At 35.5% G+C, this 126,516-nt stretch overlaps 14 protein-coding genes, 1 long non-coding RNA gene and 1 pseudogene across 31 annotated transcripts; 12 read left to right on the plus strand and 4 right to left on the minus strand.

Annotated features, from left to right (window-relative positions):
* The first annotated feature begins 5,893 nt into the window (after positions 1 to 5,893).
* On the plus strand, positions 5,894 to 11,239 carry LOC111009908 (putative WD repeat-containing protein C2A9.03). 6 transcript variants are annotated; one of them, XM_022283181.2, is made up of 10 exons: positions 5,894 to 6,171; positions 6,441 to 6,600; positions 6,695 to 6,862; positions 7,243 to 7,329; positions 9,585 to 9,719; positions 9,821 to 9,931; positions 10,039 to 10,130; positions 10,238 to 10,343; positions 10,420 to 10,506; positions 10,587 to 11,239. In XM_022283181.2, the coding sequence occupies exons 2-10, from the start codon at positions 6,445 to 6,447 to the stop codon at positions 10,998 to 11,000; spliced, it is 1,356 nt and encodes a 451-aa protein (XP_022138873.1). In that variant the 5' UTR covers positions 5,894 to 6,171; positions 6,441 to 6,444; the 3' UTR covers positions 11,001 to 11,239. The 6 variants fall into 6 exon arrangements, with proteins under 6 accessions (XP_022138873.1, XP_022138944.1, XP_022139179.1 ...); XM_022283252.2 differs by having other exon boundaries at positions 9,824 to 9,931; XM_022283487.2 differs by lacking the exons at positions 5,894 to 6,171; positions 6,441 to 6,600; positions 6,695 to 6,862 and adding an exon at positions 8,196 to 8,246 and having other exon boundaries at positions 7,259 to 7,329.
* A 2,577-nt stretch (positions 11,240 to 13,816) lies between these two features.
* LOC111008119 (ethylene-responsive transcription factor RAP2-13) lies at positions 13,817 to 15,750 on the plus strand. The gene has a single exon (XM_022280710.2). It carries the CDS (start codon positions 14,381 to 14,383, stop codon positions 15,452 to 15,454), a length of 1,074 nt encoding a protein of 357 aa, XP_022136402.1. The 5' UTR covers positions 13,817 to 14,380; the 3' UTR covers positions 15,455 to 15,750.
* A 75-nt stretch (positions 15,751 to 15,825) lies between these two features.
* Positions 15,826 to 21,074, minus strand: LOC111008107 (uncharacterized). 2 transcript variants are annotated; one of them, XR_002601065.2, is made up of 14 exons: positions 20,398 to 21,074; positions 19,861 to 19,934; positions 19,582 to 19,665; positions 19,363 to 19,443; positions 19,025 to 19,099; positions 18,621 to 18,713; positions 17,837 to 18,019; positions 17,687 to 17,754; positions 17,521 to 17,572; positions 16,858 to 16,911; positions 16,681 to 16,773; positions 16,498 to 16,564; positions 16,058 to 16,213; positions 15,826 to 15,963 (listed from the first exon to the last, which is right to left on the minus strand). XR_002601065.2 is itself a non-coding variant. In XM_022280699.2 (13 exons), exons 1-13 carry the CDS (start codon positions 20,537 to 20,539, stop codon positions 16,122 to 16,124), a joined length of 1,158 nt encoding a protein of 385 aa, XP_022136391.1. In that variant the 5' UTR covers positions 20,540 to 21,074; the 3' UTR covers positions 15,899 to 16,121. The 2 variants fall into 2 exon arrangements, 1 of the variants encoding a protein (XP_022136391.1); XM_022280699.2 differs by having other exon boundaries at positions 15,899 to 16,213.
* Positions 21,075 to 23,167: 2,093 nt separating this feature from the next.
* Positions 23,168 to 24,915, plus strand: LOC111016595 (nucleolar GTP-binding protein). Its single transcript, XM_022292074.2, has one exon. The coding sequence runs from the start codon at positions 23,680 to 23,682 to the stop codon at positions 24,640 to 24,642; it is 963 nt and encodes a 320-aa protein (XP_022147766.2). The 5' UTR covers positions 23,168 to 23,679; the 3' UTR covers positions 24,643 to 24,915.
* Positions 24,916 to 25,435: 520 nt separating this feature from the next.
* LOC111008604 (serine hydroxymethyltransferase 7) lies at positions 25,436 to 29,022 on the minus strand. The gene is made up of 4 exons (XM_022281354.2): positions 27,727 to 29,022; positions 26,987 to 27,392; positions 26,125 to 26,226; positions 25,436 to 26,001 (listed from the first exon to the last, which is right to left on the minus strand). Exons 1-4 carry the CDS (start codon positions 28,708 to 28,710, stop codon positions 25,775 to 25,777), a joined length of 1,719 nt encoding a protein of 572 aa, XP_022137046.1. The 5' UTR covers positions 28,711 to 29,022; the 3' UTR covers positions 25,436 to 25,774.
* A 5,239-nt stretch (positions 29,023 to 34,261) lies between these two features.
* On the plus strand, positions 34,262 to 38,741 carry LOC111009001 (beta-1,3-galactosyltransferase 7). Its single transcript, XM_022281907.2, has 11 exons — positions 34,262 to 34,589; positions 34,676 to 34,772; positions 34,868 to 34,923; positions 35,008 to 35,222; positions 35,311 to 35,374; positions 36,527 to 36,599; positions 36,689 to 36,809; positions 36,911 to 36,998; positions 37,149 to 37,274; positions 37,868 to 37,977; positions 38,187 to 38,741. Exons 1-11 carry the CDS (start codon positions 34,498 to 34,500, stop codon positions 38,333 to 38,335), a joined length of 1,191 nt encoding a protein of 396 aa, XP_022137599.1. The 5' UTR covers positions 34,262 to 34,497; the 3' UTR covers positions 38,336 to 38,741.
* Positions 38,742 to 38,875: 134 nt separating this feature from the next.
* On the minus strand, positions 38,876 to 40,402 carry LOC111009009 (uncharacterized). The gene is made up of 4 exons (XM_022281928.2): positions 40,120 to 40,402; positions 39,394 to 39,939; positions 39,203 to 39,274; positions 38,876 to 39,087 (listed from the first exon to the last, which is right to left on the minus strand). The coding sequence occupies exons 2-4, from the start codon at positions 39,877 to 39,879 to the stop codon at positions 39,007 to 39,009; spliced, it is 639 nt and encodes a 212-aa protein (XP_022137620.1). The 5' UTR covers positions 39,880 to 39,939; positions 40,120 to 40,402; the 3' UTR covers positions 38,876 to 39,006.
* Positions 40,403 to 41,025: 623 nt separating this feature from the next.
* LOC111008429 (Lung seven transmembrane receptor family protein) lies at positions 41,026 to 45,010 on the plus strand. Its single transcript, XM_022281136.2, has 5 exons — positions 41,026 to 41,344; positions 42,430 to 43,366; positions 43,494 to 43,589; positions 44,150 to 44,286; positions 44,373 to 45,010. Exons 1-5 carry the CDS (start codon positions 41,100 to 41,102, stop codon positions 44,551 to 44,553), a joined length of 1,596 nt encoding a protein of 531 aa, XP_022136828.1. The 5' UTR covers positions 41,026 to 41,099; the 3' UTR covers positions 44,554 to 45,010.
* An 828-nt stretch (positions 45,011 to 45,838) lies between these two features.
* Positions 45,839 to 47,736, plus strand: LOC111007535 (glucan endo-1,3-beta-glucosidase-like). The gene is made up of 3 exons (XM_022279938.2): positions 45,839 to 45,881; positions 45,968 to 46,359; positions 47,138 to 47,736. Exons 1-3 carry the CDS (start codon positions 45,839 to 45,841, stop codon positions 47,705 to 47,707), a joined length of 1,005 nt encoding a protein of 334 aa, XP_022135630.1. The 3' UTR covers positions 47,708 to 47,736.
* A 1,968-nt stretch (positions 47,737 to 49,704) lies between these two features.
* On the plus strand, positions 49,705 to 55,609 carry LOC111006934 (uncharacterized). Of its 4 annotated transcripts, none has more exons than XR_002600935.2 (7): positions 49,705 to 50,057; positions 50,246 to 51,096; positions 51,267 to 52,024; positions 52,097 to 52,186; positions 53,488 to 54,249; positions 55,025 to 55,143; positions 55,240 to 55,609. XR_002600935.2 is itself a non-coding variant. In XM_022279062.2 (7 exons), exons 3-7 carry the CDS (start codon positions 50,988 to 50,990, stop codon positions 55,091 to 55,093), a joined length of 1,788 nt encoding a protein of 595 aa, XP_022134754.1. In that variant the 5' UTR covers positions 49,705 to 50,057; positions 50,246 to 50,691; positions 50,854 to 50,987; the 3' UTR covers positions 55,094 to 55,609. The 4 variants fall into 4 exon arrangements, 3 of the variants coding, with proteins under 3 accessions (XP_022134754.1, XP_022134741.1, XP_022134762.1); XM_022279062.2 differs by having other exon boundaries at positions 50,246 to 50,691; positions 50,854 to 51,096; positions 55,025 to 55,609; XM_022279049.2 differs by having other exon boundaries at positions 50,324 to 51,096; positions 55,025 to 55,609.
* An 860-nt stretch (positions 55,610 to 56,469) lies between these two features.
* LOC111007507 (nitrate reductase [NADH]) lies at positions 56,470 to 60,728 on the plus strand. Its single transcript, XM_088120270.1, has 4 exons — positions 56,470 to 58,486; positions 58,576 to 58,716; positions 58,801 to 59,033; positions 59,115 to 60,728. The coding sequence occupies exons 1-4, from the start codon at positions 57,508 to 57,510 to the stop codon at positions 60,459 to 60,461; spliced, it is 2,700 nt and encodes an 899-aa protein (XP_087976396.1). The 5' UTR covers positions 56,470 to 57,507; the 3' UTR covers positions 60,462 to 60,728.
* A 4,569-nt stretch (positions 60,729 to 65,297) lies between these two features.
* Positions 65,298 to 67,809, plus strand: LOC148208044 (cytochrome P450 81Q32 pseudogene; annotated as a pseudogene).
* A 619-nt stretch (positions 67,810 to 68,428) lies between these two features.
* On the plus strand, positions 68,429 to 85,596 carry LOC111006209 (uncharacterized). 2 transcript variants are annotated; one of them, XR_002600830.2, is made up of 13 exons: positions 68,429 to 68,787; positions 70,088 to 70,297; positions 72,984 to 73,075; positions 73,275 to 73,352; positions 74,156 to 74,262; positions 74,518 to 80,276; positions 80,376 to 81,275; positions 82,565 to 82,724; positions 82,843 to 82,941; positions 83,055 to 83,230; positions 83,620 to 83,717; positions 83,825 to 83,984; positions 85,062 to 85,596. It is a non-coding gene; the product is annotated as an uncharacterized LOC111006209 (long non-coding RNA). The 2 variants fall into 2 exon arrangements; XR_015788689.1 differs by lacking the exons at positions 70,088 to 70,297; positions 80,376 to 81,275; positions 82,565 to 82,724; ... (3 more) ...; positions 83,825 to 83,984; positions 85,062 to 85,596 and having other exon boundaries at positions 68,526 to 68,787; positions 74,518 to 75,337.
* Positions 85,597 to 95,181: 9,585 nt separating this feature from the next.
* LOC111012920 (cytochrome P450 81Q32-like) lies at positions 95,182 to 102,222 on the plus strand. Of its 7 annotated transcripts, none has more exons than XM_088119403.1 (6): positions 95,198 to 95,586; positions 96,024 to 96,102; positions 96,270 to 97,604; positions 97,673 to 100,365; positions 100,445 to 101,055; positions 102,081 to 102,222. In XM_088119403.1, exons 4-6 carry the CDS (start codon positions 99,376 to 99,378, stop codon positions 102,100 to 102,102), a joined length of 1,623 nt encoding a protein of 540 aa, XP_087975529.1. In that variant the 5' UTR covers positions 95,198 to 95,586; positions 96,024 to 96,102; positions 96,270 to 97,604; positions 97,673 to 99,375; the 3' UTR covers positions 102,103 to 102,222. The 7 variants fall into 7 exon arrangements, with proteins under 7 accessions (XP_087975524.1, XP_087975529.1, XP_087975528.1 ...); XM_088119402.1 differs by having other exon boundaries at positions 96,270 to 97,131; positions 97,209 to 100,365; XM_088119399.1 differs by having other exon boundaries at positions 96,270 to 96,353; positions 96,912 to 100,365.
* Positions 102,223 to 102,380: 158 nt separating this feature from the next.
* Positions 102,381 to 103,085, plus strand: LOC111012911 (putative calcium-binding protein CML29). Its single transcript, XM_022287228.2, has one exon. It carries the CDS (start codon positions 102,381 to 102,383, stop codon positions 102,876 to 102,878), a length of 498 nt encoding a protein of 165 aa, XP_022142920.1. The 3' UTR covers positions 102,879 to 103,085.
* Positions 103,086 to 115,747: 12,662 nt separating this feature from the next.
* On the minus strand, positions 115,748 to 120,943 carry LOC111010215 (phosphatidylinositol 4-phosphate 5-kinase 2). The gene is made up of 8 exons (XM_022283569.2): positions 119,337 to 120,943; positions 119,045 to 119,209; positions 118,727 to 118,892; positions 118,438 to 118,548; positions 118,134 to 118,327; positions 117,904 to 118,034; positions 117,708 to 117,801; positions 115,748 to 117,056 (listed from the first exon to the last, which is right to left on the minus strand). Exons 1-8 carry the CDS (start codon positions 120,539 to 120,541, stop codon positions 116,747 to 116,749), a joined length of 2,376 nt encoding a protein of 791 aa, XP_022139261.2. The 5' UTR covers positions 120,542 to 120,943; the 3' UTR covers positions 115,748 to 116,746.
* Positions 120,944 to 126,516: the final 5,573 nt, after the last annotated feature.

The raw sequence follows: 126,516 nt of genomic DNA on the forward strand, positions 1-126,516 counted from the left end.
GTCGATTAAGGCAACGATCTTGTCTATATATTTACAAAGTCTGGACATAATCCACAAGCTAACTTTACATAGTTTTACTTTTGAACTTTATCTAAAACCTTAAACTAATGAAAATATGTCTTTATATACCAAAAACCTTCCCTCCTTCTGACTCACCCGATCTATGTCATCTTTAATGTAGGGCATAAAGTTTGGGCCTAAATGGGCCACAACATCCATTTGCAATGCTACTGGCCCATAGGCCCATAGGCCCACGACTAATGGATTTTTCATAATTACATTATTGAAATATGGGTTCCACTGATGGACCCAGGCATTAAATTAAACATTTCTTCTACCGACAAATTAAAGTTAGTTGCTGCTAAACCAGATTGTTCACCTAAACCTTTTAAATATGTAACAGCCAAGCCAAATGCGTTTTAAAATAATTATAAAATCAAGATATTCTATAATTCAAACATTTTAATACCCCAAGGTCTGGACCAAGCTGTTCAAAATCAAAATTATGGACTTTGACAATTCCTATGTAAACTAATTCAACGTCTTATTTTTCTAAATCTGCATCCAATATTTTTCTAACACGTGTACTGTCAACCCCGACCCTCTTTTTATTTGCCACTGTTCGGTCCATTTCTCGATGGCTGATCGAATTAAATGCATGGAGTTTAGTCAAAGTTATATGAACATCTTCTTTCCTATTAATGGTTTATTTAAAAATAATAATATATATATTTTTAATTCAACCAGTGTGGTAGAAATCCGAGATATATGTTTTTGCAAAAAAATAAAATAATAATAAAAATAATTAATAAGTGGTAGGTCGTCATCTACATAATTTAAATTATACTAATCTTTTATTGTGTTTATTACCATATATATATATATATATGACAGTATAACTAGAGGTTTTTCTAGAAATTTCTTAAATTACATAAAATATAACCACGCCCAATATTCAAATAATTAAACATGCTTTGTATACTATTTCATCCTAGATGGTTTATACAAAAGAATACGTGGTTCCTCCTTTATACTTTGTAAGATTTTTTATATATTAATTTTTTTATTAAAAAACGCGTGTACATATATACATATATATACTAAACTAACTTATCCTTTGCTTGTTGATATACTTTTTCATAATATAATCCAAACTAATTGATTACATTATGGAGGCAGGGGGCCAAACGCATTACACTTTTTTTTTTCCACAGATAAACTTATTGTAAAGAAATTCAAATAATTTGATTTTGGTTCCCGTTTTGTATATAATTTTATGGTGATGAAAAAGAAAAAGGAGAGAAGAATATTATATTGCCGTAGCTTTATTGAATAGAATTGGAATGTTCCAAAGAGCAAAAGAAGACGTGGAATTTAGAATCTTTTTCTTTTTCTTGGATGAATATTTGAGTTATATTCCTAAGATTTTTACACGTATGATTCATACTTTCGTAGGTGCTTTGCTTACGTACCCACCAATTCCTACCTCTTTATTTTTTGTCCTTTTGTATTTTTCTTTTTGCAAAGGTGTCCTTTTGTATATTTAATATCAAAAAGTTTCAACCTTATTTTCTCTCGTTTATTTAATTTTTTTATTCTCTCTCTCCCTCCCAAACCAGCATATTTTCCTCTGTCCCTCTAAAGCAAAAAAAAAAAAAAAAAGTAATCTAAATTAGTAAAAAGCAAGAATGCAGGGGTGACAATTAATCTACATGATTTATTTATCTCATGTATTTTATTCATGTATATTTGGTATGGATACTATTTTAGCTTCTAAGGTTTTTAATCCTAGTTCAATCTTAATTCATAACTTTGTATACAATTTATTTTTGTTGTTACTTAATTAATTTCTTTAGATTTGAATTATTGACTAACCGCATGTATAGCTCAAAAACTTTATTTAAGAAAATAATAAGACATACTGATCTTTTGTATTAAATAATTTACAATAAACTAATGGCAAAGATTTTGAATGATCTTTATACTAAATTAAGGGAATAAACATAAAGTTATAAAATTTATAAACTAAAATAAAATAAAGCATGAAACTTTACGCAACCTTTTAACATAATTCAATAATCGAGATATGATTTACTTAATCGAAAAGAATGAAAGCTTAGATACTATGTAGAATTTAGAGGTAATTAAATAATTAAATAGTTTATTGTCAACAACATACCCCACTTGATTTATTATTGTATTTTAAAAAAGAAAAAAAAGTAGAAAACATGGGGAAGAAAATGAAAAGGGGGAGCAGAGGAATAATTTTGAGTAAAGAAAGTAACAAATTTAATGATTATAAATAATATTTATCATGTGTTTAAGGAATTGGATTCCAGCCTCCAGGGGCGGGAATGGCAGCCCTTGCCTAACCATGCAATTGGGAAACCCTAATTTCCACACGCTTCTATCTAATTTCAAATTTCAAATTAAAGAATTTTAAACCAACCTTTAACTTTTACCATTTTTTTTTTTTTTTTTTATTTTTTTTTTTCGAAATCATCTTTTTCTTTATTTGAAGATTGGACTCTTTTGATTTATATATGCTGCCCTTCCTGCTTTTGGTTTCGGTCTGTCAAAACCCGCACCCAATTAACTTTCATCTATTCCAATTCCACCCCATTTTAATTTTCATCAAAGTGATTCAATTATTTTTATATTTTTATATTTTTACAAAGGTTGATTTCAATTTCTACGACAAGCGGAAGGTGTCAGGTATGCTTTTGTCTTTACACTCTTGACTATTTGTACACATAAATCTAGCATCGATATTATTTTGTTGAATGCACTTTAATGCTTAAGTTAAAATTTAAGTTGGAAACATACGGATGGAGTAAATAGAGTATAAATGGTAGTAATCTCGAAGGTGAGAGTCTAGAATGTATATATGCGAATCCTCACAACGAATTGTGTGGAAATTTGGGTTGCTCTCTCTCTTATATATAAAGAAAGAGGATGAGTGGGGAACACCGTTCCAACATCCTCTTCCCCATTTGTGTTGCGGATGGGTGTGGTGCGGCAACGCCCATAACAATTCTCTAGGTCGTATCACAGTTTGGGAATAGATTGTCAGCATTTGATCACCCGCTAGCTATTCTTTATACAGATCGTTCAGGTGTGTTTGACACTGAAACTGATGCACTCGAAATTGGGTCTGATATACGCTCGATCTCGAACTAATCTTCTTTAACCCAAATCATGATGTGATTATATCGAACTTATGATATATGACACCTTGATTTTACTCGATAATAACGAATAGCTAATCAATAGAATATTAAAATAACTCAACTTAATCGGTCGAGGGTTCATATCTCCCTCCTATATTAACCTAAAAAAACAAAAGAGAGACATATATGACTGTTAATGAATTTTTATATTTTGTAATTAATTTGGGTGACATCAGCAATTTTGTCCACATCAATAGTGGCCATCTCCCCGCAGCAATAACGTAATTGAAGTATTTGGAACAATAGTGGTAATCCCATTCCTTCACGCATGTATTGCACTTTCCAACTTAACTGACCATAATCTTGCCCAAATATTCATGTAAATTTATTGTTTTCATCGCATTCGTTATTATTAATTTTAATATAATTTCCTTTCAATAAATTTCAATTTATCCAAAGTCCTGAAGGCTTTTTTTAACATTCTTCAAAGATTTAATATTTAAATGAAATTTATAAACTGATATTTAATTCAATGTCTCTATATTATCTTAACATTGACTAAAAATTTCAATTGATCCACTTGGTCCAATTATTAAAAAGAAAAAAAGTGAGTTACACTTATTATATTATATGTAAAGTTGTAACTCTCGTGGTATTACCAATGAAAGGAGAGGGTTAAGAGAACTAAGAAAATAGATAATTGTGTCTAAACAAAGAAATGAGTGTTGCGTATACAGTATACATAAAAATGAGAAAAATAAATTTATAACCTAATGTGAACATTTAACGAACTTGTTGATGGTAAAAAATCTACTACTATGTACACAACGAAATAGCTAACAGTCTTAATTCTCTCGCCTCAACTAAGAGTCTAAGTAGGAACTCTCTTCTCTTTATTGTTATTTAGCAAATCCCAAATCCAAATAATACAATAAAAGATTAAGAGAAAATATAATAAACAATAATTTATATTGGTTCATCCTGAATTACGTTCAGTCTTTGGTATACGAGTTTTACTACGATAAGAATGTTATAATGAGTTTCAAAAATACTCTACAAAGCTATTTTGAAGTAAGATACTTCAACGGTGGTCAATTGATTTCTAAGTACTGCAGTAATATCTAATTTAAAACATGAAAGTAGGTTGCCGACGATGCACCACGTCCAAAAACTCGTTCTCCTTTTCTCTTTGACAAACCACGGCTGCCCGATTCTAATTTTGTGCCACTTAACATAAAACGGCGAAAAAAAAAGATTTTTATAGTAAAAAAAAGAACATGTTTGAGAATCATTTACTTTTATTATTCTCTAAAATTTTAAATTAAAAATAAAATATTTAAATAAGAATTATTTTTTATTCAGAATTTAGATGTTAGAATTATTTTTTTATATTTATTATGCTAGTTAATAAAATGATACTTTTATTTATATTTTTTTAAAGGAAAACGTTGTTTAATCAATTTGATTTTGTTGTCAAATATTTCATTTCTTAAAACAAAAAAAAAAGAAAAAGGAAAAAGAGAAGTATGGAAGTTACCCAGTCCTAAAATTTATTTAAAATTAAATACACGAACCAATAAACAAAAATATTACCCGAACCAAAATTATTGAGATTTTTAAACTTAGCCATTGACAAAGATTTAGGGAGATGTACCGGAGAAAAACAAAATTAGGGAGATGAAAAATTTACCGCCCAATAAGAGAAGGCGGTGGAAGTGGAAGGCTACAACTACATAACCGTCCAAACGCGGTAACAAACGGCGGGGGAGTTTCAACAAGTGGCCGCCACGTGGATTCAGCACGAGCTGCCACGACTCTCGAGTAGTCAACCACGTGTGCACCTCATTCAACAGATTGCGAGAGCAAACTGACACTTGTCCCTTTTCTTTCTTGTTTAGCGGTTAGCCGTTGGAGTTATCTTACCGAATCAACCTTCTCCATTTTCACGACTTTTAAACCACACTCCGCAAATGACTTCCATGAGTTCAAATTTAAAGCATTTCAGGATTCATCTGGGAAGCAAAATAAGCATACTTAAGTGATAAATGAAATACATTTCCAATTAAAAAATTGTAAGTTCGAACTTCTATTCCTACCTGTGAAAAAAAAAATTAATCTTTAATATTTCAATTTATTTCTCTTTTTCTTTTTTAGAAATATAATAACTTTTTTTTTAAAAAAATTTGTCCATCTTGTTTCTTATTATTATTGACTTATAATTTATTTTAAAAGTTTAGAGAACGAGAAAAATAAAAATTAAAGATAAAAAAAAAACCAAAAAACAAGAGGCAAGGTAATGTGATTAAAAATCTCTACATGTCTCTCAAACGTTGTATTTTGATTACAAGTGTCAGCAAAGATCTACAAGATCAAAGCCAATTGTATTGGTTTTGAACTTTGAGAAAATTATATAAAACAAATGCGAAATGTAATTTACGAACATGCCCCCAGCTTCCATTCAAAATACTCAATTCTGTCAACTGCTCATTGGGTAGGGGGATGCATCCGACAATAGCTTATTAGTTATTTACTTCCACTCCTTGACACGTGTACCGAGCGTGCGAAACGGACCCTACCAGTCTTGAAACGGCCGTGCCGGTAAAATGGGCGGTTGCTCGGGTCCCACTTTGGTATCGACCCGGCCCAATGACCCTCGAATCCGATTCATAGCGCCTTTGCCTTTTATTTTATTTCATTTATTATATTTATATATACTGGCTTCAGTCTCCTCTTTCCCTCGCTCTTTCCATCCAATTCTAAACCTCTCTTCACGTTTCTCTGCCATCATTTTCTTCCTTTCCTTTCCTTTCCTTTCCCTCTCCCTGCAATCGAATTCATTCCTTAAGAACCAGAAATACTTTCAGATTCCGAATCCGCCTTCTTACCAGAACGCATTTTCCGTTGCTTTTATTGATTAGTTTCTGTGTATTCTCGGTTTCATCTTTTGTCACTGCGATTTACACTTCCAGGAATTTCCTGTCCAGTTTCTCGTCATTCGTAGGTATAATCTTCTCTTTTCCTTTCTTTTATGTAGTGTTTTTGTGTACTGTTTTTGTTTGTTCGACTCTGCTCTTCGCTTCGGCGAGGTCGGTTTTCCGATCATTGGTGATAATACTGAATCACCTCGTTTCTTTAATTTCCATATGCCGGTTTTCAGTCGTAATGTGTCTGAGTATGCTTTTTTGGAGCGGAGTATGTCTCTCGCCGTCGGCTCGGAGGCGGTTTAGGATTGTGTTTGTTCGCTGATAAAAATACGTTTTCATTTTGCAGATTAATGGATAATTTGGGAAATGACTTCCTCGATTACCTTGTTGATGACTATTACGATGTGGCTAATTTCGATGACGACGACCCTTTTGGTGACGAAGAAACGCAGAGGAGCAGCGACGTAGAATCTCTGGACTCTGATTTCGAAGATGATCTTGAGATGGTATAGTATCCATGCTCTCATGACTTTTCCTCTTCATCTTAGCTTTGGTTTGGGGAAAAAAACAATTACAGAAAATGACGTTCGACTTTTACAGAGCAAGTCAAGAACTGATACGTCTGCGTTGGAAGCTAGAAATGGGAAAGACATACAAGGCATACCTTGGGAGAGGCTTCATTTTACCAGGGATAACTGCCGCGAGACACGTTTGAAACAGTACAAAAACTACGAAAATCTCTCACGCCCTCGAGAAAACCTCAAAAAGGTCAGTCGTGCTCTGTCACTGTCTTGCTTTGTAGGGCCGTCGCAGTATTATCTCTCTATTATGCGTAGCAACCAAATAAATTGAAAATGGGAGACGTGGATTTCTTTTAGAAAGTTGCGTTAGACTCAAGGAAATGGGAAAATTGACTATCTCATGTAATTCCTAAATTGTTTTCCTGTTTTTTAAATAATATAAATTACGGATGTTACATCCATCCACTGTTGCGTTAGCGCTCGAGGCTACTCTCTTTTATTCCGTTTTAGACTTTTTTTTTCTTTTTAAAGATAAATTAGTAAATATTATGCACCTAGATCAATTTGTGAAGATTGTCTCTTTTTTTTTTTATTCAGTTGGTTTTCTTGCGCTTTCTTGCTATACAGGAATGCTTGGAAGCAGAGATGCGAAATACTTTCTATGACTTTCAGTTCAATACGAGGCTTGTCAAGTCAAAAATTGTGCATTTCCAGGTTGAGACTCGTATTCATAGTATTTGTTTATTCTTCTTATTATACTTGATTATTAATTTTGGAGAAAATGTTCGCATGTAAAGTTGTTTTAATGTTTTGAAGGATTTTTTTTTGTATTTTTTTTAACGTCAATTCTTGGGTTGCTCAGGCTTTCTACATTAGTAGATCCATATATGCTAAGTCGGCCGTGTAACTCTTAGATCTATCTTATATATAGGCCGTCAGGAAGTCATTGCCTTTTGAATTATAAGAATTCTGAGTTTTCTCATAGAATCAATTTCCTGTTCAAGGTGCAATCAAATTTCACCCAAAACCAATATTTGTCATATTGAGTTGAAAACATTATTAATCTGTCATGGATTTAACTGTTAAGTAACTTGTCTTATTGGTTGTGGGTGTTCAAATCATCGAGTTACCAATTTGCTTTGTGGTTTATAGTATGTATTGTTTCTTTTAGAACTTAAATATTATTTTACTATTTCTTCTCCCAAGTGGCTGAACTATAATTCTATGGAACAAATGAAAAATACTTAGCTTAGGTGCTGACGGCCGTTAAATTCTTGATGGCAAGCTGTGGTGGTCACAGCAGAGAGGCAGCACCACAATATTGTCCTCGAGCACTTATGATAGCGACATTTATTGGTCAACTTCTAGAATTACCACCTCAGTGCCTCTTATTTTTACGTTTCGAATAAATTTGCTTTTTCCTGCTGTAGATGCAAAGTGTCTGTTGTCTGTTCGTCCTGATTTAGGTTTCCCACTTCTTACGATGAGGTTGTAGGTGTGTTGCTTTATTGGCTGTTAACTATAATATATGAAATTAACCCCTATTTGCCATTTAGGACTGCTATTTCAATTTATTTCAGCATGTAAAGGAGGTGGGAGTTTAACTGAGCAGCTGGCGCAACCTTTAAATGGTATGATAGGAAATGATCTGAGCATTTAAGCCTTAAGAGGCCCGCAGTAAAATTCCTTTAGTTAAAGATCTGCCTTACTCGTAAGGGTCTAATTGAAGTAGTTGATTTTACTTTTATGCACTTAATGATGTGTGTATTCAGATGCGATTTTTGTATCGATGCTTCATCTTTGATAGCTTTTGTGATAATTTTCTTGTGATAAAAAAGATTGCCCTTCGTGTCAGTTGATCTAATTTCTTAGAGAATTTCATTACTAAAACTTCAGCATCCAAACCAGTCAACTATAATTTTCGTTCAGCTGCCCCATGTACGTCCTCAATTTTATCTGGGAGTTTGTTTCTTACTTGATTTCAGTTTTTTGTCTATAATCATCTGATCCATGAGTGTACTGACAGACTTATTTCTGTTTCTTGGTCCTAGTGTGTGATATTTCCACCACTTGCTTTTCAAACATTTAACTAGGCGGCCTTGTTTTCTTTGTATTTATAAGTAGTCTTGTTCTCTCTGTCTTTGTAAGCAGTCTTGACTTTTGCATTGCATATATTTATCTCATTTCGGGTTATGGTTCTGGGATGTCATCACTGAATGATTCATATAATTGTAAGATTGGGTTATGTTAAACTCGGAAAATGATGATGAGTCCTATAGGAGCCTCAGCCTAGTGGGTCCTCCTAGTTCTTTCAATTTTAGTTCATCCTATACCTTCATTTGAGCCTCTGCCTAGTGGGTCCTCCTAGTTCTTTCAATTTTAGTTCATCATATACCTTTATTTGCTAACGGACCCCTGTTTCTTCAAGGTTATCTGGTGGTGGTCGAGTCCGCAGTTTCATTGCCAGGTCTAAAATGTTGTGACCCCTGATTCTTATTTTGCACACTAAATTTATTGTCGATGTTAAAGTTGGAACTTTTCTTTGAGTTTCCATTCTATTATCCAACTTTTCACTGTTCCACGACAGTTCCAATATTTTGTTGGTTCTTATAGAAACACTCTGTTTTACAAACCTTGTTTATTTTCACCACCTGTGTGGAATTAGTATGCTACAGGCTTAACTTGGTGGTTATTCTTTTTTATTCAAAGTTGTGTTATTCATATGTCAAGTCATTTGGACACACAAACGATAGCATTAGGCTCTAAATTTCCCAACAGACGAGTTAGTTTAAGTTTTTTGCTTTCTGGAGTTTGTGAAGACTTAGTCAAGTTTTTCACTTTCTGGAGTTTGTTGCGACGAGCACACCAGAGAATCTTTTTATTACCAGTTTGATGTTTAATCTGCATCTCTAATTATCCTACAGTAGTGACTGATGTCTCCATCAATTTTTGTCTTTCAATATGCGTAGCTGAGAAATCTGTTATGGGCAACTACGAAGCACGATGTATACCTAATGCAGAACTATTCAGTAGTACACTGGTCTTCATTGCTTCGGAGGAGCAAAGAAGTACTCAATGTAGCTAGACCAATCGTGCCCACCTTGGTATGTCACTAGTTGGAAACTATGATAATACCGGTTATTTTCCCAAGGTCCATCCAGGTCTTTGAATGATCGTCTTGATTAATTTTGATGGCTTAACACAGAAGCACCCTGGAATGACGTCTCAGTCACTTTCCAGAGTTCAGATCAGCACAATGGCGGTTAAAGATAATCTGATTGTTGCTGGTGGTTTCCAAGGGGAACTTATTTGCAAGGTGTGCAAGTTGGGAGTTAAAAATATGAAGCACACTTGATAACTTCGTATACATTTTCCTTGTATGGTTCTGAGCGTCTGATTTGTCTTTCTTATGTTTTCATCCAGTTCCTGAATCATCCCGAGGTTGCATTCTGCACAAAAGTTACAGCAAATGAGAATGCCATCACCAACGCAGTGGACATCTATAACAATCCAGAGTAAGTGTCATTATCAATGGGAAAAATTGACCAAGTATGAAATGTCCCGTGTCTACTACCATAAAAAAAGATGAGTGACATGGTAAACGATCGTTGTTTTAATGCAGTGGTGCGACAAGGATCATGACGGCAAATAATGATGCCAAAGTTAGGATTTACGATGCTGAGAATTTTGCTAGTCTTAGCTGCTTCTCATTCGACTGGTCTGTAAATGTGAGTGCCATCCAGTCGGGTTCTCTGTCATTGTTTTTGATAATTCAACATGCGTCCTTACACCATTCTCTTACAGAGCACATCCGTCAGTCCAGATGGCAAGTTGCTTGCAGTTCTTGGGGACAGTCCGGATTGCTTGATCACTGATGCGAATTCTGGCCGGGTGAGTACTTCTTGCTTTTTCAGCGTTTTAGGAAGAGAGGGGTAGAAATAATGGGATACTAAATGGTAGATTTTAAACAGGCTATTGGGTGCCTCCAAGGGCACCTAGACTATTCTTTCACCTCCGCATGGCATCCAAATGGGCATATTCTGGCCACGGGGAACCAAGACACAACCTGTAGGCTGTGGGATGTGAGGAAAATGTCAGAGTCCACAGCTGTTGTAAAAGGGAGGATAGGAGCTATAAGATCTGTAAAATTCACCTCAGATGGTAGATTTATGGGTATGGCCGAGCCAGCAGACTTCGTGCATATCTTTGATACCCAATCTGGTTACCTTGAAGGGCAAGAGATTGATTTGTTTGGAGAAATCGCTGGCATATCCTTCAGCCCAGATGCTGAATCTCTCTTTGTTGGTGTGTCTGATCGAACCTACGGGAGCTTATTGGAGTTCAACAGGAGACGTGATAATAGGTATTTGGACTCCATGATCTAACTCCAACCTGGACTTGAACCAGTGTTCTACTCAAAGTGGAAACTGCACCTGTAAAATCATTGTGCAAGAGTTTGTATATTGAAGTTGAGAAACTAAGGCAGCAATGCATAGGGAAAATTATAATTATAAGTTTTAACGTTCAAAGGTTTGAATGATGGAGAATCTTAAAGTACATTTTTTGATCTTGAAAGTAGGAAAAATTAATTGGAAATTTCAATCGGATATTTATATATTGTAAATTTTGTGATTGTTCTTTAGTGTGGAGAGGAACGGGAAGTTGGAATTTTTCTACTTCTCTATATTTAGGGGTATCTACGTTCGCTCTAAAGATTTGACGAATTTACACTTTCTCTAAAGATTCGAGAGACATCAAAAGTTATTTGTATTTGTTATTTGATCGTCAAGAGATTTCAAATTCCTGATTAACTAAGCTGTGTCCTTCTGAGAAGTCCTTTAAGACGTGTGAGCCATAGATACTCATAGCAATTAATAAGTGAGCCATAGATACTCATAGCAATTAATAAGGTTATGTGATGCATGAAGACCCATAACATAACAATGCCGGAGTAGTTGCTCAATTAACTCACTTTATAGGACAACTTATCCTTTGGGAAGATAGGGGAGAGAGTCCATACTCCATAGCTGGAATTATTGGTATTGTGCTAAGCAGAGTCCTATACTCCACACCCTCATATAATTATAGGATGCCCAATAAACTTTTTTCTACCCAAATTTGCCTCCATCATTCAACTATATTCTCTTCTTCGGCTGAGAAACTTGATAGTCACACATCTTCTATGGATAACAAGTTTGATACTTAACTTGGAACTACACTTCAATTTGAACCATATCTTATCCAAAAGCTAGTCAGAGGATACCAGCGTTCCTCGCCTTGGATGTGTGGGCTGTGGGATTCATTTCTCTTTTGCTATGGATCATCGATACTACCCCTTTTCCTCGGCTCGAAGAATTGAGGACGAGTCAATAGCCGAATTGCTTCAAGGGAGTAGCCGACTGCACTCTTCCATGTTAATTGCTTATAGTCCTCTGCAAGTTGCAGGAATTTCTTGGGCTTTTGATACCCCTCTTGTCCTTAAAAAATTGCAGCATCCAGCTTTGATCGTACATAAATTAAAATTTACGTTAGGTTTCAAAAGTCATATTGAATCTCTAATCAATCTGATCGAGAGTTCAAGAGTTTAAATTCTCGCAACTTGTTTCTCTAAAAAAATAATAATAATAATACTACAATTGAAAAAAAAAAAAAGCAATACATACATAAAAAGAAATTGAGACAAATTGATTGAAAAGCAAAAAAAAAAAAACTGAAGAGGAGAATAGAGAAGCAGCCTTCATTCATAAATTCATCCCTCCCGCAGACTCAGACTGGCAGCACGTGACTGAGTTTTTCAAAGTCTGTGAAGCACCCCGCTTCCCAACATACCCCAACATCCATTCCGGATTCCCTCTCTCTCTAAGCCCCAATTTGGTCAATTGCCACCTCCGCACCCTTCCATCTCTCCCACGCGACTTCCAGCGCGTGTTCCCCAAACCATCCAACAATCCGGTGTAATGTCGTCCACTGACATCCAACTGCGCGTGGGCCAGAACCCAAGGCCTCGCCGGCGCCGGACTCCAAGTTCTTGTCTTGTCCCACGCACGTGGCCTGTTCGACGCCACGCCACTTTTATTCTTCCCTCCGTAACCCTAACCCTATACTTAACCACGGTTCCCAAAACTTAACCACACACCTACTTAACCATGGTTTGGTTAAGTTTCCCCACAGCGAAATTAGCCATTAAAGTCCGTCCGTGTCGTGTCGCTCGCTGGTCGCATCCGCATCGCCCCTCATAGATGACTCCATCCTCAGCCGTTGGATCTTCAATCCCATCCCCCATCGTCAGAGATTAAACAGTTCCATTGACCAACCCTTTTTCTTTAATTTAAATTCTAATAATTTTGATTAATGCACATAATACATGCACGTTCTCATCTTAAACTTTAAAGATTATATCAATAATTAATTAGCTTCATAATTAAACTGATTCGATATTCTCTTGAGTCAACCCATGAGAAGGTTGCTTATGCGTTATGATATTATTTTCGGAAGTAAATACCATGTTTAGAACATAAACTAAGCTAGTTTTTTTGTTTTTTTTTACCTAATTAGACAAATAATATAATCTGAGGTCAAGAAAATGACATCATAACTTTTACTATAATCACAATTAGTGGATGGTGGAGGAGGCGATTGAGGTGTAAAGTAAAATAAAGCAATCACCAAAATTAAAATTCTGGAGCTTTCCCTTTTCTGGCAGACTACACGTCAAAATTACAAGGTGGGAAAATGTCATTTAAGGTTAGGAAAATTATCTTGAAAATGAAATAATAATTCCACAATAAAAAGGAGAAATTTCAAAATTTCTGCTTATCCATTGGCCCACTTGCTATAGTTTCAGGGAGTAAACTGTAATCCATTTATCAGACAGAGCTGAAAACCGTGTGGGCTCCCAGGTTGAGTGACTCGATCGGAGCCATCCATCAGCTTCATGCCGACGAGATCCAACGGATAAGATTTGACGGTAGAATTGTCAGAAGGGGGATGAATTAATTGTGTGCAAAGCAAGAGGAAGAGTAAAGTGAGTAGTGAGTAGTGTGAACGCGGTTTTCTGGTCAACCAAACTTTGAGGAGAATCAGTCTCAGAGATGATGAGCGTAATTGTGAAGCTAATCTACGGCGGATAATTGAGAGATTTTGTATTAAACGCTGTGATTAATGGAAGTAAATTTGAGGCTTTGGAGGCTTATAAAAGGGGGGCATCTCGTGGATTTGTAGGCGGAGAGACAGTGAGCATTTTCAGAAAGCTTAAAAAAAAAAGAAAAAATTGTGTGAGAAAAATCTCAGTTCGAAGTTTGAACTTTCTCCTTCTTCTTCTTCTTCCCCCCCTTCTGCAATTTCCCCGCTTCTCTGAATCCCTTTCTGTTAATAATCTGTCTTTCAGGTTCTGGTTTTTGGGTTTGTTTTTTTTTATAATGAACAATTACCAAACTTAGGATTGTGCGAAAGCCAGGTATTTTCAGAATCGAGATCCAGGAATTGTGTTTTCTTTTCCATTTCATTTATTTCTTCTTTCTTGTGATCAATCTGTGTAGAGGGTGAATTTTAGTCCCTCCTCAAGGTTGGTTTTCTTTTGGAGTTGAAGGGGTTGTCTATTTTATAGACCTCTTTGACATATTTGTAGTGGTAGCAGCTCTTTTCATGATTATTGCCTGTTCTGTCTTATTTTAAACAAGAATCAGGTTCATCTGTAAGGAAACACTTTTTTTCTTCTTGTTTTTGTTGTTTTAGATTCATTTTGTTTTTGTAAACTATTGAAGTAATGGCAGCTGCCATGGATTTCTACAACGAAGGTCCTCAAACAGAGCACTTCGGTGGCGAATTAATGGAAGCAATCGAACCTTTTATTAAGGTTGCTTCCTCTTCTTCTTCCTCTCTCTCTACAAATTTCCCATCCTCTTCTTCTCCTTCTCTCCCTTCTTCTTCCTTCAACAGCTACCTCTCTTTCTCTCACTCAGAACAGTCCATTGTGTACTCAAATGGCGGCTCCACTTCGATGAACCCAGTATTTTCAGATGGGTTCTCGAACCAAAACCTCATAGGTTTTGAACAGCCGTCGTTCACAGTTGGACCCCATCAGTTATCATCACCTCAGATTCCCCATTCCCAGCCTCATATCAATCTTCTTCAAGAACAGGCCCCACTGGCTTTTGGTTGGGGCCAAAACCATGAGCCCCATCAACCACTGCCGTGCTATGAACAGAGAGTTGCCAGTTTCCTCAGCCCCAAGCCGATCCCAATGAAGCAAGTGGGTTCCTCTGCAAAATCCACCAAGCTTTACAGAGGGGTCAGGCAGCGGCATTGGGGGAAATGGGTGGCGGAGATTCGACTCCCGAGGAACCGGACTCGGCTCTGGCTCGGCACCTTCGACACGGCTGAAGAAGCTGCCTTGGCATATGACAGGGCAGCCTTCAAGCTCCGAGGGGACTCTGCCAGGCTCAATTTCCCGCACCTGAAGCACCAAGGCTCCTGCGTTGAAGGCGAATTCGGCGAGTACAGGCCGCTGCATTCCTCAGTTGATGCAAAACTCCAAGCCATTTGTGAAAACTTGTCCAAGCCACAGAAGAAACAGGGCAACTCAAAGAAGTCTGTTTCTGCGGCTAAGAAGTCCAGGTCTCAATCCTGCTCCTCGGCGGCGGAAACAGTGGCTGCGAAGGTGGAGAACTCCCCGTCGCTGGCTGTGACAGAGAGCGATGGGTCTGCAGCATCTTCACCTTTATCAGATCTTACGTTCCCTGAGTTCACAGAGTTGCAATGGGATCAGAATCAAGCTTGGGACAATTCAATGCTAGAGAAATATCCTTCTGAGATAGATTGGGCGTCGCTCTTACCTTGATAATTTGATCGGAATCTTCAGCGGCACCTGCAACAGAGTTTTTAAAAGGTTGCAGGCCGAGACTATTCTATTCAAGGCTCAAATTCTTTAGAAATGGGCATTTTGTCAATATCATGTAAATGTCCACCATGGTCAGCTGGTTTTTTTTCTTGCTAGACCATGGAATGATTTAATTTTGGTGGTTTTTTCTTTTCTTTAGTCAGTCAGTGGTAGCCATTGTAATCATTTTTTCATTGGTATGTTACTATTCAATATTTTGTGGTTAAACAAGATTATTAACTTCGTTGATATTCAAAGTGGCCTGTCAGACAAAATTTGAACAATTAGATTACAGAATGCTCATTGAATTGAATAATCCATACAAAATAGATTGGAAGATTTAAAAAAGAATGTACAAATACAAGTTGATCTCATTCTCTTCAGGAATTAAAGGCCCCTCTAACCTATATTTACCTTTCCGGAAAAATATTCACACTACTTGAGCACTAAGAAATCGAGTATCTGGAAAGCTAGGAAAAAAAAAATTAAGATGTAATACGAGCAGAGATTAAAACTATACTATTGATTGAAGGAAAGTTGAGACCAGAAGTAGTAGTAGCATACCAACAACAGCAAGAGGAACTGCATATTTAGCTTGCGATTCGAATCTCTCAAACCAAATCAATGATCATATAAATTTGCCAAGTTCTATCTTCTTCTTGATTGCCTTTTGACCATGATATATAATGGAATCTAATATCCCCGAAACAGTGAAAACTCCTGAACGAAATCGTTAAAAAGTTTAACAATGCATCATTACAGAACCACGAAGTAAACTTCTCTTCAAAGTGGGCAAAAAAAAAAAAAAAATCTGCCTTGTTCACGACTTGTTGAGTTAAGTCAATGAGAAAACTAAAATAGTAAGAGGGCCAAAAGGAACGATAAAACTTGACATGAATTGCATCAATAAATGAAGTATTTTTAAATGTGAGAAGATTTTATGAGGATACTTATGGCATGGTTTCCTTTCTCAACTTGAGGTTCAAATAGCTCTTGTGAATTACCTCCAACAATAGCGCATACATTTGTCAAGAAGTGAAAGAATGAGATTTGCTCCTCCGTGAATGTCACCTGCAAAATGCAATATGAATCATTAGGTAGTTAAGACACCCCATATGAAGCAATTACATAAAGATTAGAAATGGAGGTCTTTTGCAACAAACTTTAGCATAAAATAGAGATCACACCTTTATAGGGGACAGATCATAGAAGAAAAAAACTCCATGAAGAGACTGGAAGCTTTCTTCGTCTAGGCCCCTCAAATGTTGAGTTACAGAGAACTGCACTTACAAAATATGATCTTAAACGCCATGCCCAACAAATAACCATCCGAGGAAACTAGAAACATTCGAGTTCAACTCAACCTGATTTGACTTAATAGCCTTCCCTCTCACATCCTTGTAAACTGTAGGCACAACCTGCAAAGAAATTCCAGAAATGCATCTCTCAAGAAAGAACTCTACCATTCGACATATGGAGTATGGACTGCAGAATGTCGGGAATGATATTGCAATTCCTAACTTCCTATTTAGGCTATGATCCGAAAGAGACACCTGCCTACCTCCTGTGAGATGAGGGTTATAATGGAAATGCATTTCATTGGAAGTATAACTCTAGAGAGTTTAAAAAGTCGAGGGGACAGAAATACTTGCATAAGACTGGAAATATTTCCCAGACATCGATCCATCCAAAAAACAAACAGTATATCCTAAATGGAGAAGTTAAAAAATAAATTGGCAGATGAATAACTTCTTTTTTCTCTCCCTCATCCACACCAGCTTGTCTACACTCCTCAATTTAGACAAAACATGACATTCCTTATGTGCATTTAAGAGATTAAAATATAAGTTATAAATTAAATAATGAAAGTCGGATCAAATTAAGAATACAAGAAAGAGTGACAATTAGAGATATCAAGTAACTACAGAAAAGTTGAAAAGATATAGACACCATGAAAACTGTCAATTCCAGAAAGTGAGAAGAATAAGAAGAAAAAAGATGACTTGAGATATCGAACTTAGAACCACCTTGATAAAATATTGGTACATTCCACCGAGTGATTCTTGGCTCCATTGCGCGCTTGAAGCAGAGGTAGAAGAGAGAAAAAAAGGGAGAGAATGTGAGGAAAATAACACAATCGGTCAAGAGTAAAAGGATGATTTATTAAACTTCAACAAACAAAAAGCAGCCTACCCATCAAGAGGATTTACAACACCAGGAAAATCATCTCCAAAAGTTAATCTGTTAATCCTGTGGCTTACCTGAGGCACATTAAAAGATAAATGAGACAGGTTACCTGTATATAAGTGTAGTAAAATTCTCATTTCAAAACCAGTTCCTTACATTAAAAGTATCCCACTGAAATGTTGCTAGTGGATTATGGATGTGGAAATACGATAGCTGAAAGCTTTTCCCGGGTGCAAAGTGAAAATTTCCAGCCACCTTATTAACTTCCAAGAACCCATGTATATTGCATCCTTCACCTTCTTCATTTTTCACCCTTTGGAAGAAACCTTCTCTTTTGCACTAAAAACACGAGTAACATTTGGCATATGAGAGAATACATTTCACCCAGAAAGTATAATCCAATCTGGCAACTCAAAAGTCAAAAACAATAAATAATATAATACTGTGATTCCAAGTAAATTAGGTTGATAACATCCATCATAAAGGGAATAAACGTTGTAACAAAACAACAAAGAGAAGAATAGAAATCAACAGCACGATAAGTTTCCCGAGATTGAAAACAGAACATTGAAAGAGAAAGGCTTCATTAAATTCTCTGGTAAACAAACCCTAATTGTCAATTTCAGCTACTCAAAGAAGGGATTTTAGTTAAACTCTGCACTATCACTATGATAAGTGTTATCGAATGATACCAATTTCAATCTTCTCTAGCAATAAGTCATTAGATAAGATGTAATTATTTTAAGGTGGTGTCTACAATGGGAAACAAATTGTCAGAAATATCACAAAATTTAAGGTACATTCACAAGTCAATATCATTCAAGAAAACTACTCTGTTCAAATAGATTTCAAACAGTCCAGTGAATTCAAAATTTTATATGACAATTTGCAACTGAAAAGAAAACTATTAAATGCTTTTATGCAGAAAAAGCAAGCCAACCTGGTCAATTAGATCTGGATGAGACAAAGCCCAACCTTTCTTTCGATAAGCTTCACGCACATCTTGACAAGAATTACAACAATCCTCATCGAACTGAAAAGCAGAACACGGGAAAGAAAGACAAAAATAATACCATTAGCAGTTAATTTGATTGTACAGTTGAGTTTTTACCGATCAAATCAACATAGCTATAGCGAAGGATATTCTTAATTGGCTATGCTATAAAAATTTGAATTGGCAGGGTAGTTCGATATAGAACTCGAGTAAACTACTGAATGTACCCATTTATACCTATGAAATACAGAAATAATACTGCATTCCTCTCAAGTTACTCATAAAGAACATGAAAATGCAATAAAACATTGTTCCAACATAAAAGTCCAAACAATGAAGTATAAACTTACTGCCCCATAGCAGGAACCACAATATGTCTCATTCTGCTCGAGTCTGCCACCATGTCTCTGTAATGGCCTCCCAATCTGCATGAAGTAGAAACCGTATCTATAAGGGAGAAAAGAAAGGAAGCAACTCATAATTTTGCTGATCCAAAAGTTAACAGTGCAGGTACCCAAAGCAGCAATCACCAAAAAGCATGCTCTTTATACATAACATCTGGTCTTGATTCTATTAATTGTTAATAGATACTGAATGAAAAGAATAAAGCCTTTTGGAAACTTTGCAGATTGGTAAATAGTAATTGAAAAGACGATGCAAAAGAAATTGCATATATATATTTATATACCTCGGGGGATCCAATAACATCTCGTCTTGATTCTATTTCATTGCCTTTGTAATCTATTCTTTTCTTTACTATATCATGTTTCTGCATAGTAAAAAGACATCGAAATACAATATTTAGCTGTTAACATTAACCAAAAATATCCCAACTGCCAAGCACTGCTTATATGTGAATTTTAAATGGCAACAATAATCATTCACAGCACAGTTTAGGATAGCATACCACATCAAGGTGTTGCTCTCCACTTATGTCCATAGCATCAAGACTGAGAACAGAACATGGAAGTGCAGGAAACGTAACATCAAACTGCACATTGAATATATGCACATCCAAATGCAAGTCAAGGAGCATTTTCAAAGAGAGAATGGTAAAAGAAGAACGAATAACTGAACATGATATGTGAATACATGCAACAAATCTTAAGAAAGAAAACAAATCCTTTGAAGTGTGTACTACATAAATAAATAAATAAGACAAGTTTCAATTTTGCAGGTAAATTACATTGATACGTAATTGTTCTCCTCTTGAAGTATCTACTACAAGCTTTGTTTCTGTTACAGTATGGACATACAAACCTGAAATTATAAGAGAAGCTCACATATGTTATAAGATAGGAAAGGAAATGTAACAGCCCCCTCTTTCATGCAGCAAGAGCCAGAGCTGTGAATGAGACAAGAACAGAGTAACCAAAGAAAAAAAGAAACAGAAACAAGGTACTGCAAAACGCCAAGAGACGAACAATTTTAACCGCGAGGTTACAATTTAATTACAAGAAACACGTTTTTCTAGAATGAAACTTGCCCAAACATCTAGAAACAGCACTTATTTGTTTACTAATTTACTCAGTAATAAACCACGAATAAAATAATAATACCCAAAAGATAAACATGATAGTGACAAAACAACCCAAAGAGCCCCACCGCATCATTTCATTCCTGGATTTTTCCATTAGTTCCGAATTTGCAAGGACGAAGAAAGCTGCAACAACAAAACATAGCATCGATAGATTTAATGAGAAAATATAAATGGCGGACGTACGGAGCTCGGAGATGAAGAGCAATAGCATTATAATGGAGGAAGCGATAGTGATGAATCCACCGGAGAGTGTACGGCTGTAGAAATCTTCGCTGATTTTCGGGTAGGCGTCCAATTTTCGAATCTTGTTCGTAAGGCTTTCCATCCTAAAGAGAGAGATCTGGGTCGGCAAGGAAGAAACTTCTTCTTCTTTTTCTTATTTTTTTATGGATAATTTGAAGAATTTTATGGCGCAATGCTGTAAGTAATTAATTGAAGATAAGAAACTTTCAGTTTCAAATCTTGGAACGCCCCGAAGAAGGAAGAAATTGGAATTTGCAGGGAAAAACAACGGGACGTGCAAGATTCGGAAACCTAACTGGATTAGAATTAGAAGTAGAACCCCTTCTGTTTCTATCTAATCTTTCTACTCTTCTGATTTATTATGTAGATTTCATGAACGTCAAAAATATTGATCCAAAAATAGATAGTCATTTGCTTGTAACCCCCCATACTTCTCAGCTTTCGGATTTCGACCCTCATGTATCGTCGGAATTACGTCTCCGGTCACCTTTCCAAATTATCTGCAGAATTTAAATTGATTTCTTTTGTTTATGTCGTGTATTAATTATCGTAAATTATTACCCGATGTACAATAATTAATACGAATGATGATGATAATGATAAGTGCCCACTTCAAAGAATATTTAAGCACGAGTAATGAAAAAGAATTGTGGCTACTTGATGACGATTCTTTTTTCTTTTCATGGTTATTTTTCAGTTTATGAATTTGGAAGCAATGATATTTTTTAATCATTTTAATGTTGGTTTTTTTTTTAATTAATAACAATCTATAGCTATAGCTATAACTATAACTAGAATACTTACCCATAAAAAAATTTGCATATCCAAGTGTGTAGCCCAACACACCATAATGTTTAAGTCGGACAAAAGATTCGATTGAGAGTAGCAAAAAGTAGGGTTTTGTAAAGCGTAACTCGCTCCCCAAACCTATTCTCTTACCTGTTGGGTTGATTCAGAAGGATCGATTAGAGTGAATCTGGTTTGATTGGGTGGTTCAGCTTAATCAGATTGCGTTGAGTCGGATGATCATGCCTTGGTCAGATCGAATCTGGTTTAGTCGGGTGGTTCCGTTCGGACAAGTTGACCTATGTCATTTTCTTGACCATACCATTTCTCCTCTTCTTTTTCTTTTTTTTTTTTTTTTAAATATGAAGAGTAAAACTTGCTTTATTATTTTTCCAGAACTGTTGCAATATAGTTGCATGGAGAGAGAACATGGAGAAACTATATGGAAAACAAATATGATACACATCCACGGTATATGTTAAACTTTTACGATCTCTAATTACGATCCGTGTTACTAAATATTCATAGGTTAAACTTTTAATGACGTTAGATTTCCTGTTCAGAGGAAGAGGAAGAGAGAGGTTTGATAATAATTGGGCAAAGTCCAAAGTCTAAATCCAACTGCCAAGGCTATGCTCTCATGACTCATGAGGGCCCAATTTCTCAGCACAAGACTTTCAATTGCTTTCCAACCCCATAATTGCATTTTCGCTTTAATTTTATTTAAAACAACTATGCTCTTTTCAACTTATAACTATTTCTCACTTTATTGAAATCAATCAATCATATATAGTTAGAAGAAAAATAAAGTAAGATAACATCACATCATTTGAAAGGAGAAAAAAAATCCCCAAATTCATATCTTCTTAACCATCATCATATCCTTATATAACATTAAACTTAAACAACGAGAAGTGTTCCATCTCGAATAATAACATAATTCTTTCTTTTTTTTATTTTCTTTTCTTAGTTCAACAAAATGTGTGGTGGGAGATCAAACCTTCGATGTTAGAGAAGATAATAAGTATGTTATTTTTTAAAAAATACAGGGAAAAAATAGTAAAAAAAAAGAAGATACTTCTCACTGCGGGTAGTCTCAACGTTTATGCATTGGTGGACCTCTAGAATCTCATATTATCAATCCAAGACCAATATTCTCCTTATGGAATTTTGTGTCGGAGTTTAGCCCGTAAGCCACTAATTATAGGACTCTATCTCTGTCTCAATTTATCTCGAGTTGTGTTTGTTTTAATACCTGGGTAGGAAAATTTCAATGTTTGTTGCTAAAATGTTTGTACTTAGATAATAGTTGTTAAGGGACGAATATCGACATGTCACATGTCGTTAACAAATTGACTTAAAAGTCTAAGGTATAACACTTCAGACTTCAATGTACCAAACTATATGGAAATCTAGAAGTTCGATGTATAAGGTCGAACTATATCTAAGCAATTTAATAACTTGTCAACTTCCCCACTACCACGACTGCTAGACTCCCACCGTTCTTCTTTGAGCGAATCTGGTTGCAAATTATATACGAAGTAGATCAGCATGAGACTTACATGAGCATCAGAATACTCACTGTTGTAGGTCTCTTTTCAGTTTGTTGGACGAGAATCCCTCAACTAACTAGATGACCTATGAGGAAAATAATTGACTTCTTAACGGTGAGTACCAAATCTTGTCTTTACCACCATTAAAAATTTAACAACTCATTATTTTTTGAAAAAAATCTATGTTTTTGCATTTTTCATTCTTAATTGTCAAATATTTAATGATCGTGAGCGAAGATCAGCACTCTAGCGATAACAATTATTTGGAAGATTTTTGTTTAGAGGTGTGAATTATTAGGCGAAAGGGGGAAGAGGATTAAAAAAGGAAGGGAATATCTGGTTGTCGTTTGAAAATATTTGTGGGACAGTTGGGTGGTTGTTTGATAAAGTAAAGAACGCATCGGCAGAAGAAGGCGTGAACTGAGAGGGGCGTTTCTCTGGCGTGGGCGTATCATTGGATAATGAAACAAACCCCGTGGGGCTTCACTACTTTTTTCTTCAATGTGTTTGACGAAAAGTAAAGGCCAAGAAAACGCAGCCCGCCTGGTTCTTCACTTCTTCCTCTCTCTTCCTTCAATTCATTGAGACCCCATTCCATTTTTAAGGCAGGCAAAAAGGAGTGTTTCAAAATTTTAACAGATAATAAAGTAGACACTGACACACCCAACAAAAGCAGCGGCAGCAGGGGGCCAAAACTGAACCAAATCCTTGCTCTCTCTCTCTCTCTCTCTCTCTCTTCTTCTTCTTCTTCTTCTTCTTCTTCTTCTTCTTCTCTGATCCTCTGCGAGGAGTCTGAGGACTGTCTTTTAAAAACCGCACATCCCAAAACCAAAATCCCCAAATGGGCTTTGCGAGAAAAGGACTTTTTTGAAACAGGGGCACTATGAAATTGGGCAGAGATGCTAAAGCGATCCATTCGGCGGATTTGTTGGTGTGTTTTCCTTCTCGATCGAATCTGACTTTAATGCCGAAGCCGCTTTGTAGTCCAGCGAGGGGATTGGATTCCAACAAGCTCCGCCGCAGCCACCGCCACCACCATCGCCGGAGGAAATCGACCTCCGCCGCCAGTCCGCTGATATGGGCGAAACCCAAGACAATGGGGTCCGAGATATCGGAGCCGTCGTCCCCGAAAGTGACGTGTGCTGGGCAGATAAAGATCAGGCCCAAGACCGGCTCCTGCAAGAGCTGGCAATCGGTGATGGAAGAGATTGAGAGAATTCACAACAGGAGGAAATTACGGAGGAGGAGGTCTAATTGGGTCGAGTCTTTGGGGTTCAAGAAAGATATAATGCAATTCTTGACGTGTTTACGGAACATCCGGTTTGATTTTCGGTGTTTCAAAGCTTTCCCAGAAGCAGATTTCACTACGGAAGAAGAAGATGAAGAGGAGGAGGAAGAAGAGGAGGGAAAATCTCAGGAAAATCAAGTGGGAGTTGAGGGAAATGAAAGCTCCAGAACTGCATTTTCTAAATGGTTTATGGTTTTACAGGAAAGTGGGGCTAGTAATGGGATTTGCAGAGAAAGCAATGGCCCGCCATTGGCACCTCCCAAGAATGCTCTTTTGCTAATGCGATGCAGGTCTGCTCCAGCAAAGAGTTGGCAGGAGGAAGAAGAAGAAGAAGAAGAAGAAGAAGAAGAAGAAGAAGAAGAAGAAGAAGCAGCAGCAGAAGAAGATGAAAAGGAAGTGAAGGTGAAGAAGAGCTTGAAATGGCTAATGGAGGAAGAGAACAGAGAGAGATTGGTTATGGAAATGGGGCCTGATTTCTGCAGAATGTCATCGGAGATTGCAAAGGAGACATGGGTTGGCAGGGATTTGTTTTCAAGGAGTCGGAGTTGGAAGGCTTGATTATCTCTGAATTCTGATATCCTACATTTTCCTTTTCATGCTTTGAATATTTTTCAAATTCTGGAGTCTGAATCTTTTTTGAATCTTCGAGTATTAATGGTTTTGGTTGTATGTTGTTGTACAGTTACTTTATAATTTGGTTGGAGAGGATTTGGGTGTCGTGTTTAAGTATGAGACACGCATAAACTCAAATATAATAGATTGGTTTGTCAATCTCTCAAGTGTTCGTTCAATACCAAATAATGAAATCTAATTAAGGGATTTCTTTCTTTACTTGTATTTTCTGTTTTCTGAATTAAAAAAAAAACGTGTTTGTCTCTCTAATCAAACGTGTTTGCTTTTTCTTCCAAAGTCTAATCAAATCAGAAAGAAGTGAGCTTGAAGACATTGATTCTAATCATTCTATATTTGGCCCCTCAAGTTGTCCATGATATTTAGTAAACCTCTTTCTTCTTTTTTTTTTTTTTTGGACCCCCCAAAAGAAGAGAGAGAGAGAGAAAAAAAAAAAAAAACTCCCCACTATTATGTTAGAAAAGTTTATTACTTTGCTTGTTTCAAAAGTTTGCTTTTCTTTGTTAGAGGTACTTGTATTGTATCTAAAGGATAAAAAATAAAAAGTTACAATCTTAAAGTTGATATAGCCCCCACCCCACTGTGGAAGGTGATTGGCATGCCTGTTCAGACATTTTGTTCTTTTGAACGAAACTTTACAATAAAATATTTGACATATGGACAAACTTTTAGGATAAATTCATTCTTTTGGCAAAACTAAGAAATTGGTGACAAAAAAGTATACAAGCAAGAAACGAACCAATGTAAGTGTATTATCATCTCATGTCAGGTTGAAATATTCTCCATTCTTTTTTCTTTTTGAGAATAAAGAAGAGTAATCAACCATGACACAGCCACAATGTAAAAGGAGGAGATATGTGACGTAAAAAATCCCTATTGTAACCTGAGATCAACTGTTATAAGTATATGAATGATACGTGTCAAAGCTCAACTTTTGTGCAGTATAAGTAGTTTCCTATAATTTACAGGGGATGGACAATGAAACTAAAGTAGAAACAGGGGGCATGAATTCGGGTTTGGCGTTACCAAGTGAAGCGGTTGTGCAAGCAGGCTCAAACACTCATATATCAAATCCTGGCATTGCAAACGAAGAAGCAAAGGCCTCGACCCGGTTGCGGAGCTCCACAATATCTTTGTTGTTTTGTAGATTGTTCATAATATCTTTATGCAGTCTTCCATGTTCTCTATGAATTACTATTTTTGTGATCTGAGCTGCTTTAAGAAGAATCTCAGCCATCGTCTCAAAATCAGCCTCTAAACAACCTCTGGTTGTCATTGCAGGAGTGCCTGAACAAGAAGAAAATAAGTTTTTATATGTGGCGAAAGTATAGATTTTCTCTCTGAGCCATCAGTTTATCAGAATCGTGGGACTAAAGGGGCTGGTGAGTACTAAACAAGACGAGTTCACACCTATTCTCACTCCTCCAGGAGAAATGGCTCCATTGTCGCCATAGATGGCACACTTGTTGACTGTAATATGACAGAGCTCACAGATCTTCTCATAATTCTTGGCTGTAACAAAGATTAAACACCAAAAGTATCAGAAATTAGTGGCCAATACAACTTTAGAAGCTGTTTTCCCAACCCTAACAACCCACGAGGGACAACTTTAACCAATAAAAAATCCACTAGAGTTTGTGTGGTCTTGACTCTAAAATCATTTTCCTATGTAATATAATGTCTGTATCGTACAAACTGAAATATAATTTGCGCATATGAACAATAATGTCAAAGCCATGAGGAAGGTGCAAGGTGTGTGAAAAAGCGAGCTTGGTACCAGAACCAAGTCATTGAACAAGCCCCCAGTAGTTACGGGCGTTCTAGAAATTGCTTTCTGAATGATTAACTCATAGAAATATAAGAACCACATTATCGTAATTCTATAAACTGGACATCCCCAATAATTGAGAAGCAATCAACCAACCACTTTAGCATGGCGTGAAAAGCCAGGTTAGATAACGGGGGGACAGCTATGCTTGAATTATTTCACTCTTGTTTGACCAAGACAGGGCAATCGAAACAATGGATTTAGAAGCTAACTTCATAGTCCAGCATAAACGATTAATGATAACCCAAAAAGCACAAAACTAATCACCAAAAGTTAGTATCTAAAGGGTCTCATCATACAAGAAAACTATAAAAGAAACTAAACTTACAAAATGAAAACACAATAGTAAAAGAAGAGAGCTAACAACAGCATTTGAAATATTGAAAACTACAGTGCAATTAAACAATTCATCTCCAGAAGGAAGCAAATATCTGAGTACAGTACCTGTTAGTCCCAAAGGAGTAAGATCCCACAGAACCAAATGATTGTCGGTACCATCAGTTACCAATCTGCATTTTCTTCTCAATAAAGCTGATGCTAAAGCCTGTGCATTTTTCTTCACCTGTCGAATATATACTCCGTACTCGGAAGAAGCCACTTGCTTTAACGCTATGGCCAGTGCGGCAATATGATTATTATGGGGACCCCCTTGTAACGACGGGAAAACGGAAAAGTTTATCCTCTCCTCAAAGTCATAAGTATCAGTGTCATCTCCATGAGTTAGAAGCACGCCTTGCTTCCTCGATTTTAAACCCCTCCTGAAAAATATAATACCTCCTCTGGGCCCTCGGAGACTTTTGTGTGTAGTTGAAGTAACTATATCACAATATTCAAACGGACTAGCGCATTCCTGCAGTAGGGACAGAGTAATAAAGGCATAAATGAGCGGTAAACTCAGTGGCATACTTGGCTTATCGCAACATGAATGTGCTATGTCAATAACTTTAAGATCGATAATATGATTGGAACTAGCAAAAATGGGGGGGAAATTCAAATTACTATCTTGAGGGATAAAATTATCCCACCCCACGACAGATTACTTTAATCGAACTTTATCATAATGATGAAAAATGTTGCTGGTGTAAAGAAAAAAGCATGGTCTTACAGAAATCTTAAAATTTGACATGACGAATTCAATTATAAATCTCCAAAATGAACCATAATGTTATCAGAAAAATCCACACCTTGGCCGCCACAAGACCACTTATATGGGCCATATCACACATCAAAACTGCTCCACATTTGTCTGCGATCTGCCTAAGCCTAGCATAGTCCCACTCGCGCGGATATGAGCTTCCTCCACATATGAGTATTTTCGGACGATAATCGAGTGCCTTCTCCTCAAGCTTATCATAGTCGACATACCCAGTTTGGGGGTTCACTTTATAAGGTAGACTCTCAAAGAATATAGAAGAAGCTGAAATCTTCTTCCCACCCGGAGTATAATACCCATGACTCAGATGTCCTCCAGACGCTGAATCCAAACCCATAACCCGATCCTTTGGTAGCAAAAGCCCTGTGTACACGGCAAAGTTTGCAGATGTACAAGAGTAGGGTTGCACATTCACTCCCCACTTTTCAGAATCAAGATCAAAAGCGGCCAGCGCTCTCTCACAACAAAGTAATTCAATCTCATCTATGTTCTGATTACCCGTATAGTATCTAGCGCCAGGCATTCCCTCGGAGTACTTATTCGTCAAATGGCTACCTAGGGCTTCCATCACTGCCCTGCACACAAAATTTTCCGAAGCAATTAATTCAATCCCCTTGTATTGTCTCTGCCTCTCCTTGGCCATGATTTCATGAATTTCCGGGTCAGCGACCCGAAGCGACTGATTCCCCCATGCCCTAACAGACGCTCGCCTCGCCTCAAGGCTCGATTCATCCGAAACCGCAACCCGTTTCGCAGATGCCTGGTTGAGAAATGATTTACCGTCTCTCTGCCTCTTCACACGCAAGGGCTGCCCCAGAAGACTGAACTTCTCATCCTCGCTATGACCATCAGCATCCCCGTTTACAAAACAGAATTTCTCATCCTTTTGCTCATGGAATTGCAGCGGATACGAGGAGTTCGAAGCCGTCGAACACAAATAGCTGGAATTGTCGCCAATCGAACTTCTAGATACCGAAGACGTGGCGTGAGAACTAAACCGTAAAGAAAGATCCATATTCCCAAAATTAGCAGAAGAGGAATTGAGGGGGCGCCTAGGGATAGGAGTAGAAGCAGCAGAAACAGCGACAACAACGCCTGAAGAAATTACAGTGGCAGTATCGCAGGGAGGAGCGGCGAGGGGTTGTAGAAGAAGAAGAAACTTCCATGGAAGGTACGGAAAGAAGGGTGTGGAAGAAAAGGAGAAGGAATTATATTTATTTTATAGAAAAATAAGGAAATGCAGTTTAATCGGAGAGTGTAGAACAGCAGTTAAGGAGGCGATGAATCTGGAAGCAAAGATGGGAGGGAAGGGGAGATGACCGGAATAGCCGGTAGCGTGAAGAATCCTAGTGGGTAAAGGTATAGGTGGGCGAATGGCACGTGGCGTGTCGCTTCCAAAGCTTACGTCAAAGGTTCTCACGGAGATGGAATGACGTCTAGGTTCATAAATGTGCAAATAGTCGTGAGAGAGTGGGGCCCACTGCCAGCGTGTCGTTTTCTTGACCCACTGGCTGTGCCTGTGGCTAGGCTAGGCCCTGGGTTGTTGTTCTTGCTACGAATTTTTTCTGGAAATCCTTCTCTTTCGTTTCTTTGGTTTTTGGTTTATTGCCATTATTTTAAAGATATTCGGGTCGAAAATATAATTTTTCATAAGGTAAACATCTCAAAATTAATAAATAATGAAAATAATAGCTCATATCTTTAAAATTCATGGATCTTAATCAGATTAATATTGTTATTTTAATTGATTATATTTAATCCCAAAATCAGTTGACAATAAAATAGTAGTGTATATATATTATAAATTTTTATTAATTCTTCACATCTAAGATATGTTTATTTGATTGCATTTCAAAACTTTTAATATATAATCTAATTTATTATTTATTTTGTCACCAATTCTTTCTCTATGGCTAATCATCGCCAAACCTTGTAATTTAAATGGCATTTTTTGTTTTAACCTTTTATGAAAATAAATTGACAAAACTAATGTTATAAACCCATGAAGTTTCTCTTTCCGCCCCAACGAAATATAATATATATTTTATTCATTGTATGATAATTATTAAAATATGGTTGGTAATTTGGTTGTCAATTTAAACATAACTTGGTGAAATATTTATATTTGATCAGAATATCATAAATTTGAATTCTCCATCTATCCCATGTTAGTTAAATATTCTTTATTTTAAAATCTTTTTGGTACACTTTTCATCATTCATCATTATTGTCAATACATTTGAATTATCACCCAAAAATCAATTTTTTAGTTTTTAAAATTTGACCTAAATTTTAAAACTATTTTTTGAAAATTATATATCAAAACAAATATACACATAGGTAAAAGTAATGTCTATTAGTTAAAATTTTAAAAACATAAAACCAAAAACAAAATAATGATTAAATGGAGCCTAAGTTAAAGTTTTATTTTTCAAGTATGAAAATTAAACATAATTTTTTATTTTATAAGTAAAGTTTCAAACTTTATGGTTTCATAATTATTTACTAAATATTAGAGCCAAATATAAAAACTTTACACAGATATGAGTTGAGAGGGAAAATATGTTGGAAATTTAGATGGATGAAAATAAAAGTTAGATGAAATCAATGAAAAAAGTCCAAAAATTTTGAAAAAAAAAACATAAATATGTTTCTAACACTTCATCTCTTTTAAAAATTATTTAAATTAGAACAAAAAAAAAGGTCCATAACTTGAAAGCAAGATAGATTATCAAATAATCCTGTTTTTTAAAACAGAACTAAAAACTACAAAGTAAAATCATAAATTGAAATGGTGTATTTTTTAGCAATTGAAATGGTCTTCAAATGCTACCTAAAAGCTATATTACTATGCCTAGCTTTTCATTAAAGCTTATAATATGTCATTGGTATAACTTACAAGCAAAAAGTAGCAAATAATAATAATAAAAAAGAAATCTTATTCAAATTTGTAATTCTCAACTTATATAAATTGAGAATGTCGGACTCTGGGCGGATAGTCAGGTTTCACCGACGCTACGGTTTCACAAGATTGAACATTTTTTGTTCAACTGAAGTAAAGGAGTAGAATGGACGAATCAGACATCCAAAACCGTCATTATTAGAGTTACTATTTTCATAATTACTGATCATTAAATGTCAACGTCACCACTTATTTTATCCTATTCACAAGTAATTTTCTTTTACGAGATATCTACAAATAACTTGAAGTACTAAATTTATTTAGCTTTTCATAACAATAAGGCATGTATTAGGATGTATAATGAAAGAAAAACGGTATGATAATGGACAATTTTAAAAGAAAATGTTAGAGAAGGAGAAAAAATAAAGAAAATAACAAATATGATTTCATTTAATTGAATTGTATTCGGATACAAACTCCTATTTATATTAATATAATCTCAAATCTAATTCGAATAATATAATCTAAACTATATTTATAATTCAAACCATATAATATAATCAAACAACATAAGTTAATGATATAATCTAACACCACCTATATTATTAGAGTAGACAAATAAGAACTCATTTTATGTTTACTAGAGTTGATTAATGGAATTAACAAGTGTCATCTTGCCAAAAAAAAAACATAAATAATAATAATAATAATCAGTCCCACTTCAAAATTAACCACAAAAATGTTGGCACATCAAATTAACTCAACTAACAGCTTATTTATGGACATATGACGTGGACTTGTAATTAATGGCGTTGACAATAATTTATTTTTTTAGGATGGTAACTAAATGAAATATAATTATTTTTTAATTTTAAAAATTAAACGAAGGTATGCTCAAACTGAAAAAAGATAAATTTATAATTTAATAAAGATTAAAAATCAAGTAAAAAAAGCCCACCATACCTTATATAATCAGTATCTTCGACCATATAGGAAAAAAACAAAAGTTCTACACATTTTTCTTTTTATCTATTTTCCACAAACACCAAAATTATATTCAAGCCTCCATTGAAAAATGTGACAAACAGAAACATGGAAACAAGTATTGTTTTATATTAATGAAAAACGAGGAAAATTCAAGAGAAATGAAATGTTTTAACTTTTAGGTGGGGAAGGAAGGACTTTACTATTTCAACAACTTTATAACTTTTTTTTTTTTTTTTGTTATTTCAATTTGCAAGTAGTCGTTTGGTCAATGGTCTTCATCTATAACAAATATCCTCACGCTTTCATCCTCCAATACTCAAAATTATTTATATTCCGACTTGTAATATATAAACTAAATACCATTTCTACTATTTTTTAAATCAATCAGTTGAAATAAATTATTTGCCAAAGTGGTATATTAATTCTGAGATTCACACCTTTCCATGAAAGACTAATTCGTTGCACATTTAAGTTTTTTTGTTTATATAGTCTGAGGAGTGAAGGTTAGATATCCCTAAATTAATTAAATTTATTCAATCCATCAACTTTGAAAGATGGTTTATTTATGTTTAAGAGTAAAAAATATCAAAATAAAAATATGACATTTTATTGTATTTTTTAATAATTTTTTAATATAACCACATATAGAGGTGAGAATTTGATTAGAGCATCTTTTCGTCGACCAATTAAGACTCAAGACGATGATATCTATAGTTGAAAAGTAATTATATTAACTAATGGTCGGGTTGTTATTTTTCTTTTTTTTTATTATCTTCTATTTTCAATTCCAACCATTTATATATACACTTTAGATTAAAAAAATTTAGAGTAACAAATAAAAATAAAAATTTTATAGTCTACCTTCATTCGCGATCTCAATGAACTTCTGGTTTGGCATTCAGGGAGTATTATTAATTTTTTTCCTCATTATTAATTTTTTTTAATACAATAATATTACGTGAGACGTTCTTTTAATCAAAGATAAATGTCTTAATTATTAATCTTATGTCGGTATAATTTTTTTTTCTTCAAAATTTTGCTAAATACTATATTTTAATCGACATCCATTTATGATAGACTTATTTTTAACTTCCATTAACGTGTTCAGTACTTTTAATATTTTTTCCTATATCGTATGTATTAATGTATGGAAATGAGTTATTAAATGACGAAGGTGTTGATGGCATGACAGTTTTTAATTGGAAAAATTCGGTGGATGTCGCCAATAATTTAAGGGGAAAAAATTATTATAAAATTCTCTTTCAAATTTACTGTTATTTTCTTAGGTCAAAGGATGATTCAAATTATCGGTAACAAAGTTTGAACAAAATACTTGGATGAAAAGTGGATGTTTTTTCTCTCTCTTTATTTTACTTCGTTTAAACTATAACAACCACTTTATGGAAAATGTAATAGGTCAACAAATAACATGTGTACATTTTTAACCTGAAAATATATCAAACTCTCTTTATCAATCAACATATATTTGTCAAATTTTCAATCTTTCATCTAATTTTATAGCAATTTAAAAACGATAGCCAAATTAAGTCGTAAAATTTTCAATATTCCAACTATGTTTGATAGCAATTTAAAAATGATAGCTAGCCGAATTAAGTTGTATAGTCTCGGGTCCCATAGTAAAAAAAAAAAAAACATAACTGTTAATTTAAACATGTAATATAAGAATGGAAATATTCAAATAATAATTCTAAATAAATCAATCAATCAAATTTCTAAAAAGTAAATAGGTGTATATGTAAAAATGACCGACATGATGATAGTTTAATAGTTAAAATGTTTCATCATTTAAAAAATAAAGGTATTTGTACTTAAAAATTACTAATATCGTAACATTAATAAAATTACTAACGTCACAATATTAGTAATTTATAAGTTCGTCACTGCTATATTAAAATAAATTAATATAAATTAATGATTAAATTTATTAAGCTTCATGATAATGTAGAAATTTTCTGCCCAAATGGAATAAAATTGTTTGATATCATTTAACTGAATAAGGAAATAAAATCCCTAAAAAAAAGAAGACGACAGAAAGGTTTAAACAAAATGTTGGTCATTGAATTTTTGAAATTAAAAAGTAATTTTGGATCCTAAATTTTCATATTTATTTTATTTTTGGTTACTAAAATTTTAAAATATCCATTCTAATTTTTGACTAAAATAGACAAATATTTCAGTTTATTTTTCTTTCAACAAACGAATAACTTGACTTAAAATATGTGTATCAATACATATGGAAGCCGGTATTAAGAAAGAAAATGTTAAGAGATAAAATCATTAAGAGATAAAATCATAACAAATATCATATATTAAAATAGATATGACAGTAAACAATAAAATGATTATTTATTTTTAAATTAATGAACAAAAGTAATAATATTAAAAGTGAAGGAATAAAATAAAACAAATTTGAAAGATTGAAAAACAAAACAGGATTGTTTGTAACCAAAACGAATTGACTTAAAGAATTAATCATATTTTACGTTGTGTTCAAAAACTCAGATCCATGTTATCGCAACGCAACTCATCTTGTCCGAAAACGGAAGCACGTTTCTGTAACGACACATTTTATTTTATAATTAAGATAAGTAAAGAGATTAAATTCCGAAATCCGAATTAATTATTAGGACTTGTAAACTATAAAGCAAGGATTCGGACTCGGAACAGAAACCGGAAGGTTTAATTAAATGCGAGTGATGGCGCGATTGGCGGTGGAGGGAGCCGGCCATGGCAAATCAAATCAAATGCGATTCTTCTTTGTTTCGCAGCCTAACCCTCTGACACTCTGACCTCGAAAACGCGCCTACAAAGCCCCCCATTTGATTCCGCTTTCTTCATTCCTGTTACTCGTCCTCAATCTGTCGACTTCTCAGAGAAAATAGCAGACAGGAAATGAAGAGCCGCAGCTCTAGAAAGATTTCTGTTACATGGGTTCCTTTCTTTTGTCTCTCCTTCTTCTTTTTCGGCATGCTCGTCACCAACAGGTTTCTATCTTATCTGTCCCCTTTTGATTTGATTTTAATATGATTCTTCTCTGTTTGGGATTTTGAATTTTGGGGTTGTGTAACAGGATATGGTTGGCTCCTGAATCCAATGGTCAGGTCATCTCCCGGCGGCGACATGAACAGGAACTTCAAATCGTCTCCGAAGATAGCCCTGTTAAGATGGTGAGCTTAGGCGTCTGATTGCCAGACTTATACGACTGATTCTGTTGCTTATTGGGTCTGATTTCGTTTTTCTTTTGTTCTTGAAAAATTTTAAGCCAGGGGAAAAAAGGGATGTGATGACCGAAGTCTATAGAACTCACGAAGCAATCCAGTTAGTTCAACTTGTCTTTATTTCATTTTTCGCCTCATCGTTTTTCCAATTTGGGTTAACGGTTAACCAAATTGTTCCCAACAGATCTTTGGACAAGAAAATTACAATGCTCAACATGGATTTGGTGGAGGCCAGGGGTTCTCGGGAGACCCACTTCTCCGACCGCTCTACCCCGTCTCTTGGATCCTCTGGTAAAGGTGACCTGCCGAAGAAGAAAATGTTAATGGTAATTGGGATAAACACCGCTTTTAGTAGCAGAAGGCGTCGAGATTCTGTCAGAGAGACATGGATGCCTCGAGGTATCTGTGTCCCAACAATTGCTTTTATGTCTCGTTTTGATCAGTTGATGTTGTTTTTCGGCTAAAACATGCTCTGATGTTTGGTCAGGCGAAAAGCTGTTCCAGTTGGAGCGAGAGAAAGGGATTGTCGTCCGGTTTATGATTGGTCACAGGTAGAATTGCGTTTTTTGTCGAGTATTTGGCTCTAGCTAGCAACTTGTTTGACATTAGGTGCAGGTGAAAAGAGGCAAAGTCACTTGTTTTCAAAATGGTTCATTTTCTTTTTCAACCCAACGGCCATAATCAATGAAATGGGCAATTAAATGAATAGGGTGTTAGAGTTTTCGTTGGTCTAATTTCTCTCTGTGAGGGATTCTTGACAATAAGAGTGTCAATAAGAATGGGTTTGTGACGACTTTAGAAATGAAACATTTTTTTTCCATAAATTGTGAGGGAAGCAGTAATTCTAATTAAGTGTTTTTAAAGCCATTTTAAAGTGCTTTTAAGCGTTTTAAGAGTTTTCAAACTCACTTCTTGACTATGGAACCAAAGCACATGGAAAGTTTGAAAAATGTTTTAAAATTCTTCTTTTGAGAAAAGATACAGAGGAAGGCAGTAAAAACGTAATACTCATGCTGGTATCCACATCATACGAGATGGGAGAGTAAACTTATACGTCAGAAGATACCTTTATTCTTTTTCTTGTTCACGCAAAGGAGTGGAAGCTAAAAAGTGATGCATGGCCTATCTACATAATAATATGATCCAACATAGGACATAAGTAACAAAACTGCAAGATATGCCATGTTATTTAATTCCATGACAGTAAGTCTTTAAGGTTCTCTGTTTTACAATCATAATCACACGGAGATTTTTGGGATTGCTTCCAGTCTCTGAAACTGGACTGTTCTGGTAGATAGGGTGAACAAGTTCGCCGTTGGTGGCTCCGTTTTACAAAAGCAGCAACAACTGTTAATCTGCCTGATTTTTCTCTACTTTCCTTTTTTGAGTACTTTAGTAATTAAGTTATGATATCACTATGTCATGTGTGGATTTCAACCCTGTATAGATAGGGCGGACAAATTCACCATTAGGTTGACCTTTCTGATTGTGACTAATATACTGTTTATTTTCTTCCTGTTCAGAAAATAGTCTTGTCATGCGGAAGCCATTCTTGCATTTTCTCTCTTCAACTGCATAATCCCACCTTATCCTTCCATAATCCTTTTATATTTTTATAGTTTAATCCCAGTGCATTATTTAACTGGTATGATACGCTTACTTGTTGTAAATGGAACTAACCTCATTGATTTTTGCATGATTAGTGCAACTTCCAACAGCATTTTAGATCGTGCTATCGATTCAGAAGATGCTCTGCACAAAGATTTCCTTAGGCTGGTAAGAGAACTTACATGAAGTAATTAGAGTATAAAAGGATGATGGACATTCCAGTTTGTAAATTGGATCAACGTTGTATTGATGTGTAGGAGCATATTGAAGGGTACCACGAATTGTCTGCAAAAACAAAATCCTTCTTTTCCACTGCTGTTGCGAAATGGGATGCTGATTTCTATGTTAAGATAGATGATGATGTCCATGTCAATTTAGGTATGTTTCATGTAGTTAAGTTGTTATTCTTTCCATTTATGTGACAAATTCAAATACATTTATATCGAGATCGAGTTTCTTATACTTATTTCTCTTAATAGGTATGCTGGCTACCACTCTTGCTTACCACCGGTCAAAGCCAAGAGTTTATATTGGATGCATGAAGTCTGGACCTGTTCTTTCTTCAAAGTAATTATCTTGTACTATCGATCATATTCATTGAGAGAGAAGAAGATAAATTCTCTGTTATTTCTTCCCTTTTGTCACAATTATATCATTCCTGTTATTCTCGATAAGGTTTTGTTAATATCTTTCTGCGTTTTTTTATCAATATCAAAGGACTGTCAAATACCATGAACCTGAATACTGGAAATTTGGAGAGGAGGGCAATAAGTACTTCCGACATGCAACTGGGCAAATTTATGCAATCTCAAAGGATTTGGCCTCCTATGTTGCAGCCAATGGGTAAGGACTTAGCTTTTCTGTCTACATCTAGCAGTGCTTTTCTACTGCATGGCTTAATATAGAGCTATCCATCGTATTGGATTATTATACTACCTAAAAACAAAATTAGGAAAACAACTTTTCAGTGCAATCATTACTTTTTCATTCAATGGACCCTTTGGCTCCTCCAACTTAAAACCATTATTTCCTCCATCTGAAACCAAATTACAGATTATGGATTGTAGATTTTTAATTGTTTGTTACTAATGGTAATCAAAAAAATTAAAAAAAATTGTTTGTTACTAATGGAAAAGTAAACGAGCTCGACCTTGGGTCAAAAGAGTGAAAGATACAACTTAGCAACCTTTCTCCTCCATAGGAAAAGAAAAATCTACGTCAAGCTGGTTAATATTTACTGTGAGATTTAAGAATTAACATTTGTAATGTGGTGACCTTCTTGGTCAATCCCAAAGCACTGAATTTGGGCAAATTATACCTTCTCTACCTCTCCGTTAGGGAGGTATCTGTTTGTGGACCAGTTATTACTGATTGGCGTTTGTACCTGATTCTTAATCATGCCGTTTAAGTTTAAAAAGTTGCAACTTGTGATGCAGACCAATTTTACACAAGTATGCCAATGAAGACGTGTCCCTCGGTGCTTGGTTAATAGGCCTTGAAGTCGAGCATATTGATGACCGCAATATGTGCTGCGGGACTCCACCTGGTAATGACAGTGATTGCACACATGAAGTAAATAGCAAATGTTTCCTTGTCTTGGATTTCCTAGATGGACCTGGTTATGTTTTTCCTGCCTCAGCTATCCAAAATCTTTACCCTTATTACAAAGCATCTTTAAGAAATGAGAAATATCTTTTTGACCCTGCTGCTAAATTTCATCTTTCCTTTTCTCCTAAACACGCTGGAAAATTGCAGATTGTGAGTGGAAAGCACAGGCAGGAAATGTATGTGTTGCATCATTCGACTGGAGTTGCAGCGGGATATGCAAATCGGTGCAGCGGATCAAGAATGTCCATGAAAAGTGTGGTGAAGGGAACGGGGCGGTCTGGAGTGCCTTAATATAGTTGAAAGCTTCCCTTGGTCTACTTGGGTTTTTCAATATTCAACTGTTACCAGACAAGCTGGAGACTGTTTGGGAGTTGAGACGGAGATGAAATATTATCGTAACACGACGAGAGCATTCACATATTCACAAAAAAGGAAAAAGAAAAAGTAGTTTCTGCCTCAAGCTCTTCCAATTTTGTTCGTGTGAGATAGATTCATATATACCTCTGTTTCTTTCTTAGTCTTCCCTTCCGATTATAGGATTTAAGTTATACGTTATACAGCCAGTGTATTGTGTACTTTAGGCTTCATTTGTATCACTTTACAAGATTGAGTTCCTACTCAACGAGTCTGATTCTGTTTATTGTGTCATTGCTTTGTATAGCGAAAGGAAAGAGAATAAAATTGTTTGTTTCTTGATTTGTATATTTATACAGAAATGAAACCTTGATTTCATATCAGAAGTAATCTTTCCTATAATCTGGAGCAGGTATCACTGCTGAGTGCTGAAAGATTTCTTGGAGATGAATTATGAGAATACAACAGAGATAAAAAAGGTAACTGCATTGTTATCATAATATTTCCTCTACGTGAAACACAGAGAACTAAGAACATGAAAGCTCCCATCATATTTTCAAAATTACCAATCTAGCTAAGAAAAACTTGAGAGATTACTTGAGAAAATTATAAGCTAGAAGGAGGCTGAACTGGTGCGCCGCAGTTGGTATTTAGGCGTTGGAATTGGATTTGACAAGAACATTCTTTCTACTTCCTGAAAAAGAATGGGAAACTACAGTTTATTAATCAAATAGATTCAGTAAGCAGTTTTATGATGACGAGTTTTCATATTAATTAGTATTGAACTATTAACTGATTGATGTACTTGCCTCTTGCTTTCTCAGCCAACTATTTGTTTTCCTCAAGCATAATACTTCATGCTCCAACTGATTCGTATAAGCCTAGAGTATTAAAACAAACATTTGGTGAATATAAATGAAAAAATGTTGTCACATTATGGTGTTTGATGGAAACTTCAAGAAAATATGAATGGTACCAAGAACAATGTTCATGAATTTACCTGCTTCCTGGCCCTGGACCTTGCAGCAGACTCACGGTTCTTGATCATCCTCCTCTGCCTTCTTTCAATGGTCTTCTCCTTCATATCGTCCAACTGTCTTCGTTTCCGTCCACTGTTACCTGCCTGGAAATCGGAGTTCGACGAGGCCGACGTCGGCGTCGGCATCGACATGGTCTGCAGGTTGTAAACACCAATATCCGGCACACTCCCATGATTGTAAACAGTTTGAGAAACTGGCAACTTGGAATCAATCAGTAGTGCCCGTTGGTAATGCACCCAATCCATCCCTTCTGCCGAGACCAAAACATCTGCCATTGGATCGGGTTGCGGTGGCTCGACATGGTTGTCCCCATTTCTTTTTCGGAGAAACAACGAAGCCGTGGCTGCTGCTGCTGCAGGAGACGAAGAGGAAGAGTCATGTGCCAGCTCTGCTTCTGCTTCTTCCACAGACATCACATTCCTCAGAACTAATTCATCTAAATTCATTTCCTATTCTAAACATCACACCCAGTTGTTGTTTTTGTTCCTCTGCTGCTACTTCAGAATCTGCAAACTAAGACAAAAATGATGAGGGAATGGAAGGGAAATGAAGCAAGCCAAATTGGTAGATGTTTTGAGGAGAGCCATAAATCAGATGGGAAAGGATCTGGCAGATGGTGATTTGTTGAAGGGGATCCTACATTTTAGAGAGAGAAAGAGAGTAGTTTCTCAGTCCAACAGCCAAACCTGATATTCTTGCTAATTTTGTGGGATCACAGAGATGGAAATTCAAAGCCTCTTAAACCTTCCAATATTACCCATCTGCCTCATTTCTTCTCTTCCATTAGAATGAAATCACATTTCTCTCATCAAACCCATTTCTTTATATCATATGAAACCATTGTAGTCTACATGTGCCATTATAAGCTTTAGATGGCCCAATTGATAAAGCACCAATCACCTTTTTTGTTGAGATTAAGAAGTTCGATCTTCCGCTGTTCTAATTAAATATCACATGTTTGTGCAATGTTAAAAAGTGCGTCTAAAATATTTTGATGTTAGTTATTCATTCTTATTTTGTAATATAACTATACAGGTTGGATAACTATTTTAATATAGATCTACTTACCTCAAAATGTTTAGAACAAGACAGAAATTTATAAGGTTTACAGGGAGGAATTAAAATTCAAACTGACTTGTATCTATTGAGTTAAAAAATACATAATTTGTTATTTGATAACCTTCTTCCTTTTTTAAGACATCAATTTTGTTGAAATAATTTAAAGCATAAACTAACCAAAGAAGTATTATTAATTATTAAAGGAGTTTTAGGCTTTTAGTTATTCAGGCAATATGGCATTAAAATATTAGAAATTGATCAATAACATAAACAAATGGTCATGGATTTATGATGTCAAGATTTTGTGATTTATATTCTAAAGGAAATTGTGATTTATTAATATTCTTCACTTCGAGTATATCACCACAATAATAATAATAATAATAAAAGTATACGCGCGAGTTGTCTTAATCACTTATAAGTTTTAAGGTGTGCGCGTGCCGCGCGTGTGGTATATTTCCCTTTCGTACCGACCGAGACAATTGCTTCTCTTACAATCGGACTCCGATCTCATCTGCCGATTCCCCCCCCCCCCCCCCCCCCCCCCCCCCCCCCCACAACGCCGATCCTTCTCTCCGTCTCTCATTTTGCTGTTCGATCCGTCGCCATGAATATCGCAAAACGAAGATCTGTTGCTGTTTCAAATCCTTCATTCATTTTGTATGCTTGGTCCGTACTCTTACTGTCACTCACACTGAATCTGACCAATGCCTCCATCCATTTCTACGACAAAGAAACTTTCATTGATGTCGGTAATGCTTACCTTCTCTCCGGCGGCAGTGAAGGTCTCGCAGCTTCTCTCCCTGCTAATTCCGACGCGCCTTCTTTACGCAATGGCCAATCTTTCATCCAGTACTCTTTCTAACTCTTTGGATGTCTAAATTTTGATCGATTATGTTTCTTTTGCGAGTCAGTGCGGGTAGGTTTTGTTGATGACATCGTTGTAGTTCAACTGTAGTTGTGTTTAAATTTGGTTATATTTGAGCTAGATCTGTGTTCGTTTTGTTATATTGGGGTCTGCTAACTCTAGCAATGCAGACAGATCTGACGTTCACACATAGCATATGTTTTTGTGTTACTGCACGCTGCCGTTCTACTTCTAATTAGTGATTAAAGTACTAATCTTAGTTTGGTTGATTGATTGACTTGTTATTTCAATGGACGTCTAAAATTATTATTTTATTTGAAGAGAGCATGAACGGAGTGATCTCTGTTTTTTTAGTTAATGAATTATACAGAAAATTAAAAAGCCTAGTTTTCTGTCATCAATCTTAAATGAATTGAATCGATGTTTCACATGAATCACAACCTTGGGATTTCCTTCCATTCGACAGGTTGATTTGCTTTCCATTTCGGGTTTGGAATATGTAAAAGACTATATTTTCTGTATTGCTTAAAAAGTGACCAAGAGTTGCACTGCAGTTCCAGTGATGTGGCACGCACTCAATTTAGTGCTGTCCGGATTACAAATTTATGGCTTTAATTTAGGTGTTGGAAATATCTTGCCACCATGGTGTGCTCTAACACATTCTACGTCTAAATATGTCTTCTAGGGTGTAACTGGAGGCACGGTTATGGGTCATTAAGATGAGCATAAATATGAAGAAAAATATCATTCCTTTGAAGAATTTCATCTTGCTTAAGAATCACACTTAGTTTCACTAGTTGATGAAAAACATTTCATTTTGAAGAACTGGGCTAGTAGTTCAGTTTTTGCTTCTAAAGATATTGACCTATCTTTATGCATCCTTGAAGAATGCTCTGAAGGACTTGACTATTCACAAAAAGTGGTTTTTGAAAAATTTACGCCTGCTCTCGCTTACTAAATGTTTTTTATACTCTGCATGTGGTTTTTTTTTAAATTATTTTTTCTTCCTTTGTATTTTTTTCTCTCACTATTTATGTGTCCATTTTCATGACTTTTAAAAATGGGACAGATTTTATAATCTCACCTTTTGGAGGAGCAAGGCTGCTGCTGACCAACATTCAGACATGGAGCATAGCACTGGGTTGGTACAAGTTATAATCTTCGAGGCTGCTGATCGCGATAACATTGGTGGTTCTGCTTACGGTGGACAGAGAGCTATATGTTGCACTCCGGATCTTGCTAAGCTTGAAGGATGTAAGCAAGGGGAAGTCATTAAAAGGCCTTCTGCATCGGACATTAACTGGCCTGTTGTTTTAAATGTGCAATTCAGTGGTAACTATTTGTACACTCGTATGGAAGATAAGGAAGTCACGATTACAAAAACTGGAATGTATAACTTGTTCTTTGTAACATGCGATCCAAACCTCAAAGGATTAGTGATGAGTGGGAGAACAAAGTGGAAAAATCCCTATGGTTATTTACCCGGACGGATGTTCTCTTTAATGAATTTTTATGTCTTCATGTCCCTTGCATATCTATTGCTTAGTGTCATTTGGTTATCTCAGTATGTGAGGTTCTGGAGGGATATTCTGCAACTTCAGCATTGCATCACAGTCGTTATTGCGCTCGGATTATTTGAGATGGTCCTTTGGTACTTTGAGTATGTAAACTTTAATGATACAGGAATTAGGCCAGTTGTAGTCACAACATGGGTGGTGACTGTTGGTGCTGTGCGGAAAACAGTAACGCGGCTTCTTATACTGTCTATTTCCATGGGTTATGGTGTTGTGCGACCCACTCTTGGTGGTCTTACCTCAAAGGTTCTTCTTCTAGGGGTAACTTACTTTTTGGCATCTGAGTTATTGGATATTACGGAGTACGTTGGGACTATAAGTGATGTTTCTGGAAGAGCAAGACTGTTCTTAGTCCTCCCCGATGCATTCCTTGATGCATTTTTAATATTATGGATCTTTACTTCCCTTTCAAGGACGCTAGAGCAATTACAGGTATTGCTTTCCTGCTCCTGAAATCCACCAAGTCCAACAGCATGTATCCTTTCATTAATCATTTTCTATTTGCATTTGCCTCTTTATCTGGATAGTCATCTTGTGTAACAAACGTGTTTTTTTCCAGACGAAGAGGAACTCTGTTAAGTTGGAAATATATAGGAAGTTCTCAAATGCATTGGTAGCAACTGTTATTGCTTCTGTTGCTTGGATAGTGTATGAGGTATGGCTTCAACCTCTATACACATTTTATCCCTTTATATATATAGGTGTATATATAGAGCACAGCAGTCAGCACTTTTAGTGCCAAACGAATTCTTTACCATATGGAAAATAAGATTTAAAAAACAGGATACCGAAATCAGTTAAGAATTCCTGATTGAATTGTGTGCACACATTTTCTGATTGATGCATGGTGTGAGTGTAAAATTATGGAAAATTTTTCTCCGGGGGTACTATTAGAGTTCAAATTTCCTCATGAAATCTACTCCAAGCGTATTGTTTTAGGGATTTGTCAACCATGTCTTCTTTTTATCATAGGTGTGCATTATCTAGAACGTCTTGGAGTTCTTTTGTGGGAAGTGAATATTTATAGGAAGTAGAGAATTATTCTCATTGATTATTGATATCTGAAGTAGATTGGAAGAATTTCTCTTCATTTTTATCTTTCTCTGTTTGTTTACATCTCCTCAATATTTAAACTCTTTTGGTTAGAGCGTTCAATTGGTTTTTCTATAGCGCTGTCTTGTAGATCGGGCTCTCATGATAAGCTTTTGCATATAGGTCTACTTCAAGGTGACAGATCCTTTCAACGAAAGATGGCAGAGTGCTTGGATCATAACTGCTTTTTGGAACATTCTTGCATTTTCTTTACTATGCGTTATCTGCTATCTCTGGGCACCGTCACAAAGCTCCCAACGGTATGTTCTACATTTTCCAATCTTTTACAACTTTTTTCCCCTTCACAATCAGCTCTATCCTAATTTTGACAAAATTATGAACAAAGGTATGCTTACTCTGATGAACTTGGAGCTCAATCTGATGATGAAGAAGCTCAGTCCCTAAACCGGGTAAAGCCAGAGAGCGAACTTACTTACGTGAAGCAGCAGGAGTGGAATGAGAAGGATAGCGGAAACACGGTCGAGTTCGATGAGGACGATGACAGGGAAGAGAATAAAAGAGAATAATCAGTCAAAAACAGAACACTATCTTTTCACCCTTCTTGTTTTAGTGTGCAGAAAATCCAGTTCATGGGATGGGAGTCCTTGGCGAGATCAGCGTATGATAATACGAAATGGAAGTGTTATCTGAAAAGTGAGGGAGGACCCTGCAACTGCAACTGCAACATGGCATCACAAAGGAGTTGTTTGTATATTCTGATGAAATGTAGTGGAGGAAGAATCTTCTGTATTATTTTTCACGCCCATTAACTTCATTTATTTTGTAAAGCATGATTTGCATATATGTTCTAAAAGAAAAGAGAGAAAAAATCGAGAATCCTGAACTCGAGATCTTTCTATTTTTTTGTTTTTGCTCCTCTCTATAAAGAAATCTAGGAATGTTTCCTACTTGACCTCATTCTTGCTATAGTATTGGCTTGACCCAATTCAGATGGAATAAAACGTCCCAATTATTGTTTTTTTAGTACAACGTGTCGAAGTGGGGTTCGAACTCACAACCTTCTAGTATACATGGAACTCACATGATATTTTACACAAGAAATCCAATATGTACATCCTTGACTAATCCATCATCAACAAAATCTATTTTTTACAGGTGGGTATCATAATATGTTAAAATTAGACCTACAAATTTGAACGAAATTGTTCCATAATGATGCAATTGATTGTTTTCAATACATGGAAGGTAGGACCAAGTATTTTAAAAGATTAAGAATAAAATGTAAAATTACCAACAAGATTAAGATCATGATTGATTTGGAATATTTAACCTCTTTTTTTTTTTCCCTTTTTCTTTTTTCCTTTTTAGTATCATTCCCATATGAATACAATCGGCTCTCTACAGAATAAAACAGGAAATAAAAGACAAAACCATCCCAAAACTGTGTCCGGCATTCGTTGATTACAAAGACACAAATTCAACGAAGAATGAAGAAGAAGGAAAGAGATTAATCCTTTGTTAAACTGACAATTAGTTTATATTTCCATAATCTGAATCCATGCTCGAGCTCAACACATGGCCGACATACATGCATGATATTATTAATTTTTACCCCAACCCAACCCTATTTGGCACATCACACTCATCAGTTAATGAAAAACAATATGGAATGTATCCTTCCCCATTCATAGAACATATATAATATCCTTCATTAATTTCCCATAATTGGAATTTCAAACCCAATACAGATTTTGCTCATCTCCACCCCAAATTGCTTATAAAATTACTCCCCATTCATCATCCAAAAACAGAACTGCCATGGACTTCTTGTGGGCTTCATCACTCGTTTTAATGGCGACCGCCCTTCTTCTCTCCCATCAACTTCCTCTCATCTGTAAGCTTCCTCTCAAAATCTCTTTTAGTACATTAATGAACAAACAAACCGTGAAGAAAAAAGTTGCGTTGAATTTGTGTTGGCAGGTGGCTTGGGCGGCATTGGAGTGAACTACGGGCTCAACGGCAATAATCTCCCGCAAGCAAACGATGTGATAAACCTGTACGGACGATGCGGCATAGATATCGTGCGGATATTTGAGCCAAACCACTACGTTTTGGATGCGTTGCGCGGCAAACCAAATGTCTTGTGGCTCGGAACCAGAAATGAAGACATACAGAGCTTCGCTGCGGACCAATTGGCTGCCAATGCTTGGGTTAACTCTCACGTGGTTCCTTATTATGCCGACGTCAATATTGCTTACATCACCGTCGGTAATGAAGTCATTCCCGGGGACGCAGCGGCACCCTTCGTTGCTAATGCCATCAGAAACATTATGCAGGCGCTCGTTGTCACCGGCGTCAAACGAGACATAAAGGTAATATTTGAAATCAAGTTAAATTACGAATTTGATCCATATTATTATTTTAATTTCATTAGTTTACTTATGCGACATTTAATACATAAGTAGATCCGACTAAAAATTGTTTGAGTAATTAAGAATATGTCACTTTAGAAAATTAATAAGAGCTCGTGATCAATGTTTAAGCAAATATTTTTCAAACGAATCATTGTAATTTTAAAAAGTTTCAATTTTGATCTCTACAATTTGAATTTTCAATTTAGTCTAATATGGTTTCAAAATTTTCAATTTCGTCACTATAATTTAGTCATGGTTCAATCTAGTTTTCATAGTTTTAAAAGTTAAATTTCAATTTTATTTTTATGGTTTGGGTTTAATCTAATCCCTTTAATTTTAAAAGTTTCAAAAATAGTATAAAGTGTTATTATTATTACCATATATGAACATGTGTATGACATGTTTATTATTATTATTACTATTTTTGCAATGAATTATTGTTTTCTATTTATAGATAACCATATTTGTTAACATAGTATTAGCTAAAAGAAGTAAGGAACAGTAAATGGGTGGGTATTTTACCGAGTAAGGCAAATAGTTTTTCGATAACTTTTGGAGGTTTAACCTAAAAATAATTATCAAATTAAAACTTTTAAAATTTTGTTGGTGTGGATTAAATTGAAATTAAGCGAAATTCATATCCACAAATTCGTAATTTAATCTTAAAACCATATAAACTTGTTATATATATATAGTCTTTTATATTTATCCATAAATTATCAATTTCTTTGCACAGGTAACAACGGTGGTCCACATGAGTGTCATTGGAGTTTCGTATCCCCCATCGACTGGAGCATTCACCGATGCTGCTGCAGGACCTTTGAGCGAAATCGCAAAGGTGGTGGGCTCTAGCGGTGCACCATTATTGTTGAATGTATACCCATATTTCGCGTACGCGTCGAACCCACAACAAATCCCACTAAATTACGCCCTGTTCACTTCCACGACGCCGGTAGTGGTGGATGGAAATTTGAACTACTACAATCTATTTGATGCCATGGTGGATTCTTTCTATGCGGCGCTGGAGAAGATTGGCGCTGTTGATGTGAGACTGGAGATTTCGGAGACTGGGTGGCCCACAAAAGGAAACCAACCATTTACTAGTATTGATAATGCAGTGACGTATAACAAAAATTTCATGAACCATGTAGCGAGTGGTGCAGGAACTCCAAAGAGGCCAAAGGTGAAGTATAATGGGATCTTGTTTGAAATGTTCAACGAAGATCTTAAGTTGGCTGGAGTTGAACAGAATTTTGGATTCTTTTATCCCAATATGCAGCCAGTTTATCCATTTTGGAATTGCTAATTAAAAAGAAAAAAATACAGAAATTCATAAATATCGGTGACAATTCAAGTGTTGCTTGCTTCAATTGCTGGTAACATCTTCTACTCCATATACTTCAAATAAATTTCATCAAAATGTTGCAATTATATATATATTAAATTGTCTCTAAACCTAGAAATAGTTTGAAATTAGATTTTGTTGTTCTTTAATCATTGTAAAATGCTCTGATAATCCCTAGACTACAATTTAAGACTACATTAATATTTGTTTTTAATCTACCATTTCTAATAGAGCAGTTGCAATTATAGTAAAAATATTTAGTAAAATGAGTAAAATGCAACTGCATTTATTTTTTTTAAATATAACAATTTTTTTTATTTTAAGAAAAGGGGGGTAGAATTTTAAAATGACAACTTTACCAAAATTATATACAATTGTAATATATATGTAATATATCGGTCATATATATGACTACTGATATATGTATGTGATATACATATGATATACTACTGATATGAGTATCTGATATATTTGCAATATGTATGTGATACACATCTGATATACTACTTATATATGAGTGCTTGTACAATATGTGTGAGATATAAATTTGATATACTACTGATATGAGTGTCTGATATATTACAGTATTTGATATACTATTTATATAAGTGAAATTTTGTGCTATATTTGAAGATATATTTTGAAATACATAAAAAATTTTTGCTGCACTCTCCTATTTTTAATTTTATAAAATTTAATAGCCTTTACTAATTATTTTTCAATTTTCTTTTTGTCAAAAATGGACATGGTTTAACAAAATAATAATAATAAAATGACCCCAAATCAATGTTTTTGAAAACCAAGCTGACCACTAATTAATCATTTTAAAAATAATATTTAAATTTCAAATACTATAATTCCAAGTACTATTCTAAACAACACAGTAATTTATGAAGTTTGTACCTAACGAAGAGAATTGATATAAATTTTTAAATCAAGTAAAACATTACATTAAATTTTAAAATATGAAAAAAAAATGTGATTTTACACAGTAATTTATTAAATTACTTTTTTAGTACAACATATAGGGAGTATGGAACTCATGATCTTTTAATCGAAAATAGGTACCAAGTTATATTCAGGTTGACTTATTAAATTTAAATGTATAATCTCAACACTTTATATATACATTAAAAAATTATTTATAACATTAATTTTAACGGATTAGTAGATTAGACGAGCATTTTGTATATAAATATTTACCCTATGAAATTTAAAGTCAATGTTTATTGTTCACGCACAAAGTCAACGGAATAAGGGGTTTTTTTTCTGTTAAAAAAAATAAAAATAAGGGCTTTTTGAAAGGTTGGAGTGAAGTAGGTTCAGAAAGCTTGTCTTTTAAATTTAATTTCATTTGATAAAAAAAACTAATTTAATTTAAACTCATACATGTTTATACATAAATGGATAAATTTAAATTTAGTCTAATAATATTTTATTATTAATATCTTTTTTAAAAAATATATTATGTAAGAAAATATTTAAGACTACAACTTATAAAAAGTTTACCAAGTTTTATTGTTATTGTTATTCACTTCTACATAAAATTAACTATTACGGCTTAATTTGGTAAAATTTTGTTCTTATTTGTTAGTCAATATTCTTTTATCTAAATTTGTCATTGTACTCCAAAAAAAAAAAATTCTAATTTTATCATTGTTTTAGAAAAAAATCTTTGAAGTCTTAACCAGATTTAAAAGCATTTTCAAAAAAAAAAAAAAACAAACAAACTAGATTTAAAACTTAAAAGCGATAAATAGGTTTCAAAATTTAGGTAAGATTTGAATTTACAGAGATTTTGTAAGTAGATTACGAAAAATAATTGATACTGTATAAACACAATTGAAAAAAGTAAAAAATAAGATGCTAATTTTTAAAATTAATTTTGAATTAAGAATAATTATGCAATTTTAGTGTATAAATTTTTAGTTGGAAGGGAATGGTTTGGTGCGTGGTTTAATTTTAATGGAAAAAGGATATTATTTTCTCCTGTGAAGAGTGCCGTTCTTCGCATGTTACATTTCCAGTATCAATCTCTCCTATTCGCTTCTTCCAATTCCCTCTTCGTTCTCGTCGTCTCTCGCATGGCGGACCAATAAGCAAGAACTCAATTCCCATTTGATATCAGACGAAAATTCAATCCCCATTTTGCCCAACCTCTCCCCCGATTCGTCCGTTCATCTGCTGCCTTCTCCCAGTCCGATAGTTTTGCATTCTCTGAGACGCATTGCTTGGATACAGGGTACCCTCGAGCAGTTACCGAAACTCGTTTCGTTTTACGTTTGTTTGAATTTCAATCACTGCTGTGAAGGTTAGTATTATTTATCAATCCCTCCGTAGTTCTCATTTGCTAGGATTTACTTTGGTTTATTTTGGTTCTGAGATTGTTCGTTTGTAATTATGGGTTCTGGAATCGAACTTAATGTTATGTAGCATGCTCTAGGGTTTTATTTTGTGCACTTCTGCAGTTGTTTTCTCTGATATTTTACTCCTCTTTAGGGGGTCTTCCGATTGAATTTTTTGCGGGGTTTCAAGTGTTGCTTCGAAATTCTGAGTCTTCTTCCTCTGTCACCGTAGATATAATCTCCATTCCTATTTCTACCGCCATTCTACGCTGAGATGAAGGGCTTCTGAGTTATTGACGCCTGCTTCCAATCCGTTATTTGGGGAAGATGGATGAGGGAAAGAGAGTCGTTCTTCTTCATTCCATTGCACTTTCTTTCAAATAGTCTTTACATCATTGCCATTGCATTATTTTGTGGTATGGCTTCGAATCTTCGCAAATGGCGATTTTGCTGAATGTTCAGAGGTTTCAAGCAATATTGTTTTTGTAAATCAAAGCTCAGTAATGATGCCACTGTCATGCATGGATATGTTCAGCTTGTAGTGATTATGATTTCCAAGGCAAAATTTGCTGTCAGAGGAGAATAAATCTGCAAGACAGGGTGGGAGTTAGCAAGTCTCTAGATAAGGATTAAGATTTTTATTTAGCCTTAGTCAAATCCTTCCTTTCCATCCTTCAAAAAATTTTAATCTTGGCATCCGTTCTACTAGTTTCTTGTCTAACTATTTCCTTTCATTGATGCCTCTATATACATTTATAGCAGTTTCATGCTTTTCTGCGGACATTAGGAAGGACTAGTACTTCTGGTGGTGTCTTGTCTTAATAATTATTCAAAGAATGTGGTAAAGGATGCAACACGAGTTACGCTGTTATTTTTGATCATGTTTATTACTCATTATGGAAAAAAGTGAACCTACGTTAGTTCCAGAGTGGCTGAGAAGTTCTGGAAGTCTTTCCGGGAGTGGGATTTCAGCCCAACAATTTGCATCGTCTTCTTCTCACTCAGGTATTTTGTAGTTTACAATATTTCTGACGCCAATATTTTTCAATTTCTATGCTATCTTATTTTTATTTTAAAGAATATATTGTTGAATTGTCTCTCTTTCTTTGCCGTTAAGAACTTCTTATCTATATTTCACTATTTTCAGTAATATGTTATCACTTATTGTTCAATAGATGTTTCGTCTCAAGCTCATTACTCAAGAAGTAGAACTTCAAAGAGCATTAGCGATATAGATAAATCACACCTTGATTTATTGGATTGGTCATCTTCATCAAGCTCAAGGAGGAATTCTAGTAATGGCTCTGGAAAGAATGCTTATAGTAGTTTTAATAGGAATCATCGTGATAGGGACCGTGAGAAGGAGAAAGAAATGTCAAATCTTGGGGACCCTTGGCGTCATGACTTTTCTGGCCCTCTGGTGAATATCTTTTCCAGTAGAGTTGAGAAGGAAACTTTGCGGCGTTCTCATTCAATGGTGTCTAGGAAGCAAGGTGATTTATTTCCCCAAAGAGTTGCTGTCGACTTGAAAAGTGGAGGCTATAATCGTAAGACGAATGGTAATGGTTATCATTCAGGAAGTACCATTAACGGTATCACTGATAAGGCTGTTTTTGATAAGGATTTTCCATCACTTGGATCAGAAGATAGGCAAGGAGGACCAGATGTAGGAAGAGTATCATCTCCCGGCTTGACCACATCTCAGAGCTTGCCTATTGGAAGTTCAGCTTTGATGGGTCGGGAAGGATGGACATCAGCTCTGGCTGAGGTGCCAACTATAATCACAGGCTGTACAGCTGCTCCATCATCCGTTCAACAAACTGTTGCTGCCAATTCTGGGTTGGGGTCCCCAAATGCAACAACCCCGCGTAAGATGGCTGAAGCATTAACACAGGCACCATCAAGAGCTCGTGTTGTGCCTCAGTCAACCGAGGTAGTTACTTCCCCCTAACATTTGTAGAAAACATTTGCTGCAGTTTTCCTAATGGTCATTCTTTGTTTGTAGTTATCTGTCAAGACACAGAGGCTTGAGGAATTGGCTATTAAGCAGTCCAGGCAATTAATCCCAGTGACACCTTCAATGCCTAAAGTTTCTGTAAGCTTTTCCGGTTATACTATTTTTTGTAGTTCAGAATTCTGGAAATCTATTTGTTAATGGTTCATGCTAGGAAATATATATTTTTCCATATTCTTCTGTTTATCCTGTTTGTGTCTCGAATTGCTCCCTTATCATCTGCCCAATCCTAGTAATAAAGAATTGCTTGAGATGTGGAAATTTTTTATCCATGGACAGTAACTCTCTTTAGGAATTTTTTGCGGGTTATACTTATATTTCTTGTCATGGTAATCTTGGGCCTACTATGTTTTTTGATACAAAATATGGGTAATGGATGATATGATTTGGATATTATGTTGGCATAGGAGGCAAATTGTTATTACCTGTTTACCCATTAGGTTTACGTCATTGAGTACATGATCACGAGAACATGTTGGTAGCAAGTGGAATATTCTAGTTAATATGTGAATAAAAAACTTCAGTTATAAAATGGAAATGCAACGAGTTCATTCTCATCATTAAACTTAAGCATGTATGATCTTATTTTATTGCTGAATATGGAAGATGTAATTGTGACGGTGTGAGTATGTCTTAGCTGAATTTTCTTTGAAAAAATTTAATGCAAGGCAAGTTTAAAATGATGAGAATATGAAGACGTTGCCTCCATGTTCAGCTAAAAATCTTAGCCAATTGAACAAGATTGAGACTAAAAAAAGTCTTACTCACGTGTAAGCTCCTGAATTATCAGTATGAAAGAGATATTTATAAATGAGACTGACTAAGTATTATAAACTGTTTAGAACTGGAGCTCCATAAGGATACAAAAGAAACATTTTCTCAAGGTTCTTTGTAGGAGTCTTGGAAAATTCTTCTATTTATTTGAACGGAAACCTCCCATAAAACAGATCAATGCCTTGCAGCCACGATCTCAATTCTCACTTATGGCTCCCTCGTCCCCAAACATCCTATTCCACTTCAACCCATTGTCTTTTTAGTATTTGATATTGCAGCTGGACCCATACAGTCCAGAGGATCCTACCTTATCATAAAAACGAACAGTTCCCAGTGTCTTTTTAGTATTTGATATTGTTCTCCTTCATTAGATAGAAACGTTGCAAGCAGGCCTTATTGTACTCAGTTTCATTGTGTTAGTCCTGTCTTGAGCCATACTGATTGGCGATTGCATAGTTCTGTATCTTTGACACACTCCGTCTGAAATTCTGATTTGAGAATCTTCTGCAACCTTATACATGTGTAGAAGATAATTGTAACGAATAACTGAATTTGTCGATTGCAAACCTTTGAATTATCTCAGATTTGTTGGCTGATTTTCTTCTCAGGTTCTTAATTCGTTTGAGAAATCCAAGTCCAAAGGAGCATCCAGAACTGCTGAACTGAATGTGCCTGCCAAGGGCGGTCCACAACAACTAGTGCAGCATAATAGTCAAACTCTTCGAGGTGGACAAGTCAAGTCTGATTCTCCAAAGACCTCTCATGGGAAATTTCTGGTTCTTAAACCAGTGTGGGAAAATGGCATGTTAAAAGATGCCTCAAGTCCTATTAGTAACGTCAACAGTAGAACTGCAAATTGTCAGTTTTCTCTTGCCTCTTCAGCTACCACTACCTCTTCGAGGAATCAAAACATCCTGAATCCTCCATCGTCTCTGGAGCGGAAGGTGGCTGCCTTAGATTTGAAATCAGGATCCACTTTGGAAAAGAGACCACCTTCTACTCAATTGCAAAGCAGGAATGATTTCTTTAATCTCATAAAGAAGAAAACTTTGGTGAATGGTTCCACTTGTCTCCAAGATTCAGGCATTGGCTCATCTCCCCTCAAGGAGAAATCTGGGGTAGTAAACGGGGAAGTAGCTGGTGCTGTGGTGCACCCTTCTACTGTTACAGATGATGAGGTGACTATCAATGGCAAGATCACTGAAGAGGTTCAGAGGTTTTCTGAGTCTGTGAATAAGAGTTTGAGCCCTAACATAACATTATGTTCAGATGAGGAAGAGGCTGCATTTCTTCGTTCTCTTGGATGGGAAGAAAATTCAGGAGAGGATGAAGCGCTTACGGAAGAGGAGATTAATGCTTTTTATCAGCGGGTAAATGCTGCTTGCTTCCTGTCTGGTCATTAAATTACTTACTTTCTGCATTACTTGGTTATCACTGATTAATTTCAAGGTCAGTTTTCTTATTGAATGCAATTTGGCGTCAGTGTCCAGGAATGAGTCTGGTATTTTCTTTTATGGAATTTTTTTTTTTAATTTCTATACAAGTGCTTAATTGTGTTTAGAACTTGCTGGTGAATAATATGCTGGTCCCAGCTGGAACTTAAATTAGACCATTTTTGAAGCCATTATTTTTTGATTGGGAGGTCTAAATCACCATAGGCCTGACTAGTTGTCAACAGGACATGTTATAAACTCAGAAGACCCTGAAGTCATGGGTTCTATTCTTGTGATCACTAACCTAAGAAATTAAATATTATTGGGTTCTCAATGTTAAATATATGCTTTGTTTAGTTGTTTCAAGAGACAAGTTAAGGTGCTCATAAGCTAGATTAGACATTGGACATTACGATTAAGAAAGGGGAAATAAATCATGATTTTGTAAGTTTGAGATACAAATTATGCATTAGGCAATAGAAATCAAACCTGACATTGTCGCTTCATTTTTTCCTTTTTCCCATATCATTTCGGGGGGACAAGGGTCTACTATTTTGATGTTTGCCCATTAGTATATTTATGATTTGGTCAACAATATCTCTGTTCAGTAAAGTTTGGCTTTAGACAAATTGGGTTAAGATAATTTAAGAACTCAGTCATATGCATACAACATTTTCGGGCACTTACACCTTGCACGATTGTTTTGTTGCAGTACATGGTACTGAATCCATCTTTGAAGCAGATCAGATGTACATCACCAGGACCTTCCAATGCTGTCTGAATATGATAAGCTTTCTTGTGGGACCTTTGTCAGTTAGACTTATCTGACAGGTGATCCCAAATGCCTGATATCAAATTGTTTTTGTGGTAAATTGTGTAGGGTTTTCTCCCATTTTTCTTTTAACGAGTAAAAGAAAAATTTGACAGTGTTGGGCAGGAAGCAGAGAGTGAGTATTGGTTTGGCCATGGTGCAATATGTCATAGGTTACGAAATCTCTGGTTTGCCTACAACTGATTTTTTGGTTCCTCTGAAAGACAGTTGGGAAAGGGTTGGATAGGTGATGTACTTTTGTTTGCGGTTGCAGCTGAAGATGGCACTGCAATTTGCATATTTCCTGGTATTTTGGCCCTTTTGTTACTTTTTAAGAGTGATCCCATTAAAAGGCCTGATTTGCTTTTCATGCTTTTACAGAGGTAAAAAAGGTAAAATTTTTAATTTTAACCGTTACTTTGTCCTAGTTTCTTCATATGGATAATTTACGATATTACCAGTAGAATTCATGCTTAGTTTCTTCTTCTTCTTCTTCTTTTTTGGCTTGTGATTATGCTTTATCTTATTGCAGTTTATTATGAAATATTACAATTAAACATTATAACTCTTCAATCCCAACATATATAAATGTTTTTGGAAGACAGGAAAAGGATGAAGCAGTTAACATTTCCTATTATGGACTATTGATATCAAATTGGGCGGTGCTTGTTTATGCACTAAATATCTAAAATTGTTAAAAAAATTTATATGTTTTTGACTCTGCAGCCTCCATGGCCACTGAGAGCATGTTTGAGAGAATTTTTATTTTGATTTTTAAATTTTTGTTAAGATCTTGAAATCAAATGTGCTTTAATCATATGGCTTTTTCATTAGTGGGGATTATTTAATTCTCTTTAATATACAGTAACGTATAAATGACCACCATATTGGACCTAGAAATTATTAAATTCTAGGTTACGATAATTGGTAGACTAACTCATTTTTATGAAGCCTTGGGCCAACCACATGAAACGATCAAATTCCGTCCACAATTTATCTACTTTTGCAGCCAACTTACTCGGATTATATTTTATATATACAAATATTTTTATTCTAAAAGTAATTTTGAAAAGTACAGTTTCTTAAAAATTATCTAGATTTCCCAGTTTTTTTTTTCTTTTAAATGAAATCATCTTATTAATAGAGAATTTTAAGAAAGATTATAATTCAAAAGGAAGAATATAAGATTAAAATGGTCTTTTGAAGAGGCAACTCTACCGCATTCTAGTTTGTTTGAGTAATAAATCTTTATTATTTTTTTTTTTTTTGGTACAATATGTGTGGGGAAGTGGGTTTGAGTTCACCAAAAAAATTAGGCCCTGAATTAAAAATAATATGAATAAATCAGAGTAATAAATATACTTGAATGAATGTTCCTAAATTGTGATATAGATTGAGAAGGCAAGTACATATCTCTACGCTACGCAGAGGTGATAAATAAGTAAGATGTTCGAGTCCGGGAAGCGGTGTAATATTTTAATACAATAAAAGGGAAAAAGAAGAACAGAGATACAGTGGGAAGATTGGCAGTTTGTTTTGTTTCCTTAAGCGCAGGAAGGTTCTTGAAAGGCGCTGAATCTGCGGCTGGTCTGGTCCATATGGCAGAGGCCTAGAGAATTGTAAGAATTGAAGAATGGCCTTCAGCTTCACCGAAAGGCCAAATATTTGTTTTCGTAACCCCTGCGGCTCGCACCTCCCTTAGCTTCTGCAAATTCCAAATTGCAATAACCCGCCCCCAGATATGCCCCTTCCTATGTTTGGTTTACCTGCAGCAGCCCAACTCATGATTTCCCTTTCCCTTTCCCTTTAATCTCTCACATCATGTGCCTTCTTTCTTTCTGATTCAATTTTGGTGCCTACTTCCTTTGAATTCCATTCTCTCTTTTTATAATTCCTTTTTTGGCTGTTGAAAGTCTCCATGCGCCAATTCCCTTCGGCTTCACTCATTCCATTTCTACAATTACTTACTACTCCGACTTTGCGAGACTTCCTCCCTTGACTTCCACTTTAAAATCTTTCATTACCCCTCCGACTCAACGCTTAAATAACAATCAACATTACAATTTAATTTAATTACTAATTTTAATTTCATTACTACATATATCCATCCATGAAGACCCGCATTTTCTCGGACCCAAACCGACTTCTCTCTCTCACAACAAAATTCAGGATAAAAGAAATATTGAATAATCTAATGAACCTGATGGGTATGGGCAATTTTGTTTTTGCCTTTTCTTTTTCTTTTTTTGTCTTCTTCTTCAGGCATGGTTCCTATATAAGGCTTCATCCTCTCCATTTATTTCGCTCAGAAACCCTACTGATCCCATCCATAAGGTTGGAGCTGGACACCCCAATCAAATTCCATAAACCTCTCATTCTCTTCCATGGCCACTTCAGTGCGTAACCGTCAGTTTCCTCATTTGGAACCCTCCTTCAATGGCGGCGTTCGTAACTGTAACTTTCCGAGCTCCATTTCAGAATTCGTTAATCCGAAGAAGCCGGTAACAATGGCGGACGACGACGATTTCTCCAGCGACGAGGATAACGAGTCTGATTTCAGTGATTTGATTCGAAAAGGCATGAGCGAATTGGAGCCGTCGATTTTGGACGCTAGAGATTTGGGGACGGTGGATGCCTGGATCCAGCGAAATGCTTCCATGATCCGTCTCACGGGGAAGCATCCTTTCAATTCGGAGGCTCCGTTGGCGCGTTTGATGCACCACGGCTTCATCACGCCGGTCCCGCTCCATTACGTTCGGAACCACGGTCCGGTGCCCATGGCGAAGTGGGACGACTGGACCGTCGAGGTTTGCGGGCTCGTAAAAAATCCGACCCGGTTCACAATGGACCAACTCGTCCGCGAGTTCCGCACCCGCGAGTTCCCGGCCACGCTCGTCTGCGCCGGCAACCGCCGCAAGGAGCAGAACATGGTGAAGCAAACCATCGGCTTCAACTGGGGCGCCGCCGCGGTCTCCACGTCGGTCTGGCGGGGGGTCCCACTGCGCGACGTTTTGAAGCGCTGCGGCATCTTCAGCAGCAAAAAGGGCGCGCTGAACGTGTGCTTCGAGGGAGCAGAGTCTTTGCCAGGCGGCGGCGGGTCCAAATACGGGACCAGCCTCAGAAAGGAAATAGCCATGGACCCCGCAAGAGACATGATCTTAGCTTACATGCAAAACGGCGAAGTTTTGACGCCCGACCACGGGTTCCCAGTTAGATTAATCGTGCCCGGATTCATCGGTGGCAGAATGGTAAAATGGCTCAAGCGCATTATCGTGACCACACAAGAATCAGATAGCTACTACCATTACAGAGATAACAAGGTCCTCCCTTCCCATGTGGATGCAGAATTGGCAAACTCAGAAGGTACAAATAATTCTTAAATCCAGCATGAAACTATATATGGTTCTTTTTTTTTTTTGAATTATTAATTTGTTGAATTCTGTGGCATGCAGCTTGGTGGTACAAGCCGGAGTATGTTATTGGCGAGTTGAACATAAACTCGGTGATAACGACGCCATGCCACGAGGAAATCTTGCCGATAAATTCATGGACGACGCAGCGGCCGTACACGTTGAGGGGATACGCGTACTCGGGTGAGTTTTTTAACATTTATTACGTGAGTTTGTTGGGTTGGGGGAGTTTCAGATAATTAATTATTAAAATGAATGAATGAACAGGAGGGGGGAAGAAAGTGACACGTGTGGAGGTGACGATGGATGGGGGAGAGTCATGGCACGTGTGCGCGTTGGATCGGCCTGAGAAGGGAAACAAATACGGCAAATATTGGTGTTGGTGCTTCTGGTCACTGGAGGTGGAGGTGCTGCACCTGCTTGGAGCCAAGCAAATTGCAGTCCGCGCCTGGGATGAGACCTTCAACACTCAGCCCGAGAACCTCATATGGAATCTCATGGTAATTAAAATTTGAATTTCTTAAATCCCTTTTATCCATGGTGTTGGTTTTCAGTGCTTAATTACTTCTTTAATGCAACAGGGAATGATGAACAATTTCTGGTTCCGAGTGAAAACAAACATGTGCAAGCCACACAAAGGAGAGATCGGAATCGTTTTTGAGCACCCAACTTTACCGGCCAACCAAGCCGGCGGCTGGATGGCCAAAGAGAGGCATCTCGAAATTTCAACGGAAACCAACCAAAGCTTGAAGAAAAGCGTCTCCACTCCCTTCATCAACACCGCTTCAAAAACGTACTCAATGTCGGACGTCAAAACGCACAACTCAGACCAATCCGCCTGGATCGTCGTCCACGGCCACGTCTACGACTGCACCCGCTTTCTCAAGGACCACCCCGGCGGCGCCGACAGCATTCTCATCAACGCCGGCACCGACTGCACCGAGGAATTCGACGCCATCCACTCCGACAAAGCCAAGAAAATGCTCGAGGATTATCGGATCGGCGAGTTGATCACCACGGGTTACACCTCGGATTCCTCCTCCTCTAATTCGCCTAACAACTCCGTCCACGGCCCGGCTTCCATTAACAGTCCGTTCCATTTAACTCCAATCACAGAGATTACTCCGCCGACGAGGCGCGTCGCTCTCGTGCCGCGTGAGAAAATCCCGTGCAAACTAATTTCCAAAACCTCAATCTCGCATGACGTTAGACGGTTCAGATTCGCCTTGCCCTCGGCGGATCAAGTCCTCGGATTGCCTGTGGGGAAGCACATATTCCTCTGCGCGCGCGTCGACGGGAAGCTCTGTATGAGGGCTTACACCCCAACGAGCGGCGTCGATGAAGTGAGCCATTTCGATCTAGTGGTCAAGATTTATTTGAAGAACGTGCATCCTAAATTCCCCAACGGTGGGCCCATGTCGCAGCATTTGGAGTCGCTCCCGCTGGGTTCGGAGCTTGAAGTGAAAGGTCCATTGGGTCACATAGAATACGTGGGCCGCGGCAACTTTGTAGTGGACGGCAAGCGCAAGCACGCGAAGAAGCTAGCTATGTTGGCTGGTGGGACGGGGATCACGCCCATTTATCAAGTGGCGCAAGCGATTTTGAAGGATTCGGAGGACGAGACGGAGATGTTTTTGGTGTACGCTAACCGGACGGAGGATGATATTTTGCTGAGGGAGGAGATGGACGAGTGGGTGAAGAGTGATAAGAGGTTTAAAGTGTGGTACGTTGTGAAGGAAAGTGTTAGAGAAGGGTGGGAGTTCAGTGTGGGTGTTGTGACGGAGAGTATCATGAGGGAGCATCTTCCAAAAGCTTCAGTAGATACTTTAGCGTTGGCGTGTGGACCTCCGCCGATGATTAAGTTTGCCGTGCAACCCAACTTGGAGAAGATGAACTATGACACTGAGAGCTCATTACTGATTTTTTAGGATAACTGAAAGGGAGAGAGCAGAAGCTAGATATCCTTGACTGTTAACTCATCCTAAAATTTAGGGAGAGCAGAACTTGTTTAACCTACTTTAAGTTTAGTTACAGTGTAAAATATGTTTTTACTTAATTTTCTAGTGATTTCTATGTAAATTATCCTCAACCTCCTAAGAAAATATATTAGTGTTTGCAAAAGTTTACTCCTCCTCCACTACTCCTACGCATTACAATAATCGTTACAAATCCTGTAGATGGGAGAGGAAAAAACAACAGTGAGATTTTTCTTTTTTCATTTTTCTTTTTTTATTTACTCTTTCTTCAATTCTTCAATAATCTCTCTTTCACATTTCAAATTAGGAAAACAAATCTGTTATCTTGTTTAGGATTTTATTTTCAACAGCAATGGTGCAGTAGGGGTTCGGAAACTAGAGGAGTTGTGAAGGAGGAGGAGGGAAGAGTGAGAAAGAAAAGAGGAAAGGAGGAGGAGAGTGAGAGAAAAAGGGAGGGGAAAGATTTAAAAAAAAAAAAAAAATTCCCACATAAGTTTAAAGTAATATAAAAGGAATAAATATTGGAACATCACTAACGAGAGTTTGACTCATATACCTTTTAAAACTATTTCTAAAAGCTATATGAGAAGATGAACTATGACACTAAGAGCTGGTTCAATGAGGGGAGAGCTGGTCGGGATTATTCGTCCGATCGTTGTTTCTCCATGTTTTTTTAAAGTTTTTTACTACTATTTTGATTTCTTGCATTGATTTGTGTAGGTATCGTGTAACCTCTCAGTTCGCCTTTTTCTGTTGATGCTGAGGTAAGTAACTACCTATTACTAGCCCTATTTTCTCTCAGGCTCAATTGTATGCTATTTTGGAATATTAACATAAATCTTTTGATAACAATAACATTTTTTTTCTTTATATATATATATATATATGTTCGTCGTTTTCAATTCGAACAAAATATGAATTTTTTCTTCTTATACAGTAGTATATACCCTTTACTATAATTAACAAATCAAATTGTCTTGTGATTTTTTCTTGTAAGTAATATATACTAGCAGCAAGAATAGTGGGAGTGTATGGATGCTGCATTCGGGTGATATATTGGCACTGGGGGAGAAGCTTAAATGTCTTTTAAATTTGCATCATCATCAAATCCCTTGTTTTCCAAGTGATTGAAAAGCTTATTTTGCAGCATATTTCATATCTGCACTTTTATTCTTCATTTCCTCTGTTATTGTTTATTTTTTGTTACCTTTGTTTCTCGTGCAGATACATTTACGTTGTCATAAGGAATTTCTGTTTGAGCGTGGAGTGGAGTTTGAGTGCCATGGATGCATTCCTCTCGGTACGTCTTTCTATACTTCTTCGATACTCAGCTTAAGTAACTTATATAATGGTTGGTTGCTTGTATATTTTTTCATTTTGTGAAGTTGAGAATTTTAAAGGTTGAAGATAGCTTTAGTCAAAGACTCGTACTATTTTATTCGTAATTCTTCTGGATTGTTAATTTGAACTATCATCTCCCACCTTAAAGTTTGATGATCATGTACATTTTTACGTAACCAACATGTTTTTTTGAAAATAAATCATAAAATAGTTGTTTTAAAAATAATTCTAAACTTTGGACGATAAATTTTCTTCTAAATGCACAATCTTATATCGAATTGTTTTGTAGAGAATGATTTACTTAAGATAACAGCTTTATAGAAACATTTTTGGATTAATGGATTTTTAATAAATCATTGTTACGTCTACCCTAATTTTTAATCCATTTTCTTAAAATATTGTTTTTTTTTATAAGAATTTTAAAAAATATGGTTGGAAAAAGATAACACACGCGAAATATTTATAATTTATATGCTTCTAGATTTATACTTTTGAGCTAGTAGTTTAAAAGTATTTTCGGAAAAAATTAAGTAATGCTTTTAATCTTGCTCTTTTCAGTTAAAATCATCAAGTTTTCATTTAGAATTATTTAGTGAGGATTGATGGATTATAATTATTTAATAGGAAGAAATCCAATTTATAATCTTTCAATACTAGTACTACATTAAAATCAATTAAAAATAAATTTAATTTTCAAACATTAATGTTCATGGCAACACAAATATTTGTTGACACAAATTTAAATTGACACATTTTTCCTTTTGTCTAAAAAAGGATTAGATATTAACTATTTTAAACAGTTTAAATCTAAATGTTTAATATTTATGTCTACTAAACTAAATTTTTAGAAAATCACTCCGCTCCCAAAGTTCGCCATAAATAAAATTTGGTTTAAATCTTACCTGGCCGTTAGGCGTAAATTTCACGCTTTGACGGACTGCCAGCTGGCAAAGAGTCAAAGTTTGACTCGGTCAAAGTCATTGCGTCAAAATTACGCTGGCAAGTCCTATATATAGGGTTCGTTTGGCCTCTTCGTCCCGCGCTCGGTCCCTTTCTCTTCTGAACTTCTCTGTCGTCGTTCAGAAATAGGCGATATTCTTCCGATGATTGCTGGAATCGGAGATATTCTTCCGACCATTGTTCATGGATATTCATCAACACAGGCGAAATCGGACTCCCTTTCTTGTTCGCTGATGAAGAGCCCTGCACTACAAATTTATGATCAGCATTATTGAGTTTATTCCAACATTTTTGTGTACGAGTCTCTCTTGCTTATGGCTGTAATGACTTTGAATGCCTACGATTACGTTCCAACATACTGTAGGGTGTTGTTTTATCACGTTGCTAGCCTTCGTGGTATGTCAATATCCCTTGACTGGTCCAACCAATCTTTCCTATTTTGTTGATTTGTTTCCTTTTTTTTTTTTTTAATGTCTGATCATAGGGTAAAGTGGAGACATTGATCGAAGAAATTAATCATCAAGGATTGACGAGGTAGGCACAAGTCCACTGGGAAGTGGTTTGTGATTTTTCCATCTTTCATATCTGTGGCTACTTTAGCATAGAGTAATTATATTTCTCACTGGGTATCTCGATTGTAATCTCTGTTTTGATGTCGAAATTTAGAAAAGTAACATTTTCAAAAAAATTTAAGGATTGTTTAGCAACAACTAGTGTCTAAGAGTGGAGCCTCATATGGGAAGTACTTAAATAGTCGCTATAAGAAAATGAGGTTTTATGAATGAATAAATGCATTTTCATCTACTTGAACCCAGATTCGTTGTTTATCAACTGAAAAAGGAAGTATGTTTTCTTTTCTGTTTTGAAACAAAAATGATCCTAATCAAAGGAGTTAATAAAGTGCTGTTGACTTGGAATAAAATAGAAAGAGGGTAATTACGATTCTTTTACAATTCAGGACCCCGGGGCCACAGATTCAGTGTTTTTATCCTCCCCTGGTCTGTTTCATTCCTGCATAGTGTATTTCTCTCTGTTTTCGATTTCTTTTGTTTCTTTCACGCAAGTTACTGGGAGATATATTTAGGTTTATGTAAGACAGATTCTGAAAGAGTGGAGTTGGATTGCTCAAGGATATGGATAGGGTTTTAGGGGGAGAGAGATTCCATGTAAGGCTCAAGGTTGAAGATATTTTTGTCTTTGTCTTACTTTGTTTCTTGTGCAGCAATTATTAAAGATATATTAAGGTTGACATAAGGGAAGTCTTCCAAGTGTGGAGTTGGATCGCTAAAGCAAATTCTCTTAACAGGTCAGCAACTTTTGATGCTTTGTAACCTAGTTTTCTTTATTTTTTGTACTCTTATTGTCGGTATACAACTCCTGTAAATGCCATTGACTTCGTGGAGAAAGGAACTAATACTTTGATTTAAGTTGTCGTCCTAATGTGGATTATTCAAATCCTGAAGGATAAGTTCTGCAGCAGTGTGTAACACCTTTAGGCTTCTCACATTCAAAAATGTACTCTAGTTTTCTTCTGTGTCATGAAATTCCTAGCTCTGCTTTTTCAGATTCATCCTTAATTTTTAGTTTAAGGGAGGAAATGAAACATATGTTTAAAACCTTCGAAGGTTTTGGAAGGAATATCTTATTAATTACAATTTACAACACACATGGGCTGCTAGGTATGACGAGAAGATAACCGTGGGTTAAATAGAATTATAACTTTGTTAACTTAACCTTGCTTGGGATGGCCATCTACCTAGGATTTAATATCCTACGAGTCTCCTTGTCTAATCAAATATAGTCGAGGTACACAAGTTGGTTCGGATACACAGATATAAAAAAATAAATAAAAAGAATAATTACAAAGAAGGACATCCATTTCCAACAGCTGTTTTTTCCTTGGGAGTTTTTTTAAGCAAGAGTAGTTGGGGGTAACCGGAACTTAGGCTTGCAGAGTTTGGTTGCAGCGTTGCACCAGATTGGTTTAGCAAGTTAATCATATATTTCTCTTATTAGTTGGTTAACTTAAGGATAAGTAGAAATTACTTGTATTAATGTGAACCGAACTTTGCATTAGATTACATAATCAAGGTTTGAAATGTCGATGTCAACGAAAATGTCGAGGTTCCGATTTTACAAACATATCAATGTTGACTGATATTTCGAGGAAAGCACTTTTTTGGATTGTAGGTTTTGTTCCACGGGGTGGATGTTAAACATCTTGGATTTACATATTTGAGATATTAAATATAATGTTAATCATCTATTTAATATCAATTATAAATTAAAATTAATGTTATTTAATATATTATAATTATCGAGGAAAGCACTTTTTTGCGTTAGATATATCTATAAAAAAACTACTTCTTTCAAATATATATAAATATACATTTTACAGGTACATGTATATTTTAAAAAAATATATATTAAATTACTCATAAAGATTAATATTAATAATAAATGTATTGTTCTAAATAATAATAATAATAATAATAATAATAATAATAATAATAATAAATGCAATAATTAAAATTTATTAAGACTAATTAAAACAATAAATATGAATTAATTAATAACACCATCGAGGGACGGATGTGAGTAGTCAAGGACAAGGTTATCGTGTATCTATATACCATGGATCACCAACCAGAACTACCCTTACTCTCCAGGCTTATGGGTTTCTAAATGATTACTAAAAATTAATAAAAAAAGGATTAAAAAAATTTAACATAAATTTAGACAACTAACAAACAAAGAAGAATGTATAAAAGAAGAGATAAAATTTTTAACCATCTATCCACTCTATATACCCTTGTATATTTACCATACATCTTCATCTATTTAGTTATATCATCCAATTATATAAGGAAGATATTTGACTTTCTTCCGATGAATTTTGTCCTCAACAACGTGAAATGTTTGACATCACAAAAGAGAGATGAAATCATATATTTAAAATGAAGTAACTTATGTACATGGAAACACACCACCTACTTCAAGCCAATGAAAATAGGATCCATTATTTTGCAATGTTTTTTCTTCTTCTACCTCCTTTTCGTCTCGATTCGTCGTCTTCTCAGTAAGATTCGGAAGCGCCCGCCATCCCCTTTCGCAGCCCTCCCCTTTGTCGGCCATCTCCACCTCCTCAAGCCGCCCCTCCACCGGACTTTGGCCAAAATTTCCGACCAATACGGCCCTGTTCTCCTCCTCCGCTTCGGCTCTCGTCCAGTCCTCCTCGCCTCTTCCCCTTCCGCCGCTGACCAATGTCTCACCAAAAACGACGTCATTTTCGCTAACCGCCCCCGCCTTACGCCGGTAAACATTTAGGCCATCACTACACTTCTCTTGTTTGGACTTCTTATGGCGATCACTGGCGCAACCTCCGTCGAATCGCCTCCCTTCATCTCCTCTCCTCCACTAATCTCCAATCTCTCTCCTCCACACGCGCCGACGAGGTCCATTCCCTACTCCACAGCCTCCACCAGAAATCAGATCAGATCGTGGACGTCAGAACAGTGCTCTTCGAGTTCATGCTTAACGTAATGATGACGATGATCGGAGGGAAGCGTTGATTTGGAAAGGCTTCCGTATCTGCAGTGCGTTATAAAGGAGACGCTGCGGATGTACCCGGTGGGGCCCTTACTGATTCCCACGAATCGTCGGAGGATTGTACTGTGGGTGGGTACCACATCCCACGTGGCACCATGTTACTGGTGAACGCGTGGGCGATCCACAACGACGGCGGAAACTGGGAGGAGCCGCCGGCGTTCAGGCCGGATAGATTCTTGGAGGCGGCAGCGGGCGGCGGAGATGGGTTGAGATATGTGCCGTTTGGGGCGGGGAGGAGGGGGTGCCCCGGGGAGGCGTTGGCCGTGAAAGTGGTGGGGCTGGTAGTGGGGTCGCTGATTCAGTGCTTTGAGTGGGACAGAATTGGAGAGGAAATGGTGGACATGGCCGAGGGAACAGGCCTCACCATGTCCGAGGCCCATCCTTTGCAAGCAAAATTCAGGCCCAGCCCAATTCTCCGCCGCCGTATGTAACCTTAGTTTAGACATTCCTTGTACATTTGCTTTTTGGATGTATCTGCCTTGTTCCACATTAAATAATCTTAAATACTTTACACCAAATCTAATAAAATTAACGAAAATATACTGTGCTTAATAAATTACTTTGCTTCACACGTGAATTTAAAATTTTCTGGGAATTTCCTCGTGATAAATGAAAGCAGGCACGCAGTTTATTCCGAGATACTAAAAAAAATCAATATGATCTCAACTAGTTAACACTTGAGTGCACCTTCGGGTATTGGCGCAGTGACAAAAGGCGACACCCAAGATCCAGGTTCGAGCCCTCCTAAAATAAAATTAAAAAAAAAACTAGTTAACACTTAAGCCACTTGAGCCACTGATTAGGTAGTAATGAATTTGCATCCAAGTTACCATGCCATGACTTTGCCATATATATAGGATTTGCATTTCCCCACCTCTCATCCCTCGCTCTCTTTTGTATGGTGCTAGGCGTGAGTTAAATTTCAATTTTGTTTCAATAATAACTTCCATTTTGTTGAAAATGATTGTCTTTTGTATGGTGCTTTATTATTTTTTTAACATTCTTTTAATATTTGGAGACCGTGGTCATGGCTGGCGCAGCAAGTATCACTTATTCGCTTAACAAAACAGAGATGATTTTAAAATCAAGATGCATCATCTTGATAGTTTGCATGTTTCTATTGTCGTCTTATACTATACTAAGTCAACTTATCAGGATATGTAAGATCTCTTCTGTTTTTTAATCTTTTAATTGTTTAGATTAATATCTAATCGACTTGTACATATCTTATTTAAGCAGGTTAGTATGGAACATAATATAAGTCAACTTATTAGGACATGTAAGATCTCTTCTGTTTTTTAATCTTTTAATTGTTTAGATTAATATCTAATCGACTTGTACATATCTTATTTAAGCAGATTAGTATGGAACATAATATAAGTCAACTTATTAGGACATGTAAGATCTCTTCTGTTTTTTAATCTTTTAATTGTTTAGATTAATATCTAATCGACTTGTACATATCTTATTTAAGCAGGTTAGTATGGAACATAATATAAGTCAACTTATTAGGATATGTAAGATCTCTTCTGTTTTTTAATCTTTTAATTGTGTAGATTAATATCTAATCGACTTGTACATATCTTATTTAAACAGGTTAGTATGGAACATAATATATATATACAGAAATATTTTATTGGAGAAAAGAAGAAACAAAATAGCCCAGGGATATGAAAATTGTCTAAAGCGTGAATATATATTAAATATTTGAGAGTTTCTTTTTTTTTTTCAAAATAAATATTAGAAAGTTAGACATCTATGACTTAAATATATGTATTAGGAAATGTAGGATAATTAATATCAGAGAGGTAAACGTATGTGTTTGCTTTATAGGTTTGCTGGTGGAAAAATATTTTAGTTAATAAAAAGATTCATCTTAGATAATAAATAAGCAATAATTTAAAGTAATTAAAATTAATCTAGAGAGATTAACTATAAATTAAAGAGTATATTTCTCTCCTCTTCCTCCTATTATTTTTAGGAATAAAAATCCAGCTGGCAAAGAGTCACGCTTTGACGGATTGCCAGCTGGCAAAGATGGCAAGTTTGACTCGGTCAAAGCCATTGCGTCCAAGTTACGCTGGCATACCATACCCTATATAGGGTTGCCCTCCCCGGCTTCATTTCGCACTCTGTTTGGTCCCTTCTCTGTTCATAACTTCTCTGTGTCGATATTCTTCCGACCATGGTTAGGGCTAGGAAGCGGCAATATTCTTCTGATGATTGTTGGTAACTGGCGACAGCTTCCGGCCATTGTTCATTGGCATTCTTCAACTCGGCGAGATCGAACTCCCTTTCTTGTTCACTGATGAAGAGGCCTACACTACAAAATGATGATCAGTATTCCGGCCATTGTTCATTGGCACAGGTCGGGATTCTTCGTCCGATCGTTATTTCTCCTTATTTTTTAAAGTTTTTTCTCTACTATTTTGATTTCATTTTGATTTCTTGCATTGATTTGTGTAGGTATCGTATAACCTCTCTTCTTCTTTATAATGATTGAATTTGGCTGGCTTGATCTTCCAGAACTTCTTCCACCTAAACCCCTAACGTCTACAGAGCAACTCATTGATCCTTTAGATTTGCCATTCTCGTCATCCTTCTTCGCCTTCTTCATGGTTCCCCCAGGATTCTTATGTTGTTAATTTATTCTTATTTTTCTCGATAATTTATGGTGACTAATGTAGAATGCATGGTGTGTAAAGAGTCCTCAAAGCTCTTTTTTCTTAGATCACTCTCCAACCTCGCTGATAATAAGTAAACCATAAGGAGCCAGTCAGCCAGTTCCCACCTCTTGTTGTAGGATCATGAATTTCATAAGATCTTCTGAACGATATAGAGATGGAGGCTTGACAAAAAAAATGCTGGTCTTGTCGAAAATCATCAACATATCAGGAGAGTGATTTTAGGATGTGGTGGTTGTTGGATATTTGTGGCTCCTTAGTCCTTCTCGTGTAGATTACTTTTCCCAATTGAATACAAGGAATTCTAACATTTCTCTTTTTCTTTTCATGTTGTTCCATTTATGGAAACAACTAGGAAGATAGTAATTATATCTTTTTGATTGTTATTTAAACTTGAAGTTTCTAGGTTCAATTGTTTCGGGCACTCAACTTCTACTTGCCTTGTCCTATGTCTAGTGAAGTTCTCTTGCTTATTGCACTCACAGCTCATCCTTTCAAGTGCAGAGTCAGTTATATCTTTTCCCTTCGAAGCTCTGGAGAGATAGAAATAGAGGAATTTTCTACAGTCAGGAAAGAATGTATTAGTTTTCTTATGATGCAATCTATTTTCGCTCTCTCTCTCTGTCTTTTATCTAACATTTTACAAGTCTTCTTTAACCAATTGGAGATTCTTTCTTTTCTGTTTTTTTTTTCCCTAAATTTTATCTTCTTGATTTCAGTCAGCCCTCTTTTATCTTTCTCCTCTTTTTAATGAAAGCTTTTGTTTCTACAATGTATTCGACTTATGAAATAAACCAAGCACTCTTAAGATTAAATTTGAAATTTACTGGTACTCGATGTTTCCATAGCATTCAAAGCTTTAATTTAAATTGGAGGTTGATGTTTTGCAATTTAATTGAAATCAAAGACACATGACATTATTGTATTATCCCTATATGGTCATATTTTGATGCTCTACTATTTCCTTGGGAATGTTTATATTAGGTTCACAAGCCTGATGTGCTTCTTGGATTGTCTGTAGTTGGTGGATTGTTCAAAGGGTTTTAAGCATGGTTCTTCTCTAATAGAATTCATGGCCGCTACTGATCATTTGTTGCCTTAATATTACGTTTTCACTCGTGAAGAAGCAGTCTCAATCTTGGGTGAGAACATTATATATTCAAATGGAAGCTCATTAAAAGTATGTTAAATTCGGTATGTAAAATAAATTCATCATATGCTTTTCATTCCTATTTTCATTATGCATCAATAGTTTGAGAAGTTATTTTACAAAAATGTTTCTTATTGCATTTTATTTCATTGAAAATGAAAAGAAAAAAAAATCAAAGATAGAGACTTTGGTCAGTTTGTTTCTTTTCTTTTTTGTTGATACTGTAAATTTTGTCATAACAAGCCTGTGATTGTTGCGTTGTTTTCCCAATTTAAACAGGGAAATGTACTTTTGGGGCATTGGCATTATATTACTTAATAGATAAAAGAACCAATACTTTGATAGTTGTGATTCTTCTATGGATCTTATTAACCCTCGTTAGGATAAGTTTTAGCAGTAGTATATATGAACTTTTTAAATGGTAGAAATAATATTTAGTTCAATGGAAAACATCTTTAGGCTGTGGGTTGCTAGATCTTTGGAAGGAGTGTCTTATGTTTAAATCTAAGTATTTTTTATTGAAAACTTTAAAAATTATTAAAACATTCTAGCCTTGTATGTAAACTTTTATTGAAACCCTTACCTCATTACTTACCACTGGCTTGCTAGGTGTGAGTTAAATTTCAATTTTGTTTCAATAATAACTTCCATTTTGTTGAAGATGGTTGTCTTTTGTATGTTATGTACTCTTATTGTCGCTATACAACTCCTGTAATTGCCATTGACTTCGTGGAGAAAGGAACTAGTACTTTGATTTAAGTTGTCATCCTAATATGGATTATTCAAATCCTGAAGGATAAGTTCTGCAGCAGTGTGTAACACCTTTAGGCTTCTGAGTATGTTAAACATTCAAAATTGTACTCTAGTTTTCTTCCGTGTCATGAAATTCCTAGCTCTGCTTTTTCAGATTCATCGTTAGCTTTTGTTTTGATGAAAAAGGTCTATCTTCTTTTGGGTGCTTTTTTTATTCTTTAAACACTTGCAAGTTTGCGGTTATTACTTGTTAGGGCTTACTTACCAAGTAATTACTTGTTAGGGCTTACTTACCAAGTAATCGCATGGACGAACTGAATCATCCTGAAAATGTTTTATCTTTTGCACTTCCCTCTACTACCCTATATGGTCTCTCAGACTCAATTGTGTACGATTTTGGAATTTTGTTGTGCTTTTGAGCTGATATTTAAGGAAGTAGCAATTGGAAGGAGGGTAGAGTAATTTGTCCATTTCTTCTCCGCAGTTCCTTCCTCCTGAAGTTTTCTTTTTCTGGTTTCAAATGTTGGCACCCAACATTTTGTTCTCTTCTGCCGAAATTCCCTTTTATCTTTTAGGCTTCTCTCCAGCTTCTGTATAAGAGTGGGACTAAAATAGTATTATAACTTTGTTAACTTAACATTGGTTGGGATGACAATTAGAATTGCAAGTAAGGGCATCCATTTCCAACCACGTTTTTTTCCTTGTTGGTTTACTTAGAGTATTTTTAAGCAAAAGAGTAGTTGGGGTAACTAGAACCTAGGCTTGCAGACTTTGGTTGCAGCGTTGCACCAGGGTAGTTTAATAAGTTAATCATATATTTCTCTTATTAGTTGGTTTACTTAAGGATAAGTAGAAATCACTCGTATTAATGTGGAGCCGAACTTTGCATTAGTTTACATAATCAAGGTTTGAAATGTTGACGTCGATAGAAATATCTAGGTCCCGACTTACAGACGTGTCGACATATTTTGAGAAAAATCACAAAAATTGTAGATGGTGATAAATTTTTTTTGAATTGGTAAATAAGATTTTAATTGTAGCTTAATTAGTTCATAATTCATCACTTTTTAACCATCATATCTAACAAAATCATGAAAATTATTTGAATTAGGAAATTAAAGTTTAATGTTTATTGATTATGTTTTATTGATAGTTTATAATAAGGTAAACTTTTTTTTTTATCGATAATAGTAAACTTTTATCGTATGCATGAATGATTAGAAAAATCGTGATGGAAACAATATCATAAGATAAGACATTTGATAATATAGACTGTACAAATAATTATACAAGTAAATATGTATATTAGACAAATGTATTATGTATATTGATATCATATTTAATTTATATTGTTTATAAGCTTTATGCTAATAATATTTTTTGTGTATATATCTTATAGATGTTAATTTGGTGAGAGTTGGAGTCATGAAGGCTCTAGTCTTTTAAATATTTACCCAAATAATTACAAAAAGAATGAGAATATGGATTCAATCACTTCCACCGGAATGTGATCCTAAATTTTGAAATTAAAAAGGAAGCTCGTAATTTGGGCAGTTAGATTTAGCTCACACATGCTGCAGGAATCATGGACGCGTAATCTTATTTTTTTTATTTAAAAGAAATGGAATAACCAGCGAAATGTGACAGCATTCAACTTTTGAAACACTGCACGTATTAATAGTGGTTTTAGATAAATGTTTGGAGAGTGATTTGTCATTTTCTAAAATCACTTGAGTCATTCTAGTAAGGACTATCAAAATCTATTTCAAATACGTTTGATAATGAACTTTTCAAAAGAGAAAAAAAAAGTTTGATAATGAAGTAGAAGTGATTTAGAAAAATGATAAAAGTAATTTGGATAGTCTAAAGTACTTTTCGATAAGGTGTTTTAGCAAGAGAGGAAAACACTTGTCTGGATTGTAGGTTTTGTTTCACGGGGTGAATTTTAAGGGGGTGTTTGGCTCAACGAATTTTCAGTTTTGCTGATCGATGCAAACACTACAAGATGGTGATCGTTATTCAATGTTCGGGTTCTATCACAGGCTGGGATCGTTCACCAGGAGCAACAGGTACAGGCATAGTCTGATTATTGTTTCTCAAGATTCTTTGCGTTCACTAAGCTTTTCAGTTTTCACCACTATTTTGATTTCGTTCTCTTCCCGTTTCTTTCCTTGGTTTCATATTTTTCTAATACATCTCTCTCCGTCTTTTCCATCATATTGTGAATGTTCTTTGCAACGACGGAATTTGACCGGCTTGATCTTCCAGGGTTTCTCCCACAAAACGCAGTAATCTCTACAGAGCAACTGGTTGAACTTTTCTCTTTCTCCTTCATGGTCTCCGCAGGTATGTATGGCCTCTTCATTTCCTGAACTTTTAGCTGTTTACATTTTTATGTTGTCAATTTATGTATATCTTTCTCGAAATTTTATGGTGGCTAGTGTAGAATTTAACTGCTGGTCTTCCTGGTAGTATTTGTTGTTTTGAATGTGATGCTGTAACATCGATTCTCAAAATTTAGATTTATTACAAAATAACTTTGTATTGATAGTTTCTAAATTTAACCATGAGAAATAGTATTTTGGCAAATATAGATTTTCATGGTTATCTTCTTGAACATTGAGCCTTTTTTCGTGGAGAACTATTATCAATATCAATTTCAATCATATGTGAGATCTCGTGATTTGGATGAAGGAAGATACTGTCGAAAAAGCCTTTGGCCATGGGTTAATTAATTATTGGAGTAACCTCCTTGGTGCATTATATATCTGACGTGTTGCTGGACTCTGTTTTATGTGATCCATTACTCACATCAAAGTAAATTCAGCGATTAGATTGATCTACGTTATATTCTTTCTTGTTTTCTTTTTTGGTCCTCTTTATGTATTATAAACTATCAATGAAACATGTTTCCTATCAAAGTTTGACTTTCTTGTAGTTCCATGTTATTGTATTATTTTGTTGATCTACCAATTTATTTCAGAATTGTGAGCTTTACTATTTATGTTTAGAATGTCATGGTGTAATATCGATTGGCAAAATTTCCAATCTACACAGTGGCATTGTGGTTCGAAAAGCTATATTTTGTCGCTCAACCCAATGTACCATGATCATCAAGCACTCACAATGCAATGTCAAATTTTCTTCAGGGATCAGCAGGAGTTGTAATTTCCAGAATGTAGAGAACACAGGGGAAGCTTGAAGATTGAGTTTCCAAAGCAAAAGATTATTGGTTTTGGTGCTGCTCTGCTGGAAGGTAGTTGCATTCCTATTGAGTGTGACTAGATGTTAGGGTGGAAGTATACAATTTATAGTTTCCGATGGCTATGATAATAGTGTTGATATTTGATACTGCCTCAATACTTGATTCTTTCGGAGTAACATACAACAAACGTTTTTTATTTTATCTGTCAGCTAATTAAGCATAGATTATTTTTTACCATATAATTTTCTCTTCTATCTATTACTTGATTTACGTTACTTTGTAAATTCTTATATACCATTGATGCAGAGCAAGATTTGATGGGCTACGCAAGCCATAGAAAGGATGCTGGGTAGCAACGTGTCAGCATTTAAGGTTGCTTGAAGCCAAGTTGTTTGGGTCGTAAATGCTAAGGTAATCAACCATTAATCTTTTTTTGTATAAAATATGTAAAGACAAAAGGTTTTATTTTTAATAGCTAGTTTAGATTTACTAACCATGTGAAGTACTGGGGTTTGGCAAATAGAGATTTTCTTGGTTATCTTCTTGATCATTTAACTTTTTTCCGGAGAGAACTATCATGAATATCAATTTCTGTTATATGTGAGGTCTCATGTGTGACTTGGGAGATGGAAGATACTGGTGAAGAAGCCTATGGCCATGGGTGAATAAATAATTGGAGCAACCTATTTGGTGCACCAAATATCTCACGAGTTGCTAGACTAAAAAATGTTGCAAGTTAGGCAATACTTCTCATTCTGGATCATGAACATTTGGTATGCAGATTATGGTAAAAATACAAAATAATTCCTTGTTGCTTTGGTGATAGAACGGGAATCAAATTGAGGCTAAATTACAAAATGACGATCATTATGCTAAGTGCAATCACAGGTGGGGATCCTTCACCACAAGCAATGGGTATGGTCCGACCATTGTTCTCGATCTTTGGTGTGAAAATAATTGACGGCACTGGGGGGACAACGTAAAATGTCTTTTAAGCTCAAACATCGTTGTTCAATTAGCATCATATTGAAATCCCTCGTTTTTCCAAGAGATTGAAATGTACGTCTTTTGCAGCACATTTGGACTTTTTTAATGAAATATCTGTTGCTGTTTGATTTGGACAGAAGGTTGTGTTTTTCTTTCAACAATTAGTAGTTACTTATTTTCATTATGCATCAATAGTTTGAGAAGTTATTTTACAAAAACGTTTCTTATTGCATTTAATTTCATTTAAAATGAAAAGAAAAAAAAAAAATCAAGGATAGAGACTTTGATCAGTTTGTTGCTTCTCTCTTTTGTTGATACTGTAAATTTTGTAGCCATGACAAGCCTGTGATTGTTGCGTTGTTTTTCCAATTTGAATAGGGAAATGTACTTTTGGGATGCTGGCATTATATTACTTAATGGATAAAGGAACTAGTTCCTTTGGCGTGAGTTGTGATTCTTATATGGATCTTATTAATCATTGTTTGGATAAGTTGTAGAAGTATATGAACTTTTTAAATGGCAGAAAATAATATTCAGTTCAATGGAAAACATCTTTAGGCTGTGGGTTGCTAGATCTTTTTAAGGAGTATCTTATGTTAAACCTAATTACGTTTATTGAAATTTTTTTAAATGATTATAACATTCTAACCTTGTATGTTTGAACCCTTGCCTTATTAACTACTTACCACTGGCTATGTTTGAACCCTTGTCTTATTAACTACTTACCACTGGCTTGCTAGGCGTGAGTTAAGTTTCAATTTTGTTTCAATAATAACTTTCATTTGCTGAAAATAGTTGTCTTTTGTATGTTGCTTTCTTCTCTTTTTAGCACTTGGAGATCGTGGTCATAGCTTGCATAGCAAGTATCACTTATGAACTTCAAATCAAGATGGATCATCTTGGTAGTTGGACTCCTTCTGTTGATCTCTTATACTATATATTATCTCAACTTATCACTACCTTTTCTTTTCTTGAATTTTTTAGTGGTTTAGATTAGTATCTAATCAACTTGTACATATCTTCATAAAAAATTTAAATATATATATATATTTTTTTATGAGGAAACCGTCTATGGAAGAAAAGAAGAAACAAAATAGCCAAAGGACAAATTGCCTAAAGCTTAATACATATTAAATATTTGAGATTTTTTTTTTCAAAATAAATATAGAGAGTTAAACATGTGTATGACTTAAATAAATAAAGTATCAGGAAATGTAGGATAACTAATATTAGAGAGTTAAATGTACGTGTTTCTTTTATAGGTTTGCTGGTGGAAAAATATTTTAATTAATTAAAAATTCATCTTAGATAATAAATAAGTAATAATTTAAAGTAATTAAATTTAATTTAGAAATTAACGATAATATGAAACAGTATATTTCTCTCCTCTCCCTCCTATTAATTTTTAGGAATATAAAATACAGCTGGCAGAGTATCGCGCTTTGACGAATTGCCAGTTGGCAAGAGGGAAAGTTTGACTCGGTCAAAACCATCGCGCCCAAGTTACGCTGGCATACCCATACCCTATATATAGAGTTGCCCACCCACGACTCGATCTCGCACTCTGTTTGGTCCCTTCTCCGTAGAATGTAGCTTTCCGATATTCTTCCGGCAATGGTTAGGGTTAGGAAGCGGGGATATTCTTCCGGCAATGGTTAGGGTTAGAAAGCGGCGATATTCTTCTGATGATTGATAGAAATCGGAGTTAGCTTCCGGGAATTGTTCATTGGCATTCTTCAACACGGCGAAATCGAACTCCCTTTCTTGTTCACTGATGAAGAGGCCTACACTACAAAATGATGATCAGTATTCCGGCCAATGTTCATTGTCACAGGTCGGGAATCTTTGTCTGTTTCTCGATACTTTTCTAAGTTTTTTACTACTGTTTTGATTTCATTTTGGTTTCTAGCATTAATTTGCGGTACGTATCGTATAACCTCTCTTCTTCTTTATAGCGATTGAATTTGACTGGCTTCATCTTCCAGAAATTCTCCCACCTAAAACCCTAACGTCTACAGAGCAACTCATTGATCCTTTAGGTTTGCCATTCTCGTCATCCTTCTTCTCCTTCTTCATGCCATTCTCTTGATCTTCCAGAACTTCTTCCCCCCAGGATCCTTATACTGTCAATTTATTCATATTTTTCTCGATAATTTATGCTGGCTGGTGTAGAATGCATGGTGTGTAGAGAGTCCTCAAAGTTCTTTTTTCTTAGATCACTGTTCATCCTCGTTGATGATAAATAAATCATAAGGAGCTAGTTCCCACTTCTTGTTTTTTAGGCTTATAAATTTTAGAAGATATTTTGAATCCTTGAGAGATGGAGGCTCGACAAAAAATGCTGGTCTTGTCGGAAATCATCAACAGAATCAATGGAGGGTTTTAGTAGGATGTGGTGGTTGTTGGACATTTGTGGGTCCTTCTCGTGTAGATTACTTTTCCCGATTGAGTACAAGGAATTCTAACATTTCTCCTTTTCTTTTCATGGTGTTTCATTTATAAAACAACTAGGAAAATATTAATTACATCTTTTTGATTGTTATTTAAACTTGAAGTTTCTAGGGTCAATTGTTTAGGGCACTCAACTTCTACTTGCCTTGTCCTTTGTCTAGTGAAGTTCTCTTGCTCATTGCATTCACAGCTCATCCTTTCAAGTGCAGAGTCAATTTATATCTTTTTGCTTCGAAGTTCTGGAGTGAGAGAAGTAGAGGAATTTTCTACAATCAGGAAAGAGTGTATTATTTTTCTTATGATGCAATCTACTTTCGTTCTCTCTCTATCTTTTATCTAACATTTTAAAAGTTTTCTTAACCAGTTGGAGATTCTTTCTTTTTTGTTTTTTCCCCTAAATTTATCTTCTTGATTTTAATCAGCCCTGTATTATTTTTCTTATGATGCAATCTACTTTCGCTCTCTCTCTCTCTCTCTCTCTCTCTCTCTCTCTCTCTCTCTGTTCTTTATCTAGCATTTTAAAAGTTTTCTTAACCAGTTGGAGATTCTTTCTTTTTTGTTTTTTCCCCTAAATTTATCTTCTTGATTTTAATCAGCCCTGTATTATTTTTCTTATGATGCAATATACTCTCTCTCTCTCTCTCTCTCTCTCTCTCTGTTCTTTATCTAGCATTTTAAAAGTTTTCTTAACCAGCTGGAAATTCTTTCTTTTTGTTTTTTTTCTTAAATTTATTTTCTTGATTTCAGTCAGCCCTCTTGTATCTTTCTCCTCTTTTTAATGATAAATTTTGTAGCCATATAAACCTGTGATTGTTGCGTTGTTTTTCCAATTTGAATAGGGAAATGTACTTTTGGATTGTTGGCATTCTATTATACTAATACTTTGATGTTAGTCTTGTGATTCTTCTATGGATCTTATTAAGCCTTGATAGGATAAGCGTTCTAGCAGGAGAATATGAACTTTTTTAATGGTTGAAATAATATCCAGTTCAATGGAAAACATCTTTCGGTTGTGGGTTGGTAGATCTTGGAAGGAGTATCTTATGTTTAAATCTAAGTACGTTTTATTGAAAACTTTTTAAATGATTATCCATTCTAGCATTGTATGTTTTAAACCCTTACCTTGTTAACTACTCACCACTGGCTTGCTAGGCATGAATTACATTTCAATTTTGTTTCAATAATAACTTTCATTTTGCTGAAAATGCTTGTCTTTTGGTACGTTGCTTTCTTCTTCTTTTAGCACTTGGTGATCGTGACCATGGCTTGCATAGCAAGTATCAATTATTCGCTTAACAAAAGCACAAAGCACATAAGATGAACTTGAAATCAAGATGGATCGTGGTCATGACTGATTTTGATGCACACACACATGTTCTTTTTAATTTGAACAAAATATGGGTTTATCCTTCCACACAGTCTTATTATATTTATAACGATGGTCAACTATGTCTTATAACCAGAAAGGGTATAAGAGGAAAAGTTTTTACTCTAAGAATAGATGCACACACACATGTTTGTCCTTTTCAATTTGAATAAAATATGGGTTTGTGCTTCTTATACAGTTTATACCCTTTATTAAAATTAACAAATCAAATTGTCTTATTATTTTTATAACGCCAGTCAGCTATGTCTTGTAATCGAAAAGGGTATAAGAGGATAAGTTTTTATTCTAAGAATTGATGCCTGGGCCTACTATTGAATTATAGACTATAAATTTAATTTCTATTATGATCCTTGAACTTTTGTACTTCTCTCTGTGGTCCTCCAATTTGAAATACTTTGTTTGTTCTTTAAATTTTTTTATTTATCCTCTAAATTTTGCACAAAAGTATTCTAATTTTGCCCATTAGTTTTTTGTTAATCATTTAAACAAAAAAATTAGTTTATTTTTAATATACATAATTCAACACCTATTTCACTATATATACTTTCATATAAACTTTCAAATACTTATTTATAAGCTTACGTTGGTGGATGTTTCCTTCATTCCCTTCATTTCAGTTTAGCAAGTATATATACATATATTTTGGTTGGCAGAAGGGTGAGTCTTCCAACTGTGGAGTTGGGCTGCTGAAGGAAGTTCTCTTCAGAGTTAAGAGCAGTGTGGACTTTGACTGTCATGGATGCATTGTTTTATTTCTCCCGGAAATAAAGGCTGATGTTTTTCCATTGCAGTGAAATCAAAGATACATGACATTGTCTCATGATTGTCATATTTTGGTTTCCATTCTTTCCTTGAGAATGTTCATCTTAATTATTAGTTGCAACATGTGAAGCCTGGTATGCTTCTTGTAAATCTCCAGTTCGTGGATTGTTCACAAGGTATTATTAAGCATTTGGTTCTTCTCTAATATAACTGATGTCCAATATTCGTTTGTTGCCTTAATATTACCTTTTCACTTTTCAAGAAAGGATAAACATACTCTTCTTTGAATGAATCTTCCCCATCTCCCCACCCCAAGTTTTGGTATAAGGCTTATAAATGATTTAAGAAATAGATAATACCAATAACCCAATTGTTAATATTTTGCAATTTTCTTATACATCACAGGTGTTTAGGAATTGAAAACTCTCTTAAAGGACCAACAGTAAAAGGACTGCCATTCCTAATCCTACAACAATTGGTACAGTACAGTCTGTAAATCTTTGTTTTGAGAGCATAGGTTAGAAATCTTGTCTTGCAACTTTGTAATCCTTGCAATTTATGTTTTCATCTTGTGTAGCTGAGTAGCCGAGTGCACTCGCGAAGAAGCAGTCTCGATCTTGGGTGAGAACACTATACTATATATGCAAATGGAAGCTCATCTTTTGAATGTTTTAAATTTGTTTATTACAATAAATTTATCATATTCTCTTCATTTATGTTTTAGTATTGTAAAACTCGATTGAGAAATTATAAGAACGATTAAGCTCAAGAATGTTATTGTACAACTCTTCTCTTTTTACTTTTAAGATGTTGGAAAAGTTGGGATAATATACTAGCCACAAGAATAGTGGGAATATATGGATGCTGCATTTGGTGTGATATATTGGCACTTGGGAGAGAAGCTTAAATATCTTTTAAGCTCAAACGTCTGTTTTAAATTTGCATCATCTTTAAATCTCTTGTTTTTTAAGTGAATGAAAAGTTTGGTTTGCCGCATATTTGCACTCTTTTTAAGTAGCTTTGAGTATTTGATGTGAACAAAATCGATGTTTTGTTTCCATTAAACTTTTGACAACAAGTAAGACTATATCTAGTGAAGTTGTCCTCTAACGTTTGCTCTTTTTCATCCATCCTTTTTAATGAGACAACCTTGGACGAGCAAGAGGACTGGGTTGAATAACGACGATAAACTTCGCATGGCTTTCGTCATTGGGATTTGTGGCTCAATACAGCAGGATTCGAAGGCTTTTACAACTTCATTGTAGCCACGGAGAATCAAATCAAAGAGCTTGTATTATGTTCGGCGACTATGGGAATGGTAATAATCCATGTTATTCTTCATTTCCTCTGTTATGCTTTATTTTTTGGTTACCTTTGTTTCCCGTGCAGATACATTTACGTTGACATAAGTTAGGTTGCTGAGTGGAGTTGAGTGCCATGGATGCATGGTTTTATTATTTCTCATTTGTATCCCTGGGTACGTCTTTATATACTCAACTTAAGTAACTATGATGGTTGCTTAATTGTTACATCTTACTCCAATTTCTTGTCGATTTTATACGTTTTATATGGCCACTTCATCGGTATTTTGACACTCATAAGAATGAGACCTTTGACACCTTTTGCCAACATGATCTTAGTTCAGCAGTAATTGTCACTAGTTTTTTTATCAGTTTTTTATCAAAAAGTCATGAGTTTAAATCCTCTCCCATGTACCGAAAAAAATGATTTTTTTTTGGATGCTTTGAATGATTTTCTTGCATAGGTGGTCTTCATTATTTATAATTTTTTTCTCATCTTTATTACTTGTATTTTTTTTTCATTTTGTGAAGGTGAGAATTTTAAAGGTTGAGAATTTTACTAATATTATTTTATTCATTATTCTTCTGGATGATCATGTACATGCACGTAACCAACCTGTTCTTTTGAAAAAGAATTATAAATAAGTTGTTTTTCTTTTAAATAATTCTAAATTTATGACGATCAATTTACTTCTAAATACGTAATCTTGTATCAATTGTTTAATCAAAGAATGATTTACTTAGAAAACAGCTTTATAGAAACAATTTTGGATTAATGGATTTCTAATAAATCATTGCTACATCATTCCTTTTGTTGGAAAATATTGTTGGAAAAAAGATAACACATGCAAAAAATTCTAATTCTTATGCTTTTAAATTTTTACTTTTGAGCCAGTAGTTTAAAAGTATTTTCGAAAAAAATAAATAATGCTTTTAGACTTCCACTTTTCAATTAAAATCATCAATTTTTCATTTAGAATTATTAGGGAGGATTAATTGATTGTAATTATTTAATATATAGAAATCAAATTTATAATCTTTCAATACTAGTACTACATTAAAATCAATTAAAAACAAGTTTTTAGTTAAAAAACTAAATATTTATTTAGACGGTTAAACCTAAATATTTAATGTTTATGTCTACTAAACAAAATTTTTAGTAAATCTTTCTCAAAGAAAATAATAATAATAATAATAATAAATAAATAAATTTAGTTAATCACTCCTCTCCCAGGGTTTGCCATAAATAAAAAATTAATTTAAATCTTACTGGTCGTTAGCCAGTGAATTTCACGCTGTTTTGACGGATTGCTAGCTGGCAGAGAGTCAAAGTCTGACTCGGTCAAAGCCATTGCGTCAAAATTACGCTGGCAAGCCCTATATATAGGGTTTCGTTTGGCCTCTCGATCTCCCGCTCGTTTTGGTCCCTTATTCCTCTTCTCAACTTCTCTCTGTCGTCGTTCAGATTCTTTCGATCATTGCTGGAATTGGAGATATTCTTCCGGCCATTGTTCATGGACATTCTTCAACGCCGCGAAATCGGACTCCCTTTCTTGTTCGCTGATGAAGAGCCCTGCACTACAAATTTACGATCAGCATTATTGAGTTCATTCCAACATTTTTGCGTACGAGTTTCTATTGCTTATGGCTGTAACGACTTCGAAAGCCTACGATTACGTTCCAACATACTGGTCCCAACCAATCTTTCCTATTTTGTTGATTTTTTTTCTTTTTTTTTTTTAGGTCTGATCATAGGGGAAAGTGGAGACATTGATCAATAATCAAGATGCATGTCCATTAACAACGAAGGGTCATAGAAATTAATCATCAAGGATTGACGAGGTAGGCACAAGTCCAGTGGAAAGTGGTTTGTGAATTTTCCATCCTACATATCTGTGGCATAGAGTGATTATATTTCTTACTAGGTATCTCGATTGTATTGTCTGTTTGTGCAGCAATTATTGAAGATATATTTAGGTTGACATAAGGGAAGTCTTCCAAGTGTGGAGGTGGATCGCTAAAGCAAATTCTCTGTAAGAGTGGAGTTGAGTGCCTTGAATACATTGTTTTATCTCTTTCTGGAGCAGAAGTTTCCAGCTGTTTCATACTAGCAATGTCTCTCACTTAACAGGTCAGCAACTTTTGATGCTATGTAACTTAAGTGGATATGACAAGTATTCTCCACTCATAGTTTTCTTTATTTTTTGTACTCTTATTGTCGCTATACAACTACTGTAAGGAACTAAATACTTGGATTTAAGTTGTCATCCTAATATGGATTATTCAAAGATCCCTCTTTTGCAAGAAAATTGTGGAGCGGCAGTTTAATATTGACTGTTCTATAATAACTTTTGTGGGTTTTCTATTGTAGTATAATAGAACAGAAAAAATTAATATTGACTGTATCTACCTCCGCTTAAGTTATATTTGCAGATTTCTTTCCCATGCACATTACGCAGGTAGGGTATATTCTTCAAGTTTCGTTGTAAAATTTAATTGATTGTTCTCTTTGCTCTATAGGGCATTGGGGCAGTCTGCCATGAGAAAACAACCTCTATTGCTGGTAACTGTTGGTTCCATCAAGAGCATTGTTGTCTCCCTTATCGACTGCATTTCTGGTAAATAATTGTTGCATAAGATCATTCTTTTTTTTTACTTACATGTTCATTTAAGGAGCAAAATTCATTCATAATCATGACTAACCACGTAGGAATCATTCTATTAGATGAGGGTGACGTAAAAAACATTCAAGTCGAGATCATTAAAGTAGCAGATAGGGCGGGGAACCAGGAAAGTATTCTTTTCGATGATGACCTATGGCAATCATTACCAAACTCATTCATTCATTACCAGACTCTGTGAAGGTTGTGGCCTATGGCAATCAGGTTAGTTATCAACTCATAGCTTCTTTATTGCTTCTATTTTAGATGTTTTTTATATCTAAAGTATGAAGTATCTTTAATACTAGTTTTGTTGTAGTCTTATTTAATAGGCATTTCATTATTTTCCTTCATTCCTTTTTAATTTTAGTTCTTTTAACTCGTTTTTTGATTTACAAAAGTTTTAAGAGTTTGAAAACTGTTATTTTTCATTTTAATATAAAATCGTCATCTCCACTTTTGTTACTTCCGTTCCTGTCTTGCCTCTTTTGTTACTTACGTTCCTGTCTTGTTAAATTTTTGTTGCACTATCTTAATTAATACTTCTCATCATTTTTGTTTAATTTTATTTTCCTATGTTTATCCTTAATTCTCTTTTATAAAAAAAATTATGATTCTTTCTCAACATGTTGATTTTCATGAAATATTATTCGCTTTCTTACCGTCGCCTTGATAGGTAGGTTTTCCCTTAATATTTGTTGTCTAATATGTTGGATTTTCCTAAAAATTGGTTGGCTCGAAATATATGGCCAATAGTTTCATCGATATGTTGGTTGTCCCTTAAAATTTGCTGCCTCGAAATATAAGACCAATGGTCAGTTGTCCCTAAAAGTTGCATCTATGTGTCGGTTGTTCCTAAAAATTGGCTGCCTCGGTATGTTGATTGTCCTTAAATATTTGCTGCCTCGACATTTCTAAAAATTAGTTTCCTCAAAATATAAGACTAATGGTTCCTTAGTCACCCAACACTCTTAGTTCATATTTACACCCATGCACCTCCATCGGGCGGGGGAGAAGAGAGCGGGTCGTTGAGTCAAACTTGAGGAAGGATTTCTTTGACGATGCTTGCACCTAGTTGTTCCTTTCGTTGACTTTAGATGATAAGAAACAACTAAGCCTGCGGAGTCATAGCATGATTGCCTCAAGCAAGACGAGGTCGCTCGCGATCGCTCCCTCATTCGATGAAAGAGCTTTCTCATCATAAAGAAAGAACATTTAAAAGGTGTCAGTTGGTTGTTAGACCGCGTACGACGTTGCGAGCTTGGCTTCGCCTGATGATTTTGCACCTTGCCCTGCTTGCAGGAATGCAAATAGTCGAGCGTTGATCGAGGTCGTTGGACGTACGACGCATGAGTGGTGATTTGGTTGTGTGGGTTGACAGGCTTGAAGCTCAGGCATCAAACGGTCAGTGCCAACACCTCCTCATTATTTGGACTTTACTTTACTCAAAGCAATTTGAATGGTTGCGACTGTTCGTTGCATTGATTACCTTGCGCGATGGGAACGTTGCGTTTGGTTGGTTCCCTTCTATTGGAACACCCTTTGTGGGGTGCTTGCTAGAAGCCCATGTTTCGTTCCATGCCGATCCTGCATGCAATACAATAGGGTTCATCGCGCGGTCTCCCACGGATGTGATGCATTCGGTGGCTTCATGCTCGGAGGCTTCCCTTTTTTCGTATCTTTAATCTTATCAATGGAATACTTGTTTCTCATTAAATTGATGTGGTCAAACCTCTAATGTTTTGCTCGCTTGAAATACAAGACTAATGGTTGTCCCTTAAAATTGGTTGCCTTGAAATATAAGACCAATGGTCGATTGTCCCTTGAAGTTGGTTGCCTTTAAATAGAGGACGAATTGGTTGCCTCGATGTGTCGGTTGTCCCTAAAAATTGGCTACCTTGATGTGTTGGTTGTCCTTAAAAATTGGCTGCTTCGATATGTTGGTTGTCCTTAAAAGTTGGCTGTCCCCAAAAGTTGGTCTGAGGATCAATTGGTTGCCTGGATGTGTCGATTGTCCCTAAAAATTGGCTGTCTGGATGTGTCGGTTGTCCCTAAAAATTGGCTGCCTCGATGTGTCGGTTGTCCCTAAAAATTGGCTGCCTCGATGTGTCGGTTGTCCTTAAAAGTTGGCTGCCTCGATGTGTCGATTGTCCTTAAAAATTGGCTGCCTCGATGTGTTGGTTGTCCCTAAAAGTTGGTTTGAGGACCAATTGGTTGCTTCGATGTGTCGGTTGTCCCTAAAAATTGGTTGCCTGGATGTGTCGGTTGTCCCTAAAAATTGGCTCCCTCGATGTGTCGGTTGTTCCTAAAAGTTGGCTGCCTCGATGTGTCGGTTGTTCCTAAAAGTTGGCTGCCTCGATGTGTCGTTTGTCCCTAAAAGTTGGCTGCCTCGATGTGTCGGTTGTTCCTAAAAGTTGGCTGCCTCGATGTGTCGGTTGTCCCTAAAAGTTGGCTGCCTCGATGTGTCGTTTGTCCTTAAAACTTGGCTGCCTCGATGTGTTGGTTGTCCTTAAAAGTTGGCTGTCCCTAAAAGTTGGTTTGAGGACCAATTGGTTGCCTCGATGTGTCGATTGTCCTTAAAAATTGGCTGTCTGGATGTGTCGATTGTCCCTAAAAATTGGCTGCCTCGATGTGTCGGTTGTCCCTAAAAATTGACTGCCTCGATGTGTCGGTTATCCCTAAAAATTGGCTGCCTTTATATAGGATCGATAATTGCCTCGGTTTGTCGATTATCTTTAATTATTGGTTGCTTTCAAATATAGTACCTATAGTAGCCTTAATACGTCAGTTGTTCCTAATTATTGGCTGTCTTGAATATGGGATCAATAGATGCCTCGATGTGTCGATGTCCAATTATTGGTTACCTTAATGAGTCGTCTTTTCTCAAGGACTGATAGTTGCATTGACATGTTGTTGTCCCTTAAAGAAATATAGATCAATGGTTGGCTTGAAATATTATGCCTTTATATGTCGGTTTGTCTCTAAAAATTGGTTACCTCGAAATGTAGGACAAATGTTTGCTTCAACATATTGATTGTCCCTAAAGATATGTTGTTGTGTCCCTAAACATTGCCTTGATATGATAGCTTGGTTGTCCCTAAACATTGATTGTTGGTTGTCTTGATTTGATAGGTTGGTTGTCCCTAAAAGTTGGTTGTTAATATGATGTTGGTTGTCCTTAAAAGTTGGTTGTTTTGATATGATGTTGGTTGTCTCAATATATTGGTTATCCTAAAAATTGGTTACCTCAAAATGTAGAACCAATGGTTGCCTCAATATATCGGTTGTCCATTAAAATAATTGGTTGCCTTGATATGTCGCCTTAAAATATATGACCAGGGTTTGCTTCGCCACCCAACACCTTTCATGGGATATTAGATTGAATGTACACCCATGCTCCTCCATTTGGCAGGGAGTGAGGACGGGTTGTCGAGTCGAACTCAAAGTGGGCTTTCTTCGACGATGCTTGCACGTGGTTGTTCCGTTTGTTGGCTTTCAATGATAAGAAACGACCTAGCTTGCTAGTCACAACATGCTTGCCCCAAGAGAGACGAGATCTCTTACGATCGCTCTCTCATTCGACAAAAGGGCTTATCCATTAATAAAAAGATGGTTTTGGAAAGGTGTTGGTTGTTTGACCGTGCATGACGTTGCAAGCTCGACTTTGTCCGACAATTTCACACCCTTTTGTAGTGGTGGAAGACCTTATGGCATTCAAACATCCCAACCAAGGTTAAGGTTTTTGGGTAGGTTGGAGTGCTTTTAGGAGAAAATTTAATGAGAAAGAGAATCTTGAACCATGAGCAGCATGGAAGATGTGGCCATTTAAAATAAAATTTTATCAATGCTCTGTCGAGGTGCAAATAGAGTAAGAGCCTTTGGAAAGAAACACCTTTCTACTATGATAATTGGCTTTGAACGATAACTTCGCTTTCTGACCTTGTGGTGGTCTAAAGACAATCTAGATAAAACCAATTTAGAGTTCTTCCTGATTATGACATGGACATGGGCAGTGTGGAATCCAAGGAATAATTTTGTTTTTAAGGGATGTGGAGAAAGGTAATTTAGAAATCTTCCTGATCATGACATGGGCAGTGTGGAATCTAAGGAATAATTTTGTTTTTAAGGGATGTGGAGAAAGGAGGCAACCTATGATTGAGGAGCAATATGGACTTGAGCTCAAAATTATGCTCAACGGTATAAAGAGGCAAATCAAAAGGGAACATCAACGAGTGATATTTTACCACATCAGAAACCCAACCACGTCAGCGCGGAAGCCCCTCCCTTACACCAGTCAAAAATGAACATTGATGTCGCGATTAAACAAGACGATATGAGAGTGGGGATGGGAGCCGTGCTTTAGAATCACGAGGGAAAGGTTCTTAGCTTTTTAAAAGTAATATGGAGCTCTTTCGAGGTGGACATGGCACTGAGTCTAGCGATTTGGACAGTCTTTAGTAATATAGAGTTCTTTCGAGGTGGAAAAGGAAAGTTGTACTCCTTCCATTTCTCTGTTGAATTCAGGTAATTTTTCTAAAGCCCTATCTTTTTTCTTCAAGTTCAATGGTTGTACTGATTATGTTTCAGGTGTGTAGAAGAATCGAGCTGATTGATTCGGTTGAAAACCAGTTTTCCAGGTACTTGCTTATAAATCACGGGCAATGGGTGAGAGCCTTTGATATTTTTTGCTCTATTTTTCTTCAAGAACATGCAAGTGATTCTCTTTCAGCCCTTTGGGTCAAATGGGTCAAATGGGTCAAATATTAATTGATGATGTCATGACTTGAGAAAATCATTTTTTATGATCTTTCCAATCTTTGGACTCACCCAAAATGAACATGGTAGAGAGGATTTGGTAAGAAAGATATCAAAGTTTGTTTCTCTATCTCCACTCGCTCTTTCTGTTTTCTAACTAATAAAAATGCATTTTGTAGAGGTGGAAAACAAAATATGTACAGAGTTGAAATAAAAGTTGTAATCCTTTCATCTCTCTCATTTTCCTTAATCTGAATCTCTTTTCTTCAATAGTAATGGTTTTATGATTATGTTTCAGGTAAATAGAAGAATTGAGCTCATTGATTCGTTTGATAACCAAGTTTCCTGGTACATGCTTATAAATCAAGGTCAATAGGTAAGTACATTGCATTATTTTTTGCTTCATTTTTCTTAAAGAACATTTATTTAATTCCCTTTGAGGTATTTGCATCAAATATTGATCAATGATGCCACAACTTGAAAGAGTAATTTATGTGATTTTTCAAACTTCGTACTCTCCCATAATGGATATGGAAGAAAGGGTTTGGTAGGAAAGACGTCAAGGTTTGTTTCTTTATCTCCACTCACTCTTTCTGTTATCTAACTAATAAAAATTCATTTTGCAGAGGTGGAAAACAGAATAGTTGAAAAGAAAAGAAAAGTTGCAGAGGTTTGTTTATTCCATCTCTCTCTCGACTTTAGGTACTTTTTCTCAATCTGAATCTATTTTCTTCAATTGTAATGGTTGTATGATTATGTATTAGGTAAATAGAAGAACCGATCTCATTGATTCGTTTGAAAACCAATTTTGGGTAAGTGCAATGCACTATTTTTTGCTCCATTTTTCTTGAAGAACATGCATGATATTCTCTTTCAGGTCTTTGGGTCAACGTTGACAGATGATGCCATGGCTTGAAAGAACTATTTTTATGTGATTTTTTCAAGACTTCGGACTCACCCAAAATGGCTATGGAAGGGAGGGTCTGGTATGAAAGACATCAAATTTTGTTTCTCTCTCCAGTCACTATTTCTCTCCCTATAACTAATAAAAATGCATTTTGTAGTTTTAAAAAACAAAATACGTTCCGAAGTTGAAAAGAAAAGCAGTAATCCGTCCCGTCTATCTCCTCTCAATTTCAGGTACTCTTTCTCAATCCTTATATCTTTTTATCAAATTTGAAGTTTGTATGATTATGTTTTAGGTAAGTATAAGAACCGAGCTAATTGATTCGCTTGAAATCCAGTTCCCCAGCACATGCTTATAAATCAAGGGTAATGGGTGAGTGCATTGCATTATTTTTTTCTCCATTTTTCTAAAGAACATATATGTAATTCTCTTCCAGGTCTTTTGGTCAAACATTGACAAATGATGTCATGACTTGAAAGGATCATTTTATGTGATTTTTTTCAAGCTTTCGAACTCACCTGAAATGGCTATGGTAGGAAAGCGATCAAGGTTTGTTTCTGTCTCTCCGCTCACACTTTCTCTTCCTTTGACCAAAAAAATGCATGTTTTAGAGATGGAAAACAAAATGCATACAAAAATTGAAAAGAAAAGTTCTTTTTTTCTTCAAGTTTAATGGTTGTATTGATTATGTTTTAGGTGAGTAGAAGAATCGAGTTGATTGATTCGGTTGAAAACCAGTTTTCTAGGTACATGTTTATAAATCATGGGTAACGGGTGAGTGCCTTTGATTATTTATTCATCCATTTTTCTTGAAGAGCATGCATGGGATTCTCTTTAAGGTCTTTTGGTCAAGATATGTCAGCTGTCCCTACTTATTTGTTGCCTCTAAATATAGGACCAATCCTTGATTTGTGAGTTGTATCTAAATATTTGTTGTCCCGAAACAATGGACCAATGGTTGCCACGGTATGTCAGTTGTCCCTAAATTTGTTGACTTGAAATACATGACGAATGGGTTCTTCTTGATGTCGGTTGTCCCTAAATATTGAGGACCAAGGGTTGCCTTCATTTTTCAATTGTCCCTACATATTGGTTGTTCAGATATAAAGGAACAGTGATTGCCGCAGTAGGTTGATTGTCCCTAAATATTGGTTGACTTGAAATATAGGACAAATAGTTGCACGTTATGTCGTTTGTCCCAATATAGGACCAAAGTCTTGATATGTCAGTTGTCCTTCAATATTAGTCGCCTCAAAATTAAACACAAATAGTTGTCTTAATATGTAAGATGTCTCAAAATATTGGTTGTCTTGAAAGAAGAGGATAAATGGCTGCCTCAATATGTTGATTTTCCCTTAATATTTGTTGGCTATAATTATAAGACTAATAGTTGTCTCGATACTTTGGTTATCCCTAAGTATTGGTTGACTCAAAATAAAGGACCTATAGTTGCCTTAAAATGAAGGAACTATGATTGCATCAATATGTTGGTTGTTCCTAACTATTAGTTTCCTCGAAATAAATGACCAAGCTTTGATATGTCGGTTGTCCCTAAATTTTTGTTACCTCATAACAGAACCAATGGTTGCCACAATATGTGGCTGTCCCTAAATATTGGTTGCATCGATATAATAATTTTTATTAGACTTATCAGAGTAACCTCGGATTACTTCCCAATTCAGTTGGATTTTGGGTACATTAAATCGGGTCCAACTCCCTTCAGATCCAAGAACATGTGGCTGCTTCATCCCTCTTTCCATCCCTTTCTTGATTCTTGGTGGATAAACAATCCTCTCCATGGCTAGGGCATGGATTGATGGTGAAGCTTAAATCCTTGAAATCAACAAAGATACTTTTGGAGGTATGCACTCAAAAAAAGAAACAGCCTACAGTTGCTTTCCTTTTATGCTTCCCTACGTGGAAAATGAATCAAACCTGTTTTGATACTCAAGGAAATTGAATCAAACCTGTTTTGATACTCAAGGAAATTGATGATGTAGAAAGTATAGCCCCTGTCCCTAGCTTTTCAGAATGAGCAGACTTACATAAAGGTACAACTTTTAGATATGGCAGCTAACGAAGAAATTTATTGGTGGCAAAAATCCAAACTAAAATGGTATCATGATGGCGTTCCAGATTTTTTTGAAAAAATGATATCATCAATGCTAACCTCAATGAAATCTTTATATGCCTACTTGATTTGGATGAAATAAAATATTTGGATAGAATAAAATATTTGTATTCCAATATGTATCAAGAAATACATAGTCTTCTTATATAGGAGAAAGGCTCAATACATAATAGAAAATAAGAATAAAATAACCATTAATATTTACGGTTAATATCCATGAATAAACCATCATGCCCCATCCCAAAGAAAAAATATGCGAAAGCAGTACATGATTATCAGCCTATAAGCATCACTTTCTAGAAAAGATTTCCGCAAAGAACACTCAAGTTCCTTAATAACCGATGAGAGGAGTTTAAAATACGTTGAAATGTTGGCTAGATTCGAATTGCAAATAGTTAATCTTCTCCTTCTTGAAAGATCAAAATGACTCCATTTTGCCAATTTCTTTGAAATTTTCTCATGGATGAGTTGTCAAAACATGAGTAACTTTGGGTTCCTTCCAAGTGGCAAACATAGATAGTAGAACAGAAGAGAGACTAGACCGCCTTGAATTCAAGCCTAGAGGATAGCTGACTTATCCTTTGTTGATCAATGTTGATTTCACAAATAGAGGATTTATCCCAATTCATTTTTAGATCTGAAAGCCATTCAAATAAATCGATAGAGTTCTGCAAATAATTCAACGAACTATCATCATCTTTATAAAGTAGCAACCTATCTTCTGCAAATTGAAGATGAGAGATGTGCAGTTTTCTGTTGCCCGACAATGAAGCCTTCAACAAGGTCTTTAGAAAAAAAGGAAAGGAAAAAGAGGATCTCCTTGCTTTTAAGCCTCAGTAGGTTGAAATTCTTCCTCGTGGTCTCCCATTTATAAAGATCGAGAATTTGGTTTTAGGACAATTTCAAGGAGGTCCCAATCCACCATGTTGATTTTCGAGGTCAAGTTTCAAGATCCAACCTTGCTTCTTTAGCCATTTGTATTCCTCTACCAATTTGTTGGCAATAAGAATGGGATCAAGTATTTGTCTCCAATGAATGCACTTTGATTTATAGAGATGGTGGATGGCAGGACCTTCTTGAAATGTTCGGAGAGAACTCTTGCTAGCACCTTGTAGATTGAAGTTAAGAGGCTTATTTGTTTAAAATCTTTCACGCAGTGCATTGAAAGAAAACAAGAAATCAGAGGACGACTGACCTCCGATTCGAGTGAGTAGTCTTTATTAGCTTGGATTTACTATTTGTGCATGTTGTCTCTGATCTAATGCTTTCAATTATTAAGGAAATTTTGATGGTTGTGATACACGAATTCTAGAAATACGAAAAAATGATCTGTCAACTATGTGATTGAGAACTTATGTTGTCTCCACGTATAACTAATGATGACTCTCGCTGTATATATATTCTCCATGACGTTTGTATGGTGGATTAAGTAGGTCGTTGAAGCCAAAATACAGATGGAGGAAATGATCACTGAGCCTTACATTCCTAGGAAGTATGTAACATGATTTGCACAAAGCATTTGTTGTTATTTTCTTCCATTTGCCTTTGAATTGTAAAATTTTTCATACTAGGATGTGGTACGTAAATTCAGTTATGGAGCAACTTAACTCAATAACATCGGTCACTTGGACGAAAATGACATCTATGCTAGCTGGTCATTCTACAGCTTTATTCGTGCTCAAGTTCTCTTTTTTATTTTTTTGGTGATAACTTTTTATGGTTATTATTTTTGTATGTTTTAGAATTTAGCATTGCTATTTTGTTTATTTTGCAATTTGTGGTTCTTAGTAAAACATTGAAGTTTTTTCTTATTTGAACTACTCACTATGGGTCGATAATTTTGTTTTAGTTACCTGCCTCAAATTTTTTGTTAATCAATAATGTTTTTACTGAATTTTCTATGCATTGAGTTTTTAATTTTCTTGTCTCGAGGGTGAATTCCTCGTACTATAAAATACTTGAGCATATAGTCCTTTCTCTTCTCTTGTAGGTTGTAGCTTTAATCGAGTCTAGGAGTAATCATATTTATGTTAAAACATTACCATTTTTTGTTTGTATGATTATGGAGAACTATCACGATTGACGAAGATAAGTTCCCAATCTTCAAGTATATTAATCATAAGAATTATTTTAACATCGATTTGTATTCATTTTTCTTGTATGCCTGGTGTAACTCAAGTAATTTATTGAATTATTTAGTTCATGAGAACCAAATCATGTCCTTACTATTGAAAAATTGTCGGCTCTTTATCTTTTTAAAAGTCTCTATTTTTGCATTTCTCTCCCCGGCTTGCTTTTGGTACAAATATTAAATTTTTAATGATGGTGGGTTGTATTCGCCAATTTTTGCAATAATAGTGGGTTCTATTTAGCATAAGTTCTAGTTGCATTGTAAACTTTTAAATGGTTGAATCATTTGAAAATATCTTTAGAGTATGTAACATATTCAAAATTGCACTCTGTGGTTCTCTTTGCTGGCTTATAATTCCTAGCTCTTATGTTAGGCATGAGGATCGTGGGTTAAATATCAATTTGCTGCTTTTTTTAATGTCGAGCACTTGGGAAAATTAAATAAATTTTGGTCTAAAATAGTAAAATCTTACAAATTAATATGTTAACGGTCTTAATTAATCACACCTGGCCATTAGCTGTCAATTTTGCAGTTTTAGAGGATTGCGGTTTTTACGATTGCCAGCTGGCATAAGTCTAACTCAGTCAATGTCCCACTGCTTCCAAGTTACGCTGGCTTACTATACAAGTTACTTGCCCTATTTATATGGGGTTTGCATTTTCCGCCTCCACAACTCGCGCTCGATCTGTCCACTCTCTCTCTGTTTTCCCAACTGCTTCATTTTTTGTGGAGTCGCTGTATGGCGAGGAGTGCATCTCTCTTTCTCCTTCGTTAAACCATTTTTCGGTGACCGGCAACCATTGTTCCTCGATATTCTTCGCAACTAGATAGAAGCAGCGCATCGATATTCGTCTATGAAGAGACCGAGGCTACACTACAGGCGACAGGTTGTGTAGTCCGATCATTGTCCATCGTTCATCGCGATAACTACGTAAACTCTTCACCACTATTTTGAATTCGTTCCCTTCTCATTTGTTGCATTGATTTGATATTCTTCTCATACATCCTTCTCCGAATTCACCATCACAGTAGAGAACGTCCTTTACAATGACGGAATTTCACCGGTTTGATCTTCTAGGACTTCATCCACGAAAGTAATGTCTACAACTGAGTGACTTTTTTTCATTGCATTGAAATCAAAGACACGTAATATTATTATTTTTAATTATTCCCCCATTTTCCAATAAGAGGGCGATATTTTGAGTCTCTGCTATTCACATGAGAATGGTTCAATATTCGGTGCAACATGTTAAGTCTGATCAATGTACTTCTTGGATTGTCTGTAGTTGTTGAAAATCAAACCAAATTTGCCCCTTTGTTAAAATTTCGTTTTATTATTTATTATTTTCTTGTTTCGGGTGTAGGTTAAATTTTCGTTTAAATCATAGAAATTGATATTGATAACGGTTTTTATTAATTACACCTTTTGGCCGTTAGCTGGCAGTTTTGCGCTGCGACGGATTGACAGCTGGCAAAGAGTGAAGGAATGACCGGGTCAAAGTCCCACTGCGTCCAAGTTACGCTGCCATGCCCTATATATAGGGTTTGCATTTCCCCGCCTCTCCATCTCGCGCTCTCTCTACTTCAGTCTCTCTTTTGTCTTCCAACTGCTTCAGAATCGGGAGTTCGCTGAATGACAATGAGGAATCGACGGGCAGCCATTGTTTCTCGATATTCTTTGCAATGAGATGATGAAGCGGTGCGATATCTTTTCGATCATTCTTCGGAGAAGCGTCGATAAATTTTTTGAGACAACGAAATGGAACTGTTTGCTGATCGATGAAAAGACTGAGGCTATACTACAAGATGATGATCATTGTTCCAGTTCGAGCGCAGGCCGGGATCCTTTACCAGAAGCGACTGGCGTAGTCCGATCGTTGTTCCTCTTCTTCGCGATCACCACGTAAGATTTTCGCCACTATTTTGATTTCGTTCTCTCCTAGTTTCTTGCATTTCTCATCATAGTAGACCCCGTCATTTGCAATGATGGAACTGATTTCACTTCTAGGTCGACCGTTCTCGTCCTCCTTCTTCATGGACTCCGATCATGTTTATACTTTAATGTCTTGTAGGTGTATGTATGGCCTCTTATTTTCCTTAATTTTTAGCTGTTTAGATTATTATGCTATCAATCTGTGCTTATTTTTCTCGTAATTTTATGGTGGCTAGTTTAGAATCCATCTGCCGGTCTTGATGATAACATTCGTTGTAGAATGTGATGCTATAACATCGAACTGCAAAATTGCAGTGGCATTTCGGTTGTGAAAGTTACATTTTTATCGCTCAACACAATGGACCATGATCATCAATCACTCAGATCACAATGTCAAATTTCTTCAGGGATCGTCAGACTTTTAGGTGTTGCGAGAATACAGGGGAAGGCTGATGATTGACTTATTGTTGTTGCTGGTGCTGAAAGGTAGTTGCATTCTCATTAGAATGTATTGGATCTTATAACTTGTAAGGTGGAAGTATAAAATTTATAGATTTCTATGATGATAGTCAATAGTGGCTCATTACTTGATTCTTTTAGTCAAACATACAACAAACGTTTTTTGGGTACAAAATTATAAACCATTGATGCAGAGCAAGAGTGGAATTGATGTGGCCAGGCAAACCATGGCAAGGAATTGTCGATTTGAAGCCAATTTTCGGCCGTAGATTGCTAAGGTGAGATCCACTAATCTTTTTGTGTACAAAATTTGTAAGCTAGAAGTTTTTACGTTTAAAAGCTATTTAGATTTATTACAAAACAACTCTGTATTGTTATTTTTTTCATGTAACCATATGAAGTAGTATTTTGGCAAATAGAGATTTTCTCAGTTATCTTCTTGAACATTTAACTTTTTTTATGGGAGAACTACCATCAATATCAATTTCGATTGGGAGAAGGAATCTATTGGTGAAAATTCCTGTGGTTGGCCCTAGGTCAAAAAATTATTGGAGCAACCTATTTGCTGTAGTAAATATCTCACGAGTTATTGGACTAGCAAATTAAGTAAGTTAGGCAATACTTCTTGTTTTGGAACATGAACATTTGATGGTTGGCAGATTTATTGGACTAGCGAATTATGTAAATTAGGCAATACTTCTAATTTTGGAACATGAACATTTGATGGTTGGCAGATTTATTGTAAAAATATGAAATGATTCCTTGTTGCTTTGGGCATATTTCTTTTATGTTAATTAGTTCAACAACTTTTTTGTGTAATGTGTATTTCTTGGAAGGATTACATTTAGGTTGGCGTAAGAGAAATTCTCCAGGAGTGGAGTTGGATTGCTCAGGATTTTAGGGAGATGGAGATTTGTGTGAAGCTCAAAGGCAGATTACCATACCTTTGGAAGGCTCGAGTTTCATGTCTCCATTAGAAATCAGAAAGTTTTGAGCCTTGGATGTACTAGAGGATAGAGTCGAATCATTACCACCTTTGCCATAATAATCTACCAGGTCACATTTTGTGGCTCAATCCACAAATGATGCTACAAATAATTTCAAAAATTGCTTATAACGTTTATCTTTCACAGCTTTTAACATATCTTCAGCAGAGTATTGGATTCGGTCAGTGAGATAATTGGAGTCAGATTGATGACCAGCACTTTCGGCTGCGGGAATATAGGTGTCTAATGACATGCCAATATGGTACTGGGCACAATAACATGCACAATTCAAATTGTTTAACCACTTCATTCTAGCCACGAAGAATCAAATCAAAGAGCTTGTATGATGTTAGTGATTATGATGGCATCGGTAATGAAACCTCTTTTTTCTTTTTTCATTTCCTCTGTTTCTGTTTACTTTTGTTCATTGTGCAGCAATTATTGAAGATATATTTAGGTTGGCATAACTATAAGGGAAGTCTTCCAACTGTGGAGTTGGGTTGCCAAAGAAAAATATCTTTTAACTTCCATTTTGCTGAAAAGGTTGATCTTTTCCGTATGCTACTTTCTTCTTCTTTTAAGTACTTGAGTTTGTGGCTACTACTTGTCAGGGCTTTACATACCAAGTACTCACATCTTCGCTTAACAAAAGCATAGACGAACCTGATTCCAAGATGCTGAGATAAGTAACTTTTTCCTTGTTCTCTTGCTACCTTTTTTAAATGACTTGGAATGCTGTTGTGCTTTTGAGCTGATTATTTATGGACCAGTAAAGTTGACGTGGAAATGTGACCAAAACAAAATAATTTCTACATTTCTTAGTCTTCGTGCCTGATTTCTCTACCATGTTCTTGAACACAATGAAATTTAGTACATTTCTTGGTCTACGTGCCTGACTTCTCTCCCATGTCCTTGTCTATTTTGTTATACTTTTACAAGGTTAAAACATATTCCTTTATATTAGGAAGCACGGACACGTAATTTAGGGGAGTGTCGGTGTCGGACACGCTTCCGACACGTGTCCAATATTTTTATTTTTTATTTTTATACAGACACGTGCGTCTAGGACACGCGGGCGGCACGCGAAATTCATTTCCTTCCATATTCTCTCTTTCAGCCCACCAGCGCATTAGGTTTTCCATTTCTTTTTTAGTTTTTAACTACCCACAAGCCCATCTCCACGAAAGCTTCTGCACCCATGCAAAATCTCCTCTAAGTCAGCCGTCCTTTTCTGCTACCTACGCTTAATCTTCCTCCAATTCTGGTTTCTCGCTTTTGGATGAGTTGAAAGAAGAAGGGTCGAAAGAAAAAAAAGAAGGCGGAGTCGAAATAAGAGTTGGGAAGAATAGTAAGGAGTGCATGCTAACAAGTGGCAATTTTTTTGCATGCAATCTCTCCTTCATTATTATGCATGCAATCTCTCCTCCATGTCTAACAAACGGCAGTTTTTCACTTCTAATATTTATGTCTAGGCAGTGCTTTTTTCCAAGACTAAAAGATGAGAGGCCTTGTTTAAATTTTAGTAATAATTCTGTTTTCTTACCATATCCTTTTTATCTCTGCAAATTCTCTTTTTTTTTTTCTTTGAATATCTTATAGGTTAAAATACTAGTTTGATTTTTGTACTTTGTTCATTTTGGTCCTCGTACTTTGAAAGTGTTCATTTTGGTCCCTGTACTCCGAACCAAGTTTAGTCTTTGTATTTTGAAAATATTCATTTTAATTTCTATACTTTCTATACTTTTTTATCATTTTAGTTCCTCTTCATAAAATTTTAACACATATTTTACACATAACGACAACTCTTTCGTATAAAGTAATGTTTACATTTGAAGAAATATATTGATTTTAGTCTCATGTTTAAATTGTGATATAACAAATGAGATTAAAAATAAAATTAAAGGATTAAAGTGGTCATTTTTTAAAAGTAGAGGAGTCAAAATGTACATTTTGTGGATCAAAACGAATATTTTCAGAGTACGGTAACCAAACTGAACCAAGGCTGCAAGTTCAGGGACCAAATTAATATTTTAACATATTTTATATCTCTACTTTTCCTTAATTATTTAAGTCAATTTTTATTTAAAATTAAATAGTTTTTTTAATATTTAATATATTTTAATATAAAAATTAACGTGTCCATGGTGTGTCGTGTCTTACTTTTCTGAAAATTGGCATGTTACCGTGTACGATATAATGTCATTTTGCTAATAAATAGAGTTCTCTTTGTTATCATGTTGAATAATCTGAGATTTATTCTCTATCATGTAAGCGAAATTATATTTTATAAAGTTTTCCAAGTTTAGAAAAATAAATGATATCCTTCAATTTTGGCCACTTATTTTTCACCGCTCACAGTGGGTGCTGCCTTCTTCTTCTTCTTCAAGCTCCCAAAAATCAGCCACAAAAAATGGGGTGGATCTTCCTGTATTTCTTCTTCTTCTATGCTCTTCACGTCTTGATTCTTCGTCTTCTCAGCAGAGTTCAGAAACGCCCACCATCCCCTTTCCCAGCCCTCCCCTTTGTCGGCCACCTCCACCTTCTCAAGCCACCCCTTCACCGGACCTTCGCCAAAATTTCCGACCGCTACGGTCCCATTCTCCTCCTCCGATTCGGATCTCGTCCGGTCCTTCTCGTCTCTTCCCCTTTCGCCGCTGACCAATGTCTCACCAAAAACGACGTCATTTTCGCTAACCGCCCTCGCCTTCTCGCCGGTAAACATTTAGGCTATGACTACACTTCTCTTGTTTGGGCTTCTTATGGCGATCACTGGCGCAACCTCCGTCGAATCGCCTCTCATCTCCTCTCCTCCACTAATCTCCAAGCTCTCTCCTCCACACGCGCCGACGAGGTCCATTCCCTACTCCACAGCCTCCACCAGAAATCAGATCAGATTGTGGACATCAGAGCAGTGCTCTTTGAGTTCATGCTTAACGTAATGATGACGATGATCGGAGGGAAGCGTTACTTTGGAGACGACGCAGCCGATGCAGAGGAGTCTCGGAATTTCCAGGCGATCGTTACTGAAACATTTCAACTGGCCGGGACTAATTTTGCAGATTATTTGCCAATATTGAAGTGGATTGGAAGCGGAAGAACCAAAAAGAGATATATTAATCTGCGGGAGAGGAGGGATAGATTCATTCAGAATCTCGTAGAGGAGCACAGAAGGAAGAATGAGACGTGCATCGAATCTCCATTATCAGCAGAGACGAAGAAGAAGACGATGATCGAAGTGATGTTGTCTCTTCAAGAATCGGATCCCGATTACTACACCGATGAAATCATCACAAGCCTCATGCTGGTAATATGAAATCTGAAATTAATTAAGAACTAACTACTTGTTAATTAGTTACCTTTTTGCTAATCATAAATATTTACAGGTTCTACTATCTGCTGGAACCGACACGACGGTTGCGACCATGGAGTGGGCGATGTCGTTACTGCTGAACCATCCTCACGCTCTGGCAAAAGTAAGAGCCGAGATAGATGATGTCGTTGGCCAAGAACGACATGTCGACGAATCTGATTTGGAAAAGCTTCGGTATCTGCAGTGCGTAATAAAGGAGACGCTGCGGATGTACCCGGTGGGGCCCTTACTGGTGCCCCATGAGTCGTCCGCAGATTGTACCGTGGGTGGGTACCACATCCCACGTGGCACAATGCTACTGGTGAACGTGTGGGCGATCCACAACGACGGCAGAAACTGGGAGGAGCCGGCGGCGTTCAGGCCGGAGAGATTCTTGGAGGCGGCAGCGGGCGGCGGAGATGGGTTGAGATATGTGCCGTTTGGGTTTGGGAGGAGGGGGTGCCCGGGGGAGACGCTGGCGGTGAAAGTGGTGGGGCTGGTGGTGGGGTCGCTGATTCAGTGCTTTGAGTGGGACAGAATTGGAGAGGAAATGGTGGACATGGCCGAGAGAACAGGCCTCACCATGCCCAAGGCCCACCCCTTACAAGCAAAGTGCAGGCCCCGTCCAATTCTCTACCGCGCCATGTAAGTTTACACATCCAAATCTATTTGCTCTGAAATGTATCTTACCAGCTTAGGTTATATACTGATGCCGTGTAAAATAATGTTAAATACTTCACACCAAATCTAAATAATTAACTCAAATATACTGTGCTTAGTTTGGGGCTTATATAGTTTACATTTTAGATACGACTGTTGTTGGTTACTATTTCAATATCAATCAACATACTGTTATTAAGTTTACTTTAATTAAGTGAACGTCGGACATTTTCATGTAGTTAGATGGGCCAAATTTATAACTCCTCTTACTTTGGGTTTTCTATTTTCTATAGAATTTTAGTTAGCTAGTTGTGAGCATTCTTAAGACTGGAATGCTATTTGTAGATAATGGTTCTTTGATCTAGCTGGATGCTTTCTAGATTTGGTTTAAGCATTTTGTTGTTTTGTTTAGAGACTTTCTTAACTATTTAGTGCAGATTGATCCTTAGACAAACTTTTTAACTTAGTTTTGAAGTGAGATTAATTTTAACACAAATTAATGCTCAATTCGATAATTTTTAAACCAAAGCGAGCATTATGCTCGCAGTAATTGGTATATATCTACAACTAAGAGGTTGTGAGTTCGATCCTCATCCCCACATGTTGTGTTCAAAAAGGGGAAACAAAATCCATAATATTTAAAGTTTAAGAATAAATCAAATCTCAGGGAACTATTATAAACGATTCACTTCTATAGCTTCCTTCCATGATTTATAAGGATATTTCAAATAATTGAATAAACTTTTAATGTAATTTGAAAAGTTATTCTCTTTTTCCGATGGGTTCATAAGTCAACTAGATTAATATTAATTAGCATTGGAGAATATAAACCGGCAACCATTCAGGTAAACAATTCATAGAATCAATGAAAAGTATCTACTGGTCTTTCTTATTTCTATAAACTATGAAAAATAGTCACCAAACCACACCTGAACACTCTCCTATACAAATTTTATCATAAATGTACAAAACAGGGTTAATATTTCATTATTTACTTTTCATTTTACCAGAAGATCATATTCTCATTCTTGAGCATCTGCCTCAGATGCTCTGCGTCCGAATCTTATGCCAACTTTAAGTGAGTAAATAGATGTGTACAGTTAGGGTAGGCAAGAATCTTATTCCCCATGGTGGCAGCTGAATAATTGAACCGCATAAGATTTCAGAACCCACTTTTGCTTTCGTTACCCTCTCCCTGTTCAATCTTGACCTATATATAAACATGCCTCTGTCTGGCTTGCAACATACAAAGATCCAAAACACACTTGTTACACAAACGTAAACCAAAACCAGCTTGATCGCATCGAGCCATGGCCCAAGCAGGATCTCTATCGGCCGAGACCGAGAGTCTCAGCCACATGTTTAGCCTAATAGAAGCATTCCGAGCATTCGACGCAGACAATGATGGGCTGATCACGGCACCGGAGGTCGGGGGGATCATGGGTTCGCTCGGGTACAACCTGAGCGAGGAAGACGTGAATTTGATGATGGAGGAAGGAGACGTGGACAAAGACGGGCTGCTGAGCATGGGGGAGTTTCTGGAGATGAATGCAAGGAGTGTGGAGGTGGGGGAGGTGATGGGGAGCTATCTGAAGATTGCTTATGAGGCTCTGAAGGCAGATGGGGATGATCTGGTGAGCGGGGAAGAGCTTTATGATGTGTTTTTGAATGTGGGATTGGAGGTTTCTGTTGAGGATTGTAATGCTATAGTGGCTTCCATGGATGGGGATGAAGATGGAGCTGTGTTTCTTGAGGATTTGAAACTTATTGTTGATTCTCTTCACCCCAACTCCAACCCCCAACTCTAGCCCCTTAATTAATTAGTTCTTCTCTCTGTTTCTATCTACTTTTCTAATTACGTTTTTACATATGTATTTTCACTTCAATAGTTTCTGCTTTATCAATAAGTTTCTGCTTCTTCTTCCACTTTACAATTTCATCCCATGTATTTTCTTGTGTTATTTGAAGAGACTGCACTGCTCTGCTGTGTTCAGTCCTAATCCTGCCGTTTCATATCCTGTGGCTTTCTTCCTTTCTTCCTTTCTTGGGTGGGGGTGAACTTTTATTTTTACAGGTTTTGTGTGGTTCTTCATCTTGAGGTTTTGAAAAAAATATTCATTCCACCCATCAAGTGAATTTTAAAAAAAAAAGGATTATATTGGATGGAAGACTTCGTGATGATTGCTAGGTCTCATTAGATTGGCGGGCGGTGCTGGACTCATTTCGAAACAAGAAAGGTGAAAATGAAGAGTTAAAGGTTGTAGTAGAGGTCGAAAGGTAGTAATAAGTCAATCTATGTGTCATCGATATCTCTTGCAGCCCCTAAGATACCAATGAACTAAGGCCTTCATCTATCACTCAGGTCTCCATTGATAATGAGAACTTTTAGTTCTAGATGAAATTGGAAAATCAATTCCAAGATCATCCAAACGGGTCAAAGAGGCTTAACTCAAGAAATCACTCGAGAGAAGAAATGATTTTTTCGCTGCTTAAACCTTACAAGTTTAATTTATACGAAGGTAAAAACATGATTAATTTCTATAGGTGGAGGATAAACCTAATTTTGCAAGTTGGAATTAGGAATCTCTTTGACTAGTTTTGAACATTTAAAATTAAAACATTTTTCCTCTACACTTTGTTGATTGGAATATTCGAAATTTAATTTTGTATGCTAGCTAGCTGGTTTCATCACTTTCAAAGTTCAACCCTCATGATCTCCATAAAAATAAGTGTCTTAAAGTTCGAATTAACATAAAAGAGATTCTGATATGCATTCTCCTTAGGATTCTTCTGTTTTTTTTTTCTTTTTCCTTTTTCTTTTCAACAAACTTTTTGAAGGATTCTTTCTTTTTTCCCTTCTCAAAAGCACCCGATTCACAATATATCACGAAATTGAAAAATCCACATAATATATATTTATGATATATAAAATTAGAAAATATTTCATTTCTAATTAGTACCATTAAATACCTAACAATTAAGAGAAATAAATGCAAAAACGACATCCAGTCCATAAGGGCCACACGCGCCTTTTTTTTGTTTGTTCCGGAGTCGTTTTGGCAATTGTTTTTAAAAAAGAATAATTTGTCAAATATTTGTTCTGGAGTCGTTTTGGCAATTGTTTTTAAAAAAGAATAATTTGTCAAATATTTAATCATGGTATAGACAAGATTTTCATTAGAACCAAGTATTTTCTTATAACATTAGTCTAACATGAACTTAACTTTACTTTAGTAATTAATACTTCTAAAAAATCATAAATTCCAAATTTTCATCCTTGTCCTGCTCTTGAGACGATGTAATATTTAAAACAAATAATAATAAATAACATTCTGTCACTTTAAAAAAATACTTTTAAAGCATATCTTCAAATATGAAGATTTTTCAACAAACCCAGCCCATACGTATATCTTTCGACCATGGTTAAGGAACAATCCCAACAATTTTAAATGTTTTCCAACTCCTCAGGCATGAGATCAAGCCACACAACACACATATTAATCGTCTCTTAAAATATTTTGCCACAAACTTTTTTTAAACTCCTACCAACTATTTTCCTACACACTAAAGAATAGAAATATCAAATACATTGCCAACAAGTTCCATTGCTTTCACTTTCTATCCCCCACACACAAACAAGCTATTGGAAAACTCACAACCCTAATTTCCAAGCATGTATATATGTCACGCCATTTTATTTACTTACAGAGAAATGAAAGCATTAACCCTAAAAACCATAATATGGAGTACTCGTAAGAACAACAGTAGCATCATGTGGAGCAAGTAGTTTTAAATTTTTTTTTTCTTTTTTACTTGCTTTGGCCACACTTCTTCATCCGATTCGGTGGCGGGCGACTGATTCGTCTACCGACGGGGGTGGCTCTGTAGCTCCGGCAACCGTCGCTCGGCGGCTCCAGCACTGCCGGAAGATAGTTATTGGCGTGGCACCAAAATATCTTGTTCCTGAATGCTTCCATGAGAGCCTTAAGCCCCTGAACATAACAATATATAACATGCAATAAATCAACCAGACGACACCGTTTATAAAAAAAACAAACATTAATCTTAATTAAATTGACAAAATAAATGAAACGGCGACGTTTGGGAGTGGACCTGAAGTTTGGCGCGTCTTATTTCGCAGACTTTATTGTTGAGTAGAACCTCCCAGTGGCGGCGGTGATAGGCTTTACAGAACTCGGAGGCTGCGGCGGCGGTCGTGAAATTTACAAACGCGTACCCCAAATTTGAAATCTTCCCATTGTACCAATACTTTCTATATATGGAAAGAATAGAATACAAATTTTACTTTTTAGTACATGCAAAACCAAAATCCACGAGGGTTATTACAGTAATTATACTGACAAGTACTACAGACCGGAAGTCCATGGGCAAGTACACAAAGTCGTACGACGACCTTTGGGTTTGGCTGCCCCGGTCAGAAGCTCCATTCTTCGACTTGCAGTGCTCGTCTAAAATGTTCAGAAGATGGTGTCGCCTATTCAAACAATACAAAACATTAATAAAAGAAAAAAAATGCTGTTTCGAAGACATTAATTCATCAAAATTATAAAAACAAAAACAAACAAAAAAAAAAGAAGATGAAATCCTATGATAGAAGTTGATAAATAGAGACCTCAATTGATTGGGTATATTTTTAATCATTATGGTGGTGGTTTCTGAGGGGAGGATTTCGGCATCACCCGTGACGACCGGCGGAACCCAATTTCCGATCTTGCATTTTCTGCCGGAATTCCTCTGACCGACTACTCCGACGACGGAATTCGCAGCGGAAGAGGGCCACGGCGGAGGAAGCGGAACGACGTCGTAGAAGGGCAGCATGGGGTGGTCGACGTAAGAGGCGTATCCATGGGTTGGGCCCCAGAGAAGGGCCCGCGACGGAGCTGCTACAGGGAAGGCTTTGAAGAGGGGGACGAATTGTGGGTTGGGGTGGAACGGCGTCGTATAATGAAAAGGGTTAGCGTTAGGGTTTAGAGGAGCGGTGCGACGAGAGAACGCCATTTGCATTGGCATGAGAAAGAACTCGGGAGAAGGAGAAAGGGTTTTGAAGTTGAAGTTGAAGTTGAAGTTGAAGGGATTATTATTATTTTTCAATTGATTAGAGATAAAGAAGGGAGCGTTTGGGGTTTCGTGGGGTATGGAATCGAAGTACATAATGATGAAATATAATTAAGTATTTTGGATTAATCGAAGATTTACTGAAGCTTTCATTTAATGCTTCTGCTTCCCATCCCCTGGCGCCGCCCCGCCCCGCCAGTTCCCATTGCGCTTACTTACAATTTCTAGTTCGATCCAGATCAACCTGGATGAACAGACCAAAAATCTTACTAATATATAAATGTTTGTGGCTTTATCTCTCAGTATTTTAAGGGGTGGGGAGCTGTTGGAAACGATGGGGTCCAGAAAGCGTAGAATTAGAAGCGTCTCGGCCAGTTGGAAGAAATGAGAAATGTGGGTTTCATTTTGAGTTTGTGGATTGGGAAAAGAAGAATTGAGAAAGAGAGAAAAAACAGTGTAACACAATCGACAATCTAAATCCAATCATGGCTTCGCGATCTCGTGGTTCGAAAAGCCTCGAGCAAACTGGATACTTATAAAGCCAAGGGGACAATAATTACGATTTATCAGAAATATCTCACGAATCGAGGCCTCCCTAATTTTAATTAATACAGCCTTATTGTAATTGTTAAATTAAATTAAATTAAAGTAAGTGTCTTTTCAATTTCACCATCTCTCTAGGCTGCCTAACTTGCCCTTCTCTTGTAAACACAATTATACGATCCAGGGCTTCTTCACTGTCAGCAAAAAATACTTGATGGAAATATTCTAACATTTGTCCCCTTTGGTCAAATTATCCAATCTTTTATTTAATTTTAAACTATATGAAATTACAATATTAAATTATTTCTCTTGCATTCTGGAGGAATTATATGAATTTTTTACTCTCTTTCGGTCACTTCTAAAACTAGGTTTTTTGTTTTTCCTACAAATAGAGAGATATGTTATTCGACGTATAAGGATGTTGTGGGTTAGGATTTATTGCTAATTTTTGAAAAAAAATGAAGTTGAATGGTTTTGATTTGCAAAGGAGATGAGAATTTATGATTCTTGATGAAATAAAGCAGTGGAAAAAAAATGGCCAAAGCTCACGCCGGTTCAAAGAAAATCCTCTCGGGTTATGAAATTCGTCCAAAAATATTGGTTCACGAGCCACGTTTCCATAACTTGGATTGTTTTTCGGGCAAGATTGACATTTACAATCAATATATATATATATATATATATATATATTAATTTACTTGTAAATTTTATTAATAAAGTTCATCTTGGCTTGTTGGTTCCAAACGTGGATAGCAATCTCTTCAACCTAGGGTTCAATTCCAACTCAATTTGAAGAAAAAAAAAATTAATGGGTTTAGTACTCTTCAGCTAACGGTTCAATTAATTTCGATTCAATTTTAAAAAATCATTTAATGTAATTTGTAGTTACCAACTACTTAAATCTAAAATATTATAATATATTATATTTCACATTTTTTAGTTTAAAAAAATAATAGAATGAATTTATAACATAATATAATATATTTATAAAACTTTTTATCTCTTTTAATATAATTCTACCTTTTAAAATTTCAAATTCAAAATTCAGTTTTTGGACAAATCCATCACTTATTTATTTACTAAATCAGATTCAATGAATTTGAAAAAAAAAAATACAATGTATTCCATGACAAACAGACCAAACATTTGGATTGAGTGGGTTTAAACCAAATTCAACACCGAATTGAAAGGCTGGTTTAAGAAAAATTATAAAACAAAGTTAGCATTGAACTTGTTGAAAATTGAACAAACTGAACCACTAAACGTATCAAAATCAACAAAGTTTGTTGATTCCATCAACCTTTTATATATATACATACACACACACTCTAGAAAATCAAATGAATCGACAAATATAATTTAAACTAACTAGGAAAGTTTGTAGGTTTGTAAATTTTTTCGTTTTTTTTTTCCCTTTTCAGCTTACACCCTTAATCACACAACTTTCTTTTTCCTCTAATAATGCATCTAACACTCTATCGCATCTCTTCAATATAGATATAGTAACGATCATAGTGATCTTCTCTAATACCTATTGGTATGTCAAAGATCCAATTAATCATGAACATCGTAAGGTTCTGCTCTTCGCAAATCCCAGCATACGTCCTGGTTGGGATTGGTAGGCCCACCGCTTCACTTTCACCGTCGAGTTTTTCTTCATACAGCTCGAATCATTCTCAGATGCCCCGAGAGACATCCTTTCCTTATTTGTTGGGTTGGTTCACGTGCACGCAAACGAACACCGGCCACGACAACACAAATATAAGAGATAGATAAAAAAGATAGACATTAAAACCTATTACATATAACTATTTAAGCGACGGTTGTGGGTTCAAAATGGCTGTACTCAAAGAAAAAACGCCCCCAATTACACCCTTTCTCTTTTTTTTCTCAAGCTTAGATCATTCAAGAGCCCGAAGCATTGGGCCTGGTCTAAGTAACCTTAGCCAAGCCCAAAGGGTGGTTTGTTGGGCCCCCACGGTTGGATATACTTGGAAGTTTTGAACTTTGATATATGGACGATAATCATACAGTTCTTTATTTTCTAAAAATATCTTACTAAATTTGTAAAAGCGCGAAGCCTCTAGAAATTCAATTCAAAGATGCTATTAATTTATTAAACAGTCCCTCTGCCTTTATAAGAATGTTAAATCACACACTACAAAAATTCAACAACTTTGACATTTTGTACAGAAACACAATTACTTTTAACAATATTTAAATATATATAAATTAATACAAAAAGTTAGGCAGAAAATTTCCCATCTCCTTAATCATTCATTTGAAAAGGTTAAAAAACAATAATCAAAACCTAAGTATGACAAATGTTACCATCAGATAAGTACAAAAATTTCCCTAGTCCACAAGCAAATGAAAATCTTAATCATAAAAAACTTTCTCAGCCAAGTTTTTTGGTTTATTACGTCATAATTAAGCATATGAAGAGTGATAGACAAAATGGACAATTTTAATTCACTAATTCCCCAATCCCATCATAAAAGCAAGAAAACAGAACAAAAAAGTCACTACTTCGCTGTCTCTCTGTTCTATTCAAGCCGCACGTTCTCTTGTCTTCTACTACCAGCTGGGCCTGGGCCTCATGTAATTGGGCCGGACGTGTTATAGGCCCAAAGAAGGCCCAAGTTTGTCAGCCCAATGTGGTTGGGGAGAGCAAACCAAGAGCCAGCTTTCTCTTCTTTCTATGACGAACATCCACATCTCCATCATTTTATTTTTTTTCCCCATAATCTCATAGCCATGATTTTAGTAGAATTGTCAACCAAAGCTTGTGGTGTTCCCAATACAATACAATAAGATACCTCAAAAGCCTACAATCCTAATTGACAGTTGAAAGTTAGAAAGAAAGCACCATAAAAAGGAAGTTTCAAATGGATCTAAAATGGGATTTTTTGTTGGGCTCTTGGAAGTTAGAACAATAATAACAATAGGAGAGGAAACAAGTGGTAATAATGCAACTTTGAGGCCACTTTTTTTGGTAAATGTGTGTGTGTTTTAGTAGAAAAATAAAGATATTAGACATTTGGATATTAGTTGTAGGTGAAATCAGACAAAATCATTAAAGGCTATGCTTCTTTTGTCCAATATAGGTAGCTGCCCCTTGGGGTTGAAGAAACTGGTTTTGTTTTGACAAATTAATTAATTAATTGACCATTTGAAAACAGAGTTAGAGCATCATGGGAAAAAGGGAATCATAGAGAGAAGAAAAGAAAGAAATTGGGCTGAGTGTTCCCTCGAATGCAACCTCATGTTGGAGCTCATGCTACACCATCACCTCCCACTTATCTCTTCAAATTTAGACATCCTAGCTAAGAGGGCATTGCAATGTCGAAGTTTCATAGATTGTATTGTTACTCTCGGCATAACCTTCCAAATTTACGTTGTAGAGTAGAAATACATCTACACGTCAAACAACAATAATGATAAGGATAAGAACAAAATTAATTAAAAGGGAAAGGTCGTCGTCATACTCGTTAACTGGACTATAAAAGTAAAGATTACCACGAAAATGGATTAGAATAATACTGAATTTTTGCAAACTCTTTAAAAATGTCTCACTTTGGTAGAAACCACTCAAATAAAATTTTCTTCTCTATTTCCACTTTTTAATTCAAGCCTCGAAATCCTAGATCACAAGATTACTCATATATGTTGGAGGGTATTATTGGGATGATATATTAATATGATTGAATTGGGGGTTTGGAAACTGATGAGAGAGAGAGACAGCATAATTAGTGGAGTGGAATTGTTGGTTGGAAAATAGAGTTTGGGAAGATGAATAATAAAAATAAATAAATAAATAATAATAATAATAATAATAGAAATGGGTAATTAATAAATGCGAAAGAAAAATGTCTCAAAAACAGCCAACCCTTGTGTAGGGCATGAAAACAGCTTCTCCCCCGACATAAGCCCGCCGCAACTACCAAACTTCCAACTTCCAACCCTTGCTTATGTCATTTCTTATGTCATTATTCCCTCTTCGAATATTTCTCTCACTAATTAAATTAAATTAAATTTGTATAATTCTAAATTAAAAAAGCTTTTCTTAGAAAATAAATTCCTTAGTTTTCTGAAACATGCCCACGTGGCGCTGTAATCATTTGACTTTAGGGTATCCCCTCCTTTCAACCGTATTCTCAAATTTCATCTCATCATCAATATACCCAACAACCAAATTACTCAATTAATACTGCCTTTCACATCTTCCCACCCTTCTGCTAACTTAACTCTTTCAACTCTATTAAAATAATAATATTTGATGCCATTTATTACAAATTAAATATGCTTTTGAAAATCTTAATTAATTGCTTAAAACAGCACATAAATAGTTGTTTCAACATTTATACCAGATCATGTCGCCAATAACAGTAAAACACATTCTAGCTAAACATACAAAGTTAGAACCTTACCGTTGAAGTTAGTGTTAATTAATTAATTACAATAATTTAGTGCCGGATGAGTTAAATAGTATGTATAGTTATGTGCTGTAACTTTTATATCTTGCTAGCTATTAAAACTTTAATAATATTGCTACTTAGATTATTTTATTTTTACGGATGGGTAAAAAAGAAGAAAAAAAAGTGTGGGTGGGGCATGTGGCCATGTGGAAGAGCCGACATAGTGATTAAGTTGAGATACGTAGAAAGTTTGGACGACACGTCGGTTAATTTAATTGAAAGAAAGATGAATAATTATGGGTGTGGAGTTGAATTGAATTCATGCACGTAAATGGGCGGCATGCATTCATGCTTCACTGTCAAACTGGTTGTGGTAAATGGTAATGTTTGTTTTTCGTACAATAATGCCCCTTTGCTTCCCAATGCCCACTTAAAAAATTACTGTCTCCTAAACCCTAGAGAGAGAAATAGAGCTAATGATTTCTCAAATTACAAACTTCTCGTAAAAGTAGACAAAATCTCAAGTAACAAGGATATCTCATTTTCATTGGTATAAAATCTTTTTAAGAATGAGTTAAAAGATTAACCTTTCCAAAGATAAAAAAGTGATTTTTGTTATGGTAAATAAAGCTAGACCCGACAAGCGAACAATATTACAGGTCCACGACCCAATCAGGTACAAGGCATGATTAGGTCTAGGGCATAACCAAGTTTAGGGCCCAACCAGATTTACCGAGTCCTGACTGACCAGGTTTTGACTGTCCATATCGGTCAGCTCTCGTGCTTGATTTTTGTGCTTTGTCGATAAGCCTAATAATGGATCGACTCCCATTCTTTTTTACCGTCCGATCCGTGATAATACTATCATCAAACTAAAGTCCAAGCTATTTGAGAAGAGATGATATCCTGTCAATCTTTGGATTGAGAGAAACTTCACCATCAAAATACTCATTTCAAACTTACTCTATATATAATTAAAGTACAAAGTGATCAACAATATCATACTATCGTAGAAATACGAAGAGACTTATATTCGAAACAAATTGAAGACATATATATCATTATTTACTAGGTTGTAAAAAGAAAAAAAGGAATTGTAAATTGGAATGATGGTAAAGAAAATGAAAGCGTGTGAGGAAGAGGAAGAGATGTGGGTCAAAATGAATATCCGAGGATGGCGCTGAGTTGGGCAGCGCATTGAGTGGCAACGCCATTATGAGGATTCTTCGCATTGGTCGCTTCTAAGCTTGCCAAAATTTCCTGCTACTGCTGCCTCTGCCCTCACAAGTACAATATCCCATATTTCAATTCAATTAACGCAAATTACCCCCAGTAAATTAATCCCTTTACAATTTCAGGTTAATGGGGAGGTAAAAAAATATTTAAAATTAACCCACTTCAACATGGGCAATTTTTGTGTGGCCAAATTCAAAGTAGTAAATGAAAAAAAAAAAAAAAAAACATAGGGCGGAAAATAAGGTCTGTTTTGTTCAAAATTCCGTACAGTTATCGGCTTTGGTTGCACGCGGCGGAGCCCATAAGCCCATCTCCATGGAGGCCGAAGCCGTAAATGCTGTCCACTCTATTTCAAGTTTGAATCATCCTAAAAAATATGTGTATTTTTCTTATGTTCCGTAATTAACATCTATGCTATTCTTCTTATTTTCAATTTATTATTATTATTTTTTTTCATGTTTTAGAGCAATAAGATATTAGATTCCCAAAAGTAAAGATACAATATCACACTAGAAGTTAAAACAAACACATATATCGTTTAGATGAGTCAAACATGAATGTATGTGGATTTAGACCTAACTAAGATAATACAAAATTCATTATCTTTTTTTTATTGTTTTGACAATGAATATAGGGGAAGATTTGAATCCTAACTTCAAAACAAGTAGTAAATCCTGAGATATATACTTAATTGATGTTGGTGATATATACTTAACTGATTCATTTTAGTTCTGGTACTTGTTCATTTTTGTCCTTGTAATTTTAAAAATGGATCATTTTAGTCCCTATTTGCAAAATTTTAACACAAATTTTACTCATAACGTGAACTCTTGAGTATAAGGTAATGTTTACATTTTAAGAAATATATTGATTGTAGTATCGTGTTGAGATTGTGATTGAAAAAAATGAGATTAAAAATAGAATTAATGGATCAAAATAATCACTTTTAAAGTACATAAACCAAAATAAACATTTTAAAAGTACAGGGACTAATATGAATCAAAGTTGAAAGTACAAGCATAAAGTGAATATTTTTAAAAAAACAATGACTAAAATGAACCAAAACTGAAAATACAGTGACCAAACTAGTACTTTAACCTCAAATCTATTATTTTAACAAATGGTATCAATCTTTTTTTTTCGTCTTAACAAAAAACATATTGCATAATAAATGGAAAAAAAATACTCATATTTACAACCTAGAAAAGAGGACACTGCACTGATTTGTTTCCCACTCAAGCATTGTTCAAAGATTAAAAAATATATTTTCGACCAAAACATTATGGGTTTAAATATGCAATTCCACGTACTGTATTAAAAGAAATTGATTCACATTTATGCTATTTACCATTGTTGTACTAAATAAAAGATAACATCAATATTAAAATACTTAGCTCTAATAAACAAAACAGGAGGAGAGTAGAAATGTAGAAATTTAAACTTACCAACCTATCTGAATCTAGTTCAACAATAAATGACATATAGTCTTCCATTTTTTTTCAAGATATCACCATTTCTCGCCTTTGTCATTCTAAACAAAGAAAAAAAAGGTGGGGATGTGGATACTTGAGATGCAAGCCACATCTCTAGCAGATTGTCTTTATGTTGCAAATGGCACACACTTATGTCATCATCCCACATTCCCATTATTGTAATCTAATGGCCGACTTGGAGTGACAGCCCATGCTAAGCTTACCATAAACAAACAAAGGCTTTAATATATATATATATAATAATATATTGTAATGTTTTCAGAATACAAATATTCATACATAATATTAATTAATACAACTTGATTCAAATAAAAACCAAGGCCCAATGCTGCCCCACAGCTTGAAATGGTAGGCACAGAGACTTTGGTCTTTAACCATTTCCATTTCCAATAACCAAAATATATAAACAGGAAACTGCATTCATCACCCAAATCAAATCTCATAACTCAATGCCTCGCTTATTTTCACTCACCTAGTCATCTCTATACTCTATAATAATTTATATTAAGAAATAAACCCATTCATTATTCATTCTTTTTTACCATTGCATTATTAATTATTCATCTAGATATTGATTATGATAATGGTAGTAATGTACTTACACGTTTTCTACTTTTTTGCTATCTTTATAATTACTTTACCAAAGTCACTATTTCCGTAGTAATTGAATATGGACTGTAACATATTGTGCATAACCAACCCTAATAAATAAATAAATTCCATTTGATCTTTTTTTTTTTTAATTTCAAATTTTCATTTGATCTGATTCGAGATGTAGTTGACAGGGAAAAAATATCTAAAAGGAGGTGTACAGTGTTAAAATGCTTATGTTCAATATGGCAATGATAATGAATTTGAAGTCTTCATTTCTTTTTCTTGAAATGGTAAAAACATTTTAATCCCATTGTCAGTCGATGCATCACATCAAAAAGGATGCAAAATGTAGAAATGGAGAGGGCTACAGATTTCCTTTCCCTTTTCAATAAGGTGGAACATCATTTTCTTTTTTCTGTGGAATAAAATACTATTTTTATTTTTATTTTTGCTGATGGAATTTAGTAATAAGACAACTAAATTTGGAAGGCGTTTAAATAAAACAAAACAAAGCAAATAATTTAGCAATTATAGAGAAGATGAAAATAAATAAATAATTGGGGTTGGAGAAATATATATATATATATGTGAGGAAGTCGCGGAAGGTATTAATTGAAAATAATGTAATGGCCCCTGGTTTCTTCTCCATCTCCATCATTTAATTATTGAAAACGGTTGCATTGCTTTAATTTATCAAACTTTTAGATTAAATGCCACGTAGGCCCCGCCCAGCGACGAGTGTACGTGGGAGCGGCCACACCGGAGTATCGCCCTTTGGGGGAAAAGAAAGAGAGCAAGGTCAAAAAGAGAAGCCAAATTGCACAGTACATTAGTGGGTCCCACTCCGGCTCGAGGGCGGGGTCCTTGTCGCTTCTTCTTCCCCATCCTCTCCCTTTATGGATTATTACTCTTTGACCTCTGCAGTGAAAAAAACAATAATAAATTTAAAAAAAAAAAAAACCCTAGCTCGATTCCCGATTTTTCCTTTTTTTTTAATAGGAAATGACATAATTGCCCTTCCAATCTCTCAGGAATGATAGCACCGGTGGGGAGCGTCGTGGAATTCAGCCCCCCATGTGTGTAGGATGGTAATTTGGACTCCTAATCCAGATTAGTGCGGATTCTTAAAAGAAAAAGAATAATAATCTTTCTTGATCAGAGAGCAGATATAATCTCAAGGGATCCAGATGTTTTTGTTTTCCATATAATAATCCAAGCTTTAATCAGATCTGAATGCCTTAAAAACGGTTCTAAAAAGAAACCCTAGAACCGATACATTTCATTCATCCCTCACAGCCTCGTACCGGGAACAGTACAGAAGAAAACAATAAAGAATTTGATTAAAATTTATGGTCAATACAGTACAAGAACAGTGAGAGGAGGTGGGAAAAAGAAAGTAAACGAAGTTGGCAAAAACAAGAAGAAATGGCAATGAGTTGCCAGTTGCCAGCCAGCCAGCGCATCTTTCTCTGCTTTCTATGTGTGTGGTGTTGTTGTGTATTTGGGTGCCCAAACTTTGCCTGCCAAAAGCAATGCCACATGGATTGCCCACTCCATGCTACAGGAAAAAGAGAGTTTTTGAAAGGGAGGGGAGGGATTGACTCTGAACAACCTATTCTATTCTATTCTGCTTCTACAGATAAAAGCATGGAGATGAGACAAAAGATGCAAAAAAAAAAAGAGAGAAAATAGAAGCCCCAATTCTCATGGGTCCTCTCCTCTTTCTCTCAATTCTAACACAAATTTGGTTTCCAAATACCATCATCATCATCATCATCATCTCAATCTCACAAAAAAGAATCCCATCAAACACTCTATCCAGTCCATTCCCCTTCCTGTAATGTTAATACCCTCTGTACACTTTCTTTTATTCCCCATCAATCTCACTAATTCCTCCATTTCCAATCTGGGATGCATTTTCTTCCTCCCTATACCTCTCTACTAATACTACTATCACACAACTCTCTCACACCCAAAACTTTAAAAAACGAAATCTCCTCCACCCTGCAGCAATGCAACAAGCACAATGTACAAATTCCCCGCCCGGCCCCGGCCCCGGCCCCGGCCCCGCCCCTGCCAAATTCAAGATGCAGACATAACGACTAGCACGCACACCGCCGTGCATCTGAATTCTGATATGGAAATAGTTTAGGACCACATCAAAGCATCTGCTCCACCCATCCGTGCAGCTTCCTTCCTAGTATTAACTGAGTTGTTGTTTGCTTTGGAGGGGTCCGAAGTAGCCCATTGTTAATTGACATCTCATTCCGACCGGCCATTAATCTTCATATCCATTGAGCTAACCCCTTTCAATGCCTACCTGTCTTCAATAAATATTCGGCCGATGAAATCTCTGAACCGCTTTGAGTAGAGTTTAGGATCAACAGCTGAGATTGAACTGGGGTCAACTTGCAACGACTTGTATGCGTGCTCCAATTTCTTGCTTATATCGTAATCTTGTAAGATGTCAATTATCCCAAAGTAGAGGACTACTTCATAGATCTCACCGCTGCGTGAAGGGGTTAAATGATTCATTCCTCCTGGGGTGTACTGATCGAAGTCACTCCGCCTAGTTAATCGCTCGGCTCTTGCAGGCATGTTAGCTCCTATTCTGATCAACGACTTCCTGGAAAAAAAAACGAACTCAATCAGGTTATGAATGTGGTTACTAGTTCAGAAGGTAGTTAATAGTGTGCTAAGTTATTAGCAACTGTATCAGCTTCTGTATTTGACCTACAATAGTTTCACCTCAGTTTCCACCAAGTGAAAAGTAAATGGACAATAGGCCATAGATTGGAGAATCATTGAGCAGAAAGTGTCATAATTATTCTCAACTACCGAAAGCCAATTGGATTGAGCAAATAAAACTTTTATAAGAAAAAGACCATATAAATAATTGTTGACTAATTGACAAGAAGAATGCAGAAATAACTCTAATTATGGAAAAAAAAATACCTGGACCATTAACAACTGTTACCTATGAATAGCCCCACAAAACGGTACAACCCAAGCCACTTCTATTTTATTAATGAAACAAAATACAATTAATTGCAGAAATAATTGAGTACCCAATTGTCCCAGATTTATGGCCAACTTTAACCACCACATGCACTTAAATCCCCTAGGCCAAGTTTATCAAAAGTTGATGTAAATTGATTCAACCATTTAAGAAAAGAAACCCATCAGGATTTCCTTGAAGATTTACTCTGACATGAATTCAAATTTGATGGTAGGATCAAAAAATATCAGGAATAGAAAATAAGAATGGTAAACGCACCGCCCAGATAAGACTCGATCCATGTCTTGTAACTCTGCTTCAAGAAAACGACAGCCACGCATAAACTTCTCATTCCGGTAAGAATCTTTATTGCCTGCAAAGATAGAGCACAGGTATTATAAATCAAATGACAATAGAAGGAAGTTGATAAATTAATGAAAGGATGAATCATGATGAAAGGACAAGCATCCCATACCAGTTCGCAATAGAAATGGTGATAAACCCATTTTGTTATATGTGTTGTCATCTCGAAAGTGAAGACCAACCAAAAGACTGTAATCCATGATTCCTTCAGCTTCCAAGAAACTGCAATCTCGATCTATTTGTCTGCGCAACATTTTGATAATATTAACGTTCGAAAAGACCATAGAGGTAAATCAGGGTGAAATTTATTATAACAATCTACAATCTATCTACACCACTTACTTCATAAAGTCAATAAACCAGTTACGCTGAAGGCGAAACACAAAATTGAGATCTAGATCCTTCAAAGTTGTGGTCTCATCAATCTCCCCCTCAGGAGTATCTGTTGTTCGGCCATGGGAGGATCCTTTCAAGTCAAATCGTCTATGGATTCGGTATTCAGAGCAGAATAAGTTGCCCATCACAATGAACCGTGTCTAATTTTCACAATAACAAATTGCTTCTATTAGATACCATTGTAACTTCTTGCAATAATTCAATTGAATAACATTTAAGAAATCTAATTTTCAGTCTCAATGATGTGTACCTTCTGCCCACCAATTGGCTTGACACAATGTACACCAAAAAATTTTGTCACAAGTGAATCTTCATAGCGGGAGACATGCTGATAATAGCTTGAAAGCATCCTGATAAGCACCTGAGAATGCACTAGAAAACTTCAAATCGATTGCCTTTTAATATACTTTTCCCCTACTCATGGAGTAATCTACAACCCAAGTAACTAACAGAAGTTAATAGCATTACGCAAGTGCACTAACATCCTACAACCGTATAAACAATTTAACAACATAATGACTAAAAGGGAAGCAACTAACCTTGACTTCAGATTTCTTCACTGTTTTTATCATGAATCGATCGTCCTGGGTGAGGTAAAAGAAACTTCCACTCTTGCCTGGTGAAGAAAACTCCCTAAGGGCATCATTTCCACAAATTGCTAGCATGTAATCTGCAGGATCAACTTGAAATAGCTCCCGCAAGCATCTGTAAAGATCAATGAGAAATATGGTTACCATCCATGTCAAAGGTAGGCACAATTTCGCCAATGGATCATGATTAGTCGTGCAGAGTATCAGGATTCAAACGCATAAATCTTCCCTAAAATGAGAAAACAAAAATGGTAATAGTTTATATACCTAAACACCACAGGACAATAGTCCTTCCAACGGAATTCGATGGATGGATGGGGCGGCGTGGTCTTCGATCCTTCAGGTGGGAACCTTGTCCAGAATTTCTCCCTTGGATCGAAATCACTGGACTTAAGCTTCCGCAAAACTGAAGAATGCTTTCCAACGGAGTGTCTAAATAACATCGCAACATGGTGAAATCAGAATCAATAGTCAAAAAAAAAAAAAACACACAGAAATGAAAATTGAGGGAAGTTCAGGTAATCAAAATTAGCCGAAACGACCGATTACATAAACTTACCTGATACCCAACTGGAGATTAAGCATCAGTTCATAATTCTTGTGCCCCTTAGATATGGTGTGGCCCGGTTTCTTCGCCTCGCCGGTGAAGCAACAGGGATTCCTCCTAAACTGCTTAAAAAGATCTCGATCTAAACCTAGCCCATCCCTATACAACATCGACGCCTCCACATTATCGAGTATATCACAGGTGATATCTCCAGCTTCACCATCGGATTCCCAAATGCAAATCCTCGGGAAATTCCTCTCTGTCAAGCTTCCTCTCGCGATATCTACCGATGATCTCTTCCGTAATGTGATGGTTAAGTTCTCATTCTCCAGTAGCCCATTACTCTTAAAGCTCTGATTACTTCCGTTTGTGGTGTAGAAAGTTCCGTTGAGATGATGGATTTTCATGTTCTTATTCCAGCTACTGTCGGCACAAGTGAAAGTCCCGTTCCCTTTAGAAACCCCGTTTTCCCATTGCCCATCGTAGCGGTTCCCGTTGGCCCAAATTAAGACGCCCCGGCCTGAAATCACGCCGTTCTTCCACTCGCCGACGTACTCGTTGCCGTTCTTCCAGACGTAGCGGCCGTGCCCGTCCTGAAGGTTCCGTTTCCAAGTCCCTTCGTAGAAATCGCCGTTGGCATACCGCTTCTGGCCGAGTCCGTGCTTCCGATCTGAGCTCCATGATCCACGATACGAGTCTCCATCAGATCCAATAAAGGTACCCACGCCCTCCATCCTACCCGATTTGAATTCGCCTTCGTAGGTAGCTCCAGAAGGCCAAGAGAATTTACCTTTCCCCGAGGCTTTACCTCTCCTCCACTCACCCTCGTACATACACCCGTCGGTCCACAAATACTTACCCAATCCGTGCGGCACTCCTCCCGAGAAGCTCCCTGTGTAAAGATCTCCGTTCGGCAGGTGCTTCTCCACGGCGGCCGTCGACGTGGTAGTCGAGGCAGCTGCCGGAGTGCCGATGGTCTCGGTAGCAGCAGTCACCGCTGTAGATTGCGTGGTTATAATGGTGGTAGGAGTTACCCTTCTATTCCCAGCTTGGGACCGATTCCGACCGACGATTACGACAGGCGGAGCAACAACCACCTGAGGAAGCCGCGTCAATTTCCCAGCCTCGTTCTCTTCCTTATCGTCCTCCGATTTCTTCTTCTTGTTAATGCCGGAGACAACATCATTAGTCTCATCACATAACAGCCCCTCTCGCATTTTTCCCCTTCTGAGCTCCGTTAAATCCCCCCCTCACTCTCTCCGGCGTTCAGCACTGCATTTCTTCGCCTCACCGAATCAATATTCTCCAGAAATTCGGTCTCCTGAAGATACGCCGCCGTGCTCCAGACGGTGAAAGGGCATCTCCGGCGTATATCTCTCTCTCTCTGCAGTTTTGTTCACTTTTTGGGCTCCTTTATCCCTTTTGTTTCCCTCTGAAAATTTTCTCACTGTTGGTCTCGCAGTGGTGTGTGTTGATGAAAAATATGTGGGGAATCAAACACTCTCACATAAGCTTCATCCCCATAGCCGAGATAGAAAGCAGAGACTGTAGAGAAAAAAAAAACAAGAAGATAGAGAGAGAGATTTTTAATGAGACGGCTTCGCCTAGGGAACATTGTTAACAATCCAATCCCGAGTTACCAACTCAGCTAATTTAATTCTTATTTTTATTTTATTTAATTAAACCCTTCATTTTTTTATTTATTTTTATAAATTCCCATTTTCCAACCGTAGCTGATAGCATCTCTATTTTTAATCTCTCCTTCCTGAGCTCCCATCGTGACGTGACGGAATCGCCTAGGATCAGCGCGGCCCATCAATGTTTCCTTTTCATAATGACCCTTTTGACCTCGCCCTTTCATTTACTCACCAAAATGCCATTCCTTACCTAGTATGGTAGGCACCTCTTTATCCGAAATTAAACAGTTGATTTGATCAACATTGCATAATACGAATCTATAAAACATAGCTAGTGATTAAATTATAACAGTCCAATATTATTTCATTGGTAACAAATAGTCAATTTTACTAGAACATTATAGGTTACATCCTACTTTATTATTTTATCGTGTTTGACGAGATAAATATGAGAATTTGAAAGCATACCTTTCTTGGATTCTATAAAAATTAATTGGAGAATTTTATAAATGAATTTGATGTCATGGCTTATAGTGTGGAAAGTTGTAAGTTTAACAAGAGGACTTTGATCAGATGTGAATGTATTGGATTAAAGGTTAGTTTTACCAACTTTATTCTTTGACTACGTTGAATTTGAAGATCCCTTAGAGAAAAATGTGGTATTTTTGTCCCTTTTTTTATATTTCTGTAAAATAATTAATTAAATTTATTAGTTGCCCTTTTCATGGTTTCCAAAATATATTTATTGTATTTTTATTAGCTTATACGTGTGCACCTGGTACCTTTTTATGTTTTCTTTTCATAACATGAATACTAGTTCAATTTCTTGAAATATAATAAAACTTAAATTTTGATTACAGCAACGTTCAAAATCTAAAATATTAAAAAAAAAAAAAACAATTTCTTTTGGGGCTAAGTAGATCTTTTAGTTCTTAATAATTAGAAGTTTTTTCAATTTAATTGTTAAATTTTAACATTTTTTAGTTTAATCCATTCACCATCATGTTAAAATTAACTAATGATAAATTTATCTGACATGGTTTAACGAGAATTTAGAGGGAAAAAAAGATTACTGAGAAAAGGAAAACAGAAGAGATTACTGAGTGAAGGAAAATTAAAATTTATACCAATTTTTTTATGCCATTAGGAAATTAATTAAAAAAGAACCTCTTAGATAATATTTTTTCTCTAGATTTTCATTAATTCATTAAATTTTGTGTCATATACATTTATGATCATTCGGACTGCTTCAGGGAAAAACATTTGTCGATTGGAGGGGATAAATTGAAAAATATTAAAATATTAAAGACTAAATTAAAAAACATTCAAATATTATGAACTAAAATATTGATTTATCATTTTTATAAAAATAAAACAATCTTATTTATTAAATAAAAAAGCTGTAAACAAATTATAAATTCTACTTTCTTCAAGTTTGAAAAAATAATTTGTTGTTTAAAAAAACAATGTTATTTACCAAAATTTTATATTTCACCTTCTATTTTCTAATATAAAATTTAAATTCAGCAAAAGTTTTTAAAAATAAAGACTAGCATTTTAAAAACCACTGGTCTTCTTTGAGATTTCACTAATATTTTAACAAATTTTCTTAAAGCCATATTATTTTTATACATATGTGAAAATCAAAACACATACAAACAAAGTTATTTTTTAGAACATAAAATCAAGCACAAAATGATTACTAAAAGAACATTTGAATGATAGTAAACATAATGATTTGTTTTAGAAATAATTACAAAAATAGCATAAAAAAATATTTAAAATTTTATAAAATTAACATAAATTACAAACTTTACAATCACACAATACTAACAAAAAAAAAAGTACTTTTGTGATATTTAAATAAATAAAAAGTAATAATATTTTATAAATACATATTTATTTTATGCTATCTAGTGTAGTTTTCTTTTATTTTTTATTCAGTAATACTAGACTAAATCTGTCTAATTTAAATAGCCTACGTTAACGATATAAAAAAAGCACCAGATTTTCTATGAGTTTGATAAAAAAAAAAGTACAGATACTTTATTCATACAAGGTTTCGACGGAATACATTTATTATACGACAAAATTATACCAATATTTAATTACAAATCCACGAGGATCCATAATTTGTATAATATGTACATATATCATTTGAATCAAAATAAGCAATACTTAAAAAATCCTCCATCAATTTTTTTTTTTTAAAATCGATTATTGAGAATAAGAATATTGCTGAGAGATCTGATCTGTATTCTTATTTTTTTATTGTTTGATTAATGGGTTGGTAGCCATATCTTACAACTGGAGTTTGGTGGTTTAAGATATTAATTAATCGACAACGTTAGAGATTTGATTATGAAACCATGCAAAACTTTGGACAAATCTCAATTGCCTTCTTCATTCTCCAATACATTTTTAATAAAATTCTCTTCAAAGATATTTCCTTTTTACCACACATATAATTTTTAACTAATAATCGATAGTAGTTATCTGTTTAATTCCGTCTCCTAATTTTGTTAAAATTTACCATCCATATGACATTAAATATCTAACTTAAAAGTCAACTAAAACATAGTTTAACTCATTAAAGAATATATATGTCGGATATAAAATAAAAATAAAATGATTAAAAGTATATGTCAATTACTGCCGAGCTATACTCGCTTTGTCAACTAAAAAACAAAATGGTTAAGGATCTTAGATGTTAGAAAATTACTTGTAGTATTATAATACCTTAAATAGGTGACTACGATGAAGTTATTAAATTCATTATCCCAAAATGTTATATATCTTTCAAATTATTAAATTTACTATAATTTATTGGCTTAAACTTTTGAGTTCAGTGGTGATTTGATTATATTTGAAATAGTATTAGAGCACGATATCTTGTGTTCCAATTCTCGAACGAGAGAGTATTCGTGAACTTAAATTCATGGAAATTGAATCATATCTCTGAAAAGGGAAATGATATTTAGAATGAAATTGGTCTGCGAGTAGGCAAGGATGATAATCAAAAAATTGGACTAATAAGTAGTAGTTTTTTTAATATTAAGTTTGTTGGTATGTGTGGGAATAAATTAGAAAATGTTGTGCAAACTAAATCATCAAAGACAGAGACACAGGCAAGTGCGGTGCTGGCCCACTCTGTGGCCCATTTGCAAGTAGTGGATTGCCCAATTACATTTCTTTCGGTCTCAAATTTTATATTTTTATTTTCTTCCTTTATTATTATTATTATTATTATTTGGCTATCTGGGTGCGGTTTATATAAATACAAAAACAAAATAAATTTTGTTGTATGTCTTCCACGAATTCAGAAGGTATAGACTCATTTGGCAAAATTACTATTTTTGTTTTTTGTTTTATTTTAATTATACAACAAAAAATTATATCGTTTTTGATTTAACATGATATTTTAATATTGATTATTTTCGGACATGGAAAAGATTAAATTATATCTCAGCAAGTTTTTAATATAAGTTCATAATGAAGAGGTATATATATCTCTAACCGTTGAAATTATATTTAGATTATCGATATATCAATAAATTGGTTTGTGAAAATTTTGTACAAAGAAAAAAAAATATGTTTTTTAAAGGAAAATAAAAAAGAAATTGAATTTAACTTTTGGAATAAGTTTTATACGAGGGTAAAACTCTTTATTAAATAACAAATAATGAGAATTTTATTTTTTATTAAAAGATGAAAAATGACATATGACATATATATTTGTGCACATTTTTGTTTAGTACAATATTTGGACTTGAAAATTGGTTTTTTAATCAGTTAAATTTATGTTCAGGTACACATTTGTGTACCACACATTTAACCATGTAATGAAATAACAAATAGAAGATAAATTTATTTTCGATGAATTTTGGTAGATTTATTTTTCTTAAACTATTTTTACACTATGTAATTCAGATAGTGAAAGATTTGAAAACAGTATTTTGTGTGTTTTTATATTTTAAATTTAAAACTCTATAATGCATAATTATACTATACAGTATAATTTTTTTTTGGATAAATATACTAGTTTGTTATAAATTCATATATTTTTGTTAAAATTAAAATATGTATAACATAATATATTTTAAATTATATTATATTATAAAATAATAAGTATCCCAAATTATAACATATATGTTAAATGTATTTTAGGCTAAATTAAATATTTTATGGTAACTTCCAGTTTCCAAATATATTCCAAATATATTACAAATATATTACAAAGACGATTTTTGAAATTGAGATTCAATTTTTAAATTTGCTACAAAACACATATTTAAAAATATTGGGAATATAAATTTATTTTTGTTTGAATTTCTTATTTTTACACTACCAACCAAAATATGACTAAATAATTTGGTTGGAAAAGGGAAAAGAAAAAAGGCGTGGGGGCACATGCCCCCGCTAGACCCAACATGTATCTCTTTAACTATTTGTTTTTTTATTTCCATAAGTTGAATTTTAAATTTTATCTTTACTATATAGATATTTATCTCCATTCTATATACTTTATACATACCAACACTTTACACGAGAATGCTTTAATTTTATTTCATTCCATAATATGAAAAAAGTTGAATGAACTTGATATATAACCGATTAGCATGGTTTTCTAAAATTAGACCAACAAGAAAAGTGAAGATTTAAATACTTAGTATCAATAAGATGCATTTTTGTCAAATTTGTGAATTCAAAAAAGTATATAGAATAATAGGCTAAAAATATGTTTTAGTTTCGTTTGACTGTTTTCCAATTGTCCTCGTTGATTAAAAATTTCAATTCAAATCTGAAACGTGTCAACAAGTTTACATAATACTTATAGAAAATTTTGAAATTTCAACGGATTTCTTAAAAATTTGGAGGTCCTCATTTTTTTCTTCAAGTTGTTCCGTGTATATTATATCATGTAAGTATCATTACTTACTACGATGAATAATTAAACTGAAACTTTTTAAACAAATACCGAAATATTGGGGACTAAAACATATATTTAACCTAAAAAAATATCATTTTTCACACCAGAAAAATCTAAATTTGTTGAAATATAATAACACTAATCATCTTAGATTGGCTTATTGGTTTTTTTTTTTTAACAACATATGAGCTCATTAGTTTAAAGATACTAAGATAAATAAAAAATATTTAGAGGGAATGAGTTCAAATTCTATTATATTCGTATTTAATAAGTTGCTTTAGCAACTAAATATAAAAGGAGTCAAAGTGAGTTTAACTCAGCGATAATTGACTTGTAACTCCAACCATGGAATGGTAGACGAGGCACTTAAAATAAATAATAATAATAATAATAATAATAATAATAATAAGAGCATTAAATTGAAAGGGAATACTTACAATTGAGATGAAACGTAGGTGGGAGGGGTTTGTTATGATTGGCTTTGAGTGAAAATTGGCGTTGGATGGGAAATTTTGGGAAGCACGCTTGTGGAGCCCACCACGGTACTCCACCTGGTTTAACAGTTATTTGCATTGCCAATTACTGATTATATTTTAGACTTTATAAAATATTCAAAGTTATTTTA

The sequence above is a fragment of the Momordica charantia genome, assembly GCF_013281855.1.
Source record: "Momordica charantia cultivar OHB3-1 chromosome 11 unlocalized genomic scaffold, Mcharantia_2.0 BLBB01000011.1, whole genome shotgun sequence".
Lineage (NCBI taxonomy): Eukaryota > Viridiplantae > Streptophyta > Magnoliopsida > Cucurbitales > Cucurbitaceae > Momordica > Momordica charantia.

Coding starts and splice junctions, on each gene's coding strand:
- LOC111009908 (XM_022283181.2), top strand. CDS start 6,445: ATGGATAATTTGGGAAATGACTTCCTCGATTACCTTGTTGATGACTAT. Junction 9,720..9,820: donor GACCAATCGTGCCCACCTTG/GTATGTCACTAG, acceptor GGCTTAACACAG/AAGCACCCTGGAATGACGTC. Junction 10,131..10,237: donor GACATCTATAACAATCCAGA/GTAAGTGTCATT, acceptor GTTTTAATGCAG/TGGTGCGACAAGGATCATGA.
- LOC111008119 (XM_022280710.2), top strand. CDS start 14,381: ATGGCAGCTGCCATGGATTTCTACAACGAAGGTCCTCAAACAGAGCAC.
- LOC111008107 (XM_022280699.2), bottom strand. CDS start 20,539: ATGGAAAGCCTTACGAACAAGATTCGAAAATTGGACGCCTACCCGAAA. Junction 19,100..19,362: donor ATGTTATTGGATCCCCCGAG/GTATATAAATAT, acceptor TACTTCATGCAG/ATTGGGAGGCCATTACAGAG. Junction 16,774..16,857: donor AGGCTATTAAGTCAAATCAG/GTTGAGTTGAAC, acceptor TTGTAAGTGCAG/TTCTCTGTAACTCAACATTT.
- LOC111016595 (XM_022292074.2), top strand. CDS start 23,680: ATGAAATTGGGCAGAGATGCTAAAGCGATCCATTCGGCGGATTTGTTG.
- LOC111008604 (XM_022281354.2), bottom strand. CDS start 28,710: ATGGATCTTTCTTTACGGTTTAGTTCTCACGCCACGTCTTCGGTATCT. Junction 27,393..27,726: donor GTGGTCTTGTGGCGGCCAAG/GTGTGGATTTTT, acceptor TCCCTACTGCAG/GAATGCGCTAGTCCGTTTGA. Junction 26,002..26,124: donor TCCTGGAGGAGTGAGAATAG/GTGTGAACTCGT, acceptor CTTCTTGTTCAG/GCACTCCTGCAATGACAACC.
- LOC111009001 (XM_022281907.2), top strand. CDS start 34,498: ATGAAGAGCCGCAGCTCTAGAAAGATTTCTGTTACATGGGTTCCTTTC. Junction 34,590..34,675: donor GGCATGCTCGTCACCAACAG/GTTTCTATCTTA, acceptor GTTGTGTAACAG/GATATGGTTGGCTCCTGAAT. Junction 36,600..36,688: donor ACAAAGATTTCCTTAGGCTG/GTAAGAGAACTT, acceptor ATTGATGTGTAG/GAGCATATTGAAGGGTACCA.
- LOC111009009 (XM_022281928.2), bottom strand. CDS start 39,879: ATGAATTTAGATGAATTAGTTCTGAGGAATGTGATGTCTGTGGAAGAA. Junction 39,275..39,393: donor GGTCCAGGGCCAGGAAGCAG/GTAAATTCATGA, acceptor TTAATACTCTAG/GCTTATACGAATCAGTTGGA. Junction 39,088..39,202: donor GTTGGCTGAGAAAGCAAGAG/GCAAGTACATCA, acceptor ATTCTTTTTCAG/GAAGTAGAAAGAATGTTCTT.
- LOC111008429 (XM_022281136.2), top strand. CDS start 41,100: ATGAATATCGCAAAACGAAGATCTGTTGCTGTTTCAAATCCTTCATTC. Junction 41,345..42,429: donor AATGGCCAATCTTTCATCCA/GTACTCTTTCTA, acceptor AAAATGGGACAG/ATTTTATAATCTCACCTTTT. Junction 43,590..44,149: donor TTGCTTGGATAGTGTATGAG/GTATGGCTTCAA, acceptor TTTTGCATATAG/GTCTACTTCAAGGTGACAGA.
- LOC111007535 (XM_022279938.2), top strand. CDS start 45,839: ATGGCGACCGCCCTTCTTCTCTCCCATCAACTTCCTCTCATCT. Junction 45,882..45,967: donor CCATCAACTTCCTCTCATCT/GTAAGCTTCCTC, acceptor TTGTGTTGGCAG/GTGGCTTGGGCGGCATTGGA. Junction 46,360..47,137: donor GCGTCAAACGAGACATAAAG/GTAATATTTGAA, acceptor TTCTTTGCACAG/GTAACAACGGTGGTCCACAT.
- LOC111006934 (XM_022279062.2), top strand. CDS start 50,988: ATGGAAAAAAGTGAACCTACGTTAGTTCCAGAGTGGCTGAGAAGTTCT. Junction 52,025..52,096: donor TTGTGCCTCAGTCAACCGAG/GTAGTTACTTCC, acceptor CTTTGTTTGTAG/TTATCTGTCAAGACACAGAG. Junction 54,250..55,024: donor TTAATGCTTTTTATCAGCGG/GTAAATGCTGCT, acceptor GTTTTGTTGCAG/TACATGGTACTGAATCCATC.
- LOC111007507 (XM_088120270.1), top strand. CDS start 57,508: ATGGCCACTTCAGTGCGTAACCGTCAGTTTCCTCATTTGGAACCCTCC. Junction 58,717..58,800: donor GAGGGGATACGCGTACTCGG/GTGAGTTTTTTA, acceptor ATGAATGAACAG/GAGGGGGGAAGAAAGTGACA. Junction 59,034..59,114: donor ACCTCATATGGAATCTCATG/GTAATTAAAATT, acceptor TTAATGCAACAG/GGAATGATGAACAATTTCTG.
- LOC111012920 (XM_088119398.1), top strand. CDS start 99,376: ATGATATCCTTCAATTTTGGCCACTTATTTTTCACCGCTCACAGTGGG. Junction 100,366..100,444: donor TCATCACAAGCCTCATGCTG/GTAATATGAAAT, acceptor AAATATTTACAG/GTTCTACTATCTGCTGGAAC. Junction 101,056..102,080: donor CCAATTCTCTACCGCGCCAT/GTAAGTTTACAC, acceptor TCATTTTACCAG/AAGATCATATTCTCATTCTT.
- LOC111012911 (XM_022287228.2), top strand. CDS start 102,381: ATGGCCCAAGCAGGATCTCTATCGGCCGAGACCGAGAGTCTCAGCCAC.
- LOC111010215 (XM_022283569.2), bottom strand. CDS start 120,541: ATGCGAGAGGGGCTGTTATGTGATGAGACTAATGATGTTGTCTCCGGC. Junction 118,893..119,044: donor TATTGTCCTGTGGTGTTTAG/GTATATAAACTA, acceptor TGATCTTTACAG/ATGCTTGCGGGAGCTATTTC. Junction 117,057..117,707: donor GATCGAGTCTTATCTGGGCG/GTGCGTTTACCA, acceptor TTTTTTTTCCAG/GAAGTCGTTGATCAGAATAG.